General features: G+C 47.5%; 3 protein-coding genes, 1 long non-coding RNA gene and 2 other non-coding genes across 36 annotated transcripts in view; 3 read left to right on the top strand and 3 right to left on the bottom strand.

The window, feature by feature from the left end:
- MDM4 (MDM4 regulator of p53) overlaps positions 1 to 50101 on the bottom strand; it is a 51441-nt gene extending 1340 nt beyond the window's left edge. The window contains exons 1-12 of one of the 21 annotated variants that reach the window (XM_070591372.1): positions 49128 to 49883; positions 33699 to 33811; positions 31641 to 31715; positions 28977 to 29110; positions 27728 to 27783; positions 23845 to 23912; positions 23012 to 23111; positions 20298 to 20458; positions 18371 to 18520; positions 16028 to 16108; positions 13712 to 13761; positions 4603 to 4746 (exon numbers count right to left, since the gene is read on the bottom strand). In XM_070591372.1, the coding sequence (XP_070447473.1) occupies positions 4650 to 4746; positions 13712 to 13761; positions 16028 to 16108; positions 18371 to 18520; positions 20298 to 20458; positions 23012 to 23111; positions 23845 to 23912; positions 27728 to 27783; positions 28977 to 29110; positions 31641 to 31715; positions 33699 to 33776 (1050 nt within the window). In that variant the 5' untranslated portion in view covers positions 33777 to 33811; positions 49128 to 49883 and the 3' untranslated portion in view covers positions 4603 to 4649. Of the gene's footprint in view, positions 1 to 4602; positions 4747 to 5416; positions 13762 to 16027; positions 16109 to 18370; positions 18521 to 20297; positions 20459 to 23011; positions 23130 to 23844; positions 24017 to 27727; positions 27784 to 28976; positions 29111 to 31640; positions 31716 to 33698; positions 33812 to 34022; positions 34042 to 48644; positions 48878 to 49127 lie in introns of those variants that run through there. The other 20 variants (XM_070591373.1, XM_070591368.1, XM_070591369.1 and 17 more) reach the window with 20 other exon arrangements.
- Positions 50102 to 56099: 5998 nt separating this feature from the next.
- Positions 56100 to 56172, top strand: TRNAK-UUU (transfer RNA lysine (anticodon UUU)). Its single transcript has one exon. It is a non-coding gene; the product is annotated as a tRNA-Lys (tRNA).
- Positions 56173 to 56435: 263 nt separating this feature from the next.
- On the bottom strand, positions 56436 to 56508 carry TRNAK-UUU (transfer RNA lysine (anticodon UUU)). The gene has a single exon. It is a non-coding gene; the product is annotated as a tRNA-Lys (tRNA).
- A 10806-nt stretch (positions 56509 to 67314) lies between these two features.
- Positions 67315 to 128841, top strand: PIK3C2B (phosphatidylinositol-4-phosphate 3-kinase catalytic subunit type 2 beta). 11 transcript variants are annotated; one of them, XM_070591386.1, is made up of 34 exons: positions 67342 to 67759; positions 86944 to 87964; positions 89750 to 89989; positions 91409 to 91509; positions 92090 to 92244; positions 92572 to 92692; positions 95596 to 95707; positions 95856 to 95935; positions 96312 to 96375; positions 97813 to 97959; positions 98585 to 98618; positions 99500 to 99695; positions 100749 to 100871; positions 104311 to 104478; positions 105049 to 105160; positions 106319 to 106461; positions 107710 to 107898; positions 108931 to 109024; positions 109180 to 109274; positions 109718 to 109898; positions 110660 to 110767; positions 111397 to 111489; positions 112318 to 112447; positions 113301 to 113437; positions 117149 to 117318; positions 117815 to 117971; positions 118307 to 118416; positions 119411 to 119612; positions 120014 to 120138; positions 121126 to 121243; positions 122475 to 122556; positions 122966 to 123072; positions 126214 to 126342; positions 126898 to 128841. In XM_070591386.1, exons 2-34 carry the CDS (start codon positions 87032 to 87034, stop codon positions 127084 to 127086), a joined length of 5145 nt encoding a protein of 1714 aa, XP_070447487.1. In that variant the 5' UTR covers positions 67342 to 67759; positions 86944 to 87031; the 3' UTR covers positions 127087 to 128841. The 11 variants fall into 11 exon arrangements, with proteins under 11 accessions (XP_070447490.1, XP_070447487.1, XP_070447489.1 ...); XM_070591387.1 differs by lacking the exon at positions 67342 to 67759 and adding an exon at positions 86157 to 86205; XM_070591389.1 differs by lacking the exon at positions 89750 to 89989 and having other exon boundaries at positions 67315 to 67759.
- On the bottom strand, positions 122048 to 126796 carry LOC139078956 (uncharacterized). Its single transcript, XR_011532178.1, has 2 exons — positions 126669 to 126796; positions 122048 to 123023 (listed from the first exon to the last, which is right to left on the bottom strand). It is a non-coding gene; the product is annotated as an uncharacterized lncRNA (long non-coding RNA).
- Positions 128842 to 135737: 6896 nt separating the features above from the next.
- LOC139078955 (protein phosphatase 1 regulatory subunit 15B-like) lies at positions 135738 to 138587 on the top strand. The gene is made up of 2 exons (XM_070591397.1): positions 135738 to 136782; positions 138383 to 138587. Exons 1-2 carry the CDS (start codon positions 135880 to 135882, stop codon positions 138443 to 138445), a joined length of 966 nt encoding a protein of 321 aa, XP_070447498.1. The 5' UTR covers positions 135738 to 135879; the 3' UTR covers positions 138446 to 138587.
- The last annotated feature ends 2929 nt before the right edge of the window (positions 138588 to 141516 follow it).

Raw genomic sequence — 141516 nt, 5'->3', positions numbered from 1 at the left:
GTGTGTTACCGCATTTGTCCCTCACTCTCTGTTTTACAGATCAAGGAGCTGAAGCTTAGAGACGCTAAGTGAACTGCCTAAAGTCACTCAGCAAGTAGTTAACTGGCAATCCCAATTCATTGCCAAGGATTCCAGAAATACTGAGGGTCACAGTGTCTTACATACACACACACACACACACACACACACACAAAGGAAAAAAGAAGAAGGCAGATAGAATTATCTTCAAATGTGTCCCATATTTGGGGAGTAGCTTAACCCAGTTTTGAGCAGTGTACTTTGCTGGAGCTTGAATTAAGATATCCCAATTTAGGGCACAAGAAGTTTCAAGCGTCTTTAACTTGACTCAAATGCATGGGTTATTTCCCGCTAGTGATTCTTTTAAAGGTTGATGATGAAGGGGAAAGAGCCCCAGAGTGAGAGGAGGCCAGACGGGGTTACCCAGACCACGTGTTGATCAGCCAAGCAATGCTTGATGCCACTTCCCCTCTTTGTAAAAGAAGGGTGTTGAAAAAAGTGATCTTTAAGGACATGTGAACCTAAAAGATATTTCTTTGCACTCCTTGCCGTACACCTGAAATGAGTGCTCACTCCTCAATCCCTTCTTTTCTCCATCCCTGAAAGGTCTTTGGCATAGATGTGTGGCAGAAACATTTGAGTATCTGCCTAATGAAAATCTGTGAGTCCAGTAGAACAAAACAAAAAGTCATTCTCTGCTCCAGGATGCTTTCCTGATCCTGTCCCTAGCAATCCCCCACTGCTCCTCTCCCTCCTAAACTGTCCCTCGTGGCCTGAGGCTACCTGCAGCAGTAGTTCTGAGCGTGGCTCCTAGACCAGCAACACCAGCATCACCCAGGAATCCGACAGAAACGCAGGTGCCTGGGCCCCGCCCAGACGGCCTGGATGGGACCTCAGAGGCAGGCCCAGCAACCTGCCCTCGAAGTCCTCCAGGTGATTGCTCAGGCTTGAGAGCTACTAAACAGGGTTCTTAACCTAGGCCCACAGATGGGTGTAGGGGTCTAAAAGTTTCTTGGGTTGCATGTAAAATTTTACATGTGTATATACCCTTTCTCTTGAGACAGGATCCAGAGCAGCTACCTCTTGACCCCAAACAAGTTATGAACTACTTACTACTCTATAATTCTGTTTCATGGCAACCATCCCCCTGGCTGCATCCACAAACTCTTCTCTTTCCTCCACTTCTTTGCTTTAAAAGATACCTGGCTTTCCCCCAAAGAATCTTGGCGGTCATTTGCCCACAGCTCATTTGCCGTCAGTACAGAAGATGGGGCCACCCCTGTACCACACCCAGGCCAAAATCCCTCTGCACATGAGTCTCTGCCGTTCTGAGACTGAGACCTAGACTCCTCTTTACTGCTTCTTGTGTCATCTGCTGACCTTCCACTTTCCCTCATTTATTCTCGAGTTTGGGTTCTACAGTCCTGCCATCACCCTGGGTGATATTAACGTCACATAAATGACCCATCTGACACCACAGCCTCACCAGACCTTGACCACCTCAACATCAAATAATTTTACCTCCATGACACTTCAACCACTCTATGCCATGCCTGGGACTTGCCCTCGCCTGGATTGCTCTACCTCTGTACCAGTCAGCTTAGACTAAGTTGCAGTGTAGCAACCAACTTCCAAATCTCGGTGGCTTCCAATAAAATGTCTGTTCCTCTGCCCAGTGCAGGACAGACATAGCTCTGCTCCCTGTCCTCATCAATCTTGGAGGCAGGCTGAAGGAGCAGCCCCATTTTGGGGTGCACTAGCCTCATGCAGAAGGAAAGGAGCACAGACTACCCCCTGCAAATGTCCTTACACCTCTGCTCAGAAGTAGCACACTTCATTTCCCTCACATTTCATTGACAAGCCTGTTGCCAGCGGGGCAGGAAGCACCATCCTCTTCAAGGCCTGGTACAGAGAAGTGGCAGACATTTTGACAATAACACAATCTACCACAATCTTTGACATCTTTTACTAGAATATCAGTCTCTCTCAGAACAGTGTCCCGTGCTTTCTGCTCTTAGTCTACTCCCACCATGCTACTCTTTCAATTTCATTGAGGCTTTCCATTTCCCATCAGCCCCCTCCCGGAAGTAACGATAGGTAACATTTTTGGCCACATAGTAGGTGCTGACTTGACATCTAGTACCCCATGAGGACTAGAGAAGTTACATCACCTGTCTCCACGTCCTTCTTGTCCTCCAGGTTAGAACTATCCCTTCAACTATTAGGGAAAGAGGAGAACCAGGTAGGACTGAGAGCTCAGATTGGGGACATGAATGTAGTAACAGCAACCTGCAAGTTGTGGGATTCTTCTCCCGGAGCCCTCAGCCACTGGGCATAGTGGCTCTCGATCAGGGCAATTCTTTCCTTAAGTGACATTTGCCAGTGTGTGGAGACAATGTGTCGTAATGGCGGCTGGGGTGGGAGGTCCTACTGGTATCCAGTGAGCAGAGGCCAGGGATGCTGTTAAGTGTCCTACACTGCACGGGATGCCCCTCGCCCCAACAAAGAGTTTCCCAACTCAAAATGTCAACAGTGCTGAGGTTGAGAAACCCTGGTCTAGAGATGGCATGGTCCCGGGCAACCGTCTTGCCGAAGTTGTCCTATCTGCCCTCCAGTTCTGCCGAGAACCCACTTCAGACTTCTCCCCTCTCTTCAAACTCATCCCAACCTCCTCTCTTACTGTACTCAACTGTCCCACGCTTCAGCTACACTGAACCTCTCAGTCTTCCCAGATGCCACGGTCTCCTCTTCTAACTCTTACCCTTCCTTTAGCGTTCAGCCTCTTGTCTCTCCCAGGAGGCTGTCCCCAAACTCATGACTGAAGCAGGCCCCTCTGTGTAATTCTCATAGCAGCATGCATTCTCCCAATATCACATTTACTACATGAATCTTCTATGTTTAACTAGTTAGCTTCCCTAAGCCCTGAGAGAGGTGGCCATGTTCATCATCTTCACACTGTATCCCCAGCACCTGGAAAGTACAAGATGCACAACAAGTACTTAATATTCACAGCCCATTTCTCTCCTGAGCTCCATTTCCATTTGGGTCATCTCATTTGCACAAAGTTAACACATCCAAAACTAAACTCACCATTTTTCCTTCCCTCACCACCACCAAAACCTACACTTTCACCCATATTCTTTATCTCAATGAATGGCACCAGCACCCACTAATTGCCCAAGCCATCCTTGACTCCTCCCTTTCCCTCACATCCACATTCATTCATTCCTGAAGTCTATTGCTTCCACCCTGGTTTCTCTCAAACCCACAGACTTCTTCTGGGCTATTGTCTCAGACACGATCATTTTAAGCTCTGACTGGCAATTCTTAGTTACCTTGGACGGGTTGTTTAATTTCTCTAGGCCTTGAATGCCTCATGGGATAACAGATGCCGGTCAGCGCTTAGTAAGTGTTCGTAAATGTCATCTACAACTCTTCCTTCCAGGCCCACTGCCATTACCTCAGGAGCACCATCATTTGCAGACCGGACTGCTGCCATAGCCTAACTGTTCTCCCCGCTGCTGCTCTAGCCAGCACTCCAGCCTATTCTCAACCATGCAGCCAGAACGGCTTTCAAAAATGCAAATGAGATCATGTCACACTCCTGCTTAAAATCCTTTAAGGGCTCTCCACTGCCTTCAGGATGAGGTCCAGGTATCAGCTTAGCCTATCACACCTTCATCAGCAGCCCCTTCCACACTCAGCCCCATCTCGTCACTTCTCAGTCACATCCTGTGCTCCAATTATGTGGAACAACTTCACGTTCCCCAAACAAGCCAATCTCTCCCTTTCGGTTCTTTTGCTAACTCCTCATGTAGAAACTGTCTTATGTCCCTAATTCCATTGCTAAACCACAGGCAACTTGAGGGAGCTCCCTTGTTCACTGTGGAATGCCCAGTACCAAGCAGACCCTGGCCCATATTCACACTTAGTATTTATTGAACAGATTTAACTCTATCCTTCATTTTGAAGAGGAAAGCAAGCAAAAGGAAAACATTAATCAAATATGTACATAGCAAGATCATCCCTGATTAACCTGTAATGAGCTTAAGTCTTCCTAATAGCACTAATTCTTTTTATACCTTTACAGATTGGATTTGTGTACACTCTAGCAACAAGCACTGATGAGGCACCTGCTAACAACAGTTCAGCTCAGGTAACAGTTCAGCCTCAAGACTACATTCAACACAGATGGTCAGTCTACAGCACCAGGACTCAAGGTGAGTAGGATGCAAAAACGCAGAAAACACAACACATTATGCAGTCGGACTCATTGAAAAGTACCTTAAAGAGCTCACAAAATGTGGAAAAGGTTGTGTGGACACTGAAGCCGGTCTCATCCTTGTCTCTAATGCCCCTCTTTTTTTGGTTGTCATTTTTAAAATGCTGTCCCTGGGATTTCTAGCATCATCCCCACCCCACCCCAGGGCCTCCACATGCAGGTGAACACTCCATGTGTCTAGGTGACATCATTTGTATGGTAGCCTATGAAGAGTGCCCCCAAAAGTTGTGCAGTATGCACCAATCTGCACCAACTATCTCCTGGCCCTCAGCTCAGGACGACTGACCAGACATTTCACTCACCTCAATGGAGTTAGCTGTAGGGAAGGACCTTTTCAAAAGCACGTGGGCTAGCAGCTCTTGGTGAGCAGGTTCTCTTCTCTGCTATCCCTCCGAAGAAGAGAACCTGAGGGCCATGGGCCAGTGGCTTCAATGATGCTCCTGAAACTGAATGTAAGTGTTGTACTCCTTTATAAGAAGAGATTTCCTAAGTTTCATTAGCTTTTCAAGGAGGGCTATAATCCCCAAAAGTTTAAGGACCACTGCTAGAGACCACAGCAGATGCTCAGCAGGTAAGTGACAAACATGTATTTGTGACAGACCCTAGAACCTCTCACACTGGAGCCCTGCACCTGGACTGCCTTGTAACCTCAACGGGGAGGCCAATCCTCCATCTCGCCACACGAAATCTCTTCAGTAGCAATGAGGGTGGGCAAGTTGACACAGTCCTGGGCTCAGAAGACTTCAGGACAGACCTGTGCCTAGAGAGAGGACTTGCTCCAAATCACTCTAGACACGCAGGTAATATATGTTCTCTAATTCTCACTCTAGTAGGAGAAACTCCACAACTCACTGCCTAACCAGCTCAATGTTCAAAAATACTCTGTAAAATTTTGAGGTTTCCTTCAGGATTGGGAACCTAAAAATTAAATACAATTATTCTAATAGGTAATGGGGAAAATATCAAATGTTGCTGTTGATTTTAAGTCCAATAACTTCTATTGCAAAAGCTATTCTTTGTCCCTAAATCAGACCAAAGATAGTATATAAAAACAGAAAATGAGGTTTTGTTGTATACAAACAAAATTACTTGTTTTCCCAATAATGACACCACAAAAAGGCAAAATGAAAACGTTTAATACACAAAAAAAAGCACAAAAGAATCAACAGGTATTAAAAGCATTACATAGTGCAAATACCAAAAAGATACAGAGCTGTTAACTTAGTGGCGTTTATAAAGACTAAGCAAGAACACATGAAAATGTCTCCTTTCCTTATTTAGTGAGCTGGCCACTATTCAAAAAGTTATTTTAAATTGCCTTTTTCTTCCCACTTTATGAAGCCATATTTGCTACTCCTGATCAGAGATATGCTACAGATGTTTTCTGTATACTGACAGTGCATTTTATGCCACCTATTCAAGTGCATGTAGAAGGAGAATTTTTGTATGTCGAGACCATAGCAAGACAGTTATACCTGCTATCCAAATTTACACACTCTTATCTCAGAACCTAGAGACAGAAGTCTTCTCTAGTGAAGGCCTCATAGCAAGGAAAGGCGATTCGAGCTACAGGTGTGGGTGAAAGGAAGCGAGGCAGGCTCTGCCGGGCAGGCAGAGAGGAAGCTTGTGCTCAGCTTCTAGGGTTCGAGGGATTCTGTATGCACCCCAGAGCTTGGTCAACCATGGCTATAATAACTTCTAACATCTTCTTCAAGGCAAGTATAGGTTTTTACCTCACTCCCCCATGCTTAACCCCCACCACAAACTATGAGGTAGAAAGGGTAAAATGTGCACGCATTTTACAGGTGAGAAAAATTGAGGCTTAAGAAGGTCAAGACTGGGTTCAAGATGGTAGAATAATCTTACTCCTTCTCTCTATCCAAGAGGAACTTAGTGCCTAGCTATAGACTAAGGAGAGAGTCCTATTCAGAGGCTGCTTAAGACTCCTACCTTGCCAAGTGCTGAGGAGGCCAGAAACATTTCATTCGCCTTTAAAATATTTTCTATTACCTTTAAAAGGAGGAAAGAAAAAAACCAAAGGAAAACCGTGTCTCTTATTAAAAAGGAAGTGAAAACATGAGGCAAACTATAGGAAAAAAGAAGAACCCTCCTGTAGGAAGAGGGAAGGCTGCTCTCAACGTCTTAGTGCTGAGACGACAGGGAAGCCAATCCCCCGTTCCTCCATCATACACACAAAGGAAGCCCCAACTACAAGTTGTTTGTTATTAGACAGTAGCTCTGATGTCACAGCTTCCCTTCCTTATGCTACAATCCACCACCTAACTCTGCAACAGAAACATTCCCCAGGACCGCCTGGAAAAGAGAAATCTTATCTGAAGATACCGTAGTTACCACCATCCAAGGGGTGACATAGAACGCCTTTGGTATAAAAGCAATATCCAGAAGTAGATAAAACTTGGAACTCTGAGGCAAAAAGAACAACAGTAAGGGAGAGAGGAAGGGGAAATGTTTGCCATTAAGGTACTTACTGTTAAAAAACCAACGCCTTGGGATGAGAAACTAGATGCTCTGATAAACTCTCAGTGTTACAATGTAAGTCAATTTCCAATAAAGCATTTGCCAAATTACAGCAACTGTTCTGAGAAAAGAATTGCTCTGATAGCACTATTTGGCCCTTCTTAGGATCCTTGACCCATTCTACCCCAAGAAATGAGGGAGTCAATTAGCTGTGCTGTGTTCCCAGAAGACACTAAACAAGGATCCTGGATGAAGGAAACGATCTGCAGGAGAAGCAGCAACTTTGATTTCAGACAAGCTACCAGAAACAGTAACCATCTCTTTCTGTAGATACACTTCTTTCTTTCTGACATTTCAGTCAAAGGCTCTTGACAGAGGTACAGTAAACCCACGTGTAGGTTTATTATAATATTTCTTTAACAATGCCACATTCACCAACAATAGCATTTCTTGGGATTGCACGTTCATCGCATCAAAAGATCTCAAAATGCTTATGGGAATCCTCATATGGGAGAAAAGAGATCTGGTGGCTCCTATAAAGGAAGAATATAGCAATGACAAACAGGGAAAGCTCTGTCATCAGAAAGGATGTCTCTCAAAGCAATCTGCAAAAAGTGTCCCCAAATTAGGTCTGGGGAGCCACCTGGACCTCAGATATTCCACATTTCCAGTTTAGCTTTAGGGTCCTCAATATTGCTCCCCATACACTAAACTGCAACTCTGCTAATCACAAATCTGGGAAATTCCAGCAAAGAAACCTCGGCATACCCTATGGCAGTGCAAAACTCCAGACATTTGTAAACACTGTACATTTTACTTTTGGCACAGGGGAAAGTTTGCAGGTTCCTTTATCTTTGAAGTGCAGGTTCCAAACAGCGCTAGTTCCTAATCTATAGCCATTTTCAGCAAAGGCAATAACAGTCCATCAAGTGTCTGTGCACACATGTACATCCATGAATGAGAGAACTATTAAAATGAATTCTTCTTTAGGACCTGGGTCTGAACAATTTAAGCAGATACATGGCTAAACAGAAAACAACAGATTCACAGTATCTAAAGCCATATACTTTCAGAATTTCACATAACTCCCTGTGGGAAAAAAACCAAATAGCTGGTGTAGGGGAGGAAGACATTTCCTCTACCCGCTCTGGGTTTTTCTGGCCGGAGAATGAATTAAATTCACATGAGACAGAGTAAGAGGAGAAAATTAAACAAAGCTTTATAACAGGTATACACGGGAGAGGCTCAGGCAACCTGAGCAACTCGCCAAAATAGATGAAGCCCCCACCTTAAATATCATCTTCAGCTAAAGACAAAGGAGGGTGTTGGGGGTGGGGGGACTCAGTTTACAGGAGATTACCAGACAAGTACAGTAAACAAGGGTGAAGTTATTATGCAGATTTAAGTCCTTGCCTTCCACAGTGATAAGAGGGTCTAGAGATAAGGTCATCCCCCTTCTTCCTGGTGCAGAGAAGGAGACACCTTTACAGACTGAGATTTCCTTTACAATGTAAATGTCTCTTAACAAAGGGTAAGTAAACTCTGCTTTTCAGAGTTTCTTTGCTGTCTGCAGTTTTTAAAAGTAACCAGCCCAAAATAATCCTCATGCCAAAGAGTATCTTGGGGTGGCAAATGCCAGTCCCCTACACTGGTTAACAAGTTTCTGCCTTTCTAAAGAGAACCAAGAGGTAACACTACAATAGCTTTCTAGAACCAAAGAGCTAATATTCACCAACTTCTCCATAATGACTTATCAAAGGAGCTAACATTGCATTGAACTGACATTAAAAAGTTACAAACGAGCCTGATCTTTAAAAATAAATTTTTACAAAGAAAACAACATCCCACAAAGCATTATATACACATCTAAATATACATAAATTATTATTAAACACAACTGCATGTTTCAAATACTTGACAGTGATCCAACCTTCCATTAGAAGACTTCATGGCAGGGGCTGGATCTGTGGCCGAGGGGTTAAATTCGCTCACTCTGCTTCAGCGGCCCAGGGTTTCACCAGTTCAAATCCTGGGCACAGACAGGGCACCACTCATCAAGCCATCAGGTGGCGTCCCACATGCCACAACCAGAAGGACCCACAACTAAAAATACACAACTATGCACCGGGGCCTTTGGGGAGAAAAAGGAAAAATAAAATCTTTAAAAAAAAAAAAAAAAAGATTTCACAGCAGTCTGGAGGCTGGCCTGGCTGGACACCAGTCCACTGTCCAAGCCTAGACCGGGGAACCACGATATTCTACAGATGGACTGCAGAGAAACGGTACTATCAGTTTAAAGGCTTGGTCTAAGATTTTAAAAGTCTGATTTAAGTATGAAAATACGTATTTATGTGCTGTGCAAGTAGAGGGAGTTAATAGCAAGAGACAAGAGACATTTTTAGCTGTAATCTAGAAATTCACTGTTTTTCTAAGGACTTGTCATTTCTGCTCTGAACCTTCTGTCCAGGATAACATGATCATAAATATTAATTTAAATAACTAAAGTAAGACATTTGATTCTAATGTGGGATGATTTCATTTAATCACAAGTCTACGGTGTGATGCAACAGAAACAATAAACTCCATGGACAGCTACTTTAACAGCTCCTTTCCTCAGGATCAAGATTTCATACAATAGCTAAGATACGCAAACAACTTAAGTGTTATCAAAGGATGAAGGGCTAAAGAAAATATGGTACATATACAATGATATTGTATTGTATACAATCTTATCACTTGTGAGATATGGATACACCTCGAGGGCATTATGCTAAGTGAGTAAGTCAGAAACACCTCCCTTATATGTGTAATCTAAAAACAAAAAACACCAAGCTCAGAGATACAGAGAACAAACAGGTGGTTGCCAGAGGCAAGGGGTAGGGGGAGGTGAAATGGGTGAAGAGGGTCAAAAGATACAAACTTCTAGTTATAAAATAAATAAGTCCTGGGGATGTAATGTACGGCATAGACAATGTTGCCATTTGTGATGATATGGATACACCTTGAGGGCATTATGTAAGTCAGTCAGAAACACCTCCCTTACATGTGTAATCTAAAAATGAAAAACACCAAGCTCAGAGATACAGAGAACAAATAGGTGGTTGCCAGAGGCAAGGGATAGGGGGAGGTGAAATGGGTGAAGGGGGTCAAAAGATACAAACTTCCAGTTATAAAATAAATAAGTCCTGGGGATGAAATGTACAGGCGTGGTGACTATAATTAATAACACTGCATTGTATATTTGAAAGTTTCTACGAGAACAGACATTAAAAGTTCTCATCACAAGAAAAAAAATTCTGGAGCTACGTATGGTGACGGATGTGAACCTGACTTATTGTAATTATTTCTCAGTGGATACAAATACTGAATCACTGCGTGCTACACCTGGAACTAACACAATGTTGTGTGTCAATTATACCTCAAAAACCAAAAAGATTTCAAGTGAAGCATGGCTTACCTATAACTAGGAAGACCATATAATTTAAGGTACAAATGAAGACATCTGAGAGTGCATGGGGGAGACTAGGTAAACTGGAAGGGATGCTGAAAAGGAAGAGCAAACTAGCACTGTCCCCAGAAACCCAGAGCACATGGCCGTCTTAAGCACAATAAATGGTAGTGTCTGGAAGCCAAGGGTTTCTTTATCTCAGAGCAGTACTATGAAGACCTCACATACAAACTATGTCTTCCTTTAGTGGCAGTGAGTAAAACACATCCGTACCGCAGCGGCATTGAAAAAAGAGCAAAAGTGAAAATAGACGGAGAAGATGGTTTAAAGTTTCCTGCAGGTAAAGATGAGATTCAGCTCAAAGCTGCAGCTTTTTTCTAAGCAAAGTACTTAGTGCTAATGAAAAACCCAGGGGAGCAAAGGGGAAAAAGAGGAAAGCTCAGTAGCATGAGAGGACTCTGTGCTAGGCAAGGATATGCCAAAATTAGCATTAAATATTATAAACACAAATAAAATTTAAAAATTTTTTCTTAATTTTCTAAAAAAACCCGCACCTTTACATAAGAGGAATCATAAGGTACAAGCGCAGATGTCCAACTCTCCCTGCCCCCACCCCTTAAGTTATCGCTTGCAAAAAGCATCTGACTGGCAAAAATAAAACAAAATTGAGGGCTATCAAGCTGTTATGAAGAGTGTAGCACTAAGGGGAAATACGGAGGAAAGTAATTTAACTCTCTGAAGTTTCAGAGCATTTACCACAGTCTAACAAAACACTGAACTCAAAAGACTGGTTCTACTTACTGAGGGAAAGGAGCCCTTGTCCTTGATGCCCGGAGAGAACCAGAGATATGAGCTTTATTTCCCAAGAAGGAACAATGCTGCAGAAAATGGTTCAAGTTCCTTGCCCCTGTTACCTGCCCTCCTAGTGGCAGAAATAAGTTATCCGATTATATAAGAAGGCCTGACACTTGCTGGGCCTCTTCTCTTGGGGGAGAAAGAAAGAGTCAAAGTTAACTGTTCTCTCTAAAGTCCTATTCTGGCTCCAAGACATACACTGCAATATTTTAAGGTTATGAGTTGTCCAAGATTCAAGAAGCACCAGCATTTAAATACTTACAAGTAATGAGAAGGAAGCAAGTACAGTTTAAAGACTGACTGACAAGAGACTGGGACTCTAGTACTAGCTCTATCACTAGCTGTGACTTAGGGGCCACTTTACCTCACGTGCAAAATAAAAGGGGTTGACTATATGAGTGCAGTCTAGTTTTAAAATTCTCTAACAAATCTTCCCCTCTAGAAATTAAATACGAAGCTAAGGGATCTTGTTCTACTTTCTGTACCTGAAAAAACCCTTCCTTCTAGGGCAGGGATTCCAAAAGTGTGGTCAGCGTCTAGAAATTCGTTAAAATGAAAATCCCTGGCCAGACCTTGGGGATCAAAGTCTGTGTGTGTTGGGGGGCGGGGGAAGGTGTGAGTTAGGAGTTTTAACAAGCAATCCAGGAAACTATTATGATCTTTAAATTTGATAATTCTAGGGCCTTGGTCTTCAAAATGACACAGGATATCAATTTAAAGATCTTTAATTTCCATACGTAATGTCCTAAGATTTATGTGCTCAGATGAGCCCTCTTCAGATCGACCATTTCTGTATTTCCTTTTCATAACAGCCATACTCCCTATTTTCAAAAGAAAGGCTGCCTCTCACCCATCTAGAATCTTTCTATGAGGCACTGCCTCAGAGTGTAAAAAATCTCTAGAGGCATCAAATGAAAGGATAAAACCCCCAGAGGACTCTCAAGAGTGAGGACAGAGTAAAGCAAAGAGCGCTTTGGTTAAAAATTCTGTGCCTTATCTTTCTTTCTTAGAACTGCAATTCACAAGGCTGTGCCAGAGACATATGTTAATACATTTATTTGAATCAAAAATAAATTCAAATATTTTCTGACTGAAAGTGAAGTCTAATTTGGCTGATTAATTTTATAATAAGAATAGGCTTTGCCAATTTATGCCAGGACTTTTTTCTATAAATTTAATCAGCTAAATCTACAGCTCCCAGGCTTTGATAAAAATATCTTTAAAGCACATATAGAATACACTGGATAGTATATCCTAAGTACTTAAATTTGTTTAAAAAATCTAGATGCTAAATTAAACCTGTGCAAAAGGAAAAGTAATCTAGGGTGAGAGCCATGAAACAGTGGAGGGCACAGGAAAAATTGTGCAGTAACAGAGACGCTCTGTAGCTTATTTTGGGTGGTTATTTAGATGTCTACAACCAGCAGAAAGGAACACTTGACTGTTTGCTAATATACCTCAATTTTTTACATGTGCAAAAGATTACATATACTTTCTCAAAATTCTTTTAGGGATATGTTCACAAAAATGTTTGATGTAATTTTTCTAGGCACACATGCAAGAAATCTCATTTTTCAAGACTTCTCTTTTGGCTTCTCTGAATCATGCAGCCTGATCGCAACATCAAGTGATCTACATACTATGTAGCTTGACTAATCAAATTAAGGTTTTTCATTGGTAGCTTTTATATTTTTCTAATAGCAACCTTGCATTTTGATGCCTAAGAACATTCCCTAATAGAAAAGAAGAGTAGGGAATAAAATTAACTAAAGAAATGATTACTCTTTAAGTAACCTGGTAAATCGATGAATCAATTTTTGTTTGTACTGGTAGCTTCTCCCTCCTAGGATCCTCAACTTTGACGGAGAATGAAGTGATTAACATATCTTTTCATATTGTTAATGGAGCCCCCAAACTGATAACCTAGTTCTAAAGAACTCCTTCTCAAATTCCATGTAGGTTTAGAAGCAAATATGTCCTGGAACACAGATGTTTAGATGAATAAATCAACAGAAGCAACGGGTCGCACTCAGTAGAGATGGTCAATACTGACGTTTTGAGATATCGTCTGGCCTTATTAATATTTATCTACAATTCATTGATTCAGCTATGCTATAAAAACCTTGATAACCAACTGAATCTCTTTCTTGCAAATAGGGCACGAAGCCCCAGCCTTCTTTAATCTTCTGGCACAGTGAAAACAAGTAACAAGATGACCTGTCCTCCCATGAATAATGTTCCCATCTCGTGGTCTTTTCTCACATAGGCTACATGGCTTCAGGAGATTCTGGCAATCCTCCATGTTTTCTGTATCTGTTCTCTGTTCAAAAAGGTTATCTGATTGTTCTCCCATGCTTGATATGGTCTCTTGGCTTTCAGAACTGTGAGCCAAATCCAAGAATTCCACTGAATTGCAGGGATCAAAAAGTTTGGGGTTTTCTTCCTTTATATATACATCTTTAGGTCTAACAACTGGAGCTGAAATGGTTCTTCGGCAATCAGGGACATCAATTCCTTCATTTTCCTTCTTTTCGGGTATGGCAGTGATATCAGATGTGGAAAGAGAATGGGTTAACTTAGAACAATCTGAATACCAATCCTTCCTCAAGGCCCAGCAACGAAAACAGTACCTCTTGCTTGGAGAGTTAAATTTCTTGCACTCAGTACACTGCCACTCATCCTACAAAGACAAATGCAGCCAATTAATACTCAGTGGTGACATTATGCTGAGAAAAAGGGAGGGTAGGCCTAATTCTCATCATTGCACTAAAGTAGTGAGAGTCCAGACATTCTACAGCAGTGGTCTAACCCAGAATGTGAACAAATTCTACAGCTATGTGTAAGAAACTCTTGAGAAGTTTTACACTGATAGTGACACAACTGCCATTTCAAGCCAAAATTTGATATAGCTCTCTTTAAGAAAATTAATTATTTTGGCTTTCTATTTACTCTAAGTAAAATTTACATTGTTTGTTTTTCCCCATTGCCCTCTTTTTAGACCATTTCTCTTTGTAAAACTTACTCTTATATTGAGCAAGAGGCTAAAGAACAAAGAAGAGAGAACACTCTGTCATTCTTTGCTACTAATCAACAAATGTTATAGAATTTAGCAAAAAGGAAGCTAAAATTAAAATGAGATTTGAAAACTACTATATTTACTTATGCTCTCTCGCTGCTCTCAGGATCACAGGTAGCTAACTGTATGCCTAAATCATAGCCTCTGAAAAATGAATGTTCTTGTCCTTGAATGCCAAGTAATTTTTTTCCTACTTCTCCATATTCAAATTAGGAGATACTAGAGCTCAATGAATTTTAAACGCCTTGCTTAATTCAAAGGTGGCTACCCGGAACAAGTCAAGTGTATTTAATGTGGATAACCGCCTGGCTTTGAAAGATCAATGATGTGGCACAGGCCGACTTGACTACTTTCAAAACAAAGGCCAAGCACTTCAAGTTCAGAAGTCATAACTCAATTGCCTAGACCAAGAGGCAGGGACACAACTCTTTGTTAAACTGGGATGTTCTCCAGAAAGTCTCAAGACATTCTTGCCAGTTTAAGATCCTCAGATCTCATCTGAAATGCTACACATATACTCAAAGGAACTTCATAAAGATTTGGAATGAGTAACTGATGATGCATCACAGTCTAATTGGCATCACTTGTTCCTTTTTAGTAGTACCTAAAATAACTGGGCTTATTAAATTCAATGGCATCTTTGATTTCATGAAATACAGTCTATTTTCTTAATAGATTTTCTGGTCCAAAGTAGCCACAGAAGTCTGATTAAGATGCAAACACTTAACTCTGCTATTTGTATTAGAGTCAAGAACACTTAATGGACCAATATATTCCACTTGATAACTTAGCTATGCACAGACAGATAATTTGCAATGAATTACTGTAATGGTCAACAGCAGTGGGGTGGGAGTGGGGCGGGGGGGAGATCAACACCAGAGACAACCTAAAATTTTTCTATGCCCAAGCAGCAAAATGTAAAAGCCCCTCCTGCTCCTTCTCCCATCACCATTCTTCCCACAGTGAGTTAGCTGAGGGAAGCAGTAAAAGGAAAACTGGGAACTAACATGAAAAGAGAAGCAAAGTATATATCTGAGTCTAGATCTGAGTTGTCAATTGGTGACAAATCCATAGCTATTACCCAATAGCTTAATAGTAAATCTTCATTTATTAGCCCTATGTTAATATAACCTGTGTGGAAATTAAGCCATTTTTCCATTTGTTTCTTTTAAGAAAGCACTGAAAATATTTTTGTACTTGACAAAGAATTTTAGATAGTTTATATGTCTGTCTTCGGGATTACAGAGAGGTTTTCATGGGAAAAGTAGTGCAGGACTACTCTGAATAGCTCCATGTATCCACTGCCTCATGTCCAAAGAGTTTTGATAGCAGGGAGAAAGGAACACAGAGAGGCATTTACATCATCCCTTTTCAAAGCAGGGAGAAAAGAAGATCAACTCATCCCCTTCTCTTCTCAAATTCCAATAAAAAAACCTCTAACAAGATAGAAAGAGGGGGTGGCCCCGTGGCCAAGTGGTTAAGTTCACACACACTGCTTCAGCAGCCCAGGGTTTCGCAGGTTTGGATCCTGGGGGTGGACCTAGCACCGCTCATCAGGCCATGCTGAGGCGGCGTCCCACAGAGCACAATCAGAGGGACCTACAACTAGAATATACAACTGTGTACCGGGGGACTTTGGGGAAAAGGGGAAGAAGAAAAAAACCAGAAGATTGGCAACAGATGTTAGTTCAGGTGCCAATCTTTAAAAAAAAAAAAAAAGATAAAGAAACCCACATCTCTTAACACCTAGGAAAGGTAGAAAGAAATGAGGAGAAAATGGCATTCTTCAACACAAGTGAACTGCTGGAATATTAACACCTGAAGACATAGGTGGTAGGAAACAGCTCTTTAGTTTACTGGAGAGTCATACCTCAGAGGTAACTTCTACATCAGTGTCATCACTTAAGGACTTCGAGTCCTCCAGGTCATCATTTTTCCCCACTTCAATCACCTGTGAAGGCAAAGATATCTCATGAGTAAGGTTTACCTATTTTAGATGAAGTTATTACCTGAGAATGAAAAGACAGAAGAGCTTCAATTTAAAACTCACATTCTGCCTCCATCATTAGCACTTAAAAAGAAGATAGCTTAAATATGAGAGCAAAACATGATTTTGGCCACACCTAGCCAGGATTTTAGCAGAAGGGAGAGGATGCCCAAATTTATGACTTTGAAGAAAATAATCAATATCGAAGTAGAAAAGCTAAAAATTACTCAAAGTGGAAATTTTTTTCTTGGGAATCTAGGTAGGCATTCACAAGAATAAATAAGGATTACGTGAGAAAATCAAAGTGAAAAGCTCTGTATAAAATAAGGAACTGAGATGTGAAAAATGAAAACAAAGTATTTTAAAATTTTACTTTTCATATTCAAGAGTAAAACTACTTATATGATACTCTGGCTGTCATATAAAAACATGCCCTTGGACCAGGAAACAAAAAGTCGGAACTATCTTCCAAATTTTAAAATTTAGAATTTAAAATTCTAAAAATTAAAATACCCTAGATTTGTAATCTAGTAAATGGAATAAAACTAATTATGATACAATTATGAACCTCTGTGTAGAAATTCTCTCACATAAGTTCAAGTATTTTAAGTCCCATGTCTCTCTACAGAAGTTTCCAAATGTCACCTCTGTCTTCATTTTAGCTGCTTACATTCCCTTCTAATGCTACCCAGATAATTAGTCTAACAGAACCCAAGCACCTACCATAAACATATCAGGATAACCTTCAGGAACCCAAATTACTAAGAAAATCCCTTAAATTAAAGAGGTGACCCAGTTTCGGTCTGTTTTTGCTACATTCATTCAGTGGATGCTTCTGAGAGTCTTCCTCATTTGGGGCACTGGATCGGCTGCCCGGTTTCTCCTGAGAGTCTTCCTCATCTGGGGCACTGGGTCGGCTGCCCAGTTTCTCCTGAGAGTCTTCCTCATCTGGGGCACTGGGTCGGCTGCCCGGTTTCTCCTGAGAGTCTTCCTCATCTGGGGCACTGGGTCGGCTGCCCGGTTTCTCCTGAGAGTCTTCCTCATCTGGGGCACTGGGTCGGCTGCCCGGTTTCTCCTGAGAGTCTTCCTCATCTGGGGCACTGGGTCGGCTGCCCGGTTTCTCCTGAGAGTCTTCCTCATCTGGGGCACTGGATCGGCTGCCCGGTTTCTCCTGAGAGTCTTCCTCATCTGGGCACTGGGTCGGCTGCCCGGTTTCTCCTGAGAGTCTTCCTCATCTGGGGCACTGGGTCGGCTGCCCGGTTTCTCCTGAGAGTCTTCCTCATCTGGGGCACTGGGTCGGCTGCCCGGTTTCTCCTGAGAGTCTTCCTCATCTGGGGCACTGGGTCGGCTGCCCGGTTTCTCCTGAGAGTCTTCCTCATCTGGGCACTGGGTCGGCTGCCCGGTTTCTCCTGAGAGTCTTCCTCATCTGGGGCACTGGGTCGGCTGCCCGGTTTCTCCTGAGAGTCTTCCTCATCTGGGGCACTGGGTCGGCTGCCCGGTTTCTCCTGAGAGTCTTCCTCATCTGGGCACTGGGTCGGCTGCCCGGTTTCTTCTGAGAGTCTTCCTCATCTGGGCACTGGGTCGGCTGCCCGGTTTCTCCTGAGAGTCTTCCTCATCTGGGCACTGGATCGGCTGCCCAGTTTCTCCTGAGAGTCTTCCTCATCTGGGCACTGGGTCGGCTGCCCGGTTTCTCCTGAGAGTGGAGCATGTGCTTGTATGCTGCCTCATCTTGGTGCACTCACACCATGCGTACTCAGAGTTCTAACTCCCTTCTTTCCCCTATATAAACTCTAAAATACATAGGAAGAATTCATCTGTCTATTTCTATTTAGATAGAAAATGGTTATGGAAGCTTTTGAGATGTCCAAGAAATAAGGATTTTTTTCCTACAGGCTGCTGTGGCCATTTAGAACTTTGCCTTGTTAGCAAACCAAGGTCTCCAGAAGAAAAAACTCCCCAATGGGAGACTACATGAGCAGAAAGAGTAGCAATTGCTTCTAACGAAGTAGGAGCTTTACCCATAAAGTCCTATCCTACTTTTCAGGTAGCCTTGATTAACTTAATGTAAATCTTAAAATTAGATACAGGAAAATAGTAAAAAAGTAAAAAGGGGGGATTATACGAGCCATTTGTTGTACAAAGAGGTATAGGTCAGGTCATCAGATTTGAAAAGATTATACTAGGTGCACATAAATACAATCAATGTGAAATTTTTCCACAACATACCTTTTTGTCTCGCACTTTCCCTACTTCTTCACTTGTTTGTTCGGTATCGGCAGCTTCAACTTTTATTCCAACACCAAACTGCTCTGACACTGACTCATTCAAAAACCACAAGTCATCCGTGGTGTCTGAAACAACAGCAGTACCTATATCCTAACAGAACAATACAAACGTGAGTTTCTGTAGTCAGAGGCTTATCAGAGATGTTAAACCAACATAAATGAACCCAAAACTCCATGTCCTCACCTACCTCTAAAGAACACCTACCCTTTCTTCAACAGACATCTATTCATTCAACAGATATCTACTTGCCACCTAGTATGTATAAGCTAAAGGATGGATAAGGGCGGCTGGCAAGGAATTTTCTATTTTAATAGCAAATCAGGTACGACACCTGAGAAATAATACTGAAGAGCTTAAAAGGTAAAGACTCATAGTTGCTCAACTAAATAGAACCCATTCCCTACATTCCTTTCCACAGGTGGCATTTTAAGGAGCAGTCTATTAACTGTGACATATTCTTTCCTTTAACGGTCAATGATGTTAACTGAAGAAATACAGTCATGCACCACATAACAATGTTTTGGTCAACGATGGACTGCGTATGGGACAGAGATCCCATAAGAGTAGTACCATACAGCCTAGGTGTGCAGTAGGTTATACCACCTAAGTTTGATTAAGTACACTCTATCACGTGTAAATGAAATTGCCTAAAGACACATTTCTCAGAATGTACCCCCGTCGTTAAGTAACGCACAACTGTACTGATGGTAACTCAAATCTTTTGTCCTCCTTCTGAATTCTTAAACAACTTTAAACTTACTTTCTGCATTCATTTACGGAGATTTTATGACATGCTTTTCTATAATATTCATAAGAGACAACTTATTATTTTGCCACCATTATATGCCCATTCACTTACTGAACAAACATTCACGGTATGCCTAATATGTGTAAGATACTGTTCTAGGTTTTAGGCAATAGAGTGGTGAATAACACAAAAGCCTGGATTTACGTTTGAGGGGTAAACAGACAAGAGACACATAAACAAAATACAATAACAGCTTTACAAAGTGAGAAGTACAATGGAGAATATAAAATAAGATAAAGGAACAGAATGATGATGGCTTGAATTAAGGTAGGACAGTGGAAGCAGTAAAAAGTGGTTAGTCAGGTTTCGGATATGATTGGATAAAGAGATGATAACCTGAATGTGGCATATGACAGAGAAAGAAGCAAACGGTATCTCATGATATTTGGCTGGAATAACTGGGTAGAAGGTAGACTTCTGAGAAAGGAAAGGCCAGAAAGAAGTGTTTGGTTAAAAAAAAAGAAAAACAGGGGCTGGCCCCGTGGCCGAGTGGTTAAGTTCGTGCGCTCCGCTGCAGGCGGCCCAGTGTTTCGTCGGTTTGAATCCTGGGCACGGACATGGCACTGCTCGTCAGACCACGCTGAGGCAGCGTCCCACATGCCACAACTAGAGGAACCCACAACGAAGAATACACAACTATGTACCGGGGGGCTTTGGGGAGAAAAAGGAAAAAATAAAATCTTAAAAAAAAAAAAAAAAAAGAAAAACATATATATATATATATATATATATATATATCGAGAGAGAGAGAGAGATAAAGATATAAGATATATATATATATAATATATCTCTCTCTCTCAAGAGTTCTGTTTTGAACATGAAAAACATCAAATCATCTAAGTGGAGGTGTTGAATAGGCAGCTGGATATGGAAGCTGGGCATTTAGGAGAAAGGTCAGGACTGAAGACATGGATTTGGGCACTATATGCATACAGATGGTACTTAAAGTCACAGAACAGAATGAGGATTCTTAAAGAATGTAATGTGTGGTCAAGAGTAACCAAGAATGTTATTCTTTCCAAAAAAAAAGAAAAGCTCCCCTTTAAATGTGAAATTTACCTGATTTGTCTGTAAATCAGTTGAGCCATTACTTCTAGGGGTATAGTTGTTTCTTAAGTTTCCTAAAAACCACCAAGGCAGGCCGGCCACATCCCACTCCTCAAACCCAAGGTCCAGCCTAGACGTCTCATCTGGAGTTAAATTTTCTATCAAGTCTTCATCTGCGAAGTCAAATGAAAAGGATGACAACTATGGACACAACACTTAAGAATCAAGACTCTACAATACGTACAATCTCTTTATAAAACAGGTAAAAAGAAATCTTAATCCGAGTCAAGAACAAATCAGAAATCAAATATCTGTGTCAGCTGCAGAGCCCAATCTCCTCCCCTGTTTAGGCTTCATTAGCAAATAATGACACTAGAGATAAATCATCATTTATCAAGAAACTTAAACTCTGGGCCGGCCTGGTAGCACAGCGGTTAAGTTCGCACGTTGCGATTCTCGGTGGCCCAGGGTTCACCAGTTCGGATCCTGGGTATAGACATGGCACTGCTTGGCAAGCATGCTGTGGTAGGCATCCCACATGTAAAGTAGAGGAAGACGGGCATGGATGTTAGCTCAGGGCCAGTCTTCCTCAGCAAAAAGAGAAGCATTGTCAGAAGAGAAGAAAAAGAACACTGTAAGCCAAAGATTGGATTATTGTTCTTATTACCATAAAAGAGTGAAACTCATTAAAAAAGAAAAAGGAAAAAAAAGGAGGATTGACGGTAGTTACCTCAGGGCAAATCTTCCTCAAAAAACAGAAAGAAAGAAATTTAAACTCTGAAAGCATCCAAACAATGACACTGTTCTAAAAGGATTTCTAGTCATTTTATTGGCATTTACTGGCAATTTAAACATTCCCATCACTGTAGTAACTAAAGAATGACTTGGTCCTTGACAAAGGCTTAGATCCGCTGGACTGCAAATGGTGATGGCATACTGACCCAACCCTTGAGATAGAAGCAAGGCAGTAGTACATCATGGCCGTAACTGCCACAATGGGCAATCACTAGGTTGTCAAGGCAGTCAGTCTCACTGGTATCGCATATTCTGGGACATACCTCAATAATTTATATGTTTTGATAGGTGACAACCATTATAAAACACTGAACTCCAGGTTGTCCAAATAAATATATATCTATGTCCTTTCTGGATCAATGGGCTCGTTAGGAGTTATCTAAAATCTAGAAATACTGCAAACCCAAAACATATTAAGGGCCCACATACTCCAAGTAAAAGATCTTGTATTCTTCATCTAAATGACATTCAAGGCAGTTAAAACATAAGTCTGTTGCTACCACATGAAATTCTTTTCTTCTTTCCCATAGTCCAATCTTTTTCGTTGTGCTTTACTCTTTTCCTACTTTCTCATTCTCCGCTACCTCTTCCCAATTCCCTAGACATGCCAATGGCAACCCCGGGTGTTTAAATATGCTGAGGGACATATGGTTAAAAAAATTTCTGCAATAGATGGATCCCTGCCAGAACAAAAGGTCACCATATTTACTTATAAATTATGTTGAGTCTGCCTATTAAAAGGCTTATCTGTACCCAGGGAAACTTCAACTACCTTTGCACTTACTCATTGCTGAAATCACTAGAAACCAAGTTCCTGAGATAGTACCACATTAAAGTTATGTGCACATTCTGTCCTTTCCACCTATATACCTACTAAGCTATTTATTCTCGAAATTTACATCACAAACTACATATACTCTCTTGAATTGGCTGTTCTTATATTTTAAACAGTCTTCTGAATAGAAAATAAGCAAGAAACAAAATTGCACATCTAACACCATACAGACCGGAATAAGCTCCAAGGTAACTAGGTAGGCCAAAATTCAGTTTATATTTAAATGTAATTTGAAGAAAACAATCCAGCATGATAAAGTGACTTAATTTTAATTTAAACATTTAAAGCAATTTCAGCGGAATAACTTTCTGGGATGTTGCTAGAGGTCTAAACTGCCATTGCTCCAAGTGTGAGCCAGGTACCTGGACTAGAAACTATCATGCCATAAAATACTTTTGAGGAATTTACATTTTATACATCTTTGCAGAAAAAATTTTACGAGTTATTTTATAAAGTTTGAGGGAAACTTCCAAAATATCAATTAAGTCACTTAACCTGCCCACACCATATCTAGTATGGATGACAAAGATCTGATGACTACCATCCAAGGGCAAAGGAACTACCAGGCTTCTTATACCTCATTCTTTGCTCTGAGATACCAAGTATATTTTATCATCTTTGCAAACTTTAAAAATCTATGAAAATTAGGCTTTGCCTCAAGCAAACAAATCAAAATAAAAATTCTAAAACTTTATAATATAGACAGGGGTACCAAGATTTAAAAAAGGCCAAAGCAGCTGAATTACCAGGTGGCAAACTGATAAGAGCGTAGTTGTCTTCTATTAGCATGCTAGCTAAAGGGAGAGTCTTGCTCCATACCAGTAGCCCAGGGTCGCTAAAAGAACACCGTCATCTTCTTCAAAGTTAACAATGATGACTAGGGTGAAAAAAAGGTTTTCAGAAAAGAATAGGAAATAAGAATGACATATGCCCCTCCTACTTCACAAGTGAAGAGACAGCAATATTATTTTTTGAGTTCTCTACATAATGGTCTTAATTACAGCTAGTGCTTAATATGGATAGATGCATTTCTAGACATCAACAAAAAAAAAGAAAGAAAGAAAGAAAAAGCTACATAGTCTAATGCAAAACTTACCTTCTCTAGAATTTTTGCATTTATGCTGTGAGGTAGACAGTGTAGGAATATTCCCTTCTTCAATTCTTTTCCTGGAATTGGAACTTTCCTCTGCACTTTGCTGAAAAAAAAGGGAAAGCTGTCTATCAGTGCAGTAGAAATGACTGAGACCAGGGGATGTAGCAGTTCCACTCTGGCTCACCAGTTAGTGTGCAACACAATGGGTTACGCACAAGAAAGAGAACTCTGGAGCTCACAACAGTCATCAAATAAAAGCAACATCTCTCTTCAACCCACTGTGAGCAGAGCTAGGAAAAATCCCAAACCTGGGGGAAAAAAAATCTCTGCACAAAAGGCCAAAATATACTGTTAAAAACAAGCTAACAATATAAAGCCTCTAGCCTACTACAAAATTAGGCATAACTCAGAAACATGTGACACCCTCACCGTATACCAAGATGATCATCAAGTTTCCCCAGGTTTGGGGAAGCTTTAAGAAATGGCCTGACACGAACTTAACGGCAACAAGCCTGTTAAAATCTAATAAAGCAGTTTCCTCAAACACCTACGTATATACACCATCACACACACGGGCATACGCAAACCCCAAAGAAAATGCAACTGGAAGAACTGAAGATCAGAAGTGCTACATCCCAAAGAAAGATTCAGAGACTGGAACTCTGTTATGGGCAGAACAGAGAAGGTTCACTCTGTCCCTGGTCTGTGAACTCCCAAGAACCTTTCTTATTAAATTCTTACCACATTCAGAGAAAGGTCTTGGGAGTCCAAGATCCACAGGTACAGAGAAGGGGCCACTCTGTACAACAAAAGAAGTCACCAGGTGGTGATTTTACCTTCAGTTGGTCTTGACTTGGAATATCCATACTGTGATCCTGTGCGAGAGCGAGAGTCTGAGCGGCATCTGGATAGCAAGTAAAACAAAAGGAAAACCTTCCCTGGTAATAACCATTCTTTCCACACAAAAAGGACCTCAACAAACAACTCTGGAGACAGCTTTGGTCCCTAGAGATGTACTTCTGCACGTTAGCTGGCTACTGCTCTCATCCAAAAGGCAAGGATATAATCAAAACTGATAAAAATGGCAAAGACCAAGACAGTCTATATTCAAATTTGTTACCAAAATATAATCTAGGGGAAATGAAAAATGAGTAAAAAATGTTCTTCCACAGTAAACTTTCAAACTTTAATATAAAAAGTGATTCCCAGCAGGGAATAATGGAGAGTATTTTTATTATCTCCTCCTATAGGTGTTTATTCCCATATTTACCTAACTTGTAAACAACAAAAAAATGTTCAGCTTTTCAATTTAATTTTTATTTTCAAGTTAATACAGGGTTATGAGATCTGAAAATCTGGAATTTCCCCCCCTTATGTCATAAAACAATAGAATCTTCATGTAAACCTACATTCTAAATGTCAACGATGACTTCATGGTTTAAATGCCATCACCTGAATAGAGATTAGATTTTTTTAATCAACAAGTCTTCTTTTTCCCAGTTACTATAAACATTTCCTAAGAAGGAAGAGGAAGCAGATAAAGGTTTTCTCAATGGCCAAAAGAAAGAAGCAAAGAAAACAATAACCTAAGAGAAATTCTTAGTCTGAGAGAAATGGATTTCAAGAACATGGAAATTTTTCAAGCAGAACAGAAGATGAAAATCTAGCTACAGGAAAAGAACAAGCCGCAGAGAATTTAAGAAGCTGGATCATTCATTACATGAGGCTATATGTAACTAAGATGCCCCCAAGTCAGTCTACTGTAGATTGGGTTCATCAGTTACTAACAGGTCCAGAGATGAGACACAGAAAACATCATCCTCATCTAATAAAGACTGCCAGGGAAAGAATACAGATCCTACAACTGATCTGACAAAACTGTAATTTTAAAGAGCATTATTTCTGGAAGCATTTTTACAGATAAATGGATATACTGAGAAGTTCAAGAGACAGCACTGTCTGACCACAGTGGTCTTGAAAGACCGACTAACATACATTGCAGATGAAGCATTTCTTAATAAAGCAATTCGATTACTGTCATTTATAGTTCTAAAGCCTTACTGCCTTACTTAGGTTAAAACAATTAGAAGCAAAAAGAAATTATCTGGGAAAACTACAATGGACAAAGGAATTTTAAAATCAATACAAAGTTTGTCATATATATTTCGTTTTACTAGTATGCACGTGGAAATTTGGAGAAATGATTTATAAAGAATCACCTTCACTTTAAATAATGGCATTTTCTTCAACCATCAAAATAAAAGGTTTAACTCATCTGCAAAGGTATAAATAGGTATACGGAGAGCACTTTTCTCAATTGTCCTTTCAAATAAAACACTTGCAACCTAATCTACAAAGATCAACAGAGACGGCAACCACAAGCACAATGCAAGTGCAAGTCTGAGCAGACCAACAATCAAAATTACTTTAGGGCAATTTCCTGGGTTTCGATCATTGTACTATGGTTCTGTAAGATGTTACTATTTGGGGAATCTGGGTAAAGAGTATACAGAACTCTTTAATACCTGTGCAATTTTTTCATAAGTGAAATTATTCCAAAGTGACAATTAAAGAACAAACAAAATGCTTTAAAGATTTAATGTTCAGAGAAAAAAACGTGTTAAAAAAATTAACTGCAGCAAATTCTGTTACAAACAAGGGTTAAAGAGCTGGCAATGTGTGGCACAATGAAAAGAGCAAGGACTGGCCAGTCAGAAATATCTGCCCTGCCACTTACCAGTGGCATGCAATCTTGGACAAATCACTCATTCTATTAAAAAACCCTCAGTTTCTTCATCTCCAGACCTTCCTCACAGAGCCGTTGTGAGGATCAATTGAAATGTTTGTTATAGAAATGCTCATTTTAATATTTGACATGTAAAATTCTACAGAGGAAGTGCAAGAAAGAAAACGAGAGAAAGAAAAAGTGAGAATTACATCCACTTTAGACATTCAGAGAAGACACCAATCAGAAAACAAACTTTACTGAAAGAGTAGATCAGCAAATATAAAATCCTCTGTAGGGGCCAGCCCCGTGGCCGAGTGCTTAAGTTTGCGCGCTCCGCTTCAGCGGCCCAGGATTTCGCCAGTTTGAATCCTGGGTGCGGACATGGCACTGCTCATCAAGCCATGTTGAGGCAGCGTCCCACATGCCACAACTAGAAGGACCAACAACTAAAAATACACAACTATGTACTGGGGGGCTTTGGGGAGAAAAAGGGAAATATAAAACCTTAAAAAAAAAAAAAAAAAAATCCTCTGTATATCCCAAGCTTTAGTGACTGTCCCAGGAAAGCCAAACTATTTCACAAGTGACTGAATTTCAATAAAGCACAGTATCATTTGCAAGGCCCTGCATCTCAAACAGAAATTTACAGCTGAGTTAAGTGGGCAAATGGCTCAATGAAACAAACAGACTTCAAAATTCCATGTTAAGTTCAAAATCACATTTCAATACGAAAGCAAAGTCCTTGCTGTCACTTTAAAGTGTAAATTTTTATTAGGAATGCATTTTTTCCAACCTATTTGTTTCAGTAAACTATTGAAAGATAGCTGAACTAAAGGGATTACAAACTTAGGTTTTCTTTAAAGGAGAATGTTACCTAAAATCTAATTTGAAGCTCACAAAAGGGCTTCATGTAGAACTGGAGAAAGAAAAAAGTTTCATTATTTGGAAATGAGTGAGAGAGAGGGTTACATTTCAGTTGTATCTGGTTTATTCACTTATGTCTAACACACCACACTTCAGACCCCAAATCACCCAGTTTCCTGCACATATCTAAAAAACTCAAAGGGCAGTATTTAAAAAGTATGGAATCAAGCAAAGGGTTAGACAAATTGGCATTCAAATAACAGAAAGCTAAAACCATTAGGTGAAAGGTTCTCCAGAGACCTTTAAAACAGATGGAGCAGAGTGACCCCACCTGAGCCCACAGAATCGGTCCCTGAAACAGGATGGGCAGACCTTACATGACTCTGATGTGATGCAAGAGGCACAAAGCACCACCTATGAACCCTTCCCGGCAAAAAATTTAAACTTGAATCTATTCAAGCACTATGAGTTTACCAAAAATAGAAGAGACAGAGAAACACATTAAACATCACAAGGATACAACCTACAATCTCTAGAATGTGGGAAATTCTACAGGACAAATGATCCGTTTCTTCAACAAATAAATGACATAAAAACAAAAGGAGGGTTAAGTTTTACAGATTAAACATACTTAAGAGACATATCAACCAAATGCAATGTGTGAACTTTGGATCCTGATTTGAACAAGTCAAATGTAAAAGATATTTCTGAGACAACTGGGGATAACTATATATAAACTGGCTATTGGACAGTATTATGGAGTTATTATTTATTATACTGTTATTAATTGTGTTGAGTGTAATAATGGCATTGTAGTTATGTTTGAAGGAAAAAAGTCCATTTTTGTTAGATTTTAAAAGTATGTCTAGATGAAGCAAATACGGCAAAATGTTAAGAATTACTAAGTCTAAGAGGTGGGCACTAATTATAGCAACTTCTCCAATATATTTTAAATTTTCACAATGAAAAGTTAAGCAACATAGTAATAACATTCTGTGTGACAGGTATCCCTCCCAATCATGCCAAGACAGAATTCCATTTCCATCTTGATCCTCCTTGTTTTCTCATCATTTTTCCCCTTGAACTCAAAGCTGTGATACAGACTGGAGAAATATGATGTTACATACCTGTAGAAGCAGTGGCTAAAGTGACAAGATTCTTTCTTAGCATATCATAGAGAGGGCTGTCAAAGATATAAAATAAAAAATTAATAACCCCACGATTCTCCATGAAAATGTTAAGTGTATTCCTGATATACTATCTCCCAACTTTCTCTGTAACATATGGAGAATTTTTTCCCCAGAATAGATTTTTTTAAAATTATTTAAACATGTTAATACCCAAGCCCTTGTGTTACTGTGCCCCGTTAAAAAACTAATTAATTTACATTGCAGTTCATTAGTTAACAGTAACCTAAGTGGGGAGGTCTTACCAAAGTAAGACAAAATGAGCTCAGAAGAAACAGTCATCACAAAGCCATAGAGAGAAAGAGAACACTGGCTTCTCAATTACTAATTGGTCTTTGATTGTGTAATAACCATATACCCCATGTAGCTGGAGAAAGTCACACAATAGGTCAGAGCAGCTCTACTGAGATTCTTTTTTTTTTCCTTCTTCTCCCCAAAGCCCCCCAGTACATAGTTGTATACTCCAGCTGTGAGTGCTTCTGGTTGTGCTATGTGGGGTGCCGCCTTAGCGTGGCCTTACGGGAGGTGCCATGTCCGTGCCCAGGATCTGAACCAGGGAAACCCTGGGCCACCAAAGCAGAGCACGCAAACTTTACCATTCGGCCACGGGGCCAGCCCCTCTGCCGTGATTCTTATGAAGCTCTTCATGCACCTCAAAGTGCCCAGAAACTCTACATTCCTCTCATCAGCTCACTCTTCCTCTCTCTACAACAACTGTTTCACAAACCTAGCCACAGCAGGCTCCCTGCCAGCAGGCCCTTACAAGAGAGGTTCAATCTGCCAGAAGCTCTCCTTCAATCAGACCCCTCTAACTGACTCTTTAATTATCCTTCAGCTCTCAGCTCAAATATCACATCCTGAAGGAACCTTTCCTTGACCCTGAACACCCTAAATCCCACCCCAAAACGCAGCTTCTTGTACCTCTTTTCTGTAACACTTACCATGTATAATTTTACCAGGTACTGGTGTGCTAATCTGACTAAGATGGGGAAGAGCACCTACTGCTCTTCAAGCTCCATACAGAGACTGTACTGCTCACTTCTACGTTCCCAGTGCCTCACAGGCCACCTGCCATACGTAGGCCCTTAAATATTTGTTGACTAATGGAATAAATAACCATGAATAATGTATGGAGATCAAGTGGTTAGGTACAGCACCCAAAATCTAAAGAAACCCTCACTCTTTTTACCTTGGATCTTTTACGGAGAAGCTCTGACGTCCTAGTAGTTCTCCCAAAAGATCTCCACCACAGTATACCATATGCTGCTCCTGCTGGTCATAAAGCTGCTTCACCATTATGTACTGGCCTAGATAGTGCATGACCTGCATGGAGATAAAACACCGTGAGGAGATCTGTCCGGCTGCTGTCAAAAACCAGGAAACTAATTATGAGATAAGTTAGTTTGCTGGAGTAAGAGATAATATTCATGAACACAACTGTCCGTGCTTGTGTAAGGGGTTCTACAACACAACAGTTGCCCCCAACTACTACGTTCGTCCACTTATTATCACTCTGGACATTAACAGACTCTTACTTTTTAGAACAGAAGTATACTGGTCTGACAATGAGAAAAGGTGAACTTACCTACTATCCCCTTAAAAGTTCTCTCACCAGTCCAAATAAAGGTGTCTGTTCTATTACTAGAGGTAATAAACTTTAAATTTGCCTGGGTCATAAAGATATTTTCCAAGTCCAGAGCACATAACTACTATAGGCTTTTGATGTGTGTTCACTTAATGCTTTTTGACAAATGAAGTACAATGTTTAATAAGCCATCAGCATTATAAGTGCATAAAACATAGAATCTAAACGTTTATCAAACGAAAATTTAGTCTACCTGGCTTCTTTTACAGAGTCCAAAAAATGGAAGGGAACACGGAGAAGTTCATGATTCACAACTTAAAAATTACCTAATTTTTTCCTAATGTTTTCTCCAGGTAGCAGATTTTTAAAAAATTACTTAAGTTTGCTTAATGACAGTAAGAATTTTGTTGTCAAAAATCATAAGCAGTTTAAAGCAACTATCTTTATCTTTAGGCTCCAACTTCTCAGGAATTATTAGATATCTGCACAGAAGATTTTTTCCACACTGTTCCCATTATACTGGAGTAATGATGTTCCTAGGCTCCCACCCTTCTCAGGCAACATATCCCAGGATTAACAGAGCTCTCATATCTACTCAAATATCTAGGGGAAAATAAGATGAGGAAGAGCATCTACTGGAAGAAAAAAAAGGAAGTTTTATATTTATGTCTGTCCAACTTTCTGAAAAAAATAAATCCACTCTAAGTATACAAAATAAGATCTTCTAAAATACTACTCTTGGGAACGGCCCTGTGGCTGAGTGATTAAGTTCACGTGCTCTGCTTCGGCAGCCCAGGGTTTCGCCTGTTCAAATCCTGGGAGTGGACATGGCACCGCTCATCAGGTCACGCTGAGGTGGCATCCCACATGCCACAACTAGAAGGACCCACAACTAAAAATACACAACTATGTACTGGGGAGCTTTGAGGAGAAAAAGGAAAAAAAAAATCTTAAAATACTACTCTTAATTTGTATATAATACTTCTATTCTCATACTGTCGCAATACACATACTGAGAACCAATATTTAAAAACACAAAATCAGAAAATTCCTCTTAATGTACTGGGTAGGGTCAAGATTCATAATAGAGAGTTTATCATGTAAACTCTGTCCAACTTTCTTCCCAGTAAAACATTCTCCCTGAACAATATGTACTTAATATCTTTTTTTTTTTAAAGATTGGCACCTGAGCTAATACCTGTTGCCAATCTTTTTTTTTTCCTTCTTCTTCTTCTCCCCAAAGCCTAAAGTACATAGTTATATCTTCTAGCTGTAAGTCCTTCTGGCTCTGCAATGTGGGATGCCGCCTCAGCATGGCTTGATGAGCAGTGCCATGTCCATGCCCAGGATCCAAACCGGCAAAACCCTGGGCCGCCAAAGTGGAGCGTGCAAACTTAACCGCTCGGCCACGGGGCCAGCCCCCTTAATTTCTTCTTGACCCAGGCAAACTCTGCCATGCTATTGAAGGAGAAAGCACAATTCATCATAACAACTTTACAGATGTAAAAATTCACACTTTAATAACAGTTTGGAAAAAAAGTCTTACTCATCAGAATTTTAGAGAGAAAGTCCAAAATGATGCACTTGATTTAAAATGATAAAGGAAATATGGGTATTCTAGAAAATCCAAACTGCCTCCAGACTTGTTTCCTTGTGAGGGATAACGGCTCAGGAGTGCAGCACTGCTGATAGGTGTTAAGCTTCTAAGAAAAGTCAAAAAAAGCTTGATATTTTGTTTCCTCTTCCTTTAGGAAGGGTTAGATCCTTACCCTACTAAATGCAAGCAGTTTGAAGAGATTAACATTTTAATATTGAGTCTTTTCTACTTAAAGAAATCAATTTGCTTTTGTTAAAAAAAAAAAACTTTAGAAGCTAAATAAGTTATTTAAATGCATTAAGTGTTTAAAACAACTCACAGGGCTCAGAAGAGTATCTGACACATTTATAATGAAAAACTACTGCATTTAATTCCTGCCTGGCAGCATATCCTGTAAATCACAGAGAATGTCATTTTTTTAATCTTGTACATGTTTTGCATTTTAACTGAGATCAATGAATTCATGGTTAATCTTATGTTAGGCTGACAACACACTTCAAAAGGAAAGGAAATATGAAGTTCAACCCAGCTCTTTAAAACAGAGCAAAAGGTGCCTCTCCAGTACCTTAGGAGTAGAACTTCCTTTCTTAGGCTTGACTTCAGAACTACACATTCACCAGCTTCTACTTCACAGCTGTTCTTAAAACTGAGAATTTTCTTTGTTGGCTTACCTCTTTAACAGTGAACATTTCACCTTGTGCACCTGCTGCCTGCAAAATCTTCAGAAGTGGCAGTTTTGGTCGTACCTGATACAAACATAAAGTAAACCTGCTATTTACATTTCAATTAGCTTCTGAAACCCTAGGGAACAAGAGAACCTCTTTAAACGTTTTTTTTTTTTTAACAAACCCTGGCAGAAACTTATCATCTAATAACAATCTTCCAATGCATAAAATAACTACAGATGATCAGACTACTACTTGTTAACCGTCCTGAAAAATCGCATTTTCATTGACACCTACTAGGATGGCTATAATAAAAGGAAAAAAGAAAATCAGTGTTGGTGAGGATATGGAGAAACCGGAACCCTTGGGCACTGCTGATAGGAATACAAAACGGTGCAGCTGCTGTGGAAAACAGTTTGGCAGTTCCTCAAAAAGTTAAACATAGAATTACCATGTGACCCAGTAGTTCCACTCCTAGGTATAAGTCCAAAAGAACTGAAAGTAGAGACTCAAACAAATATTTGTACACCTGTGTTCATACCAGCATTCTTCACTATAGCCAAAGATGGAAACAACCTAAATACCACTGACAGATAAAAGGACAAACAATGTGGCCGGCCCAGTGGTGCAGTGGTTAAGTGCGCACATTCCGCTTTGGCAGCCCTGGGATTGCCGGTTCGGATCCCAGGTGCGGACATGGCACCGCTTGGCAAGCCATGCTGTGGTAGGCGTCCCACATATAAAGTAGAGGAAGATGGGCATGGATGTTAGTTCAGGGCCAGTCTTCCTCAGTAGAAAAGAGAAGGACTGGCAGCAGTTAGCTCAGGGCTAATCTTCCTCAAAGAAAAAGAAAAAAGGATAAACATGATGTGATATCCACATACAAGGGATAGTGACTTTGTTTGCCATCTCTGGACTCTGATTGTGGAGTCTGTCTTTAGCGACACTATTTTATCTTTAAAACGTTATAAGGCCAGGGGCTGGCCCCGTGGCCGAGTGGTTAAGTTCGCGCGCTCCGCTGCAGGCGGCCCAGTGTTTCGTCGGTTCGAATCCTGGGCGCGGACATGGCACTGCTCGTCAGACCACGCTGAGGCAGCGTCCCACATGCCACAACTAGAGGAACCCACAACGAAGAATACACAACTATGTACCGGGGGGCTTTGGGGAGAAAAAGGAAAAAATAAAATCTTTAAAAAAAAAAAAAAAACGTTATAAGGCCAGATTTGTCTCTCTCTTCCTCTCACAGCCGCCTCGGTTTTGTCTTCTTTAGGCCTTCCTCATTCTAAAGTCTCACAAATATTTCCTAAATTTTCTTCAAATATTTTTTATCATTCCACTTTTTACATTTCAGTCTTCATCTATCTGGAACTTGTTGTTGTACAACATCTGAAGTCTTCGTTTGTTTCCATTCAGAGATGGTCAATTATGTCAAAACCATTTATTACAGAAGCCACATTTTCCCCTATCAAATCCAAATTCCACCTTATCATGTATTAAGATACATAATACTATAATTGTGCGATGTTTATGAAAACACAAAACTATGTATTTTTAAATGTTAGAGGAAAAGGTATGAAACAAGACACAACTAAATTGGTAATAGTATTATCTTAGGGGGAAGGGACTTTGGGGGAAGAAGGGAGGAGAAGATCAAAGGAGTCTTCATAAAGTTTGAATTTTTTAGAAGAATACATTTTCTACATTTACAATTTAAAATTTTTAAAGAAAACAAACTAGTTACAATGAAGTGAGAGACAGAAAACAAGCACATAACATGGCCCCAAATTCTCCACTAGCCATCCATACCCTAAAACATGCTTATTTTCAAAATATACCACTTTGAGCAATCTGTAACCTCCATATACTTATTTAATCAACAACCAATTCAATTTATGAGTATTGGTACGTTTACTAGTCTCCCTAATATGACATTTTTAAAAATAATCCCTTCTGCTGTCATAAAATCCTATGGTCAGTGAAGTCTGCTACGGTCAGTGAAGTCAGTGAAGCCTCAATTCAATTTTTTAAAAACTTAAAGAATAGGAATGCCTAAAAATGAGTTACCTGATTGATTTGTTCTGGAGAGATCCTGCAAGCACTGTCAGATGTTGAACACTGGGCAGAGGTGGAAAATGATGTCATTTTGGCAGTGAAGAAGCTGCAGTCTGTTGATAAATCTAAAAGGAAAAAAAACTATAAAATCTCTTCTAAAGCAGAAAATTCTCTTTAGGATTTACAAAAAGCAACCAGCAGAAATAAAAAGGACACGTATATCAGAGCACCCTAGACAAATGCAATGTACTCATGCTGAGGTTCTTGATCCCCTTCTGATCACTTTCTAGTTCAGATTCTGCAAAAAAACTGAAGAGAATTTAGAGGAAGAACCACCTATTCTCCCCTCAGGTAAAGCCTGACAGAGACAGGTTCAGGCATGCTCCACCCTCCATACTGATGAAAACGAGCAGCGTGTTTCAGCTCAAAGTCAAATTGACAATCATTCTCTCTCCAGTGGATAACAGAGAGTTCTTCAGTATCTCCTCCTCTCTGGGACAGTGCTCAGGAGCACCCGGCCCCAACAAATGCAGGGCTGAGGGAATTACCAAGATTAAGTAATAGATTTAAGATTCCAAGAGCACGTCAAGGAAAACCTCTGCAACATGTTGGAACATGTCTTGGCAAGAGACCACAGGAAAGTGAGAGTCCAAATATTCAGTATCAGTTAAAGCAGCTTTTTAAATGTGCCAAACCCAAAAAGTTGCATATAAAAGTTCTATTTATATGCAACTAAATACCCACAAAATAGGTGAAATCAAGGTGGACACACATCATCAAGAAAAGGTAGAGCATGAAGTGAAATAGAGAGTAAAGTTCAATTAAAATTTTTCACCTTCTACCTTTTATCCTTTAAAAAAACAAAAGCTATAGAGAAGAAAAATAAAATTTTAAATGAACTTGCTTAAGTTTACCTTCATGCTTTTTTCTAGTAAAAAGGTGAGGAACAATCAGTGAAATTTATGAATAACAAGCCACATCAGGGGAAGGATAAAAGGGGCCTAGAAAAAACAGCAGTCTGGCTAAAGCGAAGAAGATTCCTCACTCTTCTGAGATTTATTATCTATAACCAAGTATACATTCTTCCCTCCACCATCGGCTTCCCTTGCTACCAAATGGGAAGTTAAACAGGATACAAGCATAACTCAGACTTTTAAAGCAGCTAGCTTTTAATTGGCGTTTCAAATCTCACAAAAAAACTAATCTTGATCTTCCCCAACCTGCCTGTCTGTAGTCTTCCCCACCTCAGTAAACAGCAAATCCATCCTTCCAGTTGCTGAAGTCAATGACCTTGAAGCCATCCTCAATTGCTTTTCCTCTCACACTTCACACCCACTCCATAACTAAATTCTGAAGCTACATCTTCAAAATACATCCCAAATCTAACCACCTCTCACTATTTACATTGTTCCCACACTAATCCAGGTCACCTGTCTCGTCACTGCATTAGCCTCCGAAAGGTTTCCTTGCTTCCACCCCTGCCCTTCTACCTCCTAACCTTCTCCTTTTGTCTTTGCTCAAATATCAGTTTATCAATGAGGGCTTCCAAGACTACCCATTTTTTTTTATTAAGATTATGATAGTTTACAACCTTGTGAAATTTCAGTTGTACATTCTTGTTAGCCATGTTGTGGGTACACCACTTCACCCTTTGCGCCCTCCCCCCACCCCCCCCTTTCCCCTGGTAACCACCGATCAGTTCTCCTTGTCTACATGTTAACTTCCACCTATGAGTGGAGTCATATAGAGTTCGTCTATCTCTAGCTGGCTTATTTCGCTTAACATAACATCCTCAAGGTCCATCCATGTTGTTGCGAATGGGACGATTTTGTCCCTTTTTATGGCTGAGTAGTATTCCATTGTGTATATATACCACATCTTCTTTATCCAATCATCAGTTGATGGGCACTTACGTTGCTTCCACGTCTTGGCTATTGTGAATAATGCTGCAATGAACATAGGGGTGCATGAGACTTTTGGAATTGCTGATTTCAGGTTCTTAGGATAGATACCCAGTAGTGGGATGGCTGGGTCATAAGGTATTTCTATTTTTAACTTTTTGAGAAATCTCCATACTGTTTTCCGTAGTGGCTGCACCAGTTTGCATTCCCATCAACAGTGTATGAGGGTTCCTTTTTCTCCACAACCTCTCCAACATTTGTCACTCTTGGTTTTGGATATTTTTGCCATTCTAACAGGTGTAAGGTGATATCTTAGTGTAGTTTTGATTTGCATTTCCCTGATGATTAGTGATGATGAGCATCTTTTCATGTGCCTATTGGCCGTCCGTATATCTTCTTGGAAGAAACGTCTGTTCATGTCCCCTGCCCATTTTTTGATCGGGTTGTTTGATTTTTTGTTGTTGAGCTGTGTGAGTTCTTTATATATTATGGAGATTAACCCTTTGTTGGATAAGTAGCTTGTAAATATTTTTTCCCAATTAGTGGGCTGTTTTTTTGTTTCAATCCTGTTTCCCTTGCCTTGAAGAAGCTCTTTAGTCTGATGAAGTCCCATTTGTTTATTCTTTCTATTGTTTCCCTCATCTGAGGAGTTATGGTGTCCAAAAAGATTCTTTCGAAACTTATGTCAAAGAGTGTACTGCCTATATTCTCTTCTAGAAGACTTATTGTTTCAGGCCTAATCTTTAGGTCTTTGATCCAAGACCACCCATTTTCAAAACTGCAACTCCCAAGCCCCAGTATTCCCTGATCATGTAAGACATAAACTGCAAGTGGGCAGGGATTTGTATTTGTTTGTTCATTAATATATCCCCAGAGCCTAAAGTGATGAAGCATATGGCTAGAGCAACAGGACAGGTACAAGTATTAATAACAGAGTGGGTGGTTTCCAAAAATGGTCCCCAATGAACCACAGCTCCCAACTGGCTCTGTGACATAGAATCAACAGAATGCAGTGGAAGTGACAATGTGCCAATTTCAGGCCAGGAAGCTTCATTTTTGGTGCTATTGGAGGCCCCTGAAATCTGGCCACTCTACTGGAGACCACACAGAAAGGCCACATGGAGAGACAGCTGTCCAGTGGAGCCCAGCCTTCTAGCCATACCCTCCAAAGCACCACATCTTGGGACATTCCAGCCCCAGCTGACACCTGACTACAAATACACAACAGACTACAAGTGAGACCACCAGAAGAACCATCCAACTCAGCCCATAGGATCATAAAAAATAAATTAAATGGCTGTTATTTTAACTAAATTGTTGGGTGGTTTATTACATAGCATTAGATAATCAAAGCAGATGGCAAAAACTTATATACTCTGTACCAGGTACATATATTAATCCATTTAATACTTAATCCCATGATGTAGGTACTATTTTTATTCTTATTTTGCAAACAAAGCAAGAGAAACATAGGGACGTTATTTGCCCAAGATCAGACAATTAATAAATTGCTGGAATCAAGATTTCAAACTCAAAAGATCTCTGAAGTCCCCACTTAGCAATATTTTTTTCCCATTACACCTCAAGTGCACAGAACTAGATTAATCATAATCCTTTCCTTCAAGACATACTTTGTTCATTCATACATGGCCCACTTTTGATTCTTTTTCATAAAGCAATAAGCACCCACAAACTACAACTCTGACCACAATCTACTCTTAATTACAATATCCCCTATCCATTTGCCTGCCTTCCCCCAACAATCACGCTGAATCCTATGTTTTGATTTTCTACCCTTCCTTTTTACGTATTTTACTGCATCAAAATGGAATCCTAAAAAGTATGTATTTTTAGTTTAGCTGCTTTTAACTTTTTTAAAAAAGCAGTTATGTCATACCTAATTTTAGGGATCTTTGTTTCACTAAAACTCATTCCTACTGCTGTGTTACTTTAGTTCTTTTTTTAAAAAGTTGTATTGTGGTAAACTAGATATACAATTTACCTTTTTTCTTTTTTCCTTTTTCTCCCCAAAGCCTCCCAGTACATAGCTGCCTATTTTTTTAGTTGTGGGTCCTTCTAGTTGTGGCATGTGGGACGCCGCCTCAGCGTGGCCTGATGAGCGGTGCCATGTCTGCGCCCAAGATCTGAAACGGCGAAACCCGGGGCCGCCTAAGTGGAGTGCTCGAACTTAACCACCCGGCCACAGGGCCGGCCGCCAATTTACCATTTTTAAGTGTACAATTCAGGGTATTAAGCACATTCACAATGTTGTACACCATCACCACTATCCATCTCCAGAACTTTTTCATCATCCCAAATTGAAACTCTGTACCCATTAAACACTAACTCACCATGACTCCTTCTCCCCAGGCTCTAGTAACCACTATTCTACTCTCTTGTCTCTATGAATATGCCTGTTCTAGGTACCTTGCATAAGTGAAATCATACAGTATTTGTCGTTTTGTGTCTGGCTTATTTCACTCAGCATATGTCCACTTAGCAATGTTTTCAAGGTTCATCCATGTCATAGCATACTATTTTTTCATTTATTTTGACTGCTATATAACATTCCAGTGTGTGATGGTTATTTGTTTCTAGGTATTCACTATTGTGAATAGTGCTGCTATTAACATTCTTGTACATGTGGAGGAAAGTGTCTCTTGGGCATATCAACAAGAGAAATTGCTGGGTCATAGCCTATATGAATGTTCAACTTCAGGATCTGATATGGAACTGTTTTCAAAGGGTTTGCACCAATTTAAAACCCTATCAGCAATGTCTAAGACATCCTGTGAATCCATCTCCTCTCCAACATTTGACGTCATAAGACTTTTTAATTTTTGCCAATCAAATAGGTATGGGCTTGACTTATATTTTCCTGATCACTAATGATGCTGAATATCTCTTTATATGCTTATTGGCCATATGTTTCCTCTTCTGTGAAATATCTGTTTGTGTCCTTTGCACATTTTTCTAATTGATTATTATACTTAATGATTTATAATAGTTCTTTATATATTTTTAATATCAACCCTTTGCCAATTGGGTGTCTTGCAAATATTTTCTCCCAATTTGTAATGTCTTTTCCTTTTTTTAGAAGGCACTTTTATGAGCAAAAACTTAATTTTAACAAAATCATTTATACTTATCTTCTCTTTTTTTAATGAATGACCACTGTCTGGCTTACTCCCCAAGGTCTCATATCCACCTATACTTTCTACTAAGATTTGTCTGTGTTGTGGCGAGTGGAGGAGGTGCATCTACTAAAATTTTTAAATTTTTGCTTATGACATCTACATCCTTAATCCATCTACTTTCTTCTTCTCAGAGAGCAATTTTATTATTTCTCCACACAGATGGCCATTTTTTCCAGATCAATTTATTGAACATGCCTTTCTTGACTGACTGACATACACCTCTGTCATGTATCAAATTTTCCTTACATGTAGGGGTGTTTACAAGTTCTCTATTCTATTCCACTGGTCAATCTTTCTATGTTTATACAATTCGACACTGTCTCAACTTCTCTATCTTATAATGAGTCTTGCTATCCAGTAGGGCAAGTCTTCCCCTCCATGTTCCTTTTAAGAAGTGACTAGCTATTCTTGGCCCCTTAACTGTTCCATATAAATTTTAATATCATCTTATCAAGTTCCACGAAAATCCCTGTTGGGATTTTGAATAAAATTACATTTAATATATAGGTTAAACTGTTTTCCAATCATTAACATGATACATTCCTCTATTTATGAAGGACTTTTTTACTATCTCCTAGAAAAGTTTTTAAATTTTCCCTTTAGAGGTCTAGCATATTTGTGTTAAACCAATTTCTAAAGTTGGTATTCCAATGCTATTGTGATGCTTTTTTTTTTTTGAGGAAGATCAGCCCTGAGCTAACATCTGCTGCCAATCCTCCTCTTTTTGCTGAGGAAGACTGGCCCTGAGCTAACATCCATGCCCATCTTCCTCTACTTTATATGTGGGATGCCTGCCACAGCATGGCATGCCAAGCAGTGCCATGTTCACACCCGGGATCTGAACCGGCGAACCCCAGGCCACTAAATCGGAACGTGCGAACTTAACCGCTGCACCACCAGGCCAGCCCCTTGTGATGCCTTCTTTTTCATTCGTTTTTTAGTGGCTTTTGCATATGTACAGAAATACAAATGACATTCATTAATCGTATATTCAGTCACCTTGCTAAACTGACATAACCACTTCTAATAATTTGTCTGTGGATGCTTCTGTTTTTCTACATAAATGATATCATCAGCATATAAAATTTTATTCCCTCCTTTCCAATTCTTGTGCCTCTAATTTCTTCTACTTGTCTTACTTTACTGCTTAGGACTGTTACAATGTTGAATACATGTAATGATATTGGGCATCTTTGTCTGATTTTAAAGAGTGTGCTTGTAATGTTTCCCTTTACATAATGTTTGTTCTTTTTTTTAAATAACTGCCCTTTCTCAGCTCAGAAGGGTTCCTTTTCTTCCTCATTAACTAAGAATATATCATGGAAGAATGATTTATAAAATGCCTTTTCTGTATCTACTGAGAGAGGATCATGATTTTTTTTCTTTTAATCTATTAATGAGGTGAACTTTTAATTTCATTTATGGATTTTCTACTATTAAATCCTTGCACATCTGAGATAAACCCAACTTGGTTTGGTAGTATTATCTGTTTTAGTACACTGTTGGTTTTGATTTGCTAACATTTTGTTTAGGTTCTAAACTCTATATTAGTGAGTGAAATGGGTCTGTAATTTTCCACTGTCAAATTTTTGTCTCACTTGGATGGCAGGGTGAGCAGGCCTAACAGAATAAACAAACAGGCCTGTTTTCCTATCATCTGGAAAAAAATTCTACAAAATTGAGATGCCCTGGTCCTTGAAAGATTGGTAGAACTCACCTGTAAAACTTTTCTTTGTAGGAAGATTTTTAATCACTGCTTTAATTTAATAAACATTAGATGATTCAAGCTTTTAGTTCTTCTTCCATTTTGTCTACATTTTAAAACTTGCTGGTACATAGTTGACAGTATTCTCTTTTCATCTCTACTTTGTGTACAGATGGATCCTCTTTTCCATTCATGATATTGTTTATTCTATCTTCTATTACCTCTTCTACTTTTAAAAAATTTTACTGTTGATCTTTTCCTGATTTCTTAAAGTTAGACATTTAGCTTATTCCTTCTTTTATAATTTGAATATTTAAGGCTACAAATTCCTCCCCACTCCCACCCCAGCAATATTTTACTCAGCCCACAGGTTTTCATACACAAAGTTTTCATTATCATTCAACTATAAGTATTTTTAAACTTCTACAATAATTTTTTAAATCCATGAGTTATATAACTATGCTTATGCATACTGTATTTTTAAAATTATGTTCTGGTGATTAACTTCTAATTTAGGGCTGGTCTGGTGGTGCAGCAGTTAAGTTCGCATGTTCTGCTTCGGTGGCCCAGGGTTCACCAGTTCGGATCCCAGGTGCAGACCTACGCACCGCTTGTCAAGCCATGCTGTGGCAGGCGTCCCACACATAAAGTAGAGGAAGATATGCACCGATGTTAGCTCAGGGCCTGTCTTCCTCAGCAAAAAGAGGAGGGTGGGTGGCAGACATTAGCTCAGGGCTAATCTTCCTTAAAAAAAAAAAAAACACTTCTAATTTAGTGGCACTGTAGGGAGAGATCATCCTCTGCGTAAAACTTGATCTTTGAAATTGTTAAGGCTTTCACCATGATCTAGTTGATCAATTCTGTAATGTATGCTTACAAAACACTGTTCATTAGGTTAAGCTTGTTGATTTCTTACAATTTTATGTATCTATTAATTTGTCAGCCTGATCTACAAATAATTGAGATGTAATGAAATCTCTATGACGGTGGAATTTGTCCATTTATCCCAATGTAGTTTTACTTCATCTATTCTAAGATTTTTAGTCAGAGGTATACATACTTTAAATTGCTATATCTTCTTGGTGAATTGTCATTATATAGTGATTATCATTATGTAGCAATTCTTTCCATCCCAATCAAGACATTCTGTCTTAAAATATATTTTAACTTCTATTAGTAATGGTCATGCCAGCTTTTAGTATTTCCAGGTATGTACTTTCCCAAGCTTTTACTTTCAATTTTTGTACATCCTTAAACTTTTGGTGCACCCCCTGTAAAAAGCATCTATCTTGATTTCAGGTTTTTTAATCCGATTTGTCAATTTTTATCTTTAACTGGTGAATTTAGTCCATTTATTGTCACTGATATATATGGATCTGTTTCTACCATCTTCATTTAGCATTCCACTTTGTCCTCCTCTTCTTATGCTTTTAAATGTTATTATCCTTCTTAAAAATTTTATCTCCCTGCCAATAAGAACTTTAGCACGACAGCATCTAGCCTTTAAATTCTGCGATAGATACATTTTTCTCTCGTTTTTTTTTTTTTTTTTCCTTTTGCCTTAGCCTTTACAACAACAAATGATACCAAGGAATCTGATCACCTTTACTTCATATATCTCTTGTAACATTTCCCAGATCTGACTCTCTCAGTACTTCATCCAGAACTGTTTTCCATGCAGGCCTTTGTGTGGCAAGGCTTCCAAGACATCATATGCCTGAGAATATTTTTATCATCCCTTCCTATTCAAATGAATGTGGTTGGGTATAAAATTCTAAGATTCTCTTCAAAACTCTGAAAACACTCTTTTGTCTTTCTTCATTTAGTGATGCCGTTCAAAACTCTGATGTCAATTCAGTTTTTGCTCCTTTGTGTGGGATATGTTCTCCCTCTGAGGCTCCTATAATTTTCTTTTGCTTTGATATTCTTAAATTTCCCTATAATGTGCTAGAAGCGAGTTCTTCCTGATCTCTCATCTTTAGCACTCTAAGGAACCTTTTGATCTGAGGACTTTCATCTTTTTTTTTTTTAATTCTGAAAGAGAACTACTTTTCCATTATTTCTTCAAGCACATCTTCCTTTTAATTTTAGTTCTCTAAGTCTCCTATTATTCAGATGTGGGAACCTCTACATCTATTCTCCTTATTGCTTAGCTTTTCCTTTACATTTTCTTTTTCTTCATCCTTCTCTTCTTTGTTCTGAGAGACTTGCTTCATTCTAGAATTCTAATTTATTCTTCAGGTGTATTCATTCTGTTATTTCTCCCATCTGTGATGTTCTTTATTTCAACCATTGTATTTTTCAAGCCTACTATTTCTGCTTGGTTCTCACGGCCTCTGCTTGTTCTTGTTTCAAGTTGCTAATATCTTCCCTTTTTCTTTCAGGATGATTATCAGTCTAACTTTAAACTCTTGGTCCATCTGTTCTATTATTTCTGTCCCAGTGAAGGCTGTATAGTGTCCTTCTCTTGAAATACCTGTGTTCTTCAACTGTTTTCGTTATTTTGCCCTGGAGGATAGCAGCTACTGTGACAGGCACAACATATGGGCGAAGACCAGACTCCAGTCCATAAGAGCTGCAGTAAGCTGGAGTAAGGTACGAAACAAGCACTAAAGTGGAAAGCGCCAAGCACCAGAAACCATAACCACTCTCCACCCCACACAGTCCCTACTCAAGTCAAGCATTCACCCTCTGTTCCCTAGGGAGAAGCAGCATGGTGATAGGGATTTGGGGAGACCGCAGGATTAAGAAGGTAAGTGACAGCAAAGTGACCGCCTGAAGTCAGTCATCACCTGTTTTTTCTCAACTCCTCACAAGTATGGGCTTTTGTAACACGCTGATTTATTCTTGAGAGCTGGATTAGGATTCTGAGTTACAGCAAGTATAGAAAAAAGTAAATTTTTTTTTTTTGAGGAAGATCAGCCCTGAGCTAACATCTGCTGCCAATCCTCCTCTTTTCGCTGAGGAAGACTGGCCCTGAGCTAACATCCATGCCCATCTTCCTCTACTTTATATGTGGGACACCTACCACAGCATGGCTTGCCAAGCGGTGCCATGTCCACACCCAGGATCCAAACTGGCAAACCCCAGGTCACCAGACCGGAACATGCGAACTTAACCGCTGTGCCCCGGGGCGGGCCCTAGAGCAGTATTCTAACTCTTCCCCCTTGGTTTCATTAGCCTACAGTCGTGTCTGGCTGACTGCTACCCCAGGCCAAACACCTCCACACACACACACACAAACACACGCCGGTTCAAAACAGCCCACATCATCCATTTGCTTCTCACAGTATTTTCCTTTTAGAGGTCCTCTAGGGATAATTTTGGGGAAGGGAGCCAGCAGTCATGCTAGTTCTGCATCTCAGCAGGAACAGGAATAGACCACTTGGCAGCTCTGAAGAATTCAAACTTCAAAAAGAGTTTCTTACTTTGTTTTAACACCCAGTAGAAAGTGTTGCACCACTAAAAAAGACACTGATTTAAGAGGCATGGAAGTTCAGAGCAGGACAAATGGCATTTGACTGCAAGGCAGAAGAGGAATGAGAGGGAAGAGAGATATGAGTGGGAGGATTTTAAAATGGGAGAACAGTGGAAAGAATGGGAAGGAAGACACCACAAGTAAAGGCATTATTCAAGGACGTAAGTAACAAACGAAATCAGCGGTTGGGCTTTGAACCCAAAGCAAGATCTTGTCCCTTTTCCACTTGGAATCTCTTTTGAGCAGCAAGGTTAGGTACCGTTACTCACTCCTTAAGGAGAAAACTGAGAGGGGCTGGCCCTGTGGCCGAGTGGTTAAGTTCGCGCGCTCCGCTGCAGGCGGCCCAGTGTTTCACTGGTTCGAATCCTGGGTGCAGACATGGCACTGCTCATCAGACCACGCTGAGGCAGCGTCCCACATGCCACAACTAGAAGGACCCACACACAACGAAGAATATACAACTGTGTACTGGGGGGCTTTGGGGAGACAAAGGAAAAAATAAAACCTTTGGAAAAAAAAAGAAAATTCTCTCAAAAAAAAAAAAGGAGAAAACTGAGGCTTAAAGAAGTCAAATACCTTGCCCAAGTCTAAAGCTTATCCTTTTCCACTACACCATGCTGCCAGTTAGTACTTATATTCAGTTGCTCAAACCAGAAAGTTAGGAGTCATCTTGATCTCTCCTTCTTCCCCCATTATCAAATCATCAAACCTTGTAGAGTTCAACTCCTAAGTCTTTCAAAACCACCCTTTCTCTTCATCTTCATGACCACTTCCCCATACCAAAAAGTGTTACTTCTTGCCTACTTACTACCATCACCACAATAGTCTTTTTTTCTTTTTTAAGATTGGCACCTGAGCTAACATCCGTTGCCAATCTTTTTTTTTTCTTCTCCCCAAAGCCCCCCAGTACATAGTTGTAGGTCTCTCTGGTTGTGCTATGTGGGACGCCACCTCAGCATGGCTTGATGAGCAGTGCAATGTCCGTGCCCAGGATCCGAACCAGCAAAACCCCCAGCCGCAGAATCGGAGCGCACAAACTTAACCACCTGGCCCCGGGGCCGCCCCTGCAATAGAGTCTTAACTGTCTCTCTAACCCACTTCAATCCAAACTCCAAACTCCAGCCAGAAGGACTAAAAATACAATAAAACAAAAAAAAACAATCCTACTGTGCCAGGCCCTGCTCCATAGTTTGCTACTGCTCTAAAGACAAACAGAGTCAACCCCTCAGCACTTCGCCATCCTTTCCACTTGCACTGCTCTTCCCCGTGTTCCCTACACCTCAGCCACACTCATCTTTTAGTTTCTCAGAGCCTTTGCTTCCTGCTTCAGGGCCTTTGCACATATTGTTCCTTCATTTGGGGCACTGTGAGTTCTGTACAAGACTGATGCATCCTATGCCTTCCAGTTTCAAGTTAGATGTCACCTCAACAATCATTAACAGATACTAACCCATTTAAGTGAAAGGTTGGGGGAGGCGGGGCTTTAAACGCCTGCAGCTAACTTACAGCACTCGACCCACTGACCAAACTTCTCTCTAAAACAGGGTCATTCATACATCACGTACTTCCTGATGCGAAGCAATAGGAAACGCCCAGTTCCTCCTATGAAGTATTCTTGACCAAAAAAAATCCAAATCTAATCGAGCTTCTAGACCTAACTACCAACAACCTGTTTTCAGGAAAAATGGACGGTAGAGGAATAAGCAAACAAAACTAAAAGCAGGCAGCTAGCCCAATCTAGAATATAAGAAATTCTACGGGACCTCAGGTCAGGGGCAGGGCTGAAGTGCGGAGACTGTTACAGACTCAAAAAACATGAACCGAACACATCCTGTGGACCTTGTTCAAGTCCCCATTCAAACAAGTCATCCGTAAAACGTCATTTTTTCCTAAACAATCAGGAAATTTTGAATTCTGTACCAAGTAATAGATACTATTAAGAAACTGTTAATGGTAATAGAAAGTCACTGTGGTAATAATTTTTTTAAAATTCTGACAAGAGATACATCCTGACGTATTTAAAGGTAAAATGACACATCTATGATATACTTTAAAATATTTCATTAAAAAGGTGGGAAAAATAAAAAAATATATATTGAATTAAAACAAGAGATTTTAATTACCTTATTGAATGGTACACACCAAATGTGGAAGAAATCACAAAAATTCTGTGTTTATCTACCGTATCTTTTTTTTTAAAGATTTTATTTTTTTTCCTTTTTCTCCCCAAAGCCCCCTGGTACATAGTTGCATATTCTTTGTCGTGGGTCCTTCTAGTTGTGACATGTGGGACGCTGCCTCAGCGTGGTTTGATGATCAGTGCCATGTCTGCGCCCAGGATTCGAACCAACGAAACACTGGACAGCCTGCAGCGGAGCGCGAGAACTTAACCACTCAGCCACGGGGCCAGCCCCTATCTACCGTATCTTGAGAAAACTAGTACTTGTGAAAAATATTCCAGTTACATTAAGAGAGTCAGTATCACTGACCTGTGCTGCTGTGGCTCTCTGGAGATGCGTTTCCTTCTAGCTCACAACAAACCCTAGGGATGAGTATAGACAGCGGAAAAGAATTTGCCTGCTTTTAAATGAATGAGGGAAGAAAGACCTTTTTGCAGTTTTCTTTGCTTGCTTTCAAAAGGATGCTCCCTCAAGAGAGATGCATTTATTGAAAGAGAAGCCAATTCCACCACCTCATTCCAAAATAGAGCAGAACCAGGAACATCCCAGGGCAGGCCGAAACACCCTGGTTTTTCAGGCCATTTGAAGAACAAAGGACTAGCCTAGATGGTCCGTAGAGCTGACTCAGTAGGCACTCCCATTTCCAGAAACTCATCCCTCACTGGGTATGTGTGCTTAAGTGGCCTCCAGCTTACTCTCCATTCCATCTTGGCCCTCTTCTCCAGTCTCCACTTCCACCACTCAACACCCACCAGGACAAATGTGAACTCAGTTTCTTGAATTTGTCCAGCCCTTTACCACTCACCTCTCAAGTTCTTAGCACCGAGTTTTTCAAACTACAAGTTGGACTCCAGTTGTCTCAACTCCTCCCCTCCATTAATGAAAGAGAACAGAAAAGAAAACCAAAGCGAATAACAAAGGTAAGTTTTCTTCTGTGGAACCTGTTTGTTCTTGATAATAACGAACACTTAAGCACCTTTGTGTCAGGTACTCTTTAAAGCACTTTATATACAATAACTCTTTAATCCTTACAGAGATCCTATGAGGTGGATACAGTATTGTCCTCACTTTCAGAAGAGGGAGCTAGGGCAGAGAGGAAGGTGACTTGCCCAAGATCATGGTCGTAGAGTCCATGTCCTCTGGCTGCAGAGCCAAAGCTCTTAGCCACGACCCCTCCTATTGTGCTGGGTCCCAACATAAATTTTTTTTTACTGGGGGTCATAGTTAAAAAAGTTTGAAAGCCACTGCCTTAGTACCTGTCCTTTCTCCTCTTCTATGCTCTACTTCCTATTTTTGAAAGTTCTTACTCATTCTTCTACCTAGGTCAAAAGTCACCTCCTTGGTCAAGGCTTTTCTGACTCCCCAAGGGAAGCTAATGATACCAGAGCACCTCTACTCAAACACTTACCTAATTGCTTGTGTTTTGTGTGTCCCCTACTGGACTGAAATCATAGAGCAGGAACAGTCTGATTCACTCAGCAATGATGGGAGAGCGGCTCTCATCCCACACAGTCCAAGAGACTCCTACACCTCATCCTCAAATCTCTGCTTTTGAAGATAACTGCGACTTTAAGACTAATTAAAATAACTTCCTGGGGGCTGGCCCCGTGGCCGGGTGGTTAAGCTCGCTGGCTCCGCTGCAGGCGGCCCAGTGTTTAGTCAGTTCGAATCCTGGGCGGGCACACGCCACTGCTCATCAGGCCACGCTGAGGTGGCACCCCACATGCCACAACTAGAAGGACCCACAACTAAGAATATACAACTATGTACCAGGGGGCTTTGGGGAGAAAAAGGAAAAAATAAAAAATCTTTAAAAAAATAAATAAATAAATAAATAATAAAATAAAATAAAATAAAGTAACTTCCTGTCCTAAGTTGGAACTAATCATTCTTATCAATTCTTTAAGCCCTAAGGACCTCTATTAAACACCGTTGTCTGATTCTCTCTCTACTAGATACATGGGATTAATAAAAACAACTTTTTCCTTGTAAAAAAGAAATTATTGTTCAGACGTCACCCAGGTCTTGCCAGGCCTGCCACACACCTACAAGGTTAAGTGTGTAGCACGAGTGCACTCCAGCACAGTTTGCAAACAAACAAGCCAGGAAACACCCTGAAAATCCATCACTGCCGAACTGGTTAAAGAACTTGTTCAACCCTCCAGGGCAGTACTACGCAAATCCTTAAAACTGTTACAGGTATACTTTAGGAAAGTTGTCCCTAATATTACTGTAAAAACGTACAGCGCAGAACAATACACACAAAATGACCCCACTGCTGCTTAAGGATGTGCTCCTGTGTAGAAAAAGTCAGGAAGGACAAAGGTCAAGCCGCTAGCAGCAGCTGGCCCGAGGAGGGGCGCTCAGGGATGCCGACACTTCTGCATTGCGTGCATTCTTAACAGGCACACACGATTTTGCTTTTTTTTAAAGCTGTGATCCTGACCAGTACTGTGAAACGAAATAACGTGAAATGAATACTTTAACACTAAGTCACCTTCTCCTCCGACGGCTGTACGAGGGAGGGGGCTAACGCTGAACTCAGCCGCAGCCCCTCCGCCTCCTCCCGCCGCCGACACGGCGGGCAGCGGCGGCTCCGGGCGCGGGCCCTCCACGAGGCTCGAGCAGCGCTCTGCGGCCCGAGCTCCAGGGGCGCCGGGGCCAGCGGGAGCCGCGCGGGCCACACGCACGGCCCAGCCCCGGGCGGCGGCCCCAACCCGCGCCTCCGCGGCGCACGGCGGCCTGGGAAGCCCCTCCCCTCGGACCGGGAGCCACCCCGGCTCCTCCTCCCGCCTCGCCCGCCGCCCGCCCTCCAACGCCGGTCCGCCGCGCCTCGTCAGCCCGACCCCCGACCCCAGCTCTGCGCCCGCGGCCCCGCCGCGCCGCCTCCACGAGCCCCAGGCCCGCCCGACGAGCCTCCCCGCCCCGGCCCCGGCCCCGGCCCCGGTCCCAGCCCCGCGACGACACCCAGGAGCCACACCTCGCGGCCACCGCGTCCGTCGCTCCCCCGCCGGGCGGGGGGAGGGGGCGTCAGGCACAGGCCCTAAGGCCGCGGCAGCATCTTGAAACGGCGAGCAGTGAGGACGCAACTTCCGGCCTCCAACCGCCGCGCTCGGGGCTTCCGGCGAGGCCTCCGGAAACCATAGATGGCCCGCTGGCGGGCTAGAGAGCCGCGGAGGCCGCGCGCCCCTGGCGGTCGAGGCGAGCACGGTGGCGGAGGGCGCCGGGGGGCTGGGGCGGCTGAGAGTCGGGAGGGCTGTGGGAAAAGCCTTTGGGGGTCTTGAGGAGTCTTGTGGTATTTACAGACGTGCCCTGGGAGGTGAGGGAACAGGGAGGGGAGAAGCCTGACGGCGTGATCAGAGGCCGCCTTCAGCCCCTCGGAAGAGCGGCGCTGACTCGCTCTCAGCGCAGCGGCGGCTGCGGGGGGCCGCGTGCTGGCGTCGTCGCCGCTGGCGGAGATGCGACGGGTGTGTGCGCGAGTCGCTGCGAGCGGCGCGGCGGGCGGTGAGGGGTGCGCGGACCCCGAGATGAGCCGATTGGGATGACGCGACCAGGCCGTGTCTAATCTCCCCGCGTCTGACAGCGCCCTGCACGAGTCTCCCGGGCAGGCCGTCTTCCACCGCCGCCCGTGCCAAAGGGCATTACCTCCCCAAGCAACTCATTTCGTTTATTTCGGGATGATTCTAAACGTCAGAGGATTTTCTGACCTGGAATCCGTTCCTTTGCAGTGTCTGTCGGTTTCAGTTCTGCCCTTCGGAGAGGAGCAAGGCTTCCTTCTTTACGATGTGGATACTCTGCAGTGATTGGAGACAGCCATGCCCCATCCCTAACCCGCTCCTCTGTTTTCTTTATGCTAAAAACCCCCTCACGGCCTTCAACCATCCCTTGTTCGACGTGGACTCCAGCCCGCCCTGGTCGCCATCCTCCGAACAAATACGTGCTTGTCCTGTTTGAAGTGTGGCTCCCAGGGCTCGATACAGACCCACGCGAAACAAAGTGGGGCTGTGACGTCCCTTAATTTGCTCATTGCACCTTGTTCTATTTCTGACATAACCTCCCACGGAGTTGGGAGAGCCGCAGTTATGTAAGTGAACTAAAGAATTAATTCCGTTTTCACAGTTGCTCCCAGGGAGCTTGAAGTCAGCGACCTCTCCTCTCAAAAAAAGTAGAGGCAAGAGGCTTTTTTAGCTGCAGTACTGTCAACTATTTCTCCTCCCTTTCTGTGTGATTAGTTTTATTTTATTTTTTTTTAATTCCCAAGCAGGAATTTGTTTGTATCTTTTAAGTAGTATCTGGTTAGTTTAGTTTCCTTCCTGCTCTCCTGGACTCTGGACTACTGTCATGCAGTTCAGTTTGTTTAAGATCAACATTTACTTGTTGAGCGCCTACTGTGTGGCAAGCACCAACCTAGAGAATTCCAAAACAGGTGAGCCCGGTAATCTGTCTAGAGGAGGAGGCAGGCTGTCCGCGAGGAGACTGCAGCTAGCCTTGCCAGGAGGGTCAGCAGAGATTAGCACTTGCAGTTTTGCATTTTGCAAAATTTTGATCAACATATTTAATTTGTCTTCACTTAAAGTCTTGATAAATATGTTGAATAGGACGTTGTTAAGAATAGAGCTTTTCTCTCGTGGTTGACACTGATTCATGATTAATCATCCAGTGTTGTTCTTAAGCTACCGTGACCCCACCTAATAGCAGGCGACGTCTGGCAGCATTTCTTTGTCCTTTCCCAAGTTCATAAAGCTTCATCAAATGACTTACTATAATGAAAATAAATCATAACTATAGTATTTCTTCTACTGGTCAAGTACTCTTACCAAAAAAGAAAGTGAAATTGTCTTAAGTTCTTGACTGACTCAGTAATCACCACTTCCTTCTCTAAGAACTAGACTCACAAACCATTTATTCAATAAAGAGACAGGAAATCTGGGTGTAGTCTAGCTGTTTCTAGAAACCAGAAAGCTACACAGTTCTTCACTTTGCCAATCTGTAAAACAAAATGGCTGAATCAGATGATTTCTCTAAGGTCCCTGGTAGCTCTAAAGCAATGAGAAGTCAATGTTAGTAGTCTATAGCCTTTCTTAAAAATTACAGTGACCTACTTCAGACATACAGAAAGGTATAAAGAAGAATGTGGTCTCCTTTTCCCCACCTCTCTTCCTACAGAACAACGCTCACACAGAGCACTTCCTTGTAGTCCCCTCTCCAGCACCTCCTCCTCCAACTCCAGAACGGCCCACTCTCCAGAGTTTGCCCTTGCCCTGCATGTCTTTAGCTGTTCAGGATTTATGTGTGCATATATTCCTTAAAAATATTTTATGGTTTTAAAATTTTTATAAATGGCATGAAACTATGTATTCCACTGCAATTTGCATTTTTGTTCATCATTGTGAAATTCAACAGTGTTAAATCGTGTAGTTATAGTTAATTTTCATTATTGTATAATAATATTGTATAGTAATATACTCCATTGTACATTTGTCTAATAAATTGCTGCATAGTAATTGTGTTAGCTTTTAGGGCTGCCATAACAAAATACCATACATGGGGTGACATAGACACAAATTTATTTCTCACAGTTCTGGAGGCTGGAAGTCCAAGATCAAGGTGTCAGCAGGATGGGTTCTTCTTTTTTTTCTTTTTTTTTTAAAGATTTTGTTTTTTAATTTTTTCCTTTTTCTCCTCAAAGCCCACCCCCCCCCCCTCGGTACATAGCTGTATATTCTTAGTTGTGTTGTGGGTCCTTCTAGTCGTGGCATGTAGGATGCCGCCTCAGCGTGGCTCCATGAGCAATGCCATGTCTGCGCCCAGGATTCAAACCGACGAAACACTGGCCCGCCTGCAGCGGAGCACGTGAACTTAACCACTCGGCCACGGGGCCGGTCCCTGGGTGGGTTCTTCTGAGGCCTCTCTCCTTGGCTTGCGGATGGCCACCTTCTTGCTGTGTCCTCACGTGTTTGCCCCTCGGTCTGTGTGAGTTGTCTGTGTCCTAATCTCCTCTTATAAGGACACCAGTCATATTGGATTAGGGCCCACCTATATGACCTCACTTTACCTTAATCACCTCTGTAAAGGGCCTGTCTCCAAATAGAGTCACATTCTGAGGTACTGGGGGTTAGGACTTCAACCTACGAATTTGGGGGGGGACATGATTCAGCCCATAACAGTAATGAATGCACTATAGTTTTTTTATTCATCCTTTGATAAATATTTAGGTGTTTCCAATTGTTTACTGTTACAAAACAGTCTTGTACTTACTTGTCCCCGTGTGTAGTTTAGGAGTAAAATTATTGGGTCATGCACACATTGTCAACTCTTTTAGACCAGGACAAAGTGCTCTCCAAAGTGATGTGGAAGTCTAAACTCCTGGTAAGGAGTGTGTAAGAATTCTCTTGCCCAGGGGCTGGCCCTGTGGCCGAGTGGTTAAGTTCGCGCACTCCGCTGCAGGCGGCCCAGTGTTTCCTTGGTTCGAATCCTGGGCGCGGACATGGCACTGCTCGTCAGACCACGCTGAGGCAGCGTCCCACATGCCACAACTAGAAGAACCCACAATGAAGAATACACAACTATGTACCGGGGGGCTTTGGGGAGAAAAAGGAAAAAATAAAATCTTTAAAAAAAAAAAAAAAAAAGAATTCTCTTGCCCAACGTCTCTGCCAATCCTTGGTATTGTCAGGTTATTAACAAAACAATCTGATAGATGTGAAATCATTTCTCATGGTAGTTTGCTTTATATGTCCATGATTATTAGTAAGGTTGAACATTTTTTCATATTTGTTGACTGTGGTTACTCATCTATGCATTGCCTGCTCATATCTTTCACCCATTTTTCTATTTGTCTTTTTCTTGTTGATTTGTAGTTCTCTATGTAATCTGGGTCTTACTCATTCTTGATTATATGTATTACAAATAACATCTTCAAATCATTTTTACTCTTTGAAATGTTTTCACTCTTTGAATGTTTTCACTTTTGAATGTTGTTTTTTGATGAACAGAGGTTTTTTCAATGAAGTCAAATTTATTATTTTCCTTTATGATTCACTTCTTTTTTATATATATATTATTTAAGAGAGTGTCGTCTTTGGGTCGTAAAGATACTTTCGTATATTTTCTTCTAAAACTTCTGAAGGTTTGCTTTTCACGTTTAGGCCTTTAACTTATTTGGAATTGACTGTTGTGCATGTTGTAACATAGAGATCCAATTTTATTTTTTCAATTTGAATAATAAATGTATGGCTCTGTTACTGAATCTAAACTGAATGTGAGTCTATAGTCTCTTAAATTAGTCTTTCCTTCCCATTTAACATAATGATTAAAGGTTTTGTAGAAGAGGTATCATTTGAGGGGGGCCTTGCAAAGTGAATAAGATTTCAAGAGGCAGAGTTGGGAGAAGTCATTTGAAGAAACATGGCATAAATAGTGAGGGGAAGAGAGGGATGAAGAATTAGAAGGCACAGTCTGAATACTGAGAAGAATCCACTTTGAGTGAAGTATTGGTTACTGTGCAGAAGATTGGCATTGTGCTGAATCATACTGTCCAGTACAATAGCCACCAGCCGCATGTGCTTTGAAATGTGGCTAGTCCAAGTTGAGATGTGCTATAAGTAAAATACACATTAGATTTCAAAGACTTAGTAGGAAAATAACAATGTAAAATATTAATAATATTTTATAGTGATTACATATCAAAATTATAATATTTTAGATGGATTGAATACAATATATTAAAAATTAATTTCATATGTTTCTCTTTACTTTTTTTAATGTGGCTACTAGGAAAATTTAAATTACGTACGTGGTTTGCATTATATTTCTACTAAATGTCACTGGTATGGAATGCTAACAAAATAGGTTGGGGCCAGATTGTGGAGGATTTTGAATGCTGCTATGAAAAGTTCCATGTGTTATTCAACAGTAGGGAAGAGTCAAAGGGTTTTGAGCAACGACAAGGCAGTCTAACGCTTATGTGATGACTCGGCACCCCATCTGCACACAGCCAAATTTAGAAACCATTCTCCACCAGCTACGGCTGGATGATGAGCTCTGGTGCTGTGACTCTTCCAGAGAATACTTAACATGGTAATCCTTGTTGTAACATGAATGTTGTAACAATGTAACATGAATGAAACAGATCTAATGTGTGCTCTTTTGAGTGGGCAAGTGGAACATTAATGAGCCAAGCTTTTAAAAGTTCTCCATTATTTAAGGGATAAAGTTATTCTTTTTGTCCGGAATTAACCCACTGTTGTCAGCTTTCAAAGGTCTCTTACATCCCCCTCCACTCCAGTCAAATACGTTAACCCTTATAGACAGCATGGCAACTATAGTTAACAATACTGTATTGCATGTTTGAAAGCTGCTAAGAGAGTAAATCTTGAAAGTTCTCATCACAAGAAAAAAAAGTTTTTTGCAACTATATATGGTGATGGATGTTAATTAGACATTGTGGTGATCATTTTGCAATGTATGCAAATATTGAATCATTATGCTGTGTACCTGAAACTAGTATAATGTTATATGTCAATTATATCTCAATTTTTTTAAATTATTTAAGAAATATGTTAAGCGTTTGCTGAAGGGTGGATAGAGTCCGAGAATGATAGAAAGAGCAGCATCCATAGAGTCTGTTCTTGTTACATGTTTGCCAGTAAGTCTTTATGTGACTTCATGAATGCTCATTAGTATCAGACACTGTTCTAAACAATTTATATAAACTATCTTATTTGATTCTCACAATCATGCTATTGTCCTGAGACACAGAGAGGTAACTTGCTCAAGATCACACAGTGGTAGGAAGGGTTCAAATAGGGGCACCTAATTTCAGAACCCAAGTTTTGTGTAAAAGCATTCATCCTTTCAGTTTTTCAATGTATGTATATGCATTCTTTAAAAAAAAATTGATTTGAAATATTTCCTAACAACACTTTACAATTTTTCCCAAGTTGTATTCTTCTATAACATGATTATTAATGGCTGCATAACACTCCATAATAAGGCTGTACCATAATTTATGTAGCCATTTATGTCATTTCCAATTTTTTCCAATTAAAATGCGGGCAATCTCTCCTATAATCAGGTCCTTCTGTACAAACCTGATTATTTCTTTAGGACAAGTTCCTGAAAGTGGAATTGCTGGACCAGAGCAATCACCCCTAAAGCAATTGGAATTAAGCAGATGGAATTAAGGGAAAGCAACATCAGCTAACAAAAACCCTTTAATGCCCCACTCAAAGCCCCACTGTGGGTAATTCTCAAAGCCAGTCCCATAGCAGAGGGCAGTGCTCAAATTACTGATAGCTGTGGAAGAGCCTCTAACGCTAAGATCTCCAAGATCGCTCTGCTAGCGTGTTCTGCTTTCCTGTCTCTCTGGCTAAGAGGGCTTCTGCCCCCAAGTTCACTGCTCATAACCTCCTCCAGGGTTTGCATCACTTAAAATTACCTGGACGCCTTCAAGGGACCTGCAGGACGATCTCACTCTCTGCAGGAGCCTTTCTCCCACTTTATACTACACAGTTCAACCAATAGCTTCAGAACAGCGTATTCGTAGTCTTTCTTAAAAAGACTCGTTTTTGTTTCTGTTTTTTTACTGTTGTCGGGTAGGTTTTCGAACTAATATCCACCCTATTATTGATAGTATAATACACCTGATGTCACCACAGAGCTTCAAAACTGATATACCTGCCCATTGTCTTAATCCTGGACCTATTAGATTACGAATCAAAGAAGCCTACCTAATAATGGTTATTGGGCACGTAAATATCTAGCAATTCTGAATTAGCTAGTAATGCTGTTGAAACGTGCATGATTTAGGTCTTCTGGTTTTATTCGGTGCATAAATCCCAAGCTTTCTTGGGTTTAAAACAATTTCAAGAAGTGCTGGTAGAAGGAAGTGATTACACAAAGTTCCTCATTCTTATGTAAGGGATTGTAGCAAAGCACTTCTGTCGTGTGAGCCCGGATAGCTCAGTCGGTAGAGCATCAGACTTTTAATCTGAGGGTCCAGGGTTCAAGTCCCTGTTCGGGCGATGCCTTTTCTTTTCTTTTTTCGCCCCAGTTATTAGCAATTTGAAAAAACAAATTCTTTCCTCTGGGAAACCACCACTCAAGACATCTACACTGCCGAGAAATTCACTGATATTGAATACTCACTTTTTTTCCTTCCCCGAGAACATGGTTATCTAGCATATTCTGAAATGGATGAAAAAGGAAACGACCTCGATCTAGTATCCATATATATTTGAACACTGGGATTTTTATCTGATAAACTTAGTAAGGCAAAAGCCACATTCGCCCGAACAGGGACTTGAACCCTGGACCCTCAGATTAAAAGTCTGATGCTCTACCGACTGAGCTATCCGGGCTCCTTTGGCAAGGCCTCCTCTTTCTCTTTACTTGATATAATTCTAATAAATTACCTCTCTAGTAACTTAAATCTAGATCTTAATTAGATTTAAAGTATTTTTTTCTGTAAGATAAAGAAAAACAAACGTTCATTTTTCTCTCCATTTACTTAAGACGTGTTCAAGTTTTCATATTTCATGTCTGATAAATTGCTAGTAGATATTGGCTAAACCCTCTAAAACTGGTTGGTAGTAAATTACAGAAAAATGGGCAACCAATATGAATATTAAAAATTCAGACATAGAGTTGCAACCTCTTTTTATTACAATTCTTCTGTCTTCCATCTATCACTTCCCTGATAGAACCTCTTAATTTGTCATTCTACTGAACCAGATTACAGTATCTTCCCCTTTAATGAAAACAACGTTTCCATTCACTAGATGATGTAGCTGTTACATAAGCATTCCTTAGCATAAATGAAGCAAAGACACGTTTGATTCATCAATAGAGGAGCTGATACAGAAAAACAGAAGCAACCATGGAAAGGTGGGTCCAAATTTAGATTGAGAGAAAGGGAGCTTAGACCTTTAAGTTAGATTTTGATTGAATTTTTGCCCTTCCCCCTCTTCCAGGCAAATTGCAGTTTTCAAGTCAGACTCATAAGATGAATCCTTCGAGAAAGCAGTATCAGTGTGCACCAGTGGGAGCTACGTGGAGGACTAAGAATAAAAATCTCCGGATCAGCCTAGTTGTTCCTAAAAGCAGTCTCGTCAACCCTGAGGCATAGGGTGTGGAACACAGGATTATGAAATTTCAAAGATCGATAAGGGAATTCACTTTTGTTTCTGGGAACTTGAGGCTTCTGAACACAAAGAACAACAAAATAGCTCAGCCTCAGTCCGAGGAATTTCTTTCCTACAATTGTCTGATTCTTTTAGAACAAGAACCAACAAATCGTGTGATCCTAAACAGGCCTGCGTTTCCACCTCTACAAAACGAGGGAAATTGATCAGACGACCTGCAAGATACCTCCTAAGTCTTAAATTTTACCATTCTGTTACTTTTCCCACTCTGAATAAGATTAGAAGGAACAGGGTCAAAATGCAACAGGAAGCAATGATTTAATTGAACAGACATTCGTTGGTCGTCTATTATTGGCTTAGGTTCTGTGCTAGCTCTAGAGTCGGGCATAGGTGGGACATGGTGTCTGCTCACAGCCCAGGAAAGAAGGTGCATGTGAAAGCAAACAACTTTAACAAAGGACTACATGCAGGAATAAGAATTCAAGTGCAAGAGTGGCGGGAGACGAGAACTGACCAAAAAGACAGGGGTTATAACATGACGGCAATGGCCCTTGAATTTTCAGCAAGGAAAACGTGTGATCAGAGTTGAGCTTAAACAAGTAACAGTCCAAGGTGTACAGAGGAAATTGTGATGAGCCAGCTAGACATGCATTTATTTATTCAGACACTTCTTGAGTACCCACTGTGTTAGATAAGGAAAAACTTCTTGCTCTGATTTTACGGATGAGACGTGGAAAATGTATTATATTTAACTTTTTTTTTAAGGAAGGGAAATGGTGTCTGCCCAGGCTCTCTAAAGGGGCAAGAATAAAGGAGTCTTCCAGTTTTTTTTCCTGCCCAATGGTTTTGTTACATCATATTCCCTTTCCTTCAGGATAATAAACCAGCTGTTTAAAGTTAAATAGACCGAATGGGATTAACTCATCCAGTTGCTTATTGAGAACCGACTATTTCCACACCAGTGAGTTAGGCACAGTGGGAGGGAAACTGGTAAGTCTGGAAGGAAAGTGGGAGGTGCAAGTGTGTCTGGGGGATGGTGAATAAACTAATCTGACTGGAGTAGATGGAGGTAGAGAGAGGAGGTGTCAGACTGGAGACAGCTGACAGGTTAATTTCAGGCTAGGGAGAATAATTCTATCATACAGGCAATGGCAAAGTTTGAAAGTTGAGTTGAAAGTTTGGCTTGTTAACATCACAAAGTCCCACCTGCGGCAGCATGAGCTGGCCCTGCTTTTTCTATGCTGCGGTACAAACACCGTCAGCGTGCGATCTTGTGCCTCCTTTAGCAGGAAATCTTCTCAGAAGGCTTCTCCAAGCCTCTCACTTCACATAGACTGTTGAACTTAATTCTCCCAGGAGAGGGCAGTCTAAACCCACAGATTCTAACCTTGGCGACCACCCCTCCTAGTTCTTAAACTTAATTTCAGCCACTAATTTTTAAAGGGATGCTTTTTACCCCCTACTCAGCAGATTCACCTGTCTTTGAAAATCACCATCAGTTCTGTATCAGAGCTTGGAAAAGTTGTGGCGCAAGAAAGTTCTTGCAGGTGCCACACCTTCTTGCCCACTCAGAGGCCCCATTTGTTACCTGGACCCTGACACGGTATTCTTCCAGATGGCAAGCACTGGCTTAAATGGTTGCACCCTGGAGTGGTAACTATGTTTTCACTGGGACTTGGGGGCACCTACTTGGATGGTGAGGTCTTGTCTTCCTCATCCTGAGAGTCCTGCGTATCTAGCACAGGAATAGTTGTGAGTTGAATGTAATTGTATTGAAGAGTCAGAAAGCACATCTCCAATGGTGGAATTTTAGGCCAGTGGGAACGGTTTAATTTCGAGAGGCTCTCCCAGGGCTTCCCAAACCAATGCCAAATGTAGCTGGCTGCTCAGAGACCCAGTCGTCCATCGTCACTGTATAGAGTCTTTGCGAGTTGACACTTTACAAGGTACTGGGAAGAGGCATGGTACTGAGAAGTTGGTTTGTTTTTTGTTTGTGTTTTTTTTAAAGATTGGCACCTGAGCTAACAACCATTGTGATTTTTTTTAATCTGCTTTTTCTCCCCAAATCCCCCAGTACATATTTTAGTTGTGGGTCCTTCTAGTTGTGGCATGTGGGACGCCGCCTCAGCGTGGCCTGACGAGTGGTGCCATGTCTGCGCCCAGGATCCGAACCAGCGAAACCCTGGGCCGCTGAAGCAGAGCGCGTGAATTTAAGCACTCGGCCCCGGGGGCCGGCCCCACCTTTTTCAATTTTAGCTTGAATTTTTTTTTTTACAGATTAGCCCGAGTCCTGAGAGAACACAGCACAGGTAAACAGACTCGATCTCCTTCTCCTCCCACTCATTTCAACCAGTCGCTCCCTGACTGGTAACCTCATTCTTGCTCTTACCATTGAAATCCGAAATTCTCAAGCCCTCCGTTGTCTAGCCTGGTCACTCTCTCTCTTCCTGTAAACTAAACTCAGGTCTTCCTCCACTCACTCATTCACCAAATATTTACTGAGTGCCAGCTTTGGATCAGGCAATGAATTAGGCCCAGAAATTCAAAGATAAACCCAACAGAGATTTCCTTGTCCTTACAGAACTTACCTCTAGTGCTGGGGTTCAGGGCAAGCTCCCCCAAGACGCACCACTTCGGTATGCTGATTATTTCGAGCTGAAGACAATAAATGCTCAGAAGACTCAGGAAGAACATTTGACCTTCTCCTAAGCTGCCTAAAAGAATTTAACATAGGGGCTGGCCCCGTGGCTGAGTGGTTAAGTTTGTGGGCTCCGCTTCAGGCAGCCCAGTGTTTCATTGTTTTGAATCCCGGGCGCGGACGTGGCATTGCTCATTGAACCACGCTGAGGTGGCATCCCACATGCCACAACTAGAAGGACCCACAACGAGAATATACAACTATGTACCGGGGGGCTGTGTACCGGGGGGCTGTGGGGAGAAAAAGGAAAAAAAGTAAAATCTTTAAAAAGAAAAAAGAATTTAATATAGAAGGCCTGTTCCAGGAAGGAGCTGACATCATAAGCTAGCTATCATATAACGTAAGATAAGTGTGATAGAAAGGCACCAAGCAGCCCATTTTGGGCCCAGCGAAACTTGTTTAACAAACATTTGCATTTCCAACTCCATGTGAGCTGCCTTCCTCCCCTCTGAAATCCCAAACCACTACCCTCTACATCCCCCTTTGCCTTTAGCTGAAGATGATACTTACGGTAGCAGCTTTGGCCAGATGGCCAAGTTGCTCAGTCTTCCTGGGTTTCTCACAGGTATACGTGTTATTAAACTTTGTCTGATTTTCTCCTGCTAACCTGCCTTTTTAATTATCTGACCAGCCGTGAGCACCTCAGGGAGACGCGGGGAGGAATTCTCCCTCTTTCCCTATACTGGTTACCCTCCTCTTCCGTCCCCTCCCCAATTCTGAAAAAAGCAAACCAGCCTTACAACACAGTGAGGAGTGTTACAACTGAGGCAGCTGTCAGGTGTGTCTAGACGTGCTAAGGAGAAGCTCTGGGGGAGCCTCCTGGAAGACTAGTTGTGGGGTGTACTAGTTTGCTATTGCTGCTGTAACAAATTTCCACAAGCTCACTGTCTTACGGTTCTGTAGGTCAGAAGCCCAGCATCGGTCCCACGGGCTAAAATCGAGGTGTCAGTAGGGCTGTGTTCCTTTCTGGAGGTTCGAGGGCAGACCTGCCTCCTTTTCTGGTTTCTAGAAGCGATTCACATTCCTTGCCTCTGGGCCTCCATCCTCCAGCTTTAAAGCCAGCGATGTTGTATCCCTCTTGCCATTCTTCCACCATCACCTCTCCCTCCGGCTTCAGCTCGGAAGCGTGTTCTGCCTTTAAGGACCCATATGATTAGATTTGGCTCACTTGGATAATCCAGGATCATCTCCCCATCTCAAGGGCCTTAACTTAATTATATATCCACAATACTTTTGCCACAACAAGACAACATATTCACAGGTTCCAGGGGTTGGGAAGCAGACATTTCCTCCCTTGGGAAGCCATCGTTCTGTGTACCACATAGAAAGGCAGCCACGGGGCTGGCGCCGTGGCCAAGTGGTTAAGTTTGCACGCTCCGCTGCAGGCGGCCCAGTGTTTCATTGGTTCGAATCCTGGGCGTGGACATGGCACTGCTCATCAAACCACGCTGAGGCAGCGTCCCACATGCCACAACTAGAAGGACCCACAACGAAGAACATACAACTATGTATGGGGGGGGCTTTGGGAAGAAAAAGGAAAAAACAAAATCTTAAAAAAAAAAAAAAAAAAGGCAGCCACATAAAGGGAAGGGCATAGAGGTGGGAGCTGGGGGCAGGAGGCCCTTTGCAGGCAGTGGGGAAAGCTTATAGAAAGGCCCCCAGGGGGGAAGGAGCGTGTATTCTAGGAATCGCAGGGAGTCCAGCAAGACCAAAGCATGGAGTTTTCATTGGAATGTGGAGGGAGTTACTCATTTGACCCACATTTATTGAATGCCTACTCCATGGCAGGCGCTCTTCTGAGGACACAAGGATAGCAAGACAAGGTCCCTGTCCTCTGAGGCTAGAGTAGAAAGCAAGGGCCAGACTGAGAGAGGTCTTGTATACTTTCTTAATGAGTTTGAACTTTAAGAGCTGTATGGAGCCAACCATTCATTCATTTGACAAAATTTTATTGAGCACATGCCGTGTGCCAGGCACTGTTGTAGGCTCTGGGAATACAGAAGTTTAAAAACCAAAATAATGGGGCTGGCCAGGTGGCACAGTGGTTAAGTTCCCACATTCTGCTTCTCGGCAGCCCAGGGTTCGCTGGTTCAGATCCCAAGTGCAGACATGGCACTGCTTGGCAAAAGCCATGATGTGGTAGGCGTCTCACATATAAAATAGAGAAAGATGGGCATGGATGTTAGCTCAGCACCAGTCTTCCCCAGCAAAAAGAGGAAGCTTGGCAGTCGTTAGCTCAGGGCTAATATTCCTCAAAAATAAAAGCCAAAGTAAAAAATCCCTGCTCTCAAGCCCAGTGGCATAGTGGTTAAGTTCGTGTGCTCTGCTTCAGTGGCCTGGGGTTCACCAGTTTGGATCCTGGGCACGGACCTACACACTGCTCATCAAGCCATGCTGTGGAGGCATCCCACATACAAAATAGAGGAAGATTGTCATGGATGTTAGCTCAGGGCCACTCTTCCTTAAACAAAAAAAAAAAAGAGGAAGACTGACAACAGGTGTTGGCTCAGAGCCAATCTTCCTCACCAAAAAACAAACAAAAAAATCCCTCTTCTCATGGAGTTTACATGCTGGCCAATTTTAAGCAAGGGAAGCAGATGTTTGCTTTGGAAAGAACACTCTGGCCAGGGTGTTGGAGTGAAGACTGAGGGGAGCAAGGGGACAGGTAGCCCGGTGCCTTGGGTCTGCTATCTTCCAGATTCACAGCCTTGCTGAGGCTTCACAGCCCTCCTTGGGCACCATCTCTTTAGTCAGGAGCCCTCTTCCCCTTTATCCTTCAACTGTACCCGTCCTGCACCCCCAACCTGATTAACCTTCTATACCTGGGCTTCCATTGTTGCCCCTACATGTGAGAACATCCGATCCCAGCTGGATCCTCAACTCTGCTACATTTCCATTTCTCTAAGAAGCCACCACTCTCATTTCTTCCAGTGGATACTTTAAGCTTAACCATTTTCTGTAAGTCCTCAACCCCATCTTGACCCCTTCTCTCTCAAGAGATTGCTTAGAGACTGTCAGGTACCAACCATTCTCTCAACTTCTAACCTCTAGGTTACCAATCTATAAAAGCATCTGCTTGCGTGCCCTTCCTCTCAAAGACATCCCAGCCAACCCCAGCCCCATATGCCTGGATCCACCTCTCGGGGACATTTTCATTAACCCTCTCTCTCTCCTTGGTCTTCCCCCTCAGCATATGAGCATGTTTAAGCCTTGCCGTCTGAAAAAGAAAAAATCTAACAACAATCTTCCCCTTGATCCTGCCTTCCCCCAATCTACTGCCTTATATTTCTCTTTCCCATTAATTGCCAAGCTTCTAGAAAGAGAGGTCTACAGTCATGTGTCTCTTTTACTCCTTAGCCCACTAGAGCCTAGTTTACCCATGACTGTTCTCACACCATGGATACCGGAGACTTTCTCTTTTTTTTTGAGGAAGATTAGCCCTGAGCTAACATCTGCTGCCAATCCTCCTCTTTTTGCTGAGGAAGACTGGCCCTGAGCTAACATCCGTGCCCGTCTTCCTCTACTTTACATGTGGGATGCCTGCCACAGCATGGCTTGATAAGTGGGGCCATGTCTGCATCCGGGATCCAAACTGGTGAGCGCCAGGCCACCAAAGCAGAATGTGCACACTTAACTGCTGCCCCACCAGGCCAGCCCCCCAGGGACTTTCTTGTCAATCCAAAGGACACGTTCAGCCCTGCCCTCCTGGATGTCCGTGCTACACTTGTGTTAGCCCAACACCCTTTCCCAACACTCTCTCCCACCCTCCTTTCGGACACTCTATGGTTTCAGTTTTTCTATCAGTTTGGTTGTTTCCTCTGGATTTCTTTGGTAGGCCTCTTCTTTCCTCTATACGCCCATACATGCACATAACTTCATTGACCATCTATAACCTGAAGGGTCTAAAATTGATGTCATTCGTCCACACCTCTACTTTGCGTTTAGTTTCATAAATCCACTGTCTACTAAACATCCCCACCACAGCCACTTCAAACCCAACATGTCCAAAATGAAGCTCATGGTTGCTCCCCAAACACCTGAGGCCTGTTTTACTTACTATTGTCCCTCGATTATGAATGGCACCACCTGCCACTGATTCTGAAGGCATCAAGTGGGCAGTAATTCTAGATCCCTCTCCCTTCCCAATTCTTTGCATTCAATACATTAGCAAACATTATCCATCTGACTCCCGAACCACCTCTCGGATCTGTCCTTTCCTTTTCACGCCCACTGCCCAGCCCTGGCCCAGTGTGGAGAGCCCCTATCTTGCACTCCGGATGTCGCCTTGGCCTCCTTGTTGAGCTCCCAGCTTGTACTCCTAGGCTGTATTAGCTCCCGGCAGGAAGCAAATGGCGCACTCCAATTAGAGGATTAATTTGAGAAAAGTTTAAAAAAATAAAGTGACAATTTAGAAAGGGTTGGCAGGGTATAGGAAAACCAGAAGGAATGGTGTGCAATACACTGGGGCCAGTAGGAAAGTGAGTTTCCACCCCCAAGGACTGAAAAGTCAAAGGAAGAGAGTGGTTATCTGAATTAAAAGAGAAGGAGAGGGGCCAGCCTGGTGGCACAGTTGTTAAGTTCTCACGTTCTGCTTCGGCGGCCAAGGGTACACCAGTTCGGATCCCGGGTCCGGACATGGCTCCACTTATCAAGCCATGCTGTGGCAGGCGTCCCACATGTAAAGTAGAGAAGGATGGGTGGCAGATGTTAGCTCAGGGTTAATCTTCCCCCCTGCCAAAAAAAAAAAAAAGGAGGAGAGAGAGAGGGATAGGGAACCAGCTGGAGGGAGCTGTCATCTCTGGTTGAGGGTGGCAGCCAGCCCACAGTGACCCCAAAGAGAGGGATCCTGAGGAATAATATCCAGACCTCCTTCCTCCCAATTTCCTGCCATGGCTCCCCATTGGCCAACCCCTACTAGGAAGCCAGAGGGCGGAAAGTGGATCTGGAGGGGCAAGTGGAAGCTGTGCAGTGATCTTCAAACCCTTCTATGTAATATGCCAGAAAGTGTTTTCTGATCACATCACTCCCAGCTCCTCTTGTCTACCCCCGGGGGCTTACTCTCACCAACAGGACAAAATTTAAACTTTTTTGGCATGCCCTGGTTTCTCTTATAACACAAATTTTTCTCCCTACCAAGATGCACTTTAAAGCCTTTGACATGATCCTCAATCCAGGGACCCAGGCCTGCTCCTGTGAGCTCTGCAGGCCAGGCCTGTCACTCCAGCAAGACTGAACAACTACGGCCCTGTGCTCTCCTGTTCTCTCAGGCTTCTGAGTTCAGCCTGATGACAGGCACAGAGTAAGCTGTCGTACACATTTGTATCGTGAACAAGGTGGTGAATGAGTGAGTGAAGGATGCACGCTTTCACCCGCTGTGGCTCTGGAGTGTCAGGAATAGGACCATCTATACATTATGATATATGATGTACATTACGATATATGAGCGAGTTGTCCACAGTTATCAAAATGATTCACTTATATTCTCTCATTTGATTCTCACACAGCCCTGAGTGGTAAGTCAAGCTGATGTTATTACAGATGCTGAGAGGGTGAAGTGGACTACCCAAGGTCACATTGCCAGGGCAGAAAGAAGAAACAAACCTCTGTCTTCCCTCTCACTGCGTCTCCTCTCACTGTCTTACCAGGGTTGCCTGCAGTTAAGGGTCCCTTGTATTTATCCAGATTTCATTTAATATGAGAACAAAAGTATATCCCGAGAAATCTTACTGAACTGTGAACTCGCTTTTTCTATTGCTTTCTCCCCTATGTAGCACTTCCTCTGGTTATCCAAGTTGCCTTCCCAATAATAAATAGTAATCATCTTACTGAGCGTCTTTTCCAATTCCACAGTTCTATGAATCTAAGAACTCTGTTCTGGGTTGTTGCAGAGTTTCATAGCAATGAAGAAATTTTAAAAAGGCCTTTATCATTTAAAAAGGCCTTTCTGACACTTGTCTTTTTTTTTTTTTTTAACTCTAGTAAACCCAAAACAGACTGGAATAGTGGCATTTTAACAAAGATTTCCTCGACACCAGGAAAGGAGAAGGTTGGCAGATGTTTCCACGGGAGCCCTGGCTGGGGGTCCTGAGCCTCTGAGGGCAGCTGGGAGTCTCGAGACCCTGGACCTGAAGGGGACTGCGGAGAAGGGGGGCTGAGAACCAGGTGCTGATCTTCAGTCGGTCAGGAAAAACAGACGGAGGGCCCCGGGGGAGGACAAGGTTCACGTACTCTGAGATCAGAGATCATGGCTATCACGTAAACCAAATGCAAATGAGGAGCTGGGCAACTCTGGGTTTCTTTTGGGTGGAGCTTGCAGGAAAAATTCTCCTGGAGAACACTGCTCAAAGAAAGGTACTTAGAGTCAAAATTTTAAATATATTGTATGAAAGAGGAGTTTTTTTCCTTGCCTTACGTGGGTTGGAAGACCCTCTACCTCCCCTTCCCCTCAGGTTGTCGATTGCTATTCTCTGGGGCTCAGGTCGGACGAAAAAAGGAGGCTGAGCACGCCAAGACAGCCCCCCACCCCCCACCTCCGCCCTCAAGGAAGGGGCTCTTTCCGGCACCGTAATCGTAGCGAAGGGGGAAATTCCTCAGACTGATAACTGGACCTCAAAACTGTCATTTCCAGCCGGATGACTTAGCATTCATCTGACAGAGCAGGCAAAAGTAACGACCATCTGCAAAACCCCTCACCCAAGTGGGAAGTGGAAACCCTGGCTCTTGGGTTCCAAAGCACAACTTGCCGCCCGCGCGTTGCTCTTCCCCCGTGCCCTGGCGGGAGGGCCGGGAGCGAGGGAGGCGAAGGAGGGGAGAGGGGAGGGAAGACAGGGAGGGAGGGAAGTGGGGAGGGCAGGGAGGGAGGGGAGTGGGGAGGGCAGGGAGGGAGGGGAGTGGGGAGGGTAGGGGGGAAGGGAGGAGGGCAGGGAGGAAGGGGAGAGGGGAGGGAAGACAGGGAGGGAGGGAAGGGAGGAGGGCAGGGAGGGAGGGGAGTGGGGAGAGCAGGGGGAAGGGAGGAGGGCAGGGAGGGAGGGGAGAGGGGAGGGAAGACAGAGAGGGAGGGAAGTGGGGAGGGCAGGGAGGGAGGGGAGTGGGGAGAGCAGGGGGGAAGGGAGGAGGGCAGGGAGGGAGGGAGAGGGGAGGGAAGACAGGGAGGGAGGGAAGGGAAGACCGGGAGGGAGGGAAGGGAGGAGGGCAGGGAGGGAGGGGAGAGTAGAGAGGGGAGGGAGGGCAGAGCAGAGAGGGGAGGGAGGACAGGGAGGGAGGGAAGAGGAGAGGAGAGGGCAGGGAGGGAGGGGAGGGGAGAGAGGAGGAGGGCCGGGCGGCCAGGGCTCCCGCGCCCGCCCCGCCCCGCCCTCCGCGCGCGGCCGAGTCGGCGTGCGGCTGCGGCGGCCGGCGCCGCCTGTCCGGGCGGGTCTGCGGGCGGCGGCGGCGCCGTGCAGTGCGCCGGGTCTCCGGGAGATGGCTTCTCCGCGCTCGCCCGCGGCTCCCGCTATTGTCTCGCCCGGGGTTGCCTGACTGCGGGCTCGCGCACGCTCCCGGCCGCGAGGACTTTCCCCTCCGAGCAGGTCCTTGCGCCCTGCCTGCGCCCCGCGGCCCCGGGACTCCCGGGCCGGCGCTCGCCGCGTGGAGCCGGAGAGGGAGCGGCGCCGGAGGAGGCGTGCGCGGCTGCTCGCCCGGGTGGCGGTGCCGCCTGGAGCCGCGGAGCGAGCAGCCCTCGTCGCCGAGCACGCGACACGTCGGGTCCAGCAGGGAAGCCCGCGGGGAGCACAGGTAGGACGCGCGCCCAGCCGAGGGCGGCCGCCCGGGGTCTGCAAATTGCCCTCCGAGGGGAGGGGCACTGGGCCGGGGCTGTCCCTCCAACATGGCAACAGCCGAGGTGCGACAATGGAAGGAGCCGAGGGTCCCTGGCGGGCCGAGCCGCGCACGCCGTGGATGGGGAGCTTCGGCCCGCAGCGCCGAGTAGGCTGCCCATCCCCACTGCCGCCCCGCTTGAGCAGTCTCGGGCCCCCCGCACCCGTTTCCCACCCCTTTTCCTCTAAACACACTTCCTGGCTCCCAGCTGCAAGGCGATCTGAACCAACCAATGGTTTGAGGGTTGGTTTGTTTGTTTAAGATGAGAAATAAGAAGCAAAACCTGCCCTGGAGTGGAGGTGTGGGGGTGGTGCTTTCTCTTGCAGTGGGGGAAAAGTCAGCGACTAGCCTGGGAAATATATACGCTTTGTAGCCGGACGGATGGTAGACTTGGCTTCTCCCTTATAAGGACACTGCAGCAGAAGGAGAAGGCTTGGGAGAGGGACCCTCAGGCCAGGGCTCTCAGGGGACGCGCCGCTCTCCTTGCCTCTACTTGTCTCTCATTTTCAGCTCCCGACAGCGGTGGCTTTGATGTTGGGGAGCAATCGCAGCAGCAGGAAGCCCCGGGGAGGCTGCCAAGCTGGGGTGGAGTGGGGTAGGGCGAGGAGCCCAGGGGCTTGGCAGGCTCCTGGACTGTGCGAAGAGGTTACCAAATGTATGAGGTTAGTTAGTGCACACACCCTAGTTAGCTGAGGTGTCTGTGTGTGTACGTATGCGTGTGAAGAATCAGCTCTGGCTCCTTCAGGCCAACCTTCTCTCCCTCCGTCTCCCCCCCCTTTTGGGGTCTTTGTGGCTTCCATGCTCCAGTCCCACCAGCCAGGCCTGCGATGGAATCTATTGTCTCCGGCTGCCCTGATGTTTTTTCTCAGTTCTCTTGGAGAATTTTGTGCCCTGGGCTGGCTGGTCCCAGCATGGGACCAGATTCTTCAGGACACAGCTACCAGGCTCCCAGAAGCAGGGCAACACAGCTCCTCCTCCTCTGTCTGAGCTAAACTACCTGACTGTGGGACGTGGCCAAGCAGATGTAAGCAGTTTGCGCTGAATTCCAACCCTGTATCAGTCGCAGCGTGAGCGCTTACTCCATTGCTGCGCTGGGCCTTGGAAAGGTATTGGAGGAGAAATGTCCCAGGGCTGGCAGACCTGACCCCTGGTGCTCCTCCTTCCCCTACTCCAGCTGTGGATCCAGAGCAGAGAGGCACTGAGGCTTCGGGATTGTAGCTCCTCCAGAGCCTGGCGGGCCCATCTGGGATTGTGTCCATGGAAAAATTAAGTCGAGGCACATTTTATAGCTCTGCCTGGCAGCCAGCGTCTGAGGAGATGGTGGCTCTGAGCCGGAGCCCTGGACTGAGGCTGTGGCTGCTTCTCCTTTGGCCTTTGGGTGAGCCCAAGGTCTGATTTCCATGGCTCTGAATTTACTGCTGAGTGTGCACAGCGTGTGTGTCTAAATCTAATCAAGCTCTCCGCCCTGGCCGGAAGGGAGCGTGTCCATTTCCCTCTCCCAGCAGTGTGGGGGGCCAGGCAGGCTCAGTTTATCCAGGGCCTCTGGCTTTTCCCTGGGGTGCACCTCCGGGACTCCCCTGCAGCCTGGCGTGCCTGTGGTCTCTGCTGTGGCCCAGTGGCGCTGGGGCAGAAACTCCACGGTTCCCTCTCTGGGGTGCCCTCACCCCATCTGGGCCTGGCACTTTGCATGCAGGCATCTCTTGTCTGTGGTCCTTCAGCCTGGACACTGCTGCTGGGGCCAGCAGGGAGAAAAATGGGGATCTCTGTTCCCTTTGGGGTTTGTAACTTGCCCTAAACTTCAGGCTCCCTGTACTCCCAGGACGTGAACTGAGACATGGTGATGTGGTGTAGTAGAGAAAACAGGGTGCTTCAGTGTCCAGAGGCCTGGCTTTAGTCCTCATGTGACTTTCTTCCTAGCTGTGTGCACCTGTCTGAGACTTAGTTTGCATATCTGTAAACTGGGGAAAAAAATAATACCCTTGGCTCACAGGATTGTTTTAAGAATGAAATACCCTGCTTACTGTGAACTGAATAAAATCATGTATGCAAAAGTACTCTGAAAACTGCAGAGTACTGTACAAATGTTGGTTATTCATCCTGAGTTTAGCCTCTGGTGATAAGGGAGGGAGAGCTGGCAGGCATGAGGGAGGGTGGGAGGAAAGGGATATGGAATAGAGAATGTTCCAGAACCTTTCCTTTGTGGTGAAGGGAAGAGTGATGTGACAATACCAAGGTAACTATTCCTTGGGTATTTCTTTTTTAAAAGGGTTGAAAGGATGGGAAATGGGAGAGAAGAAAAGGCTGCTTAGTGGTATTTGTAGAGAATTGAGGAGGCAACCCCCCCCCCCCCCCCCCCGCCACCCCCCCAGGCTGGCTCTTGTCTGTAGACAGGGTAGTGCTGCGCTGGCTAATAATACAATGGCCAGCACTTACTGATGTCAGCCAGCGGGGAAATGACAGAGGAGGGGGTTGAAGTGGCGGTCTCCCTCCAGATCCTATGCTCACAGCCTTGATGCCACTGTCAGGGAGTTAGTGGGTCTTGGGAGAACAGAAAGGGACAGCAGAGTTGCACAATTCATTCATACTGGATTCCTTGACTTGAATGCCCATGCTATGTCACCAGACTGGGACATCCTTAGATAATAAACTTATTAAGGACAGGGGCCCCGGAGGACACATTTCCTCCAGCCAGCCCAGTGCAGCAGCACCTCCTTAATTCCCAGTCCTGTGAGGTCACGTGTGTGAATTCCTTGGGCTCCTGCCTCACTGATCTTTCTCTGCTTTCTCATTCAGTCCCTACCTTCAGGGTAAGGAGAAGACTGGGAATAATCAAATTAAGTAATTTTGCCACCTTCTGGGCAACTCTAATAAGAGGTTTGGGACTTGGGGGATCCTGGGAAAATTGAGGCAAATCTTTTGTTTTGGTATTTCCATATCTGCTTTATTTTGTGTCTGTTTTATAAAGTGAAAAGAGACTATTCTTGCATTTCCTGTGATCACGTAAAGCGTTAGAACTGGGAAGGACCTTGGCAATCATTTCCCTGAGAAGAAATGACTCCCAAGGAGTCATTTGTATTTGTCACATATTGCTTGGTGACTAGCAGTGCTGGAACTTTACACTGGGCTGTGACAGATGAAAGGACCTATGGTTCGCACTTTAGAATCAGTGTGGACCCCATCAGGGGCTTCATTTTTAGGCAGTTCTCTTCTCTCAGAACACTGATGATGGAATTCACTCACCACTAATCTCCTTGCTGGTTAGAAAGATTAAGGATACAAAAGACAGAGGCCCTCAAGGTATGGAGAAGGACCAGGAGAGAGGTTCTCAGTGGTCCTGAGGCAGAATGTAGAGCCTCTGGCTGAAGGGATCCTCAGCAGTTCACTCCTTACCCTCCCCTAGCACTTCCTGTAGAGAGTCTCCCTCAGCAGAGGCTCCCTGGTATTTCAAAGAAAAGCCAAAGATCATTTGCCTCTTTAGAAACTGGTTACCCTTCCACCTTAACTTCCTCACTCCTGCCTCTTTCCTTCTTGAAAACGTTGTTCAGCTCCCTGCTTCCTGGGCCGTGCTCTCTTGGCCGCAGCCACTCATCGTGGGACTAATCTCCTGGCAGAGGTTTCTTTTCTTCTCGGCAGTTCTTCCTACTACGCTTTGTACCTCCTAAGTCTCTGCCTCCGTCGGTCCTGTCCTGGATGTTAGATCTGCCCCGTGTCCTCACGCTGTATCCTCCCCACAGTGGAGGTGGGTGCCAGGCAGGAGAACTACTCCACACATGTGGCTCCCGGGCCCACCAGGAATAAGCTTGCCTGGAGGCATCCTCTCCAGCTAAGTCCTGTCTTTCTATCTTAATCTAGTTGGTACCCTTGGCCGCAAACCAGAACGCATAAGGGTGAGGGAAAAATAGAGAACTAAGGAAATTCCATTTTGAGGAAATGCCTTTTGCCTTGCTAGGTAGGAGAAATAGATGTGAGAGCTCTTCTTGTCTCAGGTCTCAGACTAGCCACAACCCTTCCTCTACTGAGGCGTCTCAGGGCCCTGCTTTCTGAAGCAGAGTGTCAGTCACGTCCCTGACCTAACGTACTGTTGCTGTTGCGTCTTCCAAGGGGTAAAGGAGGTTAAAGTGCCCAGGGGCACCAGTAGAGGGCATTTAATTCTGACTGAGAAAGGAGAGATTGTTTGCAAATTGGATATTATGGGAAGCTAGGAGAAAGCAACTATATTTTCCCAAAAACGTTATAGCTGAGGATGTCAGATTTCCACTCGAGACTTCAGGAAGGCAGGTTTCCCTTTTTTTAACTAAGAGAAGAGGTAGAGACAGCTTCCTGACACGAGACTTGGGCCGGCAGATTCTCTGAAGTGCACTCTGACTCTGCTGCTGCAGGTGATCCCAACAAGGGAGGCAAAGAGGAGCAAAAGTTTGAGGCAAGGGCACGTGGTGAAGGATGGCCCTGGCGCTGAGCGTCTGTCCGCTAGTAGCTTTTCAGACATTGTTGTAATTTCCCCTCCCCCCAACTCTGAAGGACGCAGATGCTGATGGAATTGTCTCTTTCCTTTTTACATTTGGGAGAGCTGAGGTTTAGATTCAAACTGAGATTAAGAAACATGCCTAAGATTGTACAACTAATTAGAGAAAAGCCAAAGCCTGCATCTGGAAGGATACTTCCAGAACTGATGCTCCTGCTGTCCTGTGCTGAGAAAAGATGTCAGCGAGGCCCACCTGAGTTCTGAATGAGGTGGGGCTTCCCCAAGAGCCAGATGACAATAGAGAGGGTTCTTCTTCAAGTCATCTGTGGAAAAAGATATGATCTCAAAGGGATATAAGTCTGTCAGATAATGTTTGAAAACAACTCACTCATTCATTCGTTCACTCACTCATTCAGCAGATGTTTTGACTGCTTTCTCATGACTTTAGGTACCTTCACTGACTGGGACAGATGGCACTGCTGAGCGGGGGATCCAAACCAGTAAACAGGCTGTGCTGGGGGATGTAGGCATGCTTTGAGATCTCCTAAGTGGGACATTTGAGGTGGTCAGACTTCCTGAAGAAATGAAATGTTAGCTGAGATCTGAATAGTGAACAGGAATTGGGGGTGGGGGGTGGGGAATGAGGCGAGTGGTAAAAGAGGTGAGCTGGAAGTGGTTTGATCTGGCCAGAGCCGTTGACTGCGTTTGCATTTTCTGTTTTATTCAGCGGTTCGTTCACTGTTCTGCACCAAATGTTCACCGGGTGCCTGACGCCCTCAGCGTGTGGTGGTGGATAAGACAGACAAAATCCTGTCCTTCTGGAGTTTATGTTCTGGGAGAACTTAGTTCACTAAGAATACATTAAACCAAGCTTCTTGGTTTAGAGTGGGGGGGTGTACCAGAATAATTACCAGTATCAGCTTGAACATTCGGTAAAATGCCACGGGCCTGGCTCTCCAGGGCAGGATGGGAAAAAGGCTGGATTTTGGCCTCAAACAAGTTTGACTTTAACTCTTGATTCTGTCACTTACTAGTTGTGTGGTGGCCTATCATAAAATAAGGATAGCAATACCCACCTTTAAGAACTGTTGTGAGGATTAAGCAGGACAAAACCTGGCACACATAGTCGGGGCGGGGCCTGTTCCTCCCGTCGATTGATTTCTGTGATGCTCACGTTCCGTTAGCCTCCCCTCTGCTCCCCCTCCACCTCCCTTTCCTCCTTCCCTTCCACCAAAACAGTGTGACACCCTCGCTCCAGTCCCGGCAGTAGACATGTCCCTGGAGGGCCTGACTCCACAGACCTTGCTGTGGTGTCTGCGTGGTTGTGAGGGGATGTCAGCAAGGTGCCTTTGGAATGTTAGCTCCCAGATGCCTCCACGGTGGTCACACCCTGGCTGCCCTCATCCAGCCGCAAGCGTGTTAGTCGATCCCCGCTGAGAATGGCCTGACTCTGCTCCCTTGGTGGACCTGAGTGAGGGTCATGTGGTGGATGGGGCTGGTGGCATGTGAGCGTACCACACTGTGCCTGTGGGCAGCTGGTCCACCCCTCTGCTGAGTGTCCCCTTTGCTGAGTGTGGACTTGGGCTCCATCTTAAGGGGACCTCTGTCTCCCTTGGGACCTTCCTGTGCAAAGCCGGGTAGAGGAGACAGGAGAACGGCATTAGGGTGTGTATGGGGCAGTGCCAAAACTAGCCGACACGATTCCTTGCTCTCCTTCCCCACCCCCAGGTCACTTCCTTCTTCGAAAGTAAGTCGTCTTGTCCCCTCCATGCACAGGGATGCCAAATGGTTGTTTTAACACCGTCTAAGGCAAATGTGTTGTTCTCGTGCCCCAGATACCAGGGGCAGTCCACCACTTTAATTCGTCGTGTCACACACAGAGCAGAGTAGTGTTAGGAGACACTGAGAAGAAAAGAAGTAAGGATGTTTGGAGGGGTTGACCAGGGAAGATTTCTGAGGATCTTGAGTTGGAGTGGAAAGAGGAGAGAGAGACAGCACAAGGAAGAGAAGGGTGCCTCCGGCCGCATGCGTGGCTTTTGAGGCCCTGAGGGCCCAGTGGGACGGGGACATAGGGCATGGGGTCTACACCAGGCTGTATGTGTAGATGAGCGGGGCTGAGAGCACCTGAGCCTACCACTGGGACAAGTCTAGGGGGTGACCAGGCTGGCACAGGGGTCCTGGCTGGGATCCGCTGGGATCTGGCACCATCAGGACCACTGTCTGCCTCCCTCTTCCCAGTCCCCCCTGTCTAGGTATCCCCTTCACTGTGGTTTGGGGATTCTGGACGCTGAGAGGCTGTCTCAGGGGAGGGGGAGGTCTCATTTCTCAGTTCCCCCTTAGGGCCCTGCATCCCAAGTGGAGTTTCTCTTTTGACCTGGGTGAAATCCTTGGTCTCCCCCTAGGTCAGTGTCCTTGACTGACCTTGGAGTAGGATGTCCTTCCAGTCTGCCACCAGGAAGAGTGCAGTGGAACTGCATGGCTGCTGGGGAAGGCCTGGTGGTCGCCTAGGTCAGGCTGGGCAACGAAAGCCAGGACCAGGGATTGGAGAGGTCAGTGACCTAAGGCACAAGCTGCCTGATGGGCAGCACCGGGGAACTTGTGTTTTGGGGAGGGGCAAGAGATTCCTGGGCTCAGGAGCCAACACCAGGGGAGGCCATGGAGAGGCAAGGCCTGCCCCAGAGCTCCACCCCGCCCACCTTTCAATGGCTCATTCCTCCCTTACCACTTCCATAACAGGTTGGCTTGGGCTCTCTTCTCCTCAGGCTCTGCTTTTAAATGTGAATGTCCCTAGAGGCTGGCCTGGGGGTTTGCCAGTTTGGATCCTGGGTGTGTACATGGCACCGCTTGGCACACCGTGCTGTGGTAGGTGTCCCACATATAAAGTGGAGGAAGATGGGCATGGATGTTAGCTCAGGGCCAGTCTTCCTCAGCGAAAAGAGGGGAATTGGCAGCAGTTAGTTCAGGGCTAATCTTCCTCAAAAAAAAAAAAAAAAAAAGTGAATGTCCCTGGGAGGGGCTGACACCCTGGCCTCCAACACCCCCGTGTAAGTTAGGATCAAGTGTTTGGTGGTGTTTTGTTTGTGAGTGTTTTTTTTTCTGGGCTGAAAGATGGGGGCTTCTTGAGAGCTGGTGCCCTTTTCTTTTCCTACTCTGTCTGTGGGGACCCCAGGGCTTCTCCACTCTGCCCTGACTTAGGGAATAACTGGCCCCCCCTGAGACCTGCCCGAGGAGCTCTTCTGTCTGGAGTCTTCTTCCCTGGCATGCGCACTCCCTGGTCTCTGGCCTGGCCCTGCGTGCTGGGGTGTGGACAGGGAAGGAGCGGCCTGCTTGGGAGGCCCGAGCTGCTCCCGGGAGCTGAGGGGTCCCGTTTTCCTTTCTCTTCCAGGGTCAACCTTCTGTCTACTTTTCTCAGACTTCTTCACCAGTGGCACTAAGATCACGACCTTGTGGCGTCTAGGTCAGCTTCCTCTCCTCTCCTGAGGGAGCTGATAAGGGAGTGAGTGAGCTGGAGGGTGTGGTGTGGGGGGTGTAGGTGTGTAGGGAACAGGATGTGGGTGCTTGTGTTGAGTGTGGGGGTTGTGGGATGTATGCGGGGTATGGAGGTGTGCACGTGGGGGGAGGGTATGAGGTATGCGTGGAGTATGTGGGGTACGTGTGGGGTGTGTAGGGGAAGGTGTGGGTGTGTGTGTAGAGGGGAGAGGGAAGGTGGAGGGGGTTGCGGGGGTGGCGGGCTGTGTGCACAGGGAAGGAAGTGAAGGGGGTGGGGTAAACACGGAGTGTGTGGGGGGTGCGTGGGGGAAGGTGTGTGGGTGTGTGTCGTTTGTGCGGTTACCGTGACTTTGGGTTCCTGAGAATGACTGCAGTCTGTCAGGAATTTTTTTCATTGGAGGAGTTAGCACTAATTGAAGATATTCTCTATTATCTGACCCATGTCTGGATTGCTAGTTTAGGAAGTGTGGTGGCAGAGGGACAGTGGGCAGGGCTGTGGACAGTTGTGCAGAGCCTCTCTACCCTGAGGGGGCGGGGAGCTTGCCCTGGGCATGGTGTGGGGGCTGGTCTTCAGCGCCTCTGCCTTTCGGGGATACCTTTCTCTGCTTGACTTCCTTTTGCCCTCCTCTGGGCCAAGCAGGTGGCTGTCAACTGTCAGCAGCCCGCTGCCCACACAGCCTGTCCCTGTCCGCTGGCTCCTGCGCCCAGACTTACAGGCAGTTGCCCCACCCTTCCCACAGATAGCACCACCACATGGGGGCTGCTGGCTCTGCCTTCTCTGCTCTAGGGGTAGGATCATCCTGGGGACCAGTTCCCCGGGTCCTTCTCCTCCTGGGGCTCAGGCATATCTGTGCCAAGTGTGTGCTTGTTGGGAAAGAGCACAAGGCTGGGCCCAAGATTGTGTCTGCATATCAGCACCATGTAGCCTCCCCGCGTTGGGTTCCCATCTCTGCTGTGGCTCCAGGGTGAGACCCAGGGCAAAGTCGTTGACCCTTAGTGGGCCTCACTCTGCTCATCTCTAACGGACGGAGACACAGAGAAAAGAGAGAGAACCTTTCAGGCAACTAAAAAAGGTGCTATCAGAAAACAACCAAAGAATTTGTTCTAATTGAATGAATTGGAGACGCTTCCTAAACATCAAAGCCTCAGTCCCCAGTGGAGAGGTCCTTCATCTGGAGCGTGGTCCCACCGGCTTTACTCGGTGCCCTCTGGAGAGCCCAGCAGCTCTGCAGTTGCCCTGAGATCCATCCCCACCCCCTTGCCGTAGGGTTGGGCCACAATTTGAGTGCTCCTCCTGGCTCCTTGCAGACTGATGGTGAGCCCTGTCCTGCACCTAAGGACTTGGGGACTCAGGACCGGAGCAGTGGGCGGCTTGCTGCTGCCTCTCCTCTCTTCCCTTCACTGAGTTCTCCAGGCAGAGCAGACCCTTCTTGGTGCGTTCTGTCCTCATGTCAGTGCCAAGGTTGGATGGGAACAGCTGTCAACTGCTTTCTGGATTCTGCCTCATGGGCTGGCCTCCTCCAGGGCACTTTACAGCCCACACGGGAATCCTGGGGAACTGGATTCCAAAGGCATGAGCTGGGCAAGCTGGACTGGAGGTGACAGATCACAGTCTGGGCCTTGCAGGAGCCCTCATTTTTTTGTTTGTTTGTTTGTGGTTTTTTTTGAGGAAGATTAGCCTGAGCTAACATCTGCTGCCAGTCCTCCTCTCTTTGCTGAGGAAGACTGGCCCTGAGTTAACATCCATGCCCATCTTCCTCTGCTTTGTACGTGGGACGCCTACCACAGCACGGTGTGCCAAGTGGTGCCATGTCCGCACCCGGGATCCGAACTGGCAAACCCCGGGCCGCCGAAGTGGAACATGCGAACCTAACTGCTGCGCCACCGGGCCGGCCCCAAGTCCTCAGTTTGAAGGAAGCAAATGGGACAGTGAAGCAAAACTGAGGAGGGGAGGCCCCAGAGAGGGCTGTGGTATCCTCTCCCGGCACGCCACCTTCTCATATCCCCCTCCCGCAGGGCTCCCTTTGTGCTTCACGGCTGAGGCACCTTCACAGACTCAGGTTTCCTGGATGTTGCTGTTCAGAAATGTGGGGGTTGTTTTTCTGATATTCCTGGGTTGGTATCAAAGTTGTGTGTAAAGAAGTTTCCTCAGGAGTCCCCTCAGCTGGAGCCCAAGGTTGGTGAGGGAAGGCCCTCCTGGGCTCCCCCGCCCACCTGTCCCACCGCCTTCCTCTGCCCTAATTCTTAACACCGGCTCAGAACTGGCTGGTCTGAACTGGAAGGGCTGGTTCTTGGGGCTGCAGTGGCTGAGGACAGAGGGGGAAACAGCAGGAAGTGTGGACCAGACAGAGGAGATGTGGCTGCTCTGGCTCCTGCGATGGCTTCTGGGTTAGCGACCTCGCTTCCTTCTGTGCCAGGGGTTCCATTCAGCTGACTGCCAGCTCCTCGTCCCTGACCCCGCCGTATAAATTGCTGGCTCTAGGAAGGAATTTTTTTAAAAAGTTTTATTATCTTCCTTATATTTATTTGAATCAGTTGAAAGTTAAATTTTTATTGAAGTATTAAGACAGTAAAATTCACCTATTTTAATGTGCACTTTTATGATTTTTGACAAATACAGTCGTGTAACCACTCCCACAATTAATTAGGAAGGAATGTTTTGAGAAGAGCTGTGAGCTGCCTCACCTCTCCCATCCCTGCCTTTCTTTCTGCTCAGATTCCCGAGTCCGCAGGGTGTGTGGTAGGACCTGGTCTCCAGGGATCCTGTGTGTGCGTGTGGGAACAGAACCAACTGCACAAATGCTTTCTGAGCTGGGACCCAGGGCTCCAGGGCTCTGAATGTAGACCCAGCTCAACCTAACCGTGTCACACAGCCTCCCAGCACCTGTCCCTCTGCCCTCCAGGGACCCAGAGAGCCTCTACCAACCCTTGCGTCCACTTTAGCCTCAAATTAGTGGAAAGTCCAGGGTAGGCCTGGGGAAGAGAGAGAGGGAAAGTAAGTTCCGGTGGGAGAGACGGAACCATGTGGCCACTTTAATTTGGCTAAGAGGACACTGGAGAGCGGCCGTGAGTGGGGAGAAGACGCAAGCAGAGATCTGTCTGCCCACGTCTGGAGCTCACTGAGAGCCGCCCTGACAGAGGGAACGGAGGTTAGATAAGGAAAAGGGTGTGATTCAGCGATGGGCCTGACGTCAAGCTTGTAGAGCCATATCAGACCTCTAGGCTTTAGATAAGGAAGCAGGGGTCAGATACCTGTTTGAGGCAGGGAGCTGGCCTCCTTGACCTTCTAGATACACCTTCCTGCTGGAGGAGTGGGACTCTGGTGCAGGGCATGCTGATCTTCCCTTTCAAGGTGGAGCAGGGCAGCAGGTGTGTGGGGTGAGGTGTGGGGACAGGTTCCTGGCTGCAAAGCCAGTGGGATTTGGGGTGTGGATGAGTGTGGATGTTGGGAGTGGATAGGGCAGGAATCTTCTCTGAAGAGAAAACTCTGGAAGCCAAAGTGATTAAGTCTTTATGGCCTCTAACCCCTTGAATCTGTCTGTCCTGAGGGGAGGTGCTAAAGGTCCCTTCCTAGGGCAGTCCTAGAACTGAGTCCTCTTCTCTTGGAAAAAACTGCTAGAAGGTAGGATACCCAAGGCTGGGGCTTGAGACCCTCCGTGTTTTTTACCACCTTGCTGGATAGCTCTCCTTCCCCCCCCCCACCCCCCCGCCCCGCCCCTGAAGGTGGGCCAAGATGTGCAGTGCTTCCCTGCCTTGTGCCCCCAGGGGGGGATTGCATTATTTATGGATGTGTCTGTCACCTTTGCTAGATCATAAGCTCTCTGGATGTCTGCCACGGTCACAAGAATACTTCTAGGTCTAGCCTGGCACCTGGCACGGAGCTGGTAGTCAACGCCCATTGGGACCCAATTCTGTGGCTGCCCCACATTCGTGGGGAGAAGACGACCCAGGCCCATTAGGCTGTCCCAGAAGAGCAGCCGTGACACAGCGCCCTCTAGCATGAGAGCAGGGAGCCCTCTCCACTCGCAGCTGGTATGGGGGGGCCCCCTGCGGCCCCTCCCCCTCTGGCACAGGGACTGAACTCCAGCTCACTGGAGGGAGTGCCCTCTCCTTTCTCTCCACCCTGTGACTCTGAACCATTGTGTGGCTCTGCCCTGACCCATTTCCTCCCCCGCCAGCCTCCAGCCATCTGTCGGCAGCTGCGTGGACTGAGTTTGGTGCCTGGTGCTCCCTAGACCCTGGCATCAACCTGCTTGGCCATAAACATGTCCTCTTTCTTCACCAGCTGACCACCTGGTGCTTTCTGGGGTCCCTTTCCGCACTTCCCTCTTGTCCTCCTGGGAGTTCTGAAACCCTAGTCTCTGGGATCAAACCTGGCTGCACATCTGAATTGCCTGAGGGGCTTTGGAACATTCAGAGTCCAGGGACTTACCCTACTGAATCAGACCTGTTGGGAGGGGCCAGGAATTTGTATACTTGAAAAACTTCACAGATGGCAATTGCTAACATTTGAATGTGGACTAATCTAATATATATATTAGATATTAGATATTATTATAATATAACAGTCATTACTATTCTATAAGACATAATACAGGGGCTGACCCCGTGGCCGAGTGGTTACATTCGCACGCTCTGCTGCAGGTGGCCCAGTGTTTCGTTGGTTCGAATCCTGGGTGCGGACATGGCACTGCTCATCAAACCACGCTGAGGCAGCGTCCCACATGCCACAACTAGAAGGACCCACAACAAGAATATACAACTACTTACTGGGGGGCTTTGGGGAGAAAAAGGAAAAAAATAAAATCTTTAAAAATAAATAAAATAAATAAATAATTAAAAAATACATATATAATGTAATATATAATACGTATTAGATAATATTGCGTCAATATTAAGTTTTGTAGGTGTGCTAATGGCATTGCATTTCTGTAGGAGGATGTCCTAGTGATGCAGGCTGAAGTATCTGGAGGTGAAGTATTTACATCTTACTTTCGAATGGTTAAGCAGAGAAAGAGAGAGTGCAGGTGCAGGGAAATGTTAGCCGTCAGTGCACTCCGGCGGTGAAAGGAGACTGGCTGAAACGACCTTTCATGACTTCCCTGTGCTCTCTGAGAGGTGGATGCTAGAGGGGACACAGTCAGAGCCACCGAGGGGCACAGCTCCAGGGGCCACTGTTCATGTGGTTCTTTGTTGTGGTTGGGGGTGTCATTCACGTAGCAAACAATATGGGTGCTCCCTGGCACCCTGGAGTTGTGCGACACAATGGTTCTGGCCCCGGCCACCTCTTCCTGGATGGACTGCACAGACCCAGGCCCTCATCCACCCCAGCTCTCTCCTGGGACCTGGATGGCTGTTTGCTTTTGTACAGAATCCCTGGTAGCTCTCGAGGAATAGAGCAATTTCTAACTTGTCAGCCCAGCAGAGGCTGGCAGACAAGGAACTGAATTGGGGGTGGGGGGAGGCAGGAAACATGAGACTCTGATTCCTAAAATACTCTGTGAGCCGTCCCCCACTGCTCCCAGAAAGCGAAATTTGGGGCTTGAGTTCTTCGAGGGAAGCCTGCTCGCGGCAGCTGCAGGCTGTCGGGCCTGGGTGCCCCCGCCTTGCCTTCTCCCCTCTGGATTTCGTCTGCCTTGCTCTGCTCTTAACTTTCGCTTCACCTTCAGAGGTGGCTCTCCTGGTCCTGCAGGGGATGCTGCTTGTCCTGCCTCCTGACCGCAGATCCCTCAGCATCAGAGTGAGCGAGTGCTGAGTCCTTTGGCGGGAGCAGCAGCCAGGTGGCCCCCGGCATGAGATCTGTCAGCGGCTGGGCCTCCTTCCCTGCGTGGCTGACACACAGTCTGGTGGCGGCCTGCCCGGGAGCCCTGGGGACGGTGGTCAGAGAGAGCTAGCTGGTTTTCCTTGCCTGAGTTCCAGTCTGCAAAGAGCCTTAGGAGTCGGGCCTGCCGGATCGCCCCTGGGCCTTTCCTTCCTGTCCTCCCGGGGCTGGGAGGCAGCCCTAGCCCTGGGATTCGACTTTGGAATCCTCGGTGAAGTCTGACTGCAGGGAGTCAGTAGGTCAGAATGGAAGGCGCTTTGCACGGTAGTCTTGTCCATGCGCCCACCTCCCTTACACGTGCCAAACCTGGCCCGGTTACTGAACCCCAGTCCTGTGTTTGAAGAACCCGAGGAAGGACACCGTCTGCATTCTCATCCCCCATCTCCGAGTCTGAAGTTTCTCACCACCAGAAAGCTGTGCCCTTAAGCCCCAGTTCAAGTACATTTTTCTCAGCGGGAATGAGGTGAATTTGGAACTTGGAGAGCTTAGTGGGAGTGACAGATCCAGACACATTTAATTTTGAATAAGATATTTTAGGGGCTGGCCTGGTGGCATAGTGGTTAAGTTCACATGATCCACTTTGGTGGGCCAGGGTTCACTGGTTCCAGTCCTGGGCCTGGACCTACACACTGCTCATCAAGCCATGCGGAGGCAGCACCCCATGTGGAAGAGTTAGAAGGACCTACACGTAGGCCATACAACTATGTACTGGGGCTTTGGGGAGGAAAAAAAAGAGGAAGACTGGCAACAGATGTTAGCTCTGGGCCAATCTTCCTCACCAAAAAAAGAAAGAAAAGAGAAGAAATTTTCTTTAAAAAAATCAATAAAATAAAACGCCTGAATGCAACTTAGGAAAAAAGCCTTCAATTAAAAAAGAAAAAGAAAAGATATTTTAAGCCTATGTGTGAGATATATACAGGTTGCTATTGGGAGTGTAACGAAGGGGCCTTTAGTTCAACCTGGGGGTTCAGAGAGGCTTCCTGAAGAGAGCAGTGTCTGCACAAAGTCTGAGAAGGGCAAGTTGGAGTTGCAGGCAAGAGCGTCCGAAAGGGCATGCCCAGGAGAGGGGAGACGCGGAGGGAGATCACAGAGGCGTCGCCTGTGGTGATGGGTGGTTGGAGATGAGCGGGAGACGAGCCTGGATAAAGACAGGCCTCGGGAAGGGGTTGGGTAGGGAGCCATGAAGGCCTTACCCAGCCCCTGAGGCGATCAGGTTGACACTGTGGAGAGCCCGCTGGCCGCTCTGTGGGGAAAGCCTGGACGAGGGCGCTGGGGGCCTGTGAGGAGACTCTGTGGGGAAGCCTGGACGAGGGCGCTGGGGGCCTGTGAGGAGACTCTGTGGGGAAAGCCTGGACGAGGGCGCTGGGGGCCTGTGAGGAGACTCTGTGGGGAAGCCTGGACGAGGGCGCTGGGGGCCTGTGAGGAGACTCTGTGGGGAAAGCCTGGACGAGGGCGCTGGGGGCCTGTGAGGAGACTGTGGGGAAGCCTGGACGAGGGCGCTGGGGGCCTGTGAGGAGACTCTGTGGGGAAAGCCTGGACGAGGGCGCTGGGGGCCTGTGAGGAGACTCTGTGGGGAAAGCCTGGACGAGGGCGCTGGGGCCTGTGAGGAGGCTCTTGTAACAGCCCAAGAGAGCAAGCAAGAGGTCTAAGGCCTGGGTAGCGCCGCTGCAGTTAGGATAGAAGGACCAGATTTAGGGAGCGTTGAAGAGGAAAAGGTGGCCAGCCTTGGTGGCTGGATATGGGGGTGAAAGGAAGGGGGAATCCAGGATGACTGCAGGGTTTCTAGCTTGGGGCCTGGGTGGTGTCGTTCACCTCAGTGGCGAGTGGGTTGGGGAGGAGAAGGTTGTGGGAATGAAAAAGGAAGGTGATAGTTCAGCTTTGGACGTTTGGGGTTTGACACGAGAGGGGAGAGACAGATTTGGCATCATCTGCGCGTGGGCCCTTAACGAGGAAATGGTCAGATGAGACTGCCCGACGGGGTGTCGCGCTCCTGGTGGGCTGAGAGTGGGATCTGGAGCCAACACCAGCGTTTCAGGGGAGGACAAGAGAAAATAGTGTCACGGAAGCTAGAGGGTAGAGGTTTTTGTGGAAGAAGCGAATGGTCTGTAGAGCCCAGGGCCGCGGCAATGTCCAGGCTGGCGGGGATGCCTGGAATTGGGTGGCCTGGCGTTGTGCTGGGGCAGTTGAGTGGGATGCAGATGGCAGAAGCCAGGTTATGGTGAGTTGAAGAGTAACTGGAAGGGAATTGGGAACCATGTCCTCTACTCTCCTGAAGCTCGGCTGGGAAGGGAGGAAGAACCGAGAGGTGTTAGCTGGAGGACAGAGGTGAGGGGAGGTGCTTAGGGTGCAGGTGTTTCTTTTTAAGGGTAGTAGAAGCTTGAACATGTGTACGTGCTGAAGAGAGAGACCCAGTTAAGGAGAAGAGGTGGAGATGCAGGAGAGGGAGGCGAGACGTGTGCAGCATCATCCTGGAGGAGACCTCGTGGATGGGGCAGGAGCACTGAGGCTTGTGCCCAGCCTTCCTCTGAGACCAAAACAGGAAAGGAGGCTGCATGCAAGCGTGGATAAGGCCGTGGGGAAGAGAGGCAGGAAGTTGAGAGAGATTATTTCCAATGGCCTCAGTTTCCTCTCAGTGGTGCCTGGCTAAGGCAAATCTTCCTGCTCTGCTTATCCCCGCTCAGGGCTGGAAATACACAGTCCTTCTCTGGTTTGCAAGGCTTAAGCTCAGTGCACCTTTGAGCGCTTGGCTAGTGTCTCCTAGCTAAAGCGCTAGGACCTCCTTTTCCTGGGACCAGTTCCCCAGCTCCAGGCATCTAAATTCTGAGTATCTCCATCTGCTCATCCAAAACCTTTGAATTTCAAATAGCAAGACTCTCTAACCTTCTGTGGTCAAAACTAAGCTGTTGAAGGATGGAGAAACTCAACTGGCAGAGAAATCAGCAGAGAACTGTTTCGTATGCCCTAAGGCGAGGCTTGGCTATTCGATCTTTGGGAAATACTTCCTAAGATTCCCTGAGCCAGCCCTGGCCCTTTAGGCCGGGGTTCTGCACCTGTGCCTGACCGATGCCCCAGGGTCCCAGGAGGGCATATCAGCTGAAGGGATGCCCTTGTCCTAACTCATTGTGGATCTGATTGAATTTGCCACCCAAGAATCTATCTGAACCTTTTTCCTATTGATGTTTTCAACTTGCTAATCAGGAGGATTTACACACTTCGTATGTTTGTTGAGTAAAGCAGTACAAGCGAATGAACAATTTTGGATAATTTTAGGAAATTGTGATCTCAGCTGCTGGTGCTAGGGTCAGACTATTTCACACTTACTTCCCCCAACCTAGTCTGAAACATACAAAGGTCATGGTTCTCAGCTTTGGCTACAGACTAGAATCTCCTGGGGAATTTTAAAAATACCACTGCCCTACCGCAGACCAATAAATCAGAATCTCTTGAGAGTACCTGGGAGTCCTTTTAAAAAGTTCCCCAGTTTCTAATGTCAGGCAGAGTGAGAACCTGTGGGCCAGGCTAACCTTGTCACCACAGCCTTTCATTCAGTGCCTTTTTCTTTTTTGAGGAAGATTAGCTCTGAGCTGACATCTGTCACCAGTCCTCCTCTTTTTGCTGAGGAAGACTGGCTCTGAGCTAACATCCGGGCCAATCTTCCTCTACTTTATATGTGGGACGCCTCCCACAGCATGGCTTGCCAAGCAGGGCCACGTCTGCATCCGGCATCTGAACCGGCGAACCCCGGGCTGCTGAAGCAGAACGTGTGCACTTAACCGCTGTGCCTCCAGGCTGCCCCCATATAGTTCATGATTTTTTTTTTTTGAGGAAGATCAGCCTTGAGCTAACATCTGGTTCCAATCCTCCTCTTTTTCCTGAGGAAGACTGGCCCTGAGCTAATATCCATGCCCATCTTCCTCTACTTTATATGTGGGATGCCTGCCACAGCATGGCTTGATGAGTGTTGCCATGTCCGCACCCGGGATCTGAACTGGCAAACCCCAGGCCACCAAAGCGGAACATGCGAACTTAACCGCTGCGCCACCAGGCCAGCCCCCAGTACCTTTTTCATGTCATGGCTTCCAAAGAAAAAGATACCGACACTGGCGTTAATGCAGGGGGCTGCCTGGAGCCAGAGGCAGCTGGCCTGGGGGTCCTCCCTTCCTGTCTGCCTTCCGGAGGGCCGAGGGAAGAAAAATCAGTGTTTTGGCACACCTGTAGTCCATCAGGTGCCCGGGTCTCACCTGATGGCAGGCTTTGTTTTATTGCTCTTATTGGTGTCTTTTGGGAGGATTTTAGTGCAATCTGAGTAAATTATAAGGTCTATTTCATAATGCTCTGTTGTACTTCTCATTTATAGCTTTATTGAGGTATAATTGACATACAATAAACTACGTAGTTAAAGTGTACAGTTTGATAAGTTTTGACATATGTGTATAGCCTTGAAACCATTACCACAGTCAAGATAATGAACATGTTCATCATCCCCAAAAGTTCCCTTATGCTCCTTTGTAATCCATTCCTCTTTCCGCCCCTTCCCAGATAACCGCTGATCTGCTGTCACCCTAGGTTGGTTTTCATTTTCAAGAATTTTATGTAAGTGGAATCCTACATACTCATACTCTTTTGTCTGGCTTCTTTTAGTCAGCATAGTTATTTTGAGATTCGTCCATGTTATTGCATGTGTCAATAACTCATTCCTTTTTGTTGCTGAGTAGTATTCTATTGTGTTGACATAACACATTTTTTTAATCCGTTCACCTCTTGATGGGCATTTGGGTTGTTTCCAGTTTGGGGATATTACAAATAAAGCTGCTGTGAATATTCGTGTTCAAATCTTTGTGTGGACATATCTTTCATTTTTCTTGGGTAAGTAACTAGAAGGAGGATTGTTGGTTCACATGCTAGGTGGATGATTACCCTTACAAGAAGCTAACTGTTTTCCAAAGTGGCTGTACCATTTTACACTCCCCTCCAGCAGTATATGAGAGCTATCCTCTTTAAACTGGCCGAGGAGCCCTTGTTTCCATCTTCTCCTCTTGACTGATGCAAAGTGCCTCCTTCTGTCCTTGGGGCACATGTGAGAGAGGTGATGTTGGGAGTTAGGGGCCAGAGATGGAGACATGTATAGAGAAATGGATGGGTTGATGGATGTAATAGATAGGTAAATAAAGTTGTCTTGGTATCTCTTTTTTCCTCCACTTTTCTGTGTTTTTCCATCTGTTGTAGGCACTGACGAAACAGGCAGTGGCGCAGATTATGTCACCTAAGTCAGATCATTAATACATCTCTTTTTGTGACTGAACGATTGATATTTTCGCCCCTTACCTGCAGGTGCCCAGACACCATGCCACAACCCTGCAGACCTGACCTTGGCAGGAAGTAAAGGACTTCCTTGTCTCCTCTGTCCCCCATCCTCACTATGTCTTCGACTCAGGGAAATGGAGAACACTGGAAGTCCCTGGAGTCGGTGGGCATCAGCCGCAAAGAGCTGGCGATGGCCGAAGCCCTGCAGATGGAGTATGATGCTCTGTCCCAGCTCCGGCATGACAAGGAGGAAAGCAGAGCCAAGCAGAACACAGACCCCTCTCTCATCAGCTGGGATGAGCCTGTCCTAGACTTCTACAGCAAGCCAGCAGGAAGGCGGAAGGACTTCAAGCTCTTACGCGGTCTTTCTGGCTCCGATCCTACCCTCAATTACAACTCAGTCTCCCCACAAGAACGGCCACCCAACCACTCTACCTCCCAGGGCTCCCAGCCTGGCCCAGATCCCTGGCCTAAAGGCTCCCTGGCTGGAGACTATCTCTACATCTTTGATGGTTCAGATGGGGGGCTCTCTTTGTCCCCAGGACCTGGGGACGTAGATGGCTCTTCCAAGAAACTGTCCCCACCTCCTCTGCCTCCCCGAGTGTCTATCTGGGACAACCCTCCTCTGCCTCCCAGAAAGGGGTCCCCCTCATCCTCCAAGATCTTCCAGCCCAATGACATCAACACTTTGTCTTTGATCGAACAACCTCCAGGCAAATTGCTAGGGCATCGGATCTTAGAGGAGGAAGAGGAGCGGGGAGGTGGGGGTCCAGGGCCCCTACTGGCGTGTGTGGACTATGATGGTATCAATGATGCAATTACACGGCTCAACTTGAAGTCAACCTACGATGCAGAGATGTTGCGGGACACCACCAGGGGCTGGAAGGAGGGCCGGGGGCCTCTGGACTTTGGCAAGGACACTCCTGGAAAACCCGTGGCCCGGAGCAAGACCATGCCCCCTCAGGTGCCCCCCCGCACCTATGCCTCCCGCTATGCCAACCGAAAAAATGCTACACCTGGCACGAACCACCGCATTTCTGCTGCTCCGGTGAGGACCTTATTGTGTTTTTCCTGTGCCCCTTTCCTTGTGTCGTTAGGAAACAGAAAGCCCCTCATTCTTCTTTGCTCCTCCCCTCTGGTTCTGTCGTCAGGTCCCTGGGCCCTGGTGGGGAGAGGAAGAGGGGCAGCAGTGGAGACGTGGCTCCTTCTCAGGGCTGGGTTTGTGTATCTTGGCCAATACAGCCCTGCTGGGGGCCGGCATTTTGCAACCTCACTTGCTAGGGTACGCCTACTTCATGATGTAAGGACTGAACTGGGGTGGGAGTTCCTTGATTCTATGGCCAGATGGCCTTGTGGACTGGAGCAAGTGGCTTCTGCTTTCTGACTTTCTGCTCTGCCAAAAATGCTGCGTGGTAATGAGGCTCAGTCATAATATTAGCCATTGTTTAATGCCCACTGAATACCCGAGTTTGGTCCAGACCCCTCAACCGCCCTGCCCGAAAGTCTAAGGCGCACCACCGCCCGATCTTTCCTGTCCTGAAGCTTGCTTCTTCTCTCTCTCTTTTCTCTTTCTCTGTCTCTTCCCCCCGTCTCCCTCTCCCTCTGTCTCTCTCAGTCTCTCTCTGCCTGTCTCTCTGTCTCTGTCCTGCTCTGTCTCTCTGTCTGTCTGTCTGTCTCTCTCTTCCCCCTGTCTCTCTCTGTCTCCCTTTTTGTCTCTCTTTCTCTCTTTTTAACATAAAATTTACCGTCTTAACCAATTTTAAGTGTACCGTTCAGTGACGTGAAGTACATACACCTTGTTGTGCAGCCGTCACCACCAGCCGTCTCTTTGCACAGTGCAAATACGTAGAAAGAATGTGCAGTATGATAATAGTGATTTTCCTTTTATCAGTTCATAGGATGAAATAGCAAAGTATCTCCATAGAAGCGCAGGGTGGGCGTTCTAGGGCAACTTCGATCCTTTTTCTGTTTTAAAAAAGTGTCAGCAGGGGCCAGCCCCGTGGCCAAGTGGTTAAGTTCGTGTGCTCCGCTGCGGTAGCCCAGGGTTTTGCCAGTTCAGATCCTGGGCGCGGACATGGCACCCCTCATCAGGCCATGCTGAGGTGGCACCCCACATGCCACAGCTAGAAGGACCCACAACTAAAAATACACAACTGTGTACCGGGGGGCTTTGGGGAGAAAAAGGAAAAATAAAATCTTAAAAAAGAAAAATAAAAAGTGTAAGCAGCATCTCCATGGGTGGGACCTGAAGGCCACTTTGTGTCACCCTTGGGCCCTGGAGACCTTGGCCCCAGAGGAGTCGAGAGGCACCCCGTGGCTGCTGACTGCTGCAGGCACAGCATTCCACCTCGGTCCATCTCTGTTTCCTCCTTACCCATTGTCTAAGGGATCCTGGGGCTTTCCCACCTTAAGTCCCAGCAATTGGGATCCTTCACAACTCTGGAAAAGCCACGTGGTCCTTCCTTCCTGTGCTTCTGCTAAGAGAATCCCCCGGAGCAGAATTAGCTCCTGGGATAAGTCACAGCATTAGAGCTCTGGGCTTTTTAAAGGCCCTGCTCTGAGAGGTGGAGCTGCTCCCGCTATTTATAGGGACGGGGAGATTCCTGTTCCCTGCTCCGAGTTCCCTGCGTAGGGCTGGGCCTGCCTGGTAGGTGGCCACCTCTGCCGCTCCTTCTCTCTGCTTTCCCCGCTCCCTGGCCCTTGCCCATCCTCTGTGTGTCAGCAGAGTTCTGAGAGGGAGCTCGCTCCAGTCTCCTTGAAGAAGCTACGGCAAAGCAGAAAGCTCCTGCCAGTTCTTAGGGGGGAAATGCGTCCTTGGTCTTCCCCACCTCAGCTCGGTGCAGGGGCTCATCCCGCCAGCAGGGGGTACCCCTCAGGCCCTCGGCCTGTACCGCCGCCCCGCCTTCGCCGGGCTTCCAGCCGGAGGGACCCTCCTTATCCCAGGCCTGTGGAGCCAGCTCTGGACACGGTTGGCTCCAGATGTCAGCCTTGTACCCCCGCTGTCAGCCTCTGCCCAGCAGACTCCCCCAGCCAGCATCGGGCGATGCCACCAGGGCCTGCCAGCAGGGCGAACGTAAGTGGCTTTTGTCTTCTTCTAGAGCTAGTGAGTGGTACTGAAAGGGCATGAAGATGGCCTTCAGTAGCCACTCTGTTCTCTCCCCTCCTTGCCTTCCCTCCTCTCTGTCTCTGTCTCTGTGTGTTCTCTCTGAGCCTCACTTTTGTGGGTTAATTGCTGACAGTGGTACTATTGTTTTGACTGGGACACAGGCATGAACTTGGCAGAGTTAGGACCTCACATGCCAGCTGCTCCCACTGCTGCCCTTCCCTCTGTGCACCTCGTCCATGCTCACCCAGGAGAACAAGGCTTATGAGGGAGGCTCGCTCAGAGGAAACACTCTGGAGCTGCCATCTGCCCCGAGGGATGGGGAGGACGTGAGCACAGCCAGGGGGAGGATGAAAGACGAGGTGTTGTCGTGCACACAGACTGGAGCTCGGGCTCCCCGGAAGCAGCTGCTGGTACTGGCTGCCTTTACCGGATGCAGCTAGCACTCCATCTGAGCTGCAGCCTCATTCCCTGGGGGTGGCCTCCCCTGGCGGCTCTGGGAAGCCTGTCAGGCAGAAACCCGTCATGCACTGGCTCCCCCCACTTCCTCCTCCCTAGGTTGGGCTACGGGCCTTGCGTGAGGGCTTCTGTAGAACTCCTCATGGGTGACAGAAAGCAGCTCTGTGATGGGAGACTGTCAGGTCTTGTCTGAGAGAATCCCCACCACCACACCCTTTCTCTTGGACAGGAAGTGGGGCCCAGGTGGGATCTCTGGCATCCCAGCTGTTCCGAACCGGAAGACTCGGGAGCTGAGGGGAACTAAGCCTTGCACAGGTTCTCTCCTGCCCAGAAAGCTGCTTTGACACCTTCTTCCTCAAATAGCTTCCACTGAGAAGGCACATGTGTCTGAGTCATTGCCTCCATCGAGGGCTCTCAGTCACTCTGCTTTGGGTCCCCGGGGCTTGCTGTGGATGTTAAGGCTTTTGCCTGGGACCCAGCTTCCCTGGGGATGGTTTGGGCAGCCCACTTGCCCTGGTGTCACTGTGGGGGCAGGGAAAATAGCTGCCTGCCCAGCTCCATGCCAGGCCTCTGGGAGCATCCCCCAGGGAGCCGGCCCAGCAGCCAAGCACTGCTGTGCAATGCCCAGCATGCTGGATTGAGCTTATTAGGTGCCGTTGCCCCTCGGAAGGAGGTTTGGCAATACTCTTGTCCATCCCATCCAAACTAGCCACGGTTTCAAGTCCTCCTTTTCAACTTGGCTGTTGGTCTCCTAGGACAGCAGATAAATATATTCCTGGATTTCCCATATTTTCTTGTGCCCCTTTCACTGAATGTTGAATGCCTAGAAAGTCTTTCCACCTAGAGTTAAGAGTTTAGATCTGGGAGCAGCTTGTGAGAAGGGGATGCCACGAGGGAAGAGGCACTGAGTCAGCTGCTCTTCTCTTAAAGGTGGGCTCCCGGCCCCATGCCGTCGCCAATGGCCATGAATTGTTTGAGGTCTCAGAGGAGAGAGATGAGGAAGTTGCTGCGTTTTGCCACATGCTGGATATGTAAGAGTTAAAGAGTGATGAGGGGTTGGGAGGGTTGTGGGGGCTGGGAAGGAGGGCCACCCCTTCCAGAACTTTGTCTGAGAAGGAAGAAGAGCCATATTTAATAAATCTGAATTCATAGCTGTGGGATGCTTCCTACAACAGGTGTTTGCTGGCTTTTTGAAATCTTAGAAGTTTCACATTTTCGACAAAATTTATGAAACCTCTGTCTAACAAATTATCCCAGTCGCTTCAGGCTCAGTTGCCCTCAGTAGCAAATGCACCCTGGATGGAGACGAGAGTGTTATCTGGAGCTAAAAGAGAAAGGAAGTGGATTCAGACACGTTTCCCGTTGAAATTAGCCTGGATGGCCTGGCCCTTTTAGAACGATCTCTACTGTCCAGCTTGGCTAGGGAAATATTTTGCAGCTGGAGCAAATGTGTCAAGACACAGTTTCCTCCGAGCTGCCTCCCCAGGGCCCCATCCTGGCCTGCAGACCTGGAGGGCCAGGCTGAGTGGGGACAGAGGGGCCCTGGGGCCTCTTGTCATTGCTCTTTTCTGAAGGCACAGCGAGGGCCCTTCTCCCTCTCTTCCTGCACAGCCTCCGATCTGGCTCTGATGTCCAAGACTACTCCCTCACTGGATATGTCTGGAGTGCCGTCACTCCGAGCCCGGAGCATCTTGGGGATGAGGTCAACCTGAAGGTGACTGTGTTGTGTGACAGCCTGCGGGAGCCGCTCACTTTTACCTGCAACTGTAAGTCAGTGGGTGGTGAGCATCCCTGGAGGTGGGGTGGGGTTGACTGTGTTTTGGATTGTAGCCTCCTTTGGCTTTAATTCCCACCCCACCTCATGGCCCAGATGACGGGCAGTAGGGAAACCCCTTTGGGGGACTGGCTCTGGGGCCAGCTTTTTAGGTCCACAGTCACTTTCCTCAACCCCAAAACTGTGTGTGTGCCTGCCTTATCTGGTTGGTGATGGGGCTGGAGGATGCTTAGCCAGGAGTGGGGGATTAGGGTGGGCACGCTGAGCCCCGCCTGCCCCAGTGCCCCCCATTATTGCTTCCCCTGCCCACTCCTTACAGGCTCCTCCACTGTCGACTTGCTCATCTACCAGACCCTGTGCTACACCCATGATGAGCTGAGGGATGTGGACGTGGGTGACTTTGTCCTGAAGCCCTGTGGGCTGGAGGAGTTCCTGCAGAAGTGAGTGACCTGGTGGAGACAAGCAGGATAGGAGGCAGCGCCTGCCTTTTGGATAGTAGGATTGTGAGGGGACTTCATAGGGGCGGTGCTGGGATCCAGGCTGGAGCTGGCAGTCCCACCCCAATCCCACAGTCAGGACTCCTGCTTTCTGGGCACACTTGCAGCCACGTCGCACTTTCCCCAGGAGCTCCCTCTTCCAGCGGGGTTGGCCAGCTTCCTGAGCCAAATCTGCTGTGGAAAGAGCTTGGAGCTGGGATTAGGCAAAGAAAAGGTCCTGTCTGCTTGCAGACTTCTGCATGTGGATAGATGTGTGTATGGGGGTGGGGGGCCTGTGGGGTTGTTTCTCCTGCCCTAGATTATGTGTGATGTCTTTATGGCCAGGGGCAGGAGGAACTGGGCAGAAGTACCCTTGTGAACCCGGGGGAGAAATCATCGTTGCTCTCTCCTCCCCCTTCCCTTGCCGACAAGCCTTTCCCTGCTGGCATGAGCGCTGGTTACCCTGCCGTCCATCCAGTGCCTTCTGCAGCAGGCAGCCTCCCTGGACATCTGATGTGGACTGGCCACAGCTGTCCCCTTCCACTGCCCTGGGGCCCTGGAGTGCTCGTCAGAGGGGGTTGCACCCCCCAGGGGTGCCGCTGGGTGCAGACTGTGGGATCAGCCAGAGAGCAGCAGATAGGGAAATAAAGGGATCTGCTTCCTCTCCAAGCTTCCAGTTGCTTATGCCTGCTACCCCTGGCCACCTGGAGAAAGCAGGCCTTGGAGAGGGGAAGCAGAGGCCTGCCTCTCGGTTCCAGGAGTGCTGGGGCATTCCACCACGTGCTGTTTCTCTTACATCCAGGTCCAGGTGCAAGGATGGTTGACCTACGGCTCAAGCCGTTCTTGGCTAGTTTTCTTTAACCTTTGCATCATAGGTGCTTCCTGACCTTTGCGCCCTCAACTGGGAAGCTGAGGGAAAGGGGAGGGGCAGGGCCCCTCGTGGCACAACTCCAGGAGTATGCTCAGACATGTTCTGTGTCTCGCTTTCCCCTGGAGAAATAAGAACGGGTCCTAGATTCAGGATCTCGCTGCAGGGAGCGCCCTGGGCAGCCTGCCACTCTTATAAGGGAGCAGGGCATAGTGGACCACACCAATGTGGCTGATTTGGGTTGTGGCTTGTGACCTACTAGTTGTGAAACCCTAACCCTCAGTTTCTTCTGTAAAATGTAGTGAGGATTAAATGTGAGAATGACCCGATGAGCAATCAATAAATATTAGTAGGGTAGGACAAGTCCAAAGAGAGGAATGTGTTGGATCTGGCTTAGATGGATACTGCCATTTCCCTCGCAGCTCCCCTAAGTCCTGGGTCCCAAGTCCAGAGGTGGTAGACAAGCTGTCAGGTCCCGACTTCCTGCCCAGACCAGGCAGGGTGGACAGGATTGGTGGTCCTGTGGCGTGCCTCTCCCACTCTTCCTTTCACACACATAGGCAGCCTTCCACAGAGGTCAGGCAAGTCCCCAGGGACCTGTGTCCATGACTCAGTCTAGGAGCCCCCTGCCCTGCTCCCACCGAGGGTCTTCTCATCCCACCCACCAACAGAAAAGCCTGGCCCCCTGAGCACAAGGCTGCTGCCTTGAGGTGAGGGTGGAAAGGACCTTTTGGGGCTTCCAGAAAGCTGCCAGCTCCCAAGGAAGCCCTGCGGTTTCCTCCCCTTGCCCAGCAGGAGGGGCTGAAGCTGCGGGGGCGTGGTGGGTCCAGGATGTAGGCTGCTCTCAGATAAGGACCTTGAGACAGTCCCAGGGGAGGGTTGGGTTCCTGCCACTCCCCCCCACCACTCTTCCTTCCTCTCAGGCACTCCCACTGGGCCCACCCCACAGTCCAGCCTCTCCACCCCCAGGATTGGGCTGCAGCTTAGTCTTAGTAGGTTGGGGCCTAGATCAGAGGCTTGGCGCCTCAGGGTGTGGAGAACCCCCTTAGTCCTAGGTGCACCCAGACTGGCCTTGGGCCCGGGCACCTCTGTTGGCTTCTGCACATAGCCCTTCCCTTCCCTCATTGCCTCTCCTCTCCCCTCCACTTCTGGCCTGGAGTCCCAGCTCTGCTGAGGAGGGAGCCCCTTCCTGGCTTCTCTTGCCAGCTGCTGGGACCCAGCCCAGGCTTGCAGCGCCAGCCTGGAAGAGGGACTTGCTCTGCCCTTCTCCTGGGTTTTCTTTCTGACTAAGGTGTGATTTGGGAGGGAGGAAAAGGCTGGATCACAGAGGGACTCCCTAGGCCTCTTTCTCCAAAACTAGGGAGGGGTCTCGCGTGTTGGCACTTGAGCAGTGGGAATGGGATGCAGGTGGCCGTTGGTTAGGAGTCCATGGAGGGTTTATGTGGTCATTCACAGGGAGGGGAGAAGCAGATCTGGGATGGGCTTGGGAACAACAGACCTGGAATCTTGGAGCCTTGAGGCTTCGCTTGGCCTTAGCACCCAGTTGGTAATAGTGAGGGTGGGAGACAGAGGATCCCGGTGGGAGAGTGTCACTCCTGAGCCCCGTGCCCAAGCTTGAGCACAGGCTGACTTCCAGCATGTCCCATACACCACAGCGAAGAGAACGGGCTTTAAACACCACCCCTGAGAAGTCCCTCTGTTCCCCATGCCCTCCAGAAATTCCCTCCTCTGGAGTGAACCAGTGATAATGACACAGGTAATAAGTGCCTAGGAAAGTCGACGTTTGCACAGACCAAGGGTGAAGTGTATTAGGTGGCTTTTCTTTAGACAGACCTCCACTGTGACATTTTCCAGGAGTTAAGGCAGGGGGCTCAGCACAGGTACCCCTGTATCACTTCCCCCTACCCTCTTCTCCTGTCACTCTGCCCAAGCTCAGATATGCAGCCCCTTCCCACTGAGTCCCCAGGATGCTAATGCTGTTGTCCCCCTACCCCACCAGCAAGCATGCCCTGGGCAGCCATGAGTACATTCAATACTGCCGCAAGTTTGACATCGACATTCGGCTACAGCTGATGGAGCAGAAAGCTGTACACAGTGACCTGGCCCGCACGGTTCGTGCAGGGGGAGTCGATGGCTGCACAGGGTTGGGGAGGTGGAGTGGACAGAGGGTGATGTGCAATACAGGAGGTGGGATAGGGTAGGAGTGCTGGGCTGAGAGAAAGGTACCACCTCTCTCTGAATAGGGTACTTCTTACACAGGTGAATGATGACCAGAGCCCCTCCACCTTGAACTACCTCATCCATCTGCAAGAGAGGCCAGTCAAACAGACCATCAGCAGGTGAGAGTGGGTGCCATCTTGTATGTGGGCCAAGCAGGAACTGTGTGGGGACCCCACAGATATCCTTGCTCGCCTTTCTGCCAGGGCCCCAGGATTCTTGCAGGTGCCAGGGCTTGGGGCCCAAGTCTTATGGGGAAGATCCTCACTCGAGGGCATGTTATATTTCTTCCCTCTAGGACTTTGCCATCATTCTCCAAGTGAGAGGTGGTAAAGTGGAAAGGACTTGCCCTCCATGGAACATATGGGAAGAGGGGGAGTCCCTTTAAACCAGAGCCTGGTTCCTGAGCTGTGGAGAGGGAGGGAGAGAATGGGTGTCCCAGTACACTGGGTCTGTCCTGACCTCTCCTATGACTCTTCCCTGTCCCCAACTCCCCAGGCAGGCCCTGAGTCTTCTGTTCGACACTTACCACAATGAGGTGGATGCCTTCCTGCTGACTGATGTGAGTACAAATCCTTGGGCTGGCCCAGCCACCTTGAGTTCCTCCCGCCTCCCCCCGTCCTCCTGGGATCAGCCAGCCCTACAGGGACCTGGAGTAAAGACACTGAAAATCTATCAGCAGAGCACTTCTTTTCATTCCCCTAGCTCATGGGCGAACCAAGACTGCCGGCTCTTGGACAGCTGGCAGGTGTGGAGAGAGGGGCTCTGCTCCTTTGGAGAAGTAGGGCAGGAACTGTGGCCCGATCCGTCTTTCTGGAGTAGGGCGTCTCCAAAGCTAAGGGACGTAGAGTTGTCGCCCCAGCTGCTGGCCTTGGAGGTGCATTGGAGTTTGCCCCCTGTGAGCAAGGCCCGGGAACCGCTGACTGGAGAGGTTCTGATGCTGGAGTCACAGGTGGAAAACCATTGGGAGGTGAGAGTCGCAAATGTGGGGAGGGGCCAAGAGTCCCCCCACTTGGACTCACATGGAGCTTAAAGCCTCACAATCTTTGCCCGAAATATCCTGAAGCTAATGAAGCTCAGACAGTGAACTTTAGCTCACAGTGAAATAATCCCTGTCTCATTGATCTGGTTAATAGTGGTCTGGACTCCTCCCTGTTGGGGAGCTCTGCATTATATCTCGTTCAACCCCTACCACTGCCCAAATCCCTTCTCTAGTGGCCTCTGCTCCAACACGTACAGTGACAAGGGGAAGTTCTCTGAACACCTTTTCTGTGCTAATCTGGTCCTGTGTTAGTGGCTGCTGTGGGTAGAAAAGCATGAGAATTGTCTTAGCCTCAGGGAGCTTGTGTTCCTGCTAGAAAAATGGCGTCATAAAGCTATTAGTAGGCAGAACAGGGTGGTACATGAGTTAATCAAGCACTCTTGGAGAGGGAGAGAGAGGGCACTGGCTGGGACGGCTGTGGGAAGGAGGCTGGATTTTAGCTGGTCCCTGATTGAATTTACAGAGGTAATCAGGGCAGGGCAGGTGGAGGAATTCCAAATGGGAAGACTGCAGGGGCCAGTGTGCAGAGGGGAGCCGATGGTGCAGCATGCCTGGAACTGAGATGAGACTCATCTGGAAACTGGGTGGAAGCAGGAGAAGTAAGCCTGGAGGGCAAGTGGAGCCCAGGGTGGTCTCCGGCCTCCTTGTTGTTCCCTGTGGATTGATTTTCTTGAAACTGCACGTCTCTGGGGAGACCTGTATGTGTTTGTGTAGTGTGAGTAGGCTGGCTGAGAAGGGAGGCTGAGAGTAGGGGCAGGTGAGGGAGATGGCTGAAAGAATTGTGGGGCCACTTAATCACTAGGAGCAATTGTTCGCTGATACTAGATGTTGAAAATCAAGCATGGGTTCCACTAGTTACTCCTGGGGATCATGAGCCCTGCTCCCCCAAACCGGTTCCTTCAACACTGTGAGTGCTGGAGGCCCAGAGCGCTAGCCTTACTCTGCTGCCTCCCACAGGGGGACTTCCCGCTGAAGGCTGACAGGGTGGTCCAGTCTGTCAAGGCCATCTGCAACGCCCTGGCCGCGGTGGAAACTCCTGAGATCACCAGTGCTCTCAACCAGCTGCCCCCCTGCCCCTCCCGCATGCAGCCCAAGATTCAGAAGGTAATGGGCTCAGGGATGAACCTGGGCAAGGGGACCCGAGGAGTTACCTGTGATGAGGTGTCCACCCCCTAAAGGGCTCTTCTCTCTACCTCCATCTTGTGTGTGTGAACAGTTCAACCACAGGAGTTCTTGGGAATGGATGCCAAGTGTGTCCCCTCTTCCTGAGGGTGAGGGTGGGCTGGGGTCTGCCCCCTGGGGCTGATTGCTGGGAGCCCAGTTCCAGCAAGGCTTTATTCACAGTCCCTGAGCCATTGGGCAGTTTGCATGTCCAGCAGGGAGCAAAACCAAAATCTCCCTCAAGCCAGGGACTCTGTGACTCCACAGTGGGGGGCCGTGTGCTGAGCAGACAGGGCCAGCACAGTGGGCTCTGTGATCTGAAGTGGAGAGGCCTGAGGGTTGGGGTGTCTCATTTGGGTGGACATGGTGATTTTGTCCTTGGTCTGCCTCACACTGTCTACCACATGGATTTGGTACAAACCATTCCTCTATCCTCCCTGGGGGATCTCTGCTCCTCAAGTTTCAGCCCCTTCTGGTCCAGATGAGCACAGCTTGAAAAGCCCTTCTTCCAGCTGTGATGGAAAAGGCCATGGCCCTGATGCTCCCCTCTCTCCCCTTCCCCCCACAGGATCCCACAGTCTTGGCTGTGAGGGAAAACCGAGGTAAGGAAACTGCTCTCCATCTTTTTCCAGTAGGGGCAGCTGAAAACTGGTCTCTTCCCAGATTCCTTTTTCTCCCAGGCCCCCTTGATTTATGGGTCCACGTCTGCCTCTGTGTGTGTGTTTTCCTATAGGAGGCATGGACACAGCTGGAGAGCACATTTCTTCCCACAAAATGTTTTCTCAGTTCTTTACTGGTTATTCCTGTGGTGTCCCTGGGAGATGGTGATGAGGTGGTAGAAGTGGTGGGGTGGGGGGTGAGACAAAGTGAGCCCTGGGTTCCAGATGGGAAAACTCTCACTTGGAGAGGCTATGATTATTCTCCAGATGGCTCATAACCCCTGCGTTTCCAATTTAGGATGGGCCTGAGGAGAAGCTGATAAAGAATTTTTTACTAGGATTCCCCCTTGGGTCTTTTCAAGCAGAACTTTGTCCTACAAAGCCCGTATCTCTGGCATTCTCGGTCATTGAGTCCCAATCTTTTGGATTTCATGGACCAATAAAATGTCCCAAAAAGTATTATTTTGAGGACCAACATAGAAATTGTCAGCTTTCATTTTGCCAAGCAGTGACTTTTTTAAAGTGACTATTATTATTTCCACTATTTCCCCAAAGAAAGGACATTTAACACTAAATAGGTATCAATACATAAAAATAAGGACAATGTTTAAACTTAAAAATCTACCATTTTATGAGAAGCTCATGGCATGCGCCTGCTTTTTTCTCATCCCACCACCATTGGATGAGCTTTGCCCCAGCTATGAGAAACCTACTGGTATTTGGGGCCTGCTGTCCTAGGGTGTCCCATCCTAGTCAGTGCCATAGCAACAAGATGGAGCTTGTGAGGTCTCACAACTTTTCCTTCTGACCCCTGCATTTCACAGAGAAGGTCGTGGAAGCCCTGACAGCTGCCATCTTGGACCTGGTGGAGCTGTACTGCAACGCGTTCAACGCAGACTTCCAGACAGCAGTGCACGGGAGCCACAAGCATGACCTGGTCCAGGAGGCCTGCCATTTCTCTGGGCCCCTGGCCTTCACTGTCTATGCCACCCACCGCATCCCCATCACCTGGGCTACCAGGTCAGTCCACTGCTGAATGGCCTCCAGGGAGCGAGCTGCATTAGACTCAGATGGGCTCTCCCAGCTGCATGACCCCGCTGTCTTAAGTTTAGGCTCTGTGGCATTGTAGTGCACTGGGGCTGAGGGGGTGAGCCATGTGCTCGAGGGGGCCGTGGGCTGAGACACCCCAGAGGAGAGAGAAGGTCCTCTAGGAGAGGAGAAGAGGCAGCAGCAGCGGTCAGTCCTGTCCTTCCCTCTCAGTGCTGGCTGCAACGGCATCCCTGCCCCCTCCCATCCAAGGCTAGCTGAGGGAGACAGGGCGACAGATGGCCTCTTCCCAGATCGAGTGCATGCCCCACGGCCAATGACTGCGCCCTGCTGCAGACACACAGTGGGAGGGGCGGGGAGGTGGGAGATGACCCTTTGTCTGGAGTCCTTAGGCCTGCAGGGGTGGGTGGAGGGGCACGTTCATTTTGTAATCCTTGGCTCCTCTGCAGGGTCCCCTGGCATCCAAGGCCCGGGGAGTAGGCATGCGGCTCTGCCCGCCCCCCGCCCCTTCCGGAACCCCTCCCTTCACTCTTTGTTCCTCAGTTAATGTATTCCTCTGGGCGACTGGCGGAGAACAAAGGAGGCAGCCTGGGAAACCAGGGCCTTCTCTGACCTCTTCTGTCAGGCACCTGTCGCGAGCCACAGGGACTCCCATGTGTTGGCATTCATGTCGGCATATGTCGTTCCTCCCCCACCCTTCTCACCTGCTCATGCGCTTGCGCATCCCGCACCCGATGGGCTGGAGCTGACTGAGGAGGCGGCTCCGTGGCTGGTTCCCGATGAGGAAGGAAGAAAAAAGCGTGGAGCTAGCCTGGAGCCTGAAGCTGGGCAGAGGGATCCAGATTGAGTTGCTTCTCCTGGAGCTCACTTCCACAAATCCAACCTGGCTGTCTTGTCCAGTGACCCCTAGTTACAGTGCCCAGAGACCAGAGGAGTTTTCTAGGGGAAACGGAGCATGGCATAGGTTGGGTGACTGGGATGGGGTTTGGGAGCTGATTGTCCTGACCTGCCTCCTTTCTCTTGTAGCTATGAAGATTTCTACCTCTCCTGCTCCCTCAGCCACGGCGGCAAGGAGCTGTGCAGCCCCCTGCAGACCCGAAGGGCTCACTTCTCCAAGTACCTCTTCCACCTCATCATCTGGGACCAGCAGTAAGCCCTCCCACAGGCTCCCTGCCCAGCCACTGCACATCCATCCCTACTGGGACTAGGGCTGCCTGCGGAGATTAAACCAGGCTCCTGTCACTAACCCTAACCAAACAAGTCAATCAGCCTCTCGAGTCTCTGCTTCCCTAACTCTTAAATGGAAACAAGTATAATTTCTACCTCTCAACTTATGAGACTCCAATGAGAAGTGTCCATAAAGGCCATTCGTAAACCGCGAAGGGCTACACAAGTGTTGGTTGTTGATTACTAGTTTTAATAATCATTCATCATTTTGATCTTGTCTCCCCTCAAAGGTTTAACTAGTCTGAGGGACTCTCATCCTCTCCCTTCCTCCCATGGTTTCCATAGAATAGGGACAGGGAGCTGTGCTTTCTCTCATACAGATGGAGAAGGGAAGGGTGTCCAGAGGGAGGACAGTGGGCTTGGAGCCATGGGAACCGGGCTCCCTTTCTAGCTCTGTCTCTAGTCCTCGGGTCTCTTTGGCCTCTCTGTACCTTGGTTTCTCAAACTGTAAAGTGGGGACTTTTTTTTTTTAACTCAGAGGCAGTTGTGGCATTGAAATGAAATAGGTTATAAATATAAACATGTAACCACAAGCACAAGATGGTATTAATCACGGTTTATTAACAGTGTCAGGAAGGTAAGCATCAGCCAAGCAAGGCAGGAAGGAAATGGAGGCGAGCATGCTTCGGAGGGTGGCACTGCAGGTGTTGCCTGCCTGGGCCTTTCTGGGCTGTGCGCTGCCCTCCCTCCAGACAGTCAGAAAGCCCCGTGTTTGCTGCCCCCAGCTTCACTTCCCCAGAAGTGACTACATCTGAGTCCTTATTTACAGAGCAAAACTGCAACTTCAGTGTTTGGAGTGCAGATGGATAAGAGTGCAGAGGGCCCTTGGGGAGGCTAAGGATGCTGAAATAGGTAGACAGAGTCCCGAGATGCTCTGAGTCTGGAGATGCTCGCTTTACAGGTAGACAGCTGGGAAGGCAGACCCTTTCTCCTGTCTTCGCACCTGCATAATTCTTAGAACAGTAAAGGTGTAGATAAAGTCCTTTAGTCACACAGCCTCCAGGGCAAGAGAACCGCCTTGGAGGCAGGATGGCTGCCTTCAGTGACTCTGGAGTTGCACCAACCCTTGGGTGCCTCCGGCCTCAGTCCCTGCCGCTGCCAAGGGAGGGGTGTTATGCAGTGCTCCGGCCCAGACAGCCCCACCAGAGTGGCTAGACCCTTTTCCCATGGAGTATCGGAGGTAAAGAAGCAGCCTGGCCTCTGGGTCTCATTCCGCTCCCTGTCTGAGATCTCTGCCCCCAATCCCAGAGGGCTGGATCCCTGCCTAGCACCTTGTGGAGCAAGCCCTGCCTATCCAGATGCTCCATGGCAGACCTCTTCGCACTTTCATGGTCAAGACCAAGGTCTTTGGGAGAAGGCGCTGCAGTGTAGGGCTCAGAGCACAGGCTCCGGGTTCAGTCATCCTCCCTCCTTACTGTAGATGCAGCCGTGGGCAGGTCATTCAGCCAGAAGTGGACATGGTCCTAGGGCCTACCCTACAGGATTGTTTGAGAGCAGGTGGGACATTGCAAGTGAAGAACTTGGCACAATACCGAGCACATCATCAATGCTTTCTTCTTAGCTGGGGGAGCCCTCTCGGTTCTGGTTTCTGTGTTCCAAGTGACTTAAACAGTAACTGATAGATGGAGATATCTGTGCACAAAAATACTGACCATGTAGCCCAGTGCCAGTGTCGTAGCCACAGTGCCACATAACAGAGAGTGCCTGGACAAGGGGCACACATATCACACAGGTGGAGCTCTGTCCCCTTTGCACTGATGAGGAAACTGAGGCACAGAGATGTGAGTAGTTGCCCAAAGTTGTGAGTGGCAGAGCCAGGACCGGAACCTGCACATCCTAGGAGTCCTTCCTGGAAGAGGCAGTCCCCGTGATGTGCTGTTGAGGAATGGGTTGCAGAGGGAAGCAGAGGGGTTTCTCAGACAGGGAGGAGGTTCAGGGCTGCAGCCACTATTCCGGTTATCCTGAATGACCCTGGCTGAAGGTCTGTGGGGAGGTTTTGGAATGCCAGAGATACTCGAGAACTGAGGAGAAGGGGGCCTCGGCTAGGTCTAGGGGTTAGGGTTTCAGTTAGAAAGTTTCCTTACACCCCGTTTTCTCCAGATGTGAAGTTAGCTGCCTCCTGGGTAAAAAAAAAGGGAGGGCTCAGGACCCGCTGTCTCCTCTGCTCTGGGGTCAGCTGGTTCTCACTGCACCAGTGCTGGGGTCAGTTACCCTCTCAAAATAGGCCCAGCAGCCGTGCGCTGCCACCCCTAGCCAAGCGCTGGCCAGCATATCTGCTGGCAGCTGGAGGGGCCCTAATTATAGCTGTGGGCCCCCAAGGGTAGGGGCAGCTGGGACAGAGCTGGGCTCTGCCAGTCTCTGGCAGGAGGGAGTGCCTCATCTAGGTGGCGATTTCCCTGGAGGAGTGAGGGGCAGCAGTGGAGGGAGACTGCTGCCCTTGGTGGCCACCCTGCCTCTGTGGCCTCTGGCATAGAAGCTGCTGGCCTTGTGCCGGCCAGGAGGGTGTGACAGTGTGGACTTTGGCCCAGGGACAGCTTCCCAGAAAGGTAATGTGGGTCCTCCCTCTCTTTCCACAGCTGCCCTCCCCTCTCTGCCTCACCGCACCCCAGCTCCTTGTCCTGGGCTTGGAGGGAGTGGCGGGCGTGGCTCAGGCAGAGGGAACACCTGGGCTGGGCAGTGGCAAGGCTTACTCTCCGCGCTTTCGGCCCTACCAGGCTACTTTCTCACCCCCTCCCCTGGGGACTTTGGGAAGCCCCTTCTCTTTATCCCTTTGGCTTTGAAAATGTTTTAGGGTGGGAACCAACTGTCTTGTGGCCCGGGGGTTAGTTTGAGAAGGGGCCGGGAGAGGAGAGACAGGCAGGAGGCCCGTGAGGGGTGTGCATGAGGGCCAAGAACTCGCTGCTGCTGCTTCCTGGTTCCTGTCAGCGGCATGAAGTGGGGGAAGGGTGAGGATACTTCCATGGAAAAGGATTGTCAAAAGGAGCAGCTTCCTGGTGGCCCCCTGCAGGAATGCTAAAACGAGGGAGGCACATGGCTTACAGTGGGGCCTGTGGTCCCCCAAACGCTGAGACGGCTCTAGCAGTGAGGTCTGTCTGGGTGCCGTGCGTAGCCTCAGAGTCAGAGCGTTTGCCTCGCTCTGCTGAGAGGCTGCGAAGATACCATCCTGTGCTTCTGGGAGCATCCAGTGGAGTTTTGCCTCCAGTTTGGGACATGTCCTCGTTCTGCAGGAGGGCTTCCCCAGGGAACACATCCGATATCCTAGAGGAGGACGAGTTCTCAGCCTCCGGTTAACTTCCTGGGCTGCCTGTCCCTTGAAGCCACAAGGGCAGCACTGCCTGATTTGGTTTCCTGTCCTCCCTAGGATCTGCTTCCCCGTGCAGGTGAACCGGCTGCCTCGGGAGACCCTGCTGTGTGCCACTCTCTATGCTCTGCCCATCCCCCCAGCTGGCGGCTCCTCGGAGGCCAATAAGCAGCGGCGGGTGCCTGAAGCCCTGGGCTGGGTCACTACCCCACTCTTCAACTTCAGGCAGTATGTGGCCCCCGGCAGCAGCTGCTTGGCCTTGGAAGGGAAAGAGGGGGATAGAGAGAGGGTCCTGGCTGCCGTACTGGCCAATGCCCCTTGGAAGGGTTGGCCATGTGAGGCTCGCCAACAGGGTCCAGAGGGTCCCAGCCCTGGTGGAGAGGACCAAGGCACAGGACGCGAGACCAGGACAATTGATGTAACCAAGGGTTACTGGGCGGGACTGGTGGCACAGCACGGTTGGGCAGGGGCATGGAAGTGCAATGTTTGGGTAACGTGTTATTTGCTCTTGTCACTGGAAGGACTTTAGAGGTCACCTAGTCCAGCTCTCTACCTCATGAAGGCATCCGTGCCACCAGGCCATCCAGACCAGGGTGTGGTTAGCTCAGAAAGGCTTCCTGGATGGGGTGGGCTTTTCTAAGACTTGGAAGAAGGAAGAGGCCATGTCTAAGGGAAGAATGAGAGAGAGGAGCTGGGTGGTGGCTTCAAGAAGAAGGCAGGTTTTTGAATCAAGAAGCCAGAAGAGAACCATCTCAGCCACTGGGTTTTTTGGCTCAGCCCACCCTCCATCCTCCTTAGAGTCCTGACCTGTGGCCGGAAGCTTCTGGGCTTATGGCCAGCAACACAGGAAAATCCCAGTGCCCGTTGGAGTGCACCTAATTTCCACCAGCCGGATAGCGTCATTCTGCAGGTGAGACCCTAGCCCAGTCCCTCCCTCCTGCCCACCCATCAGGACCACTCCAGATCAGCTCCAAGTCTCCCCTGCGGTTTGGGCTGGAATTTTGTGCATTGGATGATGACGTGACTGAGGCCACGGGGTGAATATGGTTAGACCCGGAGTGGGAGTGCGAGTTCTGTGGAATCTACATCCCGTCTGCCGGAGGTGAACTTTGATTTCCAGGAGCCTGAAGGCAGGGTCTGAGACCCTCCCTATCCAAGGCTCAGCTCCTCGGAGTCCCGTATATTGAACCCTCATATTACTAAGTCTGATCCAGTCTGAACCGTGCCCTCGGTGTGTGTGGGGGACCTTCCCTCAGCCAGTCACTCCATGCTCTAGTGGGCTGGACCCATTCTCTGGGGGGGGGAGGAGGAGGAACTGGTCAGGCCCAAGGTCTAGTTTCTGGCTCCCCTTTCTTGTGGTCACGAGTTGCTTTGATATGGAATATGGAATGTCAAAGTGGGTATGGAATGAAATGGAATGATAATAGAATGAAAGCTCTGAGAAGCAGATGTTTCTACGTGTCTTATTTACTACTCTCTGCCCAGGCCTAGAATGATGCTTGGTGCATAATGGGGTTCAATGAACATTTGCTGAATGAGGGAACATAGAACTCCTTTCGAGTCCTGGCTCACTCAGCTCTGATATCCATTTTAGGAGGATGACCATCTGGCAGCATAGAACAAGGGGACTGAATATCGCGGGCTTTAGAGTCCATAGGGCCCTCCCTGGCATGTGATCCCACATCCCATCAGGCAGCAGTGCCCTACAGGACCACACTGGAGGCTCCCAGTGGCTCCGCCTGGCAACGCTTCTGTTCAGAGTCCTGGCCTGCGGCTGGCCCCTCACCTGGATGCATCTTAGCCCAATTTCTCTCTTTCCCATTTTTCTCTCTTGCTCTTTGTTTCCTTCTCATTTTTTGCTGGAAGTTACAGCTGGAGGGGACTTTAGAGATCACTGAGTCCCCAACTGGGGACTAATTTACAGACAAAGAACCCAGGGAAGGGAGGAAAAGAGGGAAGGAGAAGGGCAGGAATGCTGGTGTGTGACAGAAGCTGGAGACCCAGGTTGGTGGCAGCCCCCACTCACCTGCCTGTTCTCTCTCCACCATTCTCTCATGCCGTCCCCCAGATTGACTTCCCCACCTCTGCCTTCGACATCAAGTTCACCAGCCCCCCTGGAGACAAGTTCAGCCCCCGCTATGAGTTTGGCAGCCTCCGGGAGGAAGACCAACGCGTGCTTAAAAACATCATGCAGAAGGAGTCCTTGTACTGGTGAGGCCCGGGCATCGCCCAGGTGTGGCTCAGCCCACTAGGTCTGCCGCATTTTGTCTGACCTTCTCTCCCCTGCCAGCTAGGCACCTGGCCTCCTGCTTTGGGAGTAGAGGTAGGATGGATGGGGTGGGCATTGCCACCTAAGCAGGAGGTAGTGGAGAGAGGGCTCTGCTGAGGATAGCCCCAGCCCTTTTTTCATGAGCCGACATTAGGCAAAGTGGAGAGGTGAGGGTCAGGATTAGATCTGGGAATGCCTGTCCCCTCACTAGGGACTTGGCCCAGACCCGGCTTGGCAGGAGGACCAGAGCTTTGCCCGACACCCCAGATAAGCTGTCTACTACTCACTGTCCAGTGGGGCAGCTGGCTGCCATCCTCACTACCCTGCTCCCACCTCCTGCCCCTTCCACACCCATAGCCTTAGGATTTCTCTGGTCCTGTCACTTTTCAAAAAGCATCAGGTGTCAAGGCCAGCTGGCAGCTCTCAGGAGTTAGCGAGTCCAGCTGACCTCATCCTTGAGGCTGCTCCTCTCACCAGGATTGGAGAAGAGTAGATGAGCTGCAGGAGCTGGTGGGACCTGGGCTCCTCCTCTGCCTGCTCTCTCTGGGTGCCTCTCTGGCTCCTGCGTGGCCCTGCACAAGTGGTAGCTGGGGAAATGAGAGACAGGCTCATCTGTCCCCCATGTCCCACCCAAGGCGGCCAGATCAGCTGAGTGCCTGCAGAGCTGCCGTTAGACTCCTGATCGCAGGCCAGGCCCAATTAGCTGCTGGTCCTTTAAAATCTCCAGCTGGCCCCCGGAAGCCCCAGGAGGCCTCTCAGCTGCCCAGACCCTGACCTGTGGGGACCACCGCCCTCTGGTGGCCCTTCTTGGGAGTGGTGCCCTCAGGGCATCCTCAGGATGGGTAGCATGTGTTGCCCTTGGCCCTTGCATTCTTCCTTGGCCTGAGATGTCCCTGAGTCAGGATGCAAGATGAAGTTTGGGCCCTGGTGTCCACACTCAGCTTCACACGTTGCAGTCATTAGGGATCTTTTAAGGACGCGGATGCCTGGCGTCCCCAGACTTGCTGTCTTGCTTGGTGTTGGGTGTGGCCTGGGCAAGGGGATTTTACACAGCTCCTCGGGGGATTGTACTGCGCAGCAAAATCTGGGAAACCACTGAACTGGAGAGAAGGTGGCATTCTCCTGGAGAGTAAGCACCCTGTTCTCTGGCTGACTCTACTTTCTCGCCTCCCCCTCCACCCCTACCCCAGGCTCACTGATGCTGACAAGAAGCGCCTGTGGGAGAAGCGATATTATTGCCACTCGGAGGTGAGCTCGCTCCCCTTGGTGCTCGCCAGCGCCCCCAGCTGGGAGTGGGCGTGCCTGCCCGACACCTATGCTCTCCTGAAGCAGTGGACCCACATGAACCACCAGGATGCCCTGGGGCTCCTTCATGCCACGTGAGTTGTTACCCCACCTGTCCTGACCACATGTCCTTCCAGAAGCTGGGCCAGCATGCCCCTTCCTGGCCTGAGTCAGCCCTGGGGACCATGGTAAAGTGGGCCTGAAAGTTGGGGCTTTTCCCTCTTCTCTCTTATTTTTTCTTTTCCTCATTTTCCCTCAACGTTATATAATGAACATTGTCAAACATTCAACAAAATGAAACTTTTGCAGTGAACATCCATCTGCCCACCACCTGGACTCTGACCATTCCATTTGCTATATTGCTTTGTCACATGTGCATCCATCTATCCATCCAGCTTATTTTTTATGCATTTTGAAGTAAATTGCAGACATCATAACTCCCTCCTAAATACTTCACCTGCATATCATTAGCTAGAGCTCGTTAGTTTACGTAGAAGGGAATGCCAACCTGCCTTGTAGTGTGCTGCGTCCTGACAGATTCACACACCTCTGTGACCTGGACCTTATCCCCTGGTTCTGCGCTGACAGTCCTCTTTTCCCTCTTTCCTCTGAAGGGCTCTCTGGGGACACGGGCTCCCAGTATAGACCCTGGGCCACCTTTCCTGAATGGTACCCAGGATCCCTGGCCTGTTTCTCACCACTCTCAGTAATTAACATGGACCCAATCCACACGTCTTGCCTTCAGGACTTTTTGAGGCAACGGTTTTGCTAATCTCTGCTAAACTCGTGCTGCCAAGGGTACCGGCTGATGTAAAATTCCCTGGTTCTCTCACTTGCCTGGCAAGCTTTGCATTACAGGATGGTACCAAGACACATTAATGCTGTAACCCTACGAGGGCTCTTTGGTGATGGGAATTTCTGGCGCGAGGCTAACTCGGACTGTGGGCCAGGGCCATTCTCAAGGGTTGCTGTCTGGTTGCTTAGGATTCTTCTAGTGGCTTTGGCAGATTCTGGGAGTCATTGCCTTTCCTCCATCCGTGCCTCTGAAGCCCAGGGGTGGCGTGCTTGCTCACTGCTACACTCAGAGCCCGTGGCTGGGTCGTCAGGTCCTGGGCTCTGTCTTGCAGCTTCCCAGACCAGGAGGTGCGTCGCATGGCTGTGCAGTGGATTGGCTCGCTCTCGGACGCCGAGCTGCTCGACTACTTGCCCCAGCTCGTGCAGGTGGGTGGACTGGCCTTCCCTCCAGTTCTCATGGTCCCACCACAAGCCCCAGGTCAGTCTGCGGTCTGCCCTTGGAACCCAGGGTCCCAGGGGCTCGTAGTGGTTGTGGGTTACAGGCAGTGGGTAAAGCCTCCTGTTGGCTCCATCCCAAACAGGCCCTGAAGTATGAGTGCTACCTGGACAGCCCCCTCGTGCGCTTCCTGCTGAAACGCGCCGTCTCTGACTTGAGAGTGACTCACTACTTCTTCTGGTAAAACTGCGCGTGCAGCAAGGCGAGGGCTTCCCTTGGGAGTGTTCTGCTCTGCTGCAAGCGAGGGGGAGTGAGCTCCTGGGGCTCCAGCATGTGATGATTTCCACAAGGCCTTGGGTGGCTCCCCTTCCTCGGGGGTCTCCGTCCACCCCCGCGTGGCACAGTGAGGATCATCCCTGGTACTTCCCTCCCACACACAGCAGAAATATCAAGGAGACCAGACACAGAGGAGCTTCACGCTGTCCTTAAGGGCACAGTAGGACCAGCTAGAATATGATGAACACCTCTGTATAAACTACGCGTACAGAGTCTATTTTCCCTCCCATGTTTGGGGTGGATTTTCCAGGGAGCTGAAGCTGGGTCTGACTCCCCCCACCCCCAACATACACACCCTTGCCTGTGATCCTCTGAGCTCCTGACTCCCCACTCCCTCTGCCTTGCAGGTTGCTGAAGGATGGCCTCAAGGACTCTCAGTTCAGCATCCGCTACCAGTATCTGCTGGCAGCCTTGTTGTGCTGCTGTGGCAAGGGGCTGAGAGAGGAGTTTAACCGCCAGTGCTGCCTCGTCAGCACCCTGGCCAAGCTGGCCCAGCAGGTCCGGGAGGCCACCCCATCTGTACGGCAGGTGAGTGGGGTGAGACCGCCTCTACCCATTTCTGGTCCTGGCTTCTGCAGCTAGTCATTAACTTCATAGGCATCCTGACCAGCATGATGGCACTTGACCATCCTTGGTTTAAGGGCTGGAAGGAGATGACTCTGTCAGTAACCTACAAGGTGATAGTCTGCCAGCTCGATACAGCCCATGGATGTGTTTTGTTTGACCGGCAAAGCATTAAAATTTTTATTTAACTATTTGCCTTAAAGGCTAAGCACAGTTGTGTAAGTTGTTCACTGCACTAGAGCACCAGCGAGAAGGGGCATGTACAGGCTGAAATCCAGTCATACTTTGTTCACTTGCTCTGAGCCATGGCTCGAGGCTGTTGCCAGCCAGAGGGGGCACCTTTATCTGTTTGCACAAAGGGGCTGTATCAGGCCAGCAGTGTTCCTGGTTGCTATCATTTAAAAACTGGGAGATTTTAATGTCCAGATTGTTGACCTATCTTGGCAAGAGCCTGAGCAGCATCTCCCCCAGAGACACAGCCACCCTCCTTGCTCGCCATGGCCTGCTGCGCGCTGTTCTGCCATCCACCCAGCCGCTCGGGTTTAGGCTCGCTGCCTAGGTGCCATCCCAGGCTCGCATCTGGCTGGATATTGTCCTTCCTGGGCTCCTCGAGGCTGTCCGCACTTCCCAAGGGGCTGTTTTCCTGCTGGGTACCCCCCTCTAGGGGGCTGGTTCTGCGAGGTTGGCCTGTGTCTCACCGCGCTCTCCATCTGCCCTCCTGTCAGGGCATCCTCCGCTCGGGCCTGGAGGAGGTGAGGCAGTTCTTTACCCTCAACGGCTCCTGCCGCCTTCCGCTCAGCCCCAGTCTGCTGGTCAAGGGCATCGTGCCCAGGGTGAGTGACTGGTGGGGAGGGCTCTGTGGAGGCAAGGTCCTCACTGACCACCTGGCTCTGAGAGACAGGAGGGAGAAAGGCATGGCTGGGCCTCTTCCCAGCCCTGACGTGTATGGACCTTTGCCTGACAGCTGTGGAGGGTGGAGGAACTGGGTTGGGGGCTGGGTAGGTGCCTCTCCCCGTGCTGTTGGGATGCAATCCGGAGCGGTGGTGGTGATCGCAGCTCTCAGCTGCCATCTGCTGTGCACGCCCGTGCCCGCACTGGTCTGAGTGCTTTATGCTGGCTATCACGTTCATCCCCACAACTCTGATGAAGTTGGTATTGTGAGCCCGTTTACAGAGGAGTCACCTGAGGGACTGGTGACTTGTCAGAAGTCACACAGCTAGTGAGCTGTGTGCAGAATAAATCGAAGGGATGGGAGACCAGATGCCAGAGCTGAGGTTGCCAACAGCAGAGTGGGATGACAGCAGTGGGGAGGGAAGGAAGGAAGGAATGTGGGCTCCTGAGAAATCTGGAAGAAACAGCGAGCAGCTGGACTGGCAGCAGCTTGAGCGAAGGTTGAGAGGCCACGTTCCTTCCTGGGTGTGGGCCAGCCTGACCCTCATTGCTACCCTCTCTACTGTGGCAGGACTGTTCCTACTTCAACTCCAATGCTGTCCCCCTCAAGCTCTCCTTCCAGAATGTGGATCCGCTGGGTGAGAACATCCGTGTCATCTTCAAGGTGAGGACACTTCACTCAAGCCTGGTGGGACGAAGGTGGCAGAGAGAAGGGGAGGAGGGAGCCTGAGTGTGGCAGAAGCAGTTCTCTTCCCACTGTTCCACGATGCCAGTTTACAATGTGAAAGACATCAGGTGAACCAGGAAACAGACTAACTCTGCATGGCCCCAGAGCGCTACGAGCAGAGTGTAGGAGGTGTAGGGAGGCAACTGACAGCTCAATACATGGAAGCATTTTCTAGGGGGCAGACCTGCCCAACAAGGACATGGATAAGATGGTGATCTGCTTCTCCCTGGGGATGTTCAAGCAGAAGCTGAATGACTACATGGCAGCCATGTTGAAGAGGAAATTAAGATATCAGGTGTAGGTTGGACTTACGAACCCTGAGATCCTTTCTAGCTGATACATCCGTGATCCTGAGAAGTAAATGATAGTCTCAGAGTATATAATCTTTTGGGGGAGAGGAAATGCACGTATGTGACTTAGTAACTGATAATATACATTTGCTGTGTGTACATTGCAAACCCAAGGTATAAATGCTCAAGTTTAAAAAAACGTTGATGGTCAGAAGGCCTGCACGAAGAGTAGGAACTTGAATTCAATTCACATGGAGCTGTGGGGTTGAGGGATGAGCTGGAACCCCACATGAACAATTGTGGTTACTGGCCCACCTCTGTTTGTTTGACCTGGTGTGAGCTGAGTAAGTGGCCAGAGGTGTGAGGTGGGGGAACTGGGTCATCACTTGTCGCTGTAGTTTGGGGCAGGGTTGCCCTCCTGGGAGATGTGGGAGCCGGGGGAGACGGGTCCTGGTCACTGTCTTCTTCCCTGCAGTGCGGGGATGACCTTCGCCAGGACATGCTAACCCTGCAGATGATTCGCATCATGAGCAAGATCTGGGTCCAGGAGGGGCTGGACATGCGCATGGTCATCTTCCGCTGCTTCTCCACTGGCCGGGGGAGAGGTCAGTTGGGCATGGGTGGGGCTGCGCATAGGCGGCTGGTGTGGAGGGCACCCTTGCTCACTGCCTCTGCCTATTCGCCAACGTGAGCTGTGTACTTCTCCAGAAAAACAAAACGGGCAAGAGCATTTCATTAGAAGCTATAGCACGGCCTTAAAAAAAAGAAGGCAGGGGAGAGAGACTTATAAAATAAAACAGACTTGGAGACATAACAACCAACATACTTTGTAGACTTTGGATCCCGATTCAAACAAACCAATTGTAAAAAGATATTTTTTGAGACAAATGGGGGAAATTTAAATATAGACTGGGTTAGATTGGATCAGATTAGAGAATGACTTAATTTTTTGGATATGATAATGGCATGGTGGTTGCGTCCTTGTTAGTTGTCCTTGAAATATTCAGAGTGAAGTGACAAGTCTGGGATTTCCTTTCAAACACTCCAGCCAGCAGGGAGAAGCAGGATTGGTGAGTGAAATAGATGAAACAAGATTAGCAAAATGTTGATAATTTTTGAAACTGGGTGATGGTTATGTGTGAATTCGTGACCATTAGCATTCATGAATCTGTGTTCTCTTTATTCTTATACGTATTGGAAAATTCCCATAGTCGAAGTTAAAAATGAAAAAGGAGTAGCGCCTGTGAACAGGGAAGACCAAGGACCCCCTCATATTGTGGAATCTGAGGCCTGAGCAGTGGCCTTCCTTTCTACCGTTGTCCTTTCCCCTTGTTATCGGACTTTGTGCAAATGTCCTAGAGCTGAATTTAGACGGAAGCATCCAGCAAAGCTCTCATAGTCCTCCCCCGACAGTGCCCTCTCTCTGCTCTGGAGTGACCCCAGTGCCTCCTCTCCCAGGGATGGTGGAGATGATCCCCAATGCTGAGACCCTGCGCAAGATCCAGGTGGAGCACGGGGTGACCGGCTCGTTCAAGGACCGGCCCCTGGCTGACTGGCTGCAGAAACACAACCCTGGGGAGGAGGAGTATGAGAAGGTAGGATGGGGGGCGAGGTCGGGCCTGACACTGCAATTGCTGCGTTACCGTGAGACCTGCCTGTGCACAGCGAGGACAGCTCAGCTGTGTTGGGAGGAATAAACCACCCTCGGTTGACGATGCCTCCTGACATCTAGGGCTGGCTCAAATGAGTGTTGTAAGCAGACTGGGAAAATTCCTTGGGAGCTGCTCAGGGAGCTTCACTGAGTTCCCCTGGCAGATGGAGTTTTGGAGGAGGGGGACCAACTTTTGAGAAGCTGTGTGGTGTCCCTCCTAATCGTGGGTCCTGTCCAGTTCCTCCTTTGCCCTTAGAGGGCTTCCGTGGTTCATTGAGGAACAAGGGTTGGTTGGAAGAGTCTTTAGAGATCGTTTTAATTCAACCCTTCTTTTCGTAGATGTGAATTAGGAGTCACTCAGTTGTTCCTAGTTATGGAGCTGGTTTATGGAGATGCTGTAACTGGAAGCCAGGATCCAGGTTAGATATGAGCTGGAGATGCAGGAAAGGGGCCTGACCTGGTGCTCAGGTGAAGCTTTAGTGGGTGGTAGGGCCTTGGTGGCCTGCTGTGGTCCATAGTCTAGTCTCTGGGATAATGAAGTTTAGGGGAGAGAACAATTCACAGTATTCAAACTCATAAGAGACTGAGTATATGCCAGAGTGCTTATTTATATAATTTAACTTCCAGGGCGTCCAAATACTAATTTATATTGATCAATGCATTTTATCCCCAAGGGAAACCTACGTGGACAGCTAAATTATAATCAGAATGTTGTTTAGTGAACATCTAATGAGATGATCTTAAATGGCCTTAAATGTTTGTGTCCCCAGGGTATAATTCCTGGCCTGCTGTGCTCTGTTTGCATTCTCCTTGTGCCAGCTCATCATCCCTTATTACTTTAACTACCACCCATTTGCTGCTGCCTTCCAAAGGCATTCTTCTAACCCGCTTCCGTCCCTCTAGCTTCGTACTCTGCGGCCACCTGCTTGCTGGCCGTCTCTTGTGTTGCAGCCATACCTCAAACTCGGTTTAGTGGTGCGTCACTCAGCAATGGACACTTTCTGAGAAATGCGTCGTCATGTGATTTCGTTGTTGTGTGACTATCACAGAGTGCACTTATACAAACCTACATGGTGTAGTTGACTACACACCTAGGCTATGTGGTACTAATTTTACAGGGCCACCGTCGTATATGCTGTCTGTTGTTGACTGAAACGTCATTACGCAATGCCTGACTGTATAGGCAAAACCAAGCTTTCTGTCTCTCCTCCTCCTCTTCAGACCCGCTTTTTGTGAGTTTCCTATCAGTAAGTGGTTCGACTCTGTGCAGTCACTCAAGACAGAGCCCTGAGTCTTCACACTTCCTCCTGCCTCCCCTCTCCTGTGCCCAGCCTTGTTGATTCTTCTTCCCAAGTATCTCTCAGATCTGCCCTCTTCTTTCCATTTCTTTACGCTATTTGCTGTCTGTCCCCTGAACCACGGGAATGTTTCTCCTCTCTTTGCCAACCTCTTCTTGATTCAAAGTTTTTTAATGAAGTGCGAATCACTCACGTCACTCCTTTGCTCTGAGTTCTTCAAAGGCTCCCTGTGTCCTAAAAGATAAGTCCAACATCCATAGTATTTGATGCAAGGGCTTTTGTAAGCCAGCCCTGCCTCCCCTGTAGTCCCATCTGCTGCCCCTCCCCATCTTGTGGTAGCTTACACTTCAGCTTAGGGGGCTGCTTGCATTTCCTTGACACCCTTAGATGAGAATATTCCCTTTGCCTGGAAAGCCATTTCTTCCCTTTCCCATCCCTCAAAACCCACCTCCTCTATGTTGCAAATTTTAGGTATTCTACCCTAGAGAGGAGTAATATAGATTCTTTCCTCCCTCCCACCCACCCCATATGCTATTTATATAAACATGTATTTTTCAGTTGTTAAACAGCCACTATGCAGAGGCACTGTGCTTGTTGCTGGAATTATGATTACTTCCTGCCCGTGTAATAAACAGTCAAAATATATATGATAGATGTATGTACAACAAGAGTACAAGCACACACAGAGGCTAACTCTGCTTCTTTGGATTTAATATCAACCCTTCAGAGGTAGCTGCTCGGCTCTCCTAGCCTTTCTGCTGGAATAATGCTGGTAGTTTCTTGTGTTGACTTCCGCTGGGAAAGAACTAGAGACGTTTGTCTCTTGGCAAAGAGAACACCTCATATCCTGCCAGTGAGACTCGGTAAATCAGGGGCGCCCTTTATACGGTGAGCCCTCCTGTCAGTGAGCAGCCACACCCTCATAGTTCATGTGATGAGGCTTCAGTCATTTACCTGGGCACACAGGTGTTCTGTGAGTCAAAACAGGATGCATTTCAGATGGGAAGAATATCTGTAACAGGAAGACAGATTGACGGAGATGAAGGTGAAGACTGGAGTTGATAGTACTCCTTAGTGAGTGGCTTCTTTTCATTCATTATTTCCCTTCCACAGAAATCGTCTTTTTCTTCCAGAAGATGCATTCTGTGGTTTCTTTACAACCTTTCTTTTCTTAGTTTCCTATGAATTAGTCATCTGGTTTAATTCGACAAGCAGCTGGGGGGTTTCCGTGTGTAGCTAGTTTTGAAATAGACCTTGTGGACAGCCAAGAAGCCACTGGGAGAGAAGATCCTGGACCCTGGGGGAGTGAAAAGACTAAGCCGGGAGTGGATGGTGGTGGCAGCGGGCTGTAGGGGCTCAGTGAGGGAGGAGTCAGTGTGAACTGGGAAGTCTGGGACTCAGGAAGTCGGGGAAGGATGGGGGAAATGTGCAGAGGGAGGCGGGGAGGGCACACATTCTACATCTGGGACGCTTTCTCTCACTCCCGGCTGTGTACATTCCTGGTTGGCTGTGATAGTTGTTGCCTTCGGCTGACGAGTCGTTCCTAGTTCTTGGGAAGTTCATAAAGCTCACAAAGACAATTTAGAGGGTGAAAGATGTCCACTTACTAATTCCACTTATGCTTGCTCCCTGGAAAGGCAGATAAGGGGACAGATGTTGACCAGATAAAACAAGGTTGATCCCCCCTCCCCCCATACACTCAGAAATAGCTCTAACATCTTGCCGACTGGAGACGTCTGATTTTCAAGCGTAAAACACTCCCTAGAAGTGTTAGGCTGCCTCAGTTCTCCTTTGGAGTGTAGTGACTTGAATTAGATTAGCATTTAGCTGTTACCAAGGACACTGGGCACAGGCGGGCGCTGTATTTGGGGCAGGGAGCAGGATGGAAGAACTCTGAGCGGGGTCAGGAAGGGGCCCGTTAAGTCAGCTGCCTCAGCGCTGTGCCTCAGTTAAGATGGTCACAACCAGTTGGGAAGGTTGTAAACGTCAGTCTTCCCGTCTGTTAAGGTCTCTTCAGTCTGGACTGGTGAAATCTGGGCTCCCAGATGAGTTCACTGTCTTTCCAACCAATCTTCCAAGGAGAAAGAAAGGCTCAGAGGAAGATGAGTTGCAGAGAAAGCGGTGGAGATATACATAGAAGCCTTCCGTCTCCTTACAGCCTGTCAGATAGAAGAGGTGTTCCCACGTGCAGCAGTGTGTGCATTAGTGCGTGAGGGAGGCTGAGCAGGCAGATGTGAGGTGCTGTTGGGCTCACGAGACAGAGGCCGGAGCTGGCTGGATTCAGTTTGGCTGTGGCCCCTGGAGTCCCTCCAAGCCAGCCTTATGTTCTCTCCTCCCAACCGCCTCCCCCCTCCCAGGCTGTGGAGAACTTCATCTATTCCTGTGCTGGCTGTTGCGTGGCCACATACGTCTTGGGCATCTGTGACCGACACAACGACAACATCATGCTGAAGACCACCGGCCACATGTTCCACATAGATTTTGGCCGCTTCCTGGGTCACGCCCAGATGTTTGGCAACATCAAGCGGTAAGTGGTCGCCTGAAGACAGGATGTGTGTAGGGCAGGGAGGTCAGCAGAAGTGGTTCAGAGCTGGAGCCCAAGCCCGAGATGGAAGGTGCTGCACTTCACCGTGTGGTCCCTGGGCTGAGCTCTTTGGAGAAGAGAAAACTGATGAAGTCAAGGTCTTGCCGAGCCATGCAGAAGAAGGCGAGGAGCTGCTGTCCCCTCCCTGCTGAGGACTGAGCAAAGGAAATGAGCCGGAACCACAGCAGAGGGCATACAGTTAGATTACCCAGGAAAAATGTTGTAGCTCACAGGCAAGGAACCAGTGAAGGTTGTGGAATACCTTGTCTCGGGGGATCTTTTAAGACTGAGGTAGGAAAAGAAGGCAAAGTTAGAGGAGCCCGATCTCTTCAGGTTCTCACAGGTGATGAGGGATGAGGGGGACCATCCCCTCATGCAGCCCACGAATGGGCTTCCTCCTCCATGTTGACCTTCTGCCTGTGTGTTCTCTTTGGCCCAGGGACCGTGCCCCCTTTGTCTTCACCTCGGACATGGCGTATGTCATCAACGGGGGTGACAAGCCTTCCAGCCGCTTCCATGATTTTGTTGACCTTTGCTGCCAAGCCTACAACCTCATTCGCAAGCACACCCACCTCTTCCTCAACCTTCTGGGCCTGGTGAGGAGCTCCATCCCTTTCTGAACCCCTCCTTCTCATCTGGCACCATTTTTAAGACTCCCTGTCTTGCTTCAAAGGATTTCAGGAGATCGGCTTCCCTGAGCCCTCGATAAAAGCAGGGCCCAGACACTTGGAATGGTGGTGCCTGTGCAGGTGTCTGACTTCCTGCTGCAGCCCCTCCACTTCTGTGGCCCTCCCGCCCCTGCCCACAGCATCTGCCTGCCACCCTCTGTGAGGGTTGGGGAGCACAGCTAGAGAAAATCTTGCCTATGGCAGAGAAGAAACAAGAATTCCTAGTTGGTACAAGCATCCTCTCTCCTGTGTTCTCCTTCTAGATGTTGTCCTGTGGGATCCCTGAGCTCTCAGACCTGGAGGACCTCAAATATGTGTATGATGCCCTGAGGCCTCAGGACACAGAGGCCAATGCCACTACCTACTTCACTAGGTAACACATTGTGCACAAAACGGTACTGCCCGCCCTGACTACACAACTTCCAGGCTGCCTGATTGGGAGGAGCGGGGCTCGGGAAACAGGGAGGGCTTAGCTCACATGGCAGAGCCTAAAACTGACAGCAGGGCCTGTTGTTCAGCAGAGGTTAGAACTGACAGCAGAGCCTAGAACTGACAGCAGGGCTGGTTGCCCAGCAGAGCCTGTTGCCCAGCTCTGCCTCTGACTTAGGTCAATCGCTTTGCTTCTCTCAGACTCAGTTTCCCGCCTGCACTCTGGTGCTGACTTTGTATGTGGAGGTGCTATAGTCCCTCTCTTACTTGCATTCTCCTCAGGTCTCGGTCGAAGACTTTGTCTACGGGGCAATGTATAATGTGGATTTTCAATAGTTTCTAGCTCCCTGGATCAGAGCCTTCCCCCTCGTCAAAACATGGAATTCCACAGTTCCATTTTCCCATATTTCACAACATTTTTAGGCACACTGTGTATGAAAGCAGGGAGGTGTCTATGTACTATTATCTACAGTTTTGTCCATGTAGATGATGTCTCTGTTTTATTGCTCACTCTTTTTGGAACTTAGCCAACTAAATTTTTTATTTGGGTCTAATGTAGAACTTTCCTTTTGAACTAAAATCTCTAGATTGAGTAGTGCTCGGTGAGGCTCCATTGTACTGAACCCTGAAATTCAGTTTGACGACAATATTTAGACATTCACAGGGTGACCCTCTGTGGAGTCCCTCATTCTTCCCTACCTTGGTTTAACTGTCTTTGGTTCAGGTGGGCATTGACTCAAGGATTCACAGGAATAAATGCATGTAGCTCATTGTCTCCATCGTGCTTTCTGAGGGTGTTACACAGGGAACATGGTTTCATCTGAGCTGAGTGCTCGTCTCAGGTGTCAGAGGATATTCCTTGAGATAGCTCTGTCCAGGCAGTGGGGACTTGGGTCTGCGGTTTACATCCTTTTCTTCCCATCCTCCTGCTCCAACAGGTTGATTGAGTCCAGCCTGGGCAGTGTGGCCACAAAGCTCAATTTTTTCATCCATAACCTGGCCCAGATGAAATTCACAGGCTCAGATGACCGACTGGCCCTTTCCTTTGCTCCCCGAACATATACTGTCAAGAGCTCCGGTCGCATCAGTGATGTTTTTCTCTGCCGCCATGAGAAGATCTTTTACCCCAACAAGGGCTACGTAAGTGTTTTCTCCAATCTGACCCTCTCTTGGTCCCCGTTGCCCCCAGCTTATTGGGGTTCTGACTTTCCTCACATCGACACCGTGGATACTGGAATTGACTGAGCATCCTGTGCTGGGACCAATCGCAGACCACTTCCCTCTTCCTTGCCCAAGTGGCCTGCCTAGAACCAGGGCTGAATTGGATGATTATGCCTCTGAGATGAGGGTCCTGCGCACAGACTCCCGCATATGTGCTGTCTGTCCTGCACATTTCCTATGGAGACACTGTGCCGTCTTCCTTCTGAAAGGTGTACCCCCAACACACACACACTCTCTCACACACTTCTGTTCCCTTACCTGTCCCCTTCATTGGGTGCGGAGGGCTTGGCAGGTATTCTCTAAGACGTGGACCTTTGCAGGTTTACGTGGTAAAGGTGATGCGAGAGAATGCTCATGAGGCCACTTACATCCAGCGGACATTTGAGGAGTTCCAGGAGTTACACAATAAGCTGCGGCTGCTCTTCCCTTCTTCCTTCTTGCCCAGGTAGCTGCCCCTTTACTCTCTGAACAGGGGTACTGAGCAGGTGGACGGCGTTGGGTTAGGCAGGACTGCAGCAGTGAGAAACTACCATTTTAGAGTTGAGATCTTCCTACTTTTCTTGGCCTGGTAACAAGTTTGATGACAGGTCCTCCTGCTGCTGGCTGAGCTCTCCCGCACCCCTGGGAGGCCTCACTCCAGCCCTAAAACAGCTTGGGCCCACCTGCCGGGAGAGCAAACTGGATTGCGGGCAGGAACTGACTGAATCGGGTGGTTTCAAAGTTTCTGACTTTTTAAAGAGTAAAAGTATTGTTCAGATAGATAAACAAAATGTGGTATATACATGCATTGGAATATTATTAAGCCCCAAAAGGAAGGAAATTCTGGCACATGCTACAACATGGATGAACCTTGAGGACCTTATACTAAGTGAAATAAGCCAGTCACAAAAAGACAAATACTGTCTGATATCCCACTTCTACGATGTCCCTAGAGCAGTCAAATCCATAGAGACAGAAAGTAGAATGGTGGGTGCCGGGGGCTGGAGGAGGAGGAGGGGAGTCGTCGTTTGGTGGGGACAGAGTTCCAGTTTTGCAAAGGGAACAGAGCTCTGGAGACGGATGATGCTGATGGTTGCACAACAGTGTAAATGTACTAAATGCCACTCAACCGTACACCTAAAAATGGTTAAGATGGTAAATTTTATGTTATGTGTATTTCACCACAATTTTTAAAAAAATTATTTTCCAGGGCACTTCTCGGGAGCCCTAAGACTCTTCCCAATAGTTGGGTTTTGTTGTCTGGAATCCTTGGAACTGTTGAGGGTGAAATGCGCGTGTGTCCTTGGCACAAGCCTGGGGGCGCTGCGGGGAATGGAGTAGGGTGAGGGTCCCTGGGAAAGGTGGCTGGTGAGAAGTGGGGGGTCATGTGCAAAGGAAATGTGACAAGAGCCCGTTGGTCTTAAGTTTCTTTGCCGCCTTCCTCTCTCCCCAGCTTCCCCAGCCGCTTTGTGATTGGGCGCTCCCGGGGAGAGGCGGCGGCCGAGCGTCGGAGGGAGGAGTTAAACGGCTACATCTGGCACTTGATCCACGCAGCCCCTGAGGTGGCGGAGGTGGGTGGGCCACCTCTGCTCCTGGCTGTTCTGGGTGGGCGCTGCTGCAGGGTGGGAGGGTCTGGGGCGGTGGAATCAGGGAGGCCCCAGGCTCTTCTGGGTCTGACTCTGAAGGAGCTGAGTGGTCTGGCACCAGCCCGGTGGGGTCGGGCACATGACTGCAGCGAAGCAGAGGTTTGCCCCGGGCGCTCGGGGAGGGCGCACTGTCGCTGAGATCCCAGAGGGCTTGCAGTGATGAAAACCTGAGGAAGGAAGGGTGCTTGAGGAAAAGGAGCTTTTTGAGCAGGTTGAGTATGTATCCACTAAGATTTCTTTGTTTTAAACAAATGGTACTGTAATTTGGTGATATAATGGGCATAAAAACAAATCTAGCTGTTAGGAGTCCTGTCACCCTAACAGATCGTCTAACCCCATTTCCAGGTTTCCTTCCTATTTGTCCATTTGCAAATGTGACTTTTACAGTTTTGTAGTGGTCATAAATATAATTTTATATTGTTTTTTTACTTAGCATTTACAGTAAGCATAACTTTGGATATCCATACCAAATTAATACATCGGCTCGCAATACTATAATCTCTAACCATTTGCTTCGTGAAAGACATTTACATATGTCCATTTTTTTCATATTAATACTAGGGTGGATATTTTCACACATTTTAGTTTCTGTTTTCCCCAATTACTTGGGAAATATTCTCAAGAGCAGGATTCATGGCCTTGTCCATGGCCGGCTTAGGCATTTCTCTGTGCTTGAGGGGGTGGTGTGTGTGTCGATAGCAGGGGGAGTAGCAGAAAAGAACAGACTGATTTGACCTGATGTGACCTAGTTTTATTTTTTCTTTTTTAAAAAACCTTTTATTAGAACTTTCAAACATACAGAAAAGTAGAGAAACAGTATAATGAGTGCCTATATGTTCATCACCTGAAGAGTTAATATTTTGCCATATAAGCATCATCTGTTGTATGAAGTATTTTAAAATCAATCACAGACATCATGACATTCCACCCCTCATACTCACTAAGCATCTCTAAAAATAAGGACGTGTTGTTATATAACTAGAGTGTCATTATATCATCCAGTACATTAGAGTTGGTTTGTTTGAGCCAACTGAGAACTGCACATTACATTTGGTTGTTGCATCAGTCTCTTTTAATCTGAACAGTCACTTTCCCAATGAAAAAAATGGAGCCATTGTCTTTTTGAAGAACAGCCTGTTTTCTGATTCCATTCCAGTGTGATTTGGTGTGCACCTTCTTCCACCCACTGCCCCGCGATGAGAAGGCTGCGGGCACCAGCCCAGCTCCCAAGTCCTCAGGTACAGGCCTCCTCTGCGACACTTCCGCCAGCCCCGCCGAACCATTCCCAAGGGCAGTTTCTCTTACCTCCACCTCTTCCTAATGCTCTTGCCTTGACTTGTCTCTGTTCTTTTGCTTTCTGGCTGTGGAATCTGGTTTCCCACTCAGGCTGGGGAGTCCATAGCTCCTTGAGCAGGTTTCCCAGGGACTGGATATTCAGTTGGTGATTACGTACTCAAATTGGATAGAACCATCCCAACCCAGCTCTAAAGCATGTTCACAGACCCCACTTGGCAGATCCGCCATGGAGTGTCAGGAACCTGACATGGAGATACTGGGGGAGGTCAGAGGAAAACACACACACACCTGCCTGGTGCCAGATGGGGACAGGGGCTTCATGACCTTTCTTGGTTTCCTTCATCCCTGCAGATGGCTCATGGGCGCGGCCCATCGGGAAGGTAGGAGGGGAGGTGAAGCTGTCAATCTCCTACAAAAACAATAAACTTTTCATCATGGTGATGCATATTCGGGGCTTGGTAAGTGCATGTGCAGTCCTTCTTTGGTTCTTTATCTTCTGGTACTTTTCTGACTGGTCAGACCTTCTCTGTCCCCCTCTGATGAGAGTAACCACTCTCATCATTGGCGGGGAGGAAAATGCACCCCCTACTCCACTTGTGTTCTTATGACTGGATTAATAAAACTGACACAAGACCATGGGGCTGGCCTAGTGGCGAGCGGTTAAGTGTGCACGTTCCACTTGAGTGGCCCAGGGTTGGCCAGTTCAGATCCCGGGTGCAGACATGGCACCGCTTGGTAAGCCATGCTGTGGTAGGCATCCTACATAGAAAGTAGAGGAAGATGAGCACGGATGTTAGCTCAGGGCCAGTCTTCCTCAGCAAAAAGAGGAGGATTGGCAGCAGTTAGCTCAGGGCTAATCTTCCTCAAAAAAAAAAAAAAGCCCTGACACAAGACCAGATTAACAGGAGAGAAACCAATTCAGTATTTGTGCACAGGAGATCATAGAAAAAATGATGCTCAGAGAGTGAACAAAGCAGGCAGTTTATATATAATATTTTTATACAAAGAGACAATAAATTTGTGAGGATTTGACAGGATAAAGGAACTTTGGGGTATGTAATTAGCAGTTTAAGCAGAGTTTAGGCTTGAGATAGTAAATTAGTAAAAGTAACAAGGTTAGTTTTTACAGGCTTTTCAGCCCTGAATTTCCTTGCTGTGGTGACAAGGATGTCTCTATCTTTCCCCTTTCACATGGGAGATTTACTTTCTGCTTTCAAGGGGAACAGACAGGAGGGTTAAAACTTTGTCAAAACAAGTAACTTTAACTCAAAATAATCATTATGCCATTGTGGGCTATTTTGGTGCGGCCTGCCCTGGGCCCCAGCACCTCAGAGGTTCCTGAGTGCCCGCCAGTGGGCCTGCTGCCATGCCAGGCCTGTGGTATGGCCCAGTGCTGCTAGACCCAGCTTCTTGCTCCCTGTTGCCCTTGGTGAGTAGCCTAATTACTCTGGGCCTCATTAAAATGGGGAAAACGTTAGGGTTTGCCTCAAAGGGTTGTTACGGGGTGAAATGTCGTTACACAGAAAACCACGAGGCGCTTGTGCTAAAGCCATAATACCAAACCTAGATTAATAGCTAACCTAGTTGTGGTCCTCAGCCCCGCCCAGAAATATCATCTTAATCCACCCATCTGGAATTTTCTAGTCAGCGCCCGTGAGGTAACCTGTCCGTAGGCCTCTCCATCCCAGAGGAGGAAGAGGCCATCTACCTGATAAAACCCTTGCTGTTCCCTCCCCCAAAAAGCAGATGTCCTGTTCTGAAAATATTCCTTTCTTTTCTTTTGCTGCTAGCTCTGTTGCCCCACCCTCCTTCCTATAAAAACCTTCTTTTTATGTAATTCCTCAGAGTATCTCTGTGTTTGCTGGATGGATGCTGCCCGATTCATGTGTCACCTAATAAAGCCAAGGAGATCTTCGAATTTCCTCTGTTGGGTTTTGTTGTTTAACATTGTGTTAAAAAGAAACAACAGGCTCCAAGTGTCGTCACTTGTGTGAGCCCCACGGCTTAATGGAGTGGCACTTGAAACCAGTCAGGCTGGAGTTTCCTGATCAACCCCAGCTGAGGTGGTCTGCCTGCCAGGACCCTGGCCTTCCCTAAAGGAAGGTGACCTGGCCTGAAATAATCCACTCTTTTCACTTCTTTGTCCTACCCTCTTTCTGCCTATAAAAACCTTCCATGTTGTACAGTCCCTCGGAGCTTCTGTCTGTCTGCTGGGTGAGATTCTGCCTGAGTCATGATCCCACTGAATAAAGCCGTAGATGTTTAAATTTACTCTGTTGAATTTTTGTTCTTTAACAAATGAGATAATGCCTGTGGAGCAGTTAACATAGTGCCTGGCATTATTATTGCGGTGATTGTGGTGATTCTTACAAGGGAGAGGCCAAGGGGCTCATTACTTGTTCTTGTTATGGAGATAAGGCAGCCCCATGACAGTGTCATCAAGGCAGCATCTACTTACTAAGCTTTTGGTGTGACTCTAAGAACAATGTGAGTAGAAGGGGAAGGGATCTTTTATTGAATACCTGCAGTGTGCTGGACTTATGTAGTTGGGGCATTGGTAGGAGCATGTGGAAGAAGGAGCATGAGTTTTGGAATCAGAAACCTGGGTTTCACTCTTACAACAGCATTCATTCATTCATTCATTCAACAAATGTTTGTCAGGTGTCTGCTGTGCAGGCGCTGATACAGGGGTAAACAAGCCCTGCCCTTGGGGCTTCCATCCTAGGAGGAAGACAGATAAGCCAACCATGTGGCAGGTCAGGCAGTGGTAAGTGCTCTGATGCGAACTAAAGCAGAGACGGGAATCCTGGGGTGGAGCGAGGGCAGTGGCAGTTTGCAGAGTGGTCAGGGAAGCCCTCAGTGAGGAGGAAGTGTTTGAGCAAAGATGGAAGGAGGTAAGAGAGGGAGGCATGAATATACACCTGAGGGAGGGTTGTTGCAGGAGGAGGGAGCAGTTCAGTCCAAAAGCCCTGAGTCGGAGCCTGCCTGGGCCACGTTGGGAACTGCAAGGGGCCGTTGCGGCTGAAGCCCGTGGAGCCAACAGCACAGAGGATGTGGAGGTCGGAGAGGGCACAGCGGACCAGAGCCTGGGTCCCACCATCAGGGCTGTGGACTGAGATGGGAGCCACTGGAGGGTTTTGAGCAGAGGCATGACAAGATCTAACTTAAGATTTAGAAGGACCCCGCCGGGTGAATCACTCATTGGCTGACCTTGAGCAAGCAACTTAATGTCTCTGACTCATTTCTCTCCTCTTAGAGGTTACTTGGATCAAATGAAAAAATAAACAAAGACATTGGGCATGGTGGAAGACGACGGTTCAGTCACGACATACCACATTACGGCATGCCTTGGGCAGTTGTATAGAAAGTACAGACTGGATGCAACAGGCAGTCTGACTGATGTTTTAGCAGGACACCTAGCATGATTATGATAGATAATTTCTATCAGAATGGAGTGCACTGGGAAGCAGACAAATAAATGACTGTGCATTGCACGAAGCCAAGTGTGGGGGATGAGGGTCTGGATCAGAGTGTGATCACAGAAATGGTGACAGAGAGACAGAAGAATCTTCAGCTTTTTTATTGTCGTTTTATTGTAGCAGCTGCTCCAGGACGGGAATGACCCTGACCCCTATGTGAAGATTTATCTCCTTCCTGACCCTCAGAAAACCACTAAGAAGAAAACCAAAGTGGCCCGGAAAACCTGCAACCCCACCTACAATGAGATGGTGCGTGGGGCAGGGCTGGGGTCAGCACGCCATGCCTGCTTTTGTACATAAAACTGTGTCACAACGAGGCCACACCTATTCATTTCAGTACTGTTTGGGGCTGCTTGCTTGTGGCAGTGGCAGGGTTGAGTAGTTGTGACACAGACCAGGCTGTATGGCCTATAAAGCCTAAAATATTTCCTATCTGGCCCTTTACATGAAAAAGTTTGCCAACCTGCAGGTGGGGACTCTACAGCTGGGGCATGCCCTGGGCCCTGTCCTGTGGGGAGGAGGAGCCTGCTGGTCCCTTGCTGATGTGAGCAGTGGCCCCAATACAAAGCCCTCACCTGCTTGAGCTCTGAGCGAAGAGCGGAGTTCTTTCAAGCTTCCTTTGGGTGCTGTATGCCTTCTCAGCTCGCCAGCACTCTGTCTGGTTGGGGAGATAAAGTGGTCTTAGCCTCAGCCCGATCAAACCACCACACACTCAAGCATCTCCCTCCTCCGTGCTCCTCTGGACTCCTCACGACATTCCCTCTCACTGCTCCCCTCTCCTCCCGATCTGATCTGTGTTTGCAGCTGGTGTATGATGGGATCCCCAAGGGAGACCTGCAGCAGCGGGAGCTCCAGCTGAGTGTGCTGAGTGAGCAGGGACTCTGGGAGAACGTTCTCCTCGGGGAGGTGCGCATCCGCCTGCGAGAGCTGGACCTGGCCCAGGAGAAGGCTGGCTGGTTTGCACTGGGATCCCGGAGTCAGGAGACCTCGTGAGCCCAACCTGGGACTCCAGGCTGCTGGGGGAGCTGGGGGAGAAGCGGCTCCCTGCCTTGTGGAGGGGTGGGCCCTCGGCGGGCCTCCCTGCAGTCCGGTGGACCGGCCTGCGTGCTAGGAGTCAGGGACGGTCCCTGCGCTCTGCCGTCCCCTCCCCTGCAGACGGAACTGGGGCTGGTTGTGATGAGCAGCCCTTGGAGGCTGTGAGGTTGCAGCGAAGTTTTAAGTTTACCTTGTGTCAAGGGAGCAATGCCTGCTTTGGGGGTGTGGGGTGGGCTGGGTGAAGTAGCATTTGGAGGGGGGTGGATATCTTTATTTTTATTTTTAAAAATGCAATAGTAACGTTGTCCTAACTGGACAGGAAGCCTTGTGAGAAGGGACGTACATCTATGCCTTAGCAGGCAGAAGAGGAAGACTTTGGAATTTTGTATGATTAAGGTTCTTATTGGACTTTTCACTAGATTTTTGTTTTTCTTCTGTCTATAGGAATTATTTGAGGAGGGGCCCAGTGGGTCCTCGCTTAGAGCCCTCCCTCTCTCAGGGCAGGTCGGGGAGGGACGGTGGGCTGCGTGTGCTGGACGAGGCCTGCACCGCCAGGCCTTTCTGATTTTGCCTCCAAAGGAGAGCGATGTGATACCTAGTGTGTGAGGAAGGGCCTTCTATGGGGGCTTCTGCAGAGGACCAGGATTCAGGGACGAGAGCTCTCAGGGGAGTCTCCTCTCGTCTTCCCCTACTTAGCTAGGACTCGCCCTGAATACTATCTTCTACCCTCTGTTCTCTCGGCCCTTCTGGGGACCATCTGGTCCCTGTGAATATGCTGGGGGTGCTTCCCCCATAGGTCTCTGCCTTCTTTTCTCTGGTGGGGATAAAATGCTGCCTCAGCCCTTAGATTTCCTTCGCCCGAGGGCACCTTGGCCCTGGGAGGGCCTCTAGGCTGCAGGTGCTATGTGGCCCCGGTCACCCACCACCCCACTTCTCTCTTTTGTGCTGCTTCTTTCCCAAACTCCACTTCTGTCACATTTTTTATAAGAATTTCCCTCATTCTATGGGGCCATAAACCTATTTAGTCTGGAGCCAAAGGGATGCCCTAACTGAAGGAAAGGTCGCATGGGCTGGGGGATCTGCCCAAACCATTTTTCCCATGATTCTCTTTGGTGGCGAGGAGCCTGGATCAGAGGTGCAGATCCCCTGGCACTGAGCGGGAGGGAGAGCCTGGGTCTCTTGCTCTTACTGTCTTCATTCCCTCCCAGATGGATCTGAAAGCACTCTCGTGCTTTACTCCAAAGGCTTGTCTTTGACAAAAGAGGGAGACCTTGAATGTGACGTTAACTTTTTAAACCAGAATTGGCCGATGTCCCCCATGGTTGGGGAACGGAGTTCAACAGGGATGCCCTGTGAATCGTCCCTCACTAGCTTCCTCCTCAGCTCCAGGGATCAGAAATTCCCCCTTTTGCTGATTCATTCCATAACTGGAGAAGGAAGCTCCATTCACTGAAGCCACAGGGCAGCAAGGAAGTTTAAACTTTTCTTTTAAGTTAAAAATGTCTAGGATACAGCTGGCAGCTGGGGGGAGGGGCTGGAGGGTGGGGAGAGGGGTGGAATTTCTCCAGGTGAATGGACCATACCTGCGTTACTGGCTTGTTGCCTGTAGCTCATTTTATTTTGACCCTCTGTGCCCTGATTAAAGAGGTATGTGTACTGTACCCACTTTCTCTAGAATTGTATTTTCTAATAAATGACATTTGAGAAAAACAACTATTGTTCTCAAGATTGGTTGGTGTTTAAATGTTTAGATTAAAATGTCTCATGTACAAGATGAAGACGGTAATGGTAGTGGTTTTGCCACGGGCCTTTCACATGCGATGGTGCACTGCACTGGAGCTTAGGTTTGTCAGCTGCATCTAGCCTCACGACGACGTGGTCAGGTGAGTAGCGTGACCCCCACTTTACTGGACGGAAGTGCAGAGAGAGGAAGGGACTTGCCTAAGGACACAGCCAGCCAGCCTTCCGTCTGGAATTTGAGCCCAGGTTGTTTGACTCCAAACCTTGTGCTCCTCCCCCTGGGCAAGGTTGAATAAGTCTCTGAAGTTGGTATAATATTTGTTAGTTTTCAGAGTGCTTTAATATAAACGATGTCAGTTTTCATTATAACTACTCTGGAAAGTAGATATGGTTCATTCATTCATCCTGCCAACAAATGTTTACTGTGCTTGCCAGTGCCCCCTGGTAGCATGCCTCCGTTCACGGAGAACACGGCCCTTGGAGGTGTGCCTGGGCCCTGCACCATCCTGGCTGAGGATTACTAAAATAAATTAAGACAATCCTCTCACTTCAGAAGCTCACTGCCTAGTGATATTTAACTACCCCACTTCATGAGGGGAAATGGAACCTCTGAGATGCTCACAACCACTAAGTCGCTAGAGCAGAGCCATTGCCCTGAAACCGAAGCCCCCAAATGGAAGATGGAGGTGATATGACCCTGTTCAAACATTTTACCCAGAAGTTTTCCAAACTCCAATGGTGAGTTATATTTCATGCTGGGAAATTTTATGGAGCCTCCAAGGGACTTTGAGTTGTAGACTGTAGGAAGTGTTACCCATCTGCTCTGTTCCTAAGTGGTTTTGAGGTGTCACTGCAGTTCTGGACAAGTCCCAAAGGACCTCTGAAAAGTTAGAACTTGAATCTGGCAAGAGTCTTTGTTAAGGAAATTTCTTGGCCAAATAGGGTAGAAATCTGAACCACCCTGAGGGAGTGGGAATGAGAGAGCTGGGGAGTGGGGGGACGAGGGGCTGCCCAGGGAGAAGAGAAACAAGAGCCCAGGAGGCCGGGTTTTCAGAGTTCAAAAAGAAGTGGCAAAAATGAAGTAACCCAACTTGCTGGGATTTGGGAGCAAAGGTTAGGTTGGACTGGAAAGGTCAAAAGTGAGGCAGCCTCTTAAGTTGGGAGGTCATTCTGGTGGCGGGACTTGTGTGAGATGTCTGGTTGACAGACAACACTGGTGGCCTTCTCTGAGTCAGGCGAGGCACCAGGCACTGTGGCTACTAAGATGACAAAGGTGTAGATGGTGTCCTCAACGAACTCACAGTGTAGCTAGGGAGGCGGACATGGGAACCAGTAATGGCTGTGCAGTGTCTCAGGGACATGGTGGAAAAGGGGCGGGCAGGGCCGGCAGAGTGGGCTTCCCGAGGGGATGTTGGAACTGAGTTTTAAGGTCCACCAGAACTCTGAGCTTTGTTCTTAGTGTGATGGGGATGTGAAGCTTCTGAGAAAGGGGCTGCAGGGCCCCAGTGTGTTTGCAAAGACCCCACTGGCTGCTGTCTGAAGCAGGAAGGAGGCAGGAGAGAAGGCCACGGCCGTAGTCTACAAGGGAAGTGATAGTGCTTGGGGATGATGAAAGCGGTCAAAGTTGGATGCATTTTGAATTCTGGATTTGCTGATGGATTGGCTGTGTTGTTGAGGGAAAGAGGAGTTGAGGCTGACTCCTAAGTTTGAGCCCTTGACAAACGGGTGAAGAAGACTGGGGTGCTGCGGGGATGGGAAGATGGGCTGGGTGAGGCTGAATTAAGAGTCCTCTTCCGATCATAAGTTTGAGATGTCTGGTCCACATCCAAGTGGAGAAGTAGGAGAATGGAATCTGAAGCCCAAGGGAGAGGTCAGTGTGGAGTTCAGACCCAGAAGTCATGAGCATTTAGGAGGCGTTTAATGCCGTGGAACTGGATGAGAAAACCCAGATTTGAGAGACTAGTAAGAAAGACATGGGTGGACTGAGCTCTGATGCAGGCCAACATTTAGAAGAGGAAGAGCCACTGAGATTGTAGGTAAAGCAAGAGAATGGCGCCATGGGAGACTACAGAAAAGACATTGTCAATGTCCCAGAGCTGCTCTAACAAAGTACTGCAGACTGCGTGGCTTAGACAACAGAGATGGATTTGCTCACAGTCCTGGAGGCGGAAGTCCAAGATCAAGCTGTTGGCAGAGTTGGTTCCTGCTGGGAGTTGAGGAGGATGTGTTGCCTGCCTCTCCCCTAGCTTCCGGTGGTTTGCTGGCGATCTGTGGCATTCCTTGCCTAGGAGATGCGTCACCTCATTCTCTGCCTTCATGTTCACCTGTGTTCTCTCTGTGTACGTGCACGTATGTCTATGTCCAAATTCCTCTTTGTATAAGGACATAGTCATATTGGATTAGGGCCCACCCTAATGACCTCATCTTAACCTGCAAAGACTATTTCCAAATAAGGTCACTTTCACAGCTGCTGGGGGGTTAGGACTTTAACATCTTTAGGGGAGCACAATTCAATCCACAGTAGTTAGAGAACACATTTGGCAAAATGTCCTTGGTGACCTTGTAAGAGCTGTTTGAATGAGTGGTGGGGATGAAAGTGACATTGGATTAAGTTAAAGAGAGAATAGGTGATGAGAACATGGAGACTGCGGGCATAGACAGCTCTTGAGAAATTCTGTCGTAGTGGTGCAGAAACTTGGAGGGGCACCTGTCTAGGGAGCGTTTTTAAGTTAGGGGATACTGACCTATGTTGATGTGAGTGCTCTGGGAGCTTGAGAGAGAACAGTGTGTGTTACAGGAAGAAGACAAGGGAGGCCAGAATCCCTTGAGTAGACTTGAAGGAATTAGGACCCAGGACGCTTTTTCGCTTGTAATGGGATTGAAGGCAGAGCGTGCGGGTCCAGATGCAGGTAGTTTGGTGGGTTTGGTGGTGGAAAGATGGCATTGTTGAGGTTTAACTGTATCTATTTTCTCAATAAAGTATGAGTTGTGATCATAAGTGAAGAATGTGTGTTTATGGGAATGCTGGAAGTTTGAGTAAAGACACGTGAAACTGTGTCAGGGTGTAGAGGCAGAGCTGCCGTGGGACTAGCAGGAGTGCCTGGCGTGGATGGAATTTGTGATCACAAGTAGGGAGTGAGTGAGGCAACACGGCTGAGTGTTTTTCTCCACCAATGATTAGCTGCGAGGGTGCAGGCTCAGAATAGGTGGGTACTTGGGCTTAACTAGGGCTGGAGTTTTGCCAGAGAAGAATGCTAGTGTAGGAGGGGGCAAGTGAATGCAGGGTCTTTGCAAAGGGATTAATTTTAATACTGGATCCTGGGATTCCTGTTAGATTAAGAGGGTGAGGAATTACCCAAAGAAGTGGAAATAGCAATGGTCTGAGGTCTTGGGGGGTTAAGTCATTGACTAGGGTACCAGGGCAGGGTGCTGGAAGGAGAGGAGGTGGTAGCCAGAGAGTAGATACTTGGGAATAAGATTGTGGAGGTGGTACTGACTCTGAAAAATGAAGTAAAGCTATCAACCCCTTACCTCAGGCCCGGCAAAATCTTTTAAAATAAACGTAATTTACTGAGGTTTAAGTTCTCTTCTGCCAAAGTGCCAGTCAGCTTGCCAGTCCACGCACTTGTCTCCACCAGCACGCACACGGCCTCGGCAACGCATGGTTATCTCTGTGTCCAGGGCCTCCTCCGTCTGTCCCCAGGTGATAGCGGGCTGCAGGAGGTGGTTCACACTGTTTTCCTGTCGAGACTGACAAGGCAGTCACATATTCTTACAGCTTTCCCATACTTCATGACTGCATTTTTTCCCTTTTAGAAGGTAAGGAAAATAAGAATTATGTATCCAATGACTACATAGGGAAGGGGAGGCCCATTCAAGAAAGTTGTAAGAAAATTTTTTTTTTTGGCAGGGAAGGATTTGCCCTGAGCTAACATCTGTTGCCAATCTTCCTTTTTTTTTTTTTTTTTTGGCTTTTTCCTCCCCAAAGCCCCAGTACATGGTTGTATATACTAGTTGTAAGAAATTTTTTTCAGGGGCATGTGGTGTTAGTGACAAAGTTGCGAGTGGAATGCAAGAGACTTGGCCATACAGAAGATGCTATTGTTTTAAAGTATTATTATTTTAGGAAGATTAGCCCTGAGCTAACTACTGCCAGTCCTCCTCTTTTTGCTGAGGAAGCTTGGCTCTGAGCTAACATCCGTGCCCATCTTCCTCTACTTTATATGTGGGACACCTGCCACAGCATGGCATGCCAAGTAGTTCCATGTCCGCACCTGGGATTCGAAGCGGTGAACCCCAGGCCGCTGAGAAGCGGAATGTGCTAACTTAACTGCTGTGCCACCAGGCTCGCCCCGTAAAGTATTATTACTCTTCTATTCATTCAACATGTACAGATCACCTGTTATGCTCCAGTCAGCGTGCTAGGTGGGTGGTTCCTAAACTTTTTGTCTCAGGACCCCTTTACACTCTTAAAAATTATTGAGGACCCCAAAGAATTTTTGTTTATGTGGATTACATCTATCCATAGTTACTGTTGAAGAACTCAAAGCAGAAATTCAAAAATATTTATTCATTTAAAAATAATAAACCCATTACATGTTAAGATAAATGACATTTTTCATGAAAAATTATTTTTTAAAACAACAGTTTAGCAAGATGAGTGGCATTGTTTTGCATTTTTTCCAAATGTCTTTACTATCTGGCTTAATAGAAGACAGCTGAATCTCGTGTCCGCTTCTGCACTCACTCTGTTGCAGGCAGAGCACAGACCACGCGTCCTCTAGCTGATCATGTCCACCGTACCCTCATGAGAGGAAATTAGTTAAAAAGGAAAATAACAGCTTCGCAGTAGTATAAAAATATTTTTGACCTTGAGGACCTTCTGGAAGGGTCTTAAAAGGGGATCCCCACTGGTGCCTAGCCCACACTTTGGGAAGCACCGTAGTGGGGTACAGCCCACGAGGAGCTGAGACCAGCAGGAGAGAAGACTTACAGGAATACAGTGTCGTGTGTCAAGTGCTCTAATACAGTGTAATGATACAATCTTGACTCGGGGGGTTGGCAACGACTTCAAGGAGTTGACTTTTGAGTTGGCCCTTGAGGCATGAATAGGTATGTAACAGGAGGAGAGGGTTTCTCAGCTGAGGAACAGCGTTGAGTAAAGGCAGGAAACCAGTGCGATGTCCCTGGAATATGACATGTGTGAACAGAAGTTACTGAAGAGAGGGCTGGCAAAGCGCAGGGGGAGGACAGGCTCCCAGGCCATGGGAGACAATTATTAGCTGATGAATAACAAATACGAGCTGATGTTTGCGCCCCTACGCTATCTAGGCTAGGCACTGTTTAGGAATTTAGTTCTCTCACCAACCCACTGAAAGACGAGACAGTAGCCTCACCTTACAGCCAAAGAAACTGAGGCTTTGAGTAGTTAATTTGCATTCTTGGATCTCTTTTCTATTATCAAACTGACTCCTATTATTTACACATTTTTCTCAAGTTCTTAGGATTGAAAATGAGCTATTTCCAAGGGATAAACCATACAAATTGAGGCCCTCTTAGTTCCTTAGAAGGAAGTTGGCTGTTCCTTGACCAGTCCCACGGAGCGGAGGAGCGCTGGCCGCCTTCTGCTCCCGAAGGATTTTCTCCTGTCCCCGAGCGCTCCCTCGGTCGCAGACACCTGACTTCAGGAATGTCATTAAACAGCTTTAGCAGAAATAGGGATGAACTAAGACCAAACTCACGAGAGAATCAAATACATCAGCTAAAATTATCAGACAGGGGCCAGCCTGTGGCGCCCTCAGCTTCGGGGGCCTAGGATTTCACTGGTTCGGATCCTGGGCGCCACGTGGCACCGCTCACCAGGCCATGCTGAGGCGGTCTCCCACATGCCACAACTAGAAGGACTCGCAACTAAAAATAGACAGCTGTGTACTGGGGGGCTTTGGGGAGAAAAAGGGAAAAAAATCTTAAAATTATCAGACAAAATTTTTTCAAAGGATAATGGTCTGTGCTTCCTTCTTTAGGTGTTGTACCCTGTGGTTCTGGGGGCTCAGATGTAAATATGATTTGAGCGTATTGCCTGCTGGGAGGCATTAAAGAAAGGAAACAGTTCTGGGGACTACGTTTCTTTCCTCTTCTGTAACTTCAGTTTGTCGCCCTGAAAGCGGACAGTCTGACGAGGACACCACCTGAGAAACACGAGCTCACATTTTCGTGGGGGATGCATGTGGGCCGGACGCGGAAAGGCTGAAAGCTAGATCCCGGGCACAGCTAAATAGCGATTTGGAAACCCTAAAACCGAGGGGGCAAGAATGCACAAGAATGGCTCATTTTCCACTCCTACCGTGCACTCCAGATTTTCCGTGCCTCAACGCCAGACGCTGTCCAACTCTTATTATACTAAAACCTCAGGTCGATGCTTTTCTTAGCGCTCGGCAGCACTGGAACCCCGAGGCACGCAAGAGTGCGGCAGGCGCATCCGGTCGAGCGCGCGGGACCACTCAAGGGCCCGGGGCGCCCGGCGGGCTTCCGGGCACGCCCCGCCTCGCCCGCCGCTCCGGCGCTGGGGGAGCGGCGTCTCCTAGGAGACCGCGGGACACGAGTGCGCAGGCGCGCAGCCAGCGGCTGATGCAACCGCGCGCGCAGCCGCCCGCGCAGGAAGGAGGCGGCCGCGCGGAGGAGCGGCAGGCCCTCCCGCCCCGTCAGTGACGCTCGGCGCCGGCTGGTGGCGTCGCCGGCCTGGCCCTGCGGCCATCTTGGGCTTCGCCTCTCCTCGCGCCCGCCCGCCCGCCCGCCGCCCTCCGGGCGCTGACTAGGACGCCTTCCCGCAGCATGGACGCCGCCGCGCCCCGCGCCCGCCGTGCCGGCTCGGGGCCCGCCCGCCGCCGTCCTCTGCGGCTCCGCTGCTGGCCCGGGGAGCGGCCCGGGGCGCCCACGCCGCCGCTGCGCACGGCCGGCGCCGTCTAGGCCCCTCGCCCCCGCGCTCCGCGTCCCGGCGGGCCGCGGACGGCGATGGAGACTGGCGCCCGCCCGCCGCCGCCGCGCGTCTCCTCCCCGCGGCGCGCCCCGGAGCGCGCACCCCCGCCCGAGGCCCGGGCCGGCGCCTGGAGGACGCTGCTCGCGCCGCTGCCCGGCCTGCTGCGCCGGCTGCTGGCGTGGGGCCGGCTCCTCGGCGCGCTCCTGCCGGCGCTGGCCCTGCAGCCCGCCGCGCCCCCGCGGGCCCACGCCCTCCGCGCCGCCGCCGCCGCCCCGCCGGCCCCCGACGGCGGCCGCCTGCCCGAGCGCCGCGCGCGCCCCGCTCCGCCCGGGGGCGGCCCGCCGGAAGGCCGCCCTCTGCGCGTGGTGGGGCTGGAGCTCCCGCCGCCGGCCGCCGCGGGGCCGGCGCTGCCCACGCCCGAGCAGGACCACGGCTACCACAGCCTGGAGGAGGAGCACGGGCTGCCGCGCGCGCACGCGGGGCCCGAGCGCGCCGCCCGGCCGGCCTGCGGCAACCGGCTCATCGACTACATCCTGGGGGGCGGCCCGGCGGAGAGCGGCTCGGACGGGGAGGACGCCGCGGACGACGGCTTCGACAGCGGCAGCTCGCTCGCCGAGTCGGACCCCGAGCCGGACGCCGAGGGCCTGAGCCGCTGCGCCCCCGGGCCCCCGGGAGGCGCCCCCGACGCCGAGGGGGGCCCGGCCGCGGGCGGTGCGGAGGCCGCGGCGCGGGCGGGCGCCGACGAGGCGGAGAGCCTGCGGCTCTGGAACGCCTTCTGTCGCTCCGACGACCCCTACGACCTCTTCAATTTCAAGGCCCCTTTTCGGACCGGGAGAAGCCGGAGAGGCCGTCGCGACTCCGCGGGGCCGCCCGAGCCCGGCGCGCCCTCCTGCGGGGCGGCGCGGGGGCCGGGCCGCGCGCGCGGCCGGAGGAAGAAGGTGGGCCCCTGCGTTACGCCCCGCGGCTGTGCCCGCGCCGGCCTGGGGTGCACGCGCGGCGGAGGGGGCCGCCCGGGGTCTCCCGTCCACGGACCGGGGTTGACCAGGGACCCGGCTTCGTGCCGCCCTGTGGGGGGTTCCTAGCCAAATCGGAGATGCCGGCGCGCAGGTGTTAGCAGGGAAGTGCCGTTTTCCTGGGGGTTGGCAGCTCTGAGCTATTTCCCTGCAAGCTCCGACTTTTCACTCTTTTTCACGGAGCGGGAAAATTAGACCTTGTGTATACACGATTTAATTTTTCCAGAGATTGAGAATGCCTTCTTACAGACATAGAGTTTTCAAATGAGGGTAAATGTGGTAAGTCGTTTGCAGACACTTTCTATTTTATCTACGTGAGTGTCTTCATTCCTGTCTTTTAGAACCCAAATGGTCGATGGTGCCAAGGAGCACCTCAGGTTTATCTAGTTTTTGCCACGAAAGAAAATGCTAATTTCAACATTAACTTTTGGACGGGTACATGATTTTGATTAACAGTCAAAAACAAGACAGGAAATAGCATTGCCTTTTCTTAGGGATACAGTACTAGTTATCATTGGCACCTGCAGGTTAATGATTGTATGTAAACTATTATGGTCACTTATTCGGTTTATCTGGAGTAGTTGCTTTCTGTTCCCAGGCTAGTCATCTTTTTTGTTTTTGAGGAAGATTAGCCCTGAGCTAACATCTGCCAATCCTCCTCTTTTTGCTGAGGAAGACTGGCCCTGAGCTAACATCCGTGCCCATCTTCCTCTACTTTATGTGGGATGCCTGCCACAGCATGGCATGCCAAGCGTCCGGGATCCAAACCGGCGAACCCCAGGCCGCAGAAGCTGAACGTGGGCACTTAACCGCTGGGCCCCCAGGCCGGCCCCCAGGCTAGTCTTAAAACTTCATGGAGCATTTTACTGTTTCAACACTTTGTCAGCGTTATTTTGGGGGTCTTTTGAATTGCTTTACTTTTTTTTCTATTGTTTATTCAGCTAAAGTTAATAATTGGAGAAAAATCCTTCCAAACTCACAGGGTATCTCTCTCTCTCTCTCTTTTTTTCTTTTTCTCCCCAAAGCGCCCCGGTACATAGTTGTATATTTTAGTTGTGGATCCTTCTGGTTGTGCTATATGGACACTGCCTTAGCATGGCCTGATGAGCAGTGCCCTGTTCCGCACCCCCAGGATCCGAACCAGCAAAACCGTGGGCCACCGAAGTGGAGCTCGAGAACTTAACCACTCGGCCACGGGGCGGCCCCAAACTCACAGGGTAGCTTTTGTTGCGGAGGGAGCGTTTTTTCACTTTCCTGGCCCTTTATTTGGAAAGGAAGCAGCGGGTGAATGATTACTGACCTCAAGTTCTGCAGCTTCAGGGAGTTTCAAGTAGACAGCACCAGAGTCCATTGGCTGCACGTGGCCAGCTTAATACTTTGAAACTCTTCCTGGGGTAGTAAATGTCTCTTAAGTTGTCGAGGTAATCTTATGTCTTATCTGGAGAAGCAGAATAAGTCATGTTAAAAAGTAAATTTTCATACTTTGTAAGTGCCGGCATAAAAGAGCTTTTCTCTGTCTTTTTAGGGGGCCCCTGACAAAACGGCCTCTTTAGTAACTAGGCGAGGAACAAAGTGGGGCGATGGATGAGCACTTGGCATCTGGAGACCAGTGTTCCCTGCTCCTGAGTAGTCGGGCCCTGGACCCTGGGAAGACAGCCAGACCTGGGGAGTAGCTTGACCTCGCATGGCCTCCATTCCCTCGCTTATCTGATGGGAGTAGTAATAATGTCTGTTGTATGAGTTACTGCATGAGTCAAATGAGAGGAGTCAATAAAACTCGTAATTCATTGCTTTGCCTTTAAATGGTAGCTCCTACTGTTCAAGGACCTCAGTCTCATTTTAGCTTGCTCATTGAGTAAAAATGAGATGAGTCAGGTAGATGTGAGAGTATTGACTGTGAACTGCAAGCAACGTTTATCTTTTTTTTGATAATCTTTTGTTAAAGATTATCAACATAATCTTTAATGATTATGTCTAAAATATGGTAAAATTATTCGGCAGCCTTTGACTACTTGCCGTTCTTTAGGTATATGGGAATAACGAATAGTGCCTCATTCTTGGAGTGAGGTTTTTGGATAAGGGAGTTTAAAATGCCTTGTGTCATGGCATAACAGTGCAGATTGTGGAGCCAGACTCAGGGTTTGAATACCAGTTACACCACAGAAGCTGTGTGATTTGAACAAGTCAGTTAACCTCTCTACCTCTGTTTTTCCTTATCTCTACAATGGAGATGGTAATAGTACATATTCTATAGGGTTGTTATAGGATTAAATGAGATAGAAATTGTAAAGTACTTTCAAAAGAGCCTGTCATATAGTAAACACTATGTATATGTTTGTTATTATTATTTGTCTTAGTGACAACGAATGAGTAACACTAAAATGCAATATCTAGTAAGGTGTTACATACCTACTAATTGTCCTCAGGGGCATTCCTTGGCCTGATATAAAGGGAATGAAAGTAGAAGGCCGCTGTGGGATTAGCTGATGTAACTGTTGAACATACTTTAAAGCAAGTATTTACTTTGGGAGTTGGATATCTTAGAAAGAAACTTATATATTAGAAATTAAGTAGGGATTAAAAGGGACTGTCACTTATTACATGTGATCATGTGTGTATTATAATCACAATTTCATGTATATATAATAGCATATTGAGGAATACAAAGAAGGTTTTTATCTTAACTACAAAGTCTCTTACAGTAACACAGCCTTAAAGATATGTTAATTTTGCTGCACTTTGTTTACTAAGTAACTTTCTCTTCTATATTCTGATTACAAAAGTAGTAATGTAAGAATAATAATGTTCATGATTCAAAAATTGGAAAGCACTGAAAAGTGAAATTTTTTTTTAAAAAAAGGAAGAATGGGAATAAGTGGAGATCTTGTTAAAGGTTTCTGATGCTGAAGTACAAGCATTGACTTCCAGAGATAGATTTCTGAAATTCTTTGTTTGGGAACATCGATCATTTTGGAAGAAGAGTATCACAAAACTATTTCCCTAAGGATTAAAAACAGTAAGGATTAATATCAGGAAAATTTCAGTTCCCCATCTGGATTCAGTTTATTAACTCCAGAAGCCAAGGAGGGGGGACAGGAGTCTGTGTGTGTAAGAAAGAAGGTGGCATTTGCCCCTTGTTTTATTCAGATGCCGTCTAGTCAACTCAGTCTTCCACTTCTGCTAAAAGACACAAATATTCCTGTAGACTATGTGCATCCAAACTGGTAGCATAAGGTACTAATTACTCACGTGATCCACTATCTAGTAACATGTTAAAATCCACCTCTGTCTTCATAGTACTTTTCCAAGAGTTATCAAGACTTACAGAAAGGGTGATGCAGTAAATTGGAAGGTCACTGTAGGATCTGGAATGAGATGAATGAGGTCCAAGAAAATTATTCAATAAAAATATAAAGAGGCATATTGTATATTGTCTTGATATTTGAAGCATAGGGGAAAATGTTTGATATATTCTAGGACAGAATATCCAAAGCACTTTGTATTTTGAGAAGGTCACCATCTGAACAGCCCTGCCTACACACTACCTCTGACCTAGAGTTTTCTTCATTAAAACAAAAAAATTGTACTGTTCCTTTGAATGTTCCAAGGACGTGAACCTCGGGAATCCAGCTACTGTTATATTCTTTGTATTAACCCGTCTAGAAACATCTAGGTTCGTGGTGTTGAGCTGGATGATGAAGGAATGGGCTGTGACTGAAATTGCTGTATTTGATGTAGTTGAGGAGAAATTGTGATAGGCATTGACTTGTCTGTGAAAAGTGTCCTTCCAGTAAATTTGCCTTCCAAAACTGTGTTTATGGGACAATTCATAGGTCCAGTCCATCCTCCATTTCTCTAATTGGAATTGTTTACCTGGCAGAAAAATTCGGGCTTTGATCTTATATTTCCCCAAATGACTGTACTTTTATGTTTCTGTTTCAGCATGTGCCTTCGGTTCAGGTTATAATTCACAAAACCACCAACTCACAGAACATCATCCGCGCTCCACTCTCTTCTTTTCCACGTTTGGTTGAGGTGTGGTGTTTTATTTCCAGGTCAATCTGCCAGGTTCGAATACTGCTATCAGAGCTCCTGGAGCATCCTGTGCTCCTGGGAGTCTTGCCCTCTGCATCCTTGAATGTCACAAATACCCACTTGGTGTAAATGTCTTTGGGAAGAGTAAGTTCTGCATATGTTGTTGGTTCTAGTCTGAATTGTCTCTTTGTATTTTTCAGCAAAAACTGTTGTAACTTGAAAAAGAATAGCATCATAGGCATCTATTTTTTTTTGAGGTATGCTGGAATGTATTGCTGCTTATCTTTCCTTTGCTGTGACTGTCTGCTTACCCTTGTGTTCAATTTCTTCCTTTATTTATGTGTGTGACCTGTCAGCATGGCTTGTTAGTAGTGCCATGTTGGATCCGGCATCTGAGTTGTCGAACCCAGGCGTCGAAGTGGGAATGTGCGAAGTTTGACTGCTGCGGCATCTGTTCACCTGTTTTTATAAAATTGAAACTGATAAATTCTGAGACAAGAGAAACCATTTCAGAGAGTCAGTTTGTATTTGTTTGTATGTGCTCTTTATTATAAAGTCAATGTTATCAAGGTCATGTCAACTGCCACATCTTTCAAAACCTGTCAGGGCTACTAGACTTGTAGA

Source organism: Equus przewalskii, chromosome 23 (assembly GCF_037783145.1).
Source record: "Equus przewalskii isolate Varuska chromosome 23, EquPr2, whole genome shotgun sequence".
Lineage (NCBI taxonomy): Eukaryota > Metazoa > Chordata > Mammalia > Perissodactyla > Equidae > Equus > Equus przewalskii.
Note: the sequence above shows the minus strand (reverse complement) of the source record. Positions and strands in the feature narration are given on the sequence as shown.

Coding starts and splice junctions, on each gene's coding strand:
- PIK3C2B (XM_070591386.1), top strand. CDS start 87,032: ATGTCTTCGACTCAGGGAAATGGAGAACACTGGAAGTCCCTGGAGTCG. Junction 113,438..117,148: donor GGGAGGAGGAGTATGAGAAG/GTAGGATGGGGG, acceptor CCCCCCTCCCAG/GCTGTGGAGAACTTCATCTA. Junction 121,244..122,474: donor CAGCCCCTGAGGTGGCGGAG/GTGGGTGGGCCA, acceptor ATTCCATTCCAG/TGTGATTTGGTGTGCACCTT.
- LOC139078955 (XM_070591397.1), top strand. CDS start 135,880: ATGGAGACTGGCGCCCGCCCGCCGCCGCCGCGCGTCTCCTCCCCGCGG. Junction 136,783..138,382: donor CGCGCGGCCGGAGGAAGAAG/GTGGGCCCCTGC, acceptor CTGTCTTTTTAG/GGGGCCCCTGACAAAACGGC.